Here is a 144,179-nt window from a genome sequence, read left to right on the forward strand (position 1 = left end):
TAAACAATCAAGACATCAAAATCATCAGCAACTTTGTCCCTAGGGATTTGTCTTTTTGTTTGTTTGGGGGCCACACTACACAGTACTTTGGAACAGCTCCCAGCTCTGCACTTGGAGGTTGCTGGATGATGCTTGGGACCCACAGGTGCTGAGGATGGAACTGGCCCTCCTATATGAGGGGCATGTGCTCAGTCCATTGAGCCATCTCTTTAGCCATGGGAATTTGATTATTTTCCTCTTAATACTTAGTAAGAAAAAAAAAAGTCTAGGCAGTTTATGGGGCCAGAGTTATAACAGTAATGAAGCATTTGCCTTGCACATGGCCAACCTGGGTTCAATATCCAGCATTACATTTGGTCTCCCAGAATAACCTTTGAGCACCACTGGGTGTGGCCCTAAAACCAAAACCAAAAATACTAGGCAGTTTATAGTATTTGTGCTTTCTAGATAAGAGAAAGGAGTCAGCCAAGTGATTTCCTATGGTTTTTTCCCCATGATTCTTTAAGAAAAACAAAAATGTGGCTGAGAGAGTAGCCAGGTTAAAGTATTTACCAACCCAGTTTGGCACACATACTTAACCCAGGTTCAATCCCCAACACCACATATGATCTCCGAATTTTGCCAGACATGACACCTGAGATTAGAACCAGGAGGAAGAAGTCATAAAGACTGCCAGGTGTGACCCAAAAAATTTTTTTTAAGAATATCAAGGGACCACAGCAATAGCAGAAGGAAGAGTAAGGTATTTTTGCCTGGCACAGAACAACCCAGTTTCAGTCCTCAGAATATCATAAGATCCTCTGAGCTTGTCAGGAGTAATTTCTGAGTGCATAGCCAGGAATAATCTCTGAGTTCTGCTGGGTATGGCCCTAACCTCCCTACACCCCCAAAGGAATGTAAAAAGTGAAAGTCCATGAAAAAGCATAATAGTATTTTTTACAGTAGAATCCATTTTTCCAAAACCAATATAAAAATTATATTGAATTATAAATGTTATATATAATATATTATAGATTATATATAATTAAATTTTGATTCAGACTTTTGCCCTTTTAAAATTCAAAAAGAATTCTTTATCATAAACTTGATCATGATTTGGTTACCTAAATCAAGTTCAAGAGTTCATTGCCTGAAGAAGGTCAGTTTTCAAAGACAAGAGTTAATGAAAAACAAAAACAAAAACAAAACAATTAACAGGCTTATTCAGGGATAGCAATCTAAGAACCTAAACCAAGTTCAAGAGTTCATTGCCTTAGGTCAGTTTTCAAAGACAAGAGTTGATGCAAAACCAAAACAAAACAGGGGTCCAGTGCTGTAGTTCAGTAGTAGGAGTTTGCCTTGCACTCAGCTGACCCCGGACAGTTTTGGGTTCAATCTCTGACGTCCCATATGGTCCTCCAAAGCCAGGAGTGATTTCTGAGTGCATAGCCAGGTGTAACCCCAGAGATTCACAGGGTGTGGCCCAAAACAAGAAACAAAACAAGAAAAAAATTAAGACTTATTCAGGGACTAGCAACCTTAGAAGGTGGAGGACTTATGACCCCCAAAAGCCTCTTGCCTGAAAGCAATTTCATTGGAAAAGAGAACAAAGAAATATGTTTTACAACAGCAAGCCACAGGCTAGTTTGAGCCAGGGGGCACCTTAAATTTACTCAGGGCTTGATCCCAGGCCAGGGCTCACTTTTGAATTATCTGTGAGCAAAGGTGTATCTGATGAGTATCTGCTCTCTTATCCTTCAGGAAAAATAAAGGGGACATTCTAAATATTGCCAAACATCCCTGTCTAGATAGGTTTCCTACTTCGTATATTACAGTAAACTCTATATCTTTATTTCTAAGATCCAGCTTTGATTTCTTAGTAGAACATCCCACATTTATATAAATACTAACAGTGACAAATTATATCCATGTCATCCTCTATGTTAGACTAAACAGTGATAATCATGAGTACTTTCGGGGGAGGTAGGCCACAGTTGGTGGTGCTCAGAAAGGATTCGTGGCTCGTGGCAGTGCTTAGTGGACTATATGTGGGATAGAGATTCAAATCAGTAATGGCCACATGCAAAATAAGCACATTACACCTAAACCCCTATTCTAGCTCTTCAGCCTGGTCATGGGTGTTTTAAGGAAAATAAAGCTCTAATAGTGATTAATAAGCAGTTGTAACCTAGTTAAAGAAACAAATTATAGACTAGGATATCAGAAAGGAAGATTAAGGAGAAGAGATAGAAATTGACTCCAGGGGATGGTAATTCTGGAAAATGTTAATTTCAAGCTTTCAAAATTCATTAATCACAAAGAGGCCTGTCTCTTTAGAAATGGGTAGTTAAAAATTAATGATATTGGGGCCGGAGAGATAGCACAGCAGCATTTGCCTTGCAAGCAGCCGACCCAGGACCTAAGATGGTTGGTTCGAATCCCAGCGTCCCATGTGGTCCCCCTCGCCTGCCAGGAGCTATTTCTGAGCAGATAGCCAGGAGTAACCCCTGGGCACCACCGGTGTGGCCCAAAAACTGGAAAAAACAAAAACAAAAAAGAAAGTTAGATTTTGAGGCCGGAGAGATAGCACAGCGGTGTTGGTTCGAATCCAATATGGTCCCCCGTGCCTGCCAGGAGCTATTTCTGAGCAGATAACCAGGAGTAACCCCTGAGCACCGCTGCTGGGTGTGGCCCAAAAACCAAAAAAAAAAAAAATTTAATGATATTTATACTTACAGTAGGTTTGAAGCTTACTCAAGGAAATAAAGAGTTGACTTCAGTATTAGAAGCCAAAAAACCTGTATGGCTAGGACTGGCTGAAAATGTCAAAAATCTCATATCTTTTTCTAAAGACAAGAGGATGGAAACCTTTATCAGAAATCTTTATTTTCATTCACAGAAGTATACCTCAGGGGATCAATCAGTCTGGGTGAATTTACGAACTACCCTGGACACTCTGGACTAACCCACCTTGTAAAAAATGCACTTCAATGGATTCTTTTGCTATAAAAAGCCTTCATAGGGCCAAAGAGATAGTACAGGGTTTACTTAAGGCACTTGCCTGCACACACCATGATTTGATTCTCAGCACTATAGATGGTCTCCTAAGCCCCACCAGGAGTGATCCCTGAGTCAGGGTAACCTCTGAGCACTTCAGGGTGTGTCCACAAATGAAAACAAACCCTAGTTTTGACGTGTAGACTGAGGACCAGAGGATCTGGTTCTGTCAATCTGCCAATGTGTTGTTGCTAAAGCTCTTTTCTCTCTGCTATCTCCATGCTTCTCTCTCCTTGTACTGGCCCTCAAGCAGAAAAACCCAAACCTTCCTGGTTAAAATCTTCAGAATGCATGATAATTATGTTCACAGTTTCATTATAGCAGCATAGGATGATATTTCAATTCAGCCACAAGCACAAGCAGTGGGTATTATAAGGTCTGGGACTTGGCTCTAGAGTGAGAAGTTCCTGTCTGCTTCCTGCAGTCAGAACACAGCTCTCTCCTAGTATGATGAGGAAAATCTGCACACAGATCGGTGTTCACCAGAATGTCATCAAGCTCCTTGTTCTGCTTTTACTGTGATGTCACTATTTAGGTATGACTGATTTGCCATATGATTAAATTCAATTTCCAGTTCCCCTCCTCTTTGGGGAAGTCAGGCTAACACCATGTGGTTCTAATTCTTCTAGACCCATGATTGATCTTTCTGGCCTGGCCAGCCTCACTCAAGAGGTAATGCTTGAGCATGAATTGTTTAGGGATTACCTCCTATGCAAACAAACAAATCAAAAATAAATAAACAATAGCAACAACAAAAAATGATCTAGAGCCACAATGAATACAAAAAACCCACTCCCTTGGGGGCCAGAGAGAGATCACAGCAGTAGGGCATTTGTTCTGCATGCAGCAAGTGGTTTGAATCTCAGCATCCCATATGGTCTCCTGAGCCTGCCAAGAGCGACTTCTGAGTGCAGAGCCAGAAGTAACCCCTGAGAACTGCCAGGAGTAACCCAAAAACAAAAACAAAAAAACCACTCCCATTACTGAGAAAATTCCAAGAATTTAGAATTTACCTGCCAGCATCCAAGCCAAGTATTTTGTTATATAATCCTAGGTAAGGAAATACCAGAGACAGCATAGGGGTGAAGATATTTGCATGGAATGGGGCCTATTCTGGTTGGTTTGATCCCTGGCATCACATATGGTCTCCTGAGCACTGCCAGGAGTGACTCCTGAGCACAGAGTCAGGAGTAAGCTCTCAGTACCAATGAGTATAACCCCCCCCAATCAAACAAATACCAGATCTGCCCTGGGCATTTTGATTATAAAATATTGTCAGGCTGGATAAAGCATTGGAACAACTGAATAGAACAGAGAGTTTGGTGCACTTGTGTTGCCTGGGTACAGTTGCTCGAGTATAAGTTGCCTGCATGTCCCCTCCTGAGATATGGAATTTCATGCTTTCATACTTTTGCACTTTTGGCTTTCTCCACCTTTTGGCAATCCTCACGTTCTCTCTCTTCTCTCTCATTTCTGTCTTTCTTATCTTCTTCTTCCCCTTTCTTAGAATTTCTAAATAAAACCTGTTTTTAAACAGGTTTTAAAAAAAAAGAACAGAGAGCTTTATTCATTTATTTATTGGCAATAAAACAACTTACATTGGGAAGGATGCCTGTGGGCCTGACCTGGGGAACAACTTCAAAGAGAAGTCTGCTCTTGGGCTCAGCAGAGGCTAAGCAATATACCAGCTCAACACATATTCTAGTGATTTTTTGAGAAAACTTATTGCATATTCATGAGCAACCAATGCAGAAATGAGGAACATGTGTTGGATATACAGAAAATGACATAGTTGGGGCTGGAGCAATAGGACAGTAGGAAAGGCATTTGCCTTGCATATGAATGACCTGAGTTCAGCCCCCAGAAGCCCATATGGTTCCCAGAGCCTGCCAGGAGTGATTCCTGAATGCAGAATCAGGAATAACGCCTGAGCAATGCCAGGTGTAGCTCCCTCAAAACAACAACAATAACAACAACAAAAAACAACAAAACAAACATATAAAAACAAAACATAAACAAACAAAAGGAGATTCAAGTTGAAATTAGGTCTATTGCACAATCTTCACTAGCTGCTCTTGTCTGGTGAGTGAGTGCCTGGGGTCCTTACCTGCTCAAAGGTTTCCTAAGGTCTTGCTTTGGGCACTTTAGAGCCAATCAGAGCCAATGCAGTGTGGGCAGCTTCTCCCAGTAGAGGTGGTCAGTCTTCCCAACTTTAGCCTTTAAGCTAGACGATATCAGCTTTGACTAGCCCCAAAGATTCTTCCAAAGTTTTCAGAGAGAGAGAAGGGGCAAAGTTACAGGGAAAACTTGCAATCTCAGAATACTTGTTTTTATGCAAGCCACTTTGAGAAGCATTTTCTATTACCATCAAGACATTCCATCACCATCAAGACTCCTTTGGGACATGCATATTAATTAGTTTTCCTGCCTCCTCTATCTGGCCTCTGGTTCCCAGGGTTGATCCATCTTCCTCAACAAATATTCTGATCTTATTATTCTGCTATTGTACAACTTGCAGCTTTTTATTGTTTGAAGCCTTTTATTTTCTTTATCTTTTATCTAAAACATTTTCTTTGACATTCAAGGTTTGACTCATCTGGCCTTGATGATTTGGTTGATCTTCCACAACAAATTATAAGATAGAAGTTTAATGAACGTGTACTGCTTGGAAGGTAGGGAGAGAGTTCACTGGAGAGAAGCAGGCGAGATTTCCATTCTCATGGTTCTCAGAGAATGGCCAGGAGTGGACCCCAAGTACTGAATGAGGCAGGAGTAAACTCTGAGTACCCCTGAATGTGGCTCAACACCCATCCTCTCAAAAATAAAAGCATTTTATCTTTTTATCTACTTGCATTTTCTTTCTTCTTTGTTTCTTTGTTTCTTTCTGTTTCTATCTTCGCTTTCTTTCTCTTTCACTTTCTCTTTCTCGCTTTCTTTCTCTCCTTTCTTTCTTTCTTTCTTTCTCACTTTCTCTTTCTCATTTTCTTTATCTTTCTTTCTTTCTTCTTTCTCTCTTTCTTCTCTCTCCCTTTCTCTCATTCTCTTTCTCTCATTCTTTCTCTTTCTTTCTTCTCTCTCCCTTTCTCCCTTTCTCTCTTTCTCCCTTTCTCCCTTTCTCTCTCTTTCTCTTTCTCCCTTTCTTCCTTCCTTTCTTCCTTCCTTTCTTTCTTTCTTTCTTTCTTTCTTTCTTTCTTTCTTTCTTTCTTTCTTTCTTTCTTTCTTTCTTTCTTTCTTTCTTTCTTTTCTTTCTTTCTTTGCTTTCTTTCCTTTCTTTCTTTCTTTCTTTCTTTCTTTCTTTTCTTTCTTTTTCTTTCGTCTTTTTTTTGGTTTTTGGGCCACACTGGATGAATCTCAGGGGTTACTCCTGGTCATGTGCTCAGAAATTGATCCTGGCTTGGGGGATCATATGGGACATCATATGATCAAACCGAGATTCGTCCTAGGCTAGTTTGTGTAAAGCAGATGCCTTACTGCTTGCGCCACCACTCTGGCCCCAACTTGCATTTTTTCATGCTTTTTGCATTTCTTGTCCTGCCTATGTCACTTATCCTATATAGTTTTGGGGCCATACACAGTGACGCTCAGGGGTTACTCCTGGCTATGCACTCAGAAATCGCCCCTGGCCAGAGATATAGCATGGAGGTAAGGCGTTTGCCTTTCATGCAGAAGGACGGTGGTTCGAATCCCGGTATCCCATATGATTCCCCAAGCCTGCCAAAAGCGATTTCTGAGTGTAGAGCCAGGAGTAACCCCTGAGCACTACCGGGTGTGACCCAAAAACAAAACAAAATAAAACAAAAAAAAGATTGCCCCTGGCTTGGGGAACATATGGGACACCGGGGGAATTCAACCTGGTTCATCCTAGGCTAGCGTGGCGCAAGGCAGACTTATGCCCTGCTCCACCGCTCAGCTCCACTTATTCTGTTTAGGATGCCCTGCCCCTTCCTATCAATTGTCCTCTTGCATTTCTTCCAGGATTTCTGCTCTAACAATGCCAGCTAGAGGGAGTTTTTCCCAAACATGCAAGAGAGTATTTTCTGTGTATCTCTTTGTGACACCTGTCACGCCTGGCTTGTTATTTGTATTTGACCTTGGTTTATACTCTACTCTTACGTTAAGTCAATATTTAATGAGTTCTTATATTATAAGAGGGAGGCATATAAATACAGCTAATTAGTATTTTGTCTCCAAAGCAGTGAATAATCTACTTAAACATATCTTTTTATCAATTGATTTTTATCAACTACCCATTTATGGGTTGGTTTTTTTTTTGCTTTACTGTTTTGGTTTGGTTTGGAGGCTCATACCTGGTAGTGTTTAGGGCTTATTTCTGACTCTGTGCTCAAAGTTTACAACTAAGTGTGCTTCTGGGGCCATGTGGTATGATGAATTAAGCCAGAGTTAGCCACATACAAAGGAAGTGCCTTAAGGTACTATCTCTCTGGCCCATCCATCATCTATTTAATGCCTCTCCAAATACTATATTTTTCACATCATGGTGTTTCTTGCTCTCTGGAATTTTATCACCTGTAAATTGTATCTTTAAATTGACCTTCATGCCTTTTTCTCATTTTTCTACTTCTTTAACTTGGTGTCTGTTGTACTTTCAGGAAAATGGTCACATCTTCAAGTTTACTGGTTAGATCTTCAGCTTCGTCTAACATGGCATTGACACTATTTGTCTTTGGTGAATTGAAATGGTTAAAGGTTATAACTGTTCTTCATAGTGAATTACTCTTTTATTTCTTAATGACCTTTAGGTTTTTTAATTTTTTAATATGTATACTATAGGCTCTTCTAGGTTACTATTCTAGAGTTCCAATTTTTTTTTTTAGGTTACACCTGGTGATGTTCAGTGGTTACTCCTGGCTTTGCGCTCAGAAATTGCCCCTGGCTTGAGGGACCATATGGGACGCTGGGGGATTGAACCACAGTCTGTCCTAGGTTAGCGCATGCAAGGCAGATGCCTTACCACTTGAGCCACCACTACAATTTTCAATTTTGAGATAAAACCACCTGCCTTTTTTTATTTCCCTAATTTTTATGTCTCCTTTGAGGATTTTTATTATGTCCCTGCTGAGAGGCCATTCTTTTGCTGTGATGAACTATATGGGGTAGAAGAATTTAATATCAACATCCTCTAGGTACCCCAAAAGGAATCCAAAATGACCTAGACCACACTGATTTTAAGTTTGCAGTTGCCTCCAGGATCAGTAAAGTTAAACTGGATACCAATGGAAATTAGACATAACATTTCATTTCTTGAAGACTTGTTTCTAAAATAATTAGATCGTGTTCATTGATTTCTTGCACATGTTGGCTAGGATTCTAAGTTTGGATAAGCCTGGGGTTACAGAGGTGATTTGGTTTTAGATCCTACAGAAGGAACTTAAGAGGACTTCTGTTTTTTTTTTTTTTTTTTTTTTTTGGTTTTTGGGCCACACCCAGCGTTGCTCAGGGGTTACTCCTGGCTGTCTGCTCAGAAATAGCTCCTGGCAGGCACGGGGGACCATATGGGACACCGGGATTCGAACCAACCACCTTTGGTCCTGGATCGGCTGCTTGCAAGGCAAACACCGCTGTGCTATCTCTCCGGGCCCAGGACTTCTGTTCTTACTTTGTATTATTTTGTTTTGTTGGGCCACATCTGGTGATGTTCAGGGGTTACCTTTGGCTCTACACTCAGGAATTACCATTGACAGTGTTCAAGGGAATAAATAGCATGCTGGGGATAGAACTTGGGTAGGCCATGTGCAAGGCAAATTTTTTTTTTTTTTTTGGGTTTTTGGGCCACACCCAGCGGTGTTCAGGAGTTACTCCTGGCTGTCTGCTCAGAAATAGCTCCTGGCAGGCACGGGGGACCTTATGGGACACCGGGATTTGAACCAACCACCTTTGGTCCTGGATCGGCTGCTTGCAAGGCAAACACAGCTGTGCTATCTCTCGGGGCCCAAGGCAAATTTCTTACGCATTGTGCTGTTGCTTTGGACCCAGAGCTTTCGTTCTTGATGGGAATTTTAACTCTGTTGTTATCAAATCCACCTTCTAATATTAACAAAGCCTCAATTCTTATATTAACAACCTGAATTTCAGTTCTCTCTGTGTGTTTAGCACTTGTGGATTCATATGCACTCTGGAGAAATCAGCCAAAGATCACCTTCAAAAAAATTAATAATAGTTAGAAATGATCACTCTGGACAAGAACTGGCAATTGAAAGGAAGTAAAGTGATTTACATGATACGCCTTTAGTAACAGTATTGCACACCAAACCAAGGTGAGAGAGAGAGAGAGAGAGAGAGAGAGAGAGAGAGAGAGAGAAGAGAGAAGAGAAGAGAGGAGAGGAGAGGAGAGGAGAGGAGAGGAGAGGAGAGGAGAGGAGAGGAGAGGAGAGGAGAGGAGAGGAGAGGAGAGGAGAGAGAGAGAGAGAGATAGAGGCAGGCTGAGGGTAAGGGTGGAGAGGGGAAAGAGGGTAACTGGGGAAATTGGATACATGAAATGAACACTGGTGAAGGGATGGGTATTGGGACAATTGTAAGACCAAAACTCAACTACCAGAAACTTTTAAACTCTGTATCTCACATTGATTTATTTTTTTTTAAGAATCAGTTGACTTACGAGCACCCTAAGCAGTGTGCAGGGGGGACAAAGGAACCACTCCCAGTCATCCTGGGCCACCTGGGTCGAAAGGTTCAGTGGTTATGCAGTGCTCCATCAGCTGTGTTAGCATGTTAGTATGCCCAGAGTGTAGGGGAGAGCAAATGCCTGCAGGGTACACCCAGATATGCTTGGTGCTAAGAGAAGGGGTTGCAGCACATGGTATTAGGATCCAGTTTGCTTTTAATCCAGTGATCATGGGGCTTAGACCTATAGGGCTTCCACAGAATTAGTCCATACTCTGGACAGCAAGAAGCATGAATATCTACCTAACTCCTGCATATCCTACTGACCAGTAGACCACCCAGTATTTAGAGCAGGAAAAGAAAGCCTAAGAAAGTCAAGAGAAAGCAGCAACTAACCATGACTTTGAGAGAGTTTGAGAGAGTGTTAAGGGGGGTCTGTTAGTTTATTCCTGTCTGCTGAAACAAATGATCACAATCTGGGAAACTTAGAAACAACACAGATTTATTGTTCATAGATAAGGATTCTAGAAGTATAAAATTAGGGTACTGCACTGTCAGATGAGGGACCTTCTCTTGAATCATAGACTTTTTTTGTTTTGTTTTATAGTGCCAAGGATCGAATCCAAGGCCTCAAACACACTTTGCAGGGTAGCTACTGCTGAGCTCTACCCTTAGCCCATAGACCACTGATTTCATCTTACATGATGGTGAAGGGAAGTGTGTGTGTGTGTGTGTGTGTGTGTGTGTGTGTGTGTGTGTGTGTGTGTGTGTGATTAAGATTCTGGACATTAGGAAATAAGTATAAAATGAGGGTAGGGTGAGACACCTGCATTTAGGCTGGAACCATAACATTTTTTGTTGTTTTTTGGGCCATCCAGTGGCTCTCAGGGTTGCTCCTGTCTCTGTGCTTGGGCATCATTCCTGGCAGTGCTTGGGGGATCATATGGGATGCTAGGGATTGAACCCAGGTCAACCATGTACAAGGCAAACACACTCCTTGCTGTGCTATTGCTGTTGAATTGGACTTTGAATTATGGATAATTTTTTTTTTTTGGTTTTTGGGCCACACCCGGCGGTGCTCAGGGGTCACTCCTGGCTGTCTGCTCAGAAATAGCTCCTGGCAGGCACGGGGAACCATATGGGACACCGGGATTCGAACCAACCACCTTTGGTCCTGGATTGGCTGTTTGCAAGGCAAACGCCGCTGTGCTGTCTCTCCGGGCCCATGGATAATATTTTAACATAGAGAGAGGAAGCGGTTCAGTCTGGTGGAGGAAATGCCAAGGCAGGAATAAACCATCACAGAATTGCACACATTGTACTTTGAATGTGCATTATAGACTCAAGTGACTGGATTTCTGTACATAGGTTTATAGGCACAGTCTTGGAGTTGATTGTTTTCCAGGATTCCTATATAAGACCACTCACAGCATGCATTATAGTTACTTATTCATGAAAGGAACAAAATACACACGAGACAATAATATTAAAGAAATAAATATTAAGTACACAGAATACTCTCAAGCTCAGAATATCTGTTTCTTCTTTTACAAACAAGAAGAAAAGATGATATGATTATTGAAATTTTTTCTGGTTTTGGAACCAAAAAGATAGTACACTGGGTAGGGTGCTTGTTTTGCATATTCCTTGGCATTTCATATAGTCATATACTTTCCCAAGCACTACCAGGAGTGATTCCTGAGCACAGAGCCAGGAACAACACCCGAACAATTTGTGTGGTTATGACCACACAAAAAACTTAAATTTCTTTTAAGAGTAATATTCTCTGGTCATTTAGAGCCAATTCTAATTCATTGCAATTTAAGAAAGGAAAATCTGTGTATAACCTTTTGTTTGGGTAAATAAACTTGGTTGTGTATATGAGAGAGGGAAGGAGATTAAAATGTGTCTCTAGGGCCCGGAGAGATAGCACAGTGGTGTTTGCCTTGCAAGCAGCAGATCCAGGACCAAAGGTGGTTGGTTCAAATCCCGGTGTCCCATATGGTCCCCCGTGCCTGCCAGGAGCTATTTCTGAGCAGACAGCCAGGAGTAACCCCTGAGCAACGCTGGGTGTGGCCCAAAAACCAAAAAAAAAAAAGAAAAATAATAATAATAATAATAATAAAATAAAATAAAATAAAATGTGTCTCTAAAACAAGGCTATTGCATGTGCTAGTAATCAGAACAAAGGGTCAAGAGACTGATCTGTTAGAGGTTTACCTATTTAGCTTCTGTTGCTGCCATACTTGGCAAAATAAAGAGACATGCCTTATGAGTTCCCTTTTGTCGTTCCAGACCTCAAAGCTTTCTCTTTAAAAAACCCTCAGTTTCCTCATAGAAAACAGGAAGATTTCTCCTTAGAGAAAACCTTTACCAACAGCCACGAAAGTATGAGAAGACACTTTCTCCGATATAAAAGGAAAGTGAAAAATTGATTTTCTCATCTTTGCACGTTTTTAATTTACTTGTTGAATTTTTCCAAAGTTCCTTAGAAAAAAGACAAAATATAAATAAGAGAGTCAAGATTAGGTCAGTCTATATTTGAAATAACCATGATTGTCATTTAGGAATCATTTTTCAAAGTAATTTTAAAAGCCACTCTGAGGGGCTGAAGTCATAGTACAGCAGGTAAGGCACTTGCCTGCAGGTGCTCCATCCTGGCTCCATTCCCAGCATCCCACATGAACCTGAACACTGCCAGGAATGACCCCTGAGTATTACCAGACACAGTCAAAATACAATAAAAATTAATAAATAAAAACATTATTTTAATATGCTTATTTATTATTGTGGAATCTTCAAGTCTTCGAGCAGTATTCAAGAAATGTGGGCTACTCCAAGCTATGTTTGGCCCCACTGTAGAGCTCAAGTTTAATGCCCAGTCATACATATTGCTGGGATCCATTTTACAAAGGACTTAGGGAGGGACAAGGTGCAGTCTGGTGGTTGGAACTGGGCCAAACCATTGGTCCAGTCCTTTGATATACCTCCCTGGTTTCTAGTATGGCTCATTTTTATTATATACACTAAATAGCGATCATTAATTCATTCTTTACTAGGTATCTGGCTTTTGTTTGTTTTGTCTTAATAATAGGTATTTGTTGAGCATCTAAGTTATGCCAGGGACTATATGGGCACACACTAGAGATAGGACTTTGCTGATTCCATAGTGATCATCTTTCAGCATGGTAAGTAATCTTTTTTTCTGTGTGTTAGGCATGGGATACTAGCTAATTCGATTTCTTACCCAGTAATTCTTCTCAGATATTTTCCTCTACTGCAGAATTAGGAAATTTGCATTTCTCATAGGAGACTCTCCAGGTATTTAGCACATTTGTATGAGGTTTGTGAGGTGGAAATGAAGAAGGTAATTTTCCTACTTTTGTCAAGCTTTTTGGCAATGTCATCAACTGAAGTTTCCTGGTAGGCTTGTTATCTATCATGTCTGTTTCTCAACTTTCTCTGTGTGAGGGAGGAAGTTGAAAGTCATGTTCAGTTTTTGGATTTTCACTTCCTGCACTCACATCCAGATAGGGCCACACACTGTTCAGCTTCAGCCTTGGAGAGGTTATTGCCAGGAAGAATATACTGAAGAGCCTTTTTAGTTTTGTTTTTATTTGCTTGTTTGTTTTTACTTGGAGGCCACACCTGACTATACACAATCACTCCTGGTGGTTCTCAAGGGACTGTATATGATGCCAGGGATTAAATCTGGGTGGGTTTCATGCAAGGTAAATGCTCTACCCACTGTACTATCATTAAATTAATTTCTAGAGACCATATTTTGCTAAACATTTTATTAGCATTTGGTCCCACCTTTTGTTTAAAATATGGGAGGTAGTTTCTATCTCCTGCCCTGAAAGACTCTCAAGCCTCCCTCCCTACTGTGTTTTTTAATGATATTATCAAAGGTATTGGGCATGTAGCATTTGGATGTGTGTTGGGGGGTACATACCTGGTGGTATTTGGAAGCTATTTCTGCTTCTATGCTCAGGGATCCCATTGGGGATCCAATTGAGATTGGCCATAGACAAGAGCAGTACCTTACCTCCTGTCCTATTTGTCTAGCCCAAGTTTACTTTAGTGGGGGGAGTTATGGGAAGAGTTTGTGGAATAGGTGGGGTTCACTAGGGCCTAAAACTGCCAGAAAATGAGCATTTCACTCAAACCGAAGATGCTCAGAGGGGCCTAATCCAGTGACTGAGTCCACCTCTCAAAACTGAACAAAGAGCAAAGACATGAGTGTGTTGGGTTGACTAAAGGCATGAAAACATTTCAATCTGTTAATAGAGGACCAGGTGGTAGTATGGCAAATAGAATGTTTGTCTTGCAAGTGGATGACCTAGTTCAGATCTCTGTATCCCATATGATTCCCTGAACCCCCAGGAATGATTCCTGAGGACAGAGTCAGGAATAAGCTCTGAGAAAGACCAGGTATGTCCTTCCCACAAAATGATCAAACAAAAGAAAATAGAGGATTAATGTCCCACAAAAATGGATGAGAAACATGTGTTTGGTAAAGATAATTAGGTCATCCAAAAAACTCTAATATCTCAGCATTCACCTGCATCTTAATTGTTTTACATAACAATTTTTAATATGACATGATGTATTGCACTCATGTTATATCAAAACAAGTCTATAAATCATCTAATTCAATATAACACTTAATTTCATAGATAGAAGCAATCCTAGTAGAGAATATATAAATGTATCAAGAATAATACTCAAAATGACATAGTGAGTAATTTTATTTCATCTTTATAAACTGAGTTGATTATCTAATATAAATTTTATTTTTTTAAAATTTGTATTTAAGCACCATGGTTACAAGATTGTTCATACTGCAGGTTTTTTTTTCCACAGATAAAAATTTGCTCCTGATTGAGTTACAGTCATACAATGTACAACCTTCACCAGTGTGCATGGGAGGGAGTAACCATGGTGCTTAAATACAAAATTTTTGGGGGGCCACACCCAGTGATGCTCAGGGGTTATGTGCTCAGAAATCACTCCTAGCTTGGGGGATCATATGGGACGCTGGGGGACCGAACCTTGGTCTGTCCTAGATCAGCCACGTGCAAGGCAAATGCCCTACTGCTGTGCCACTGCTCTGGCCTCTTAAATACAAACTTTTTGAAAAATTTGTGAGGGAAACTCACAGGGCTGGAGTGGTGGCTCAAGCTGTAGGGCATTTTCCTTGCATGCGACTAACCTAGGATGAACCATGGTTCAATCCCCCAGCATCCCATAAGGTCCCCCAAGCCAGGAGCGATTTCTGAGTGCATAAACAGGAGTAACCCCTGAGCATAGCTGGGTGTGGCCCAAGAATAAAAAAAGAATAAATAAAGAAAGAAAGAAAGAAAGAAAGAAAGAAAGAAAGAAAGAAAGAAAGAAAGAAAGAAAGAAAGACAGAAAGAAAGAAAGAAGGAAAGAAAGAAAGAAAGAAAGAAAAAGGAAGGAAGGAAGGAAGGAAGAAAGAAAGAAAGAAAGAAAGAAAGAAAGAAAGAAAGAAAGAAAGAAAGAAAGAAAGAAAGAAAGAAAGAAAGAAAGAAAGAAAGAAAGAAAGGAAGGAAGAAAGAAAGGAAGGAAGGAAGGAAGGAAGGTAGGTAAAGAGATAAAGAAGGAAGAAAGAGAAAGAGAGAGAAAGGAAGGAAGGAAGAAAGAAGGAGAGAAAGGAAGGAAGAAAGAAGGAGAGAAAGGAAGGAAGGAAGGAAGGAAGGAAGAAAGAAAGAAAGAAAGAAAGAGGAGAAAGAAAGAAAGAAAGAAAGAAAGAAAGAAAGAAAGAAAGAAAGAAAGAAAGAAAGAAAGAAAGAAAGAAAGAAAGAGGAGAAAAAGAATATAATAATATCATGAAATCTGAGAGATAGTACAACACTGAAGGGCTAGTGCCTGGTTCAATCCCCAGCACCACATATGGTCCCTTGAGCATATGAGGAGTAACTCCTGAGCACCGAAGAATGAATAATCATTAAGCAACACTGGGTGACTTCCAAATCTTCCCTCCTTCAATTTAATACCATGATGAGAAAGTGGTGATGGGTGTGGACTGAGGATATGACTGACTCAATAGGCTGAATCTGTTGCAGACTGGAGACCAGGGCTCTACTTCTGACAACACATGGTCCACTTCTGTATTGCTGGTGGTGATGACTCCTTAGCACAGAGCTGGGAATAGCTCCTGAGCAATACTGGGTATTATCCTCTGTCCCCCCCCCCCACCCCAAATATAAACAAAAAAAGAAAATGTGATGGAACTTACCTAAAACTGAACAAACTAGGCCTTTAGTAATAGGGACTTTTATAAAGTAGATTCTTACAGAACTACTTTGAAAAATTTGGTAGGAGATATCTTGAGAAGTCAGACAGTAAGGAAGGCATTGACCCTGCATGTATCTGAATTAGATTCAACCCCCAACACCTATGGTCTGGCAAACACCTCCAAGAGTGATCCCAGAGTACAGAACCAGAAGTAAGCCCTGAGCACTTCAGGGTGTGGTTCAAAACAACAACACACATATTTTTTTAGTGTTGTAACAAAATTTCTTATTGCTTGAATCATATTTTTGTTTTATTTTATTTTGGGAGCATACCTGACAGTGCCCAGGGCTTATTCCTGGCAGTACTCAGAGGACGAGAGTTGGTGCTAGGGATTGAACCAGGCTTGCAAACAGCACCTTAATCCTGTACTATCTCTCTGGCTCTGTTTTAACTGTTTTTAAGTGTATAGCTGGGTGACAAGAAATACATTCACAAAGCTCTATAAAATTACTGTCATCTTCACAAACACTAGACCTCTTCAGTAATCCATAATCTGTCCACACCCTGACAACCATCATGTATTTTCAGTATCCAGAAGTCTGGCCACCCTCAGAACCTCCCAAAATTAACTCAAATAATATTTGTCTTTTTACCTGGGCATAATATCCTCACAGCTCATCCATGTGGGGGCTTTGACGGGATGTCCTTCCTCCTGTTGTGTGTAAGGCCACATATTTATTCAACTAACCAATTAGAGGACATTTTGGGTTGTTTTCACTCTTTTGCAGGAACAACTGAAAAGCCATATTAGGGCAACAAAAGCTGGGCTAACTTCAGATATTTAGTCCTTAGCCAGCCTTAGTGAAGGGAGAGAAGTAAGCTTCCTGCTAGTGGTTTGAGAAACTGGGGCAGAACCCACCAGTTGAGCTTGTTCAGGTTGGCATGAAGTGGGCATAAACTGAGTCTCTGATCCCCAATCTATGTCCCAGGGTCCTTGGAGGGGTCTGAGAGACAGAATGTCCTCGAAGACAATGGTCTACCATCTCATCTCTTCCCAACCATGATGAGCTCAGCATTCTGATTGTTGTTTGTTTTCTCCTCTCGTTTCTTTAGGCTGAGGCTTTATTCCCCAAGTGTGCACTTAAAATCCCCTTTATAAATAAGGCCTCAAGGACTATGGCTCTCTTCTGAAGTACTAATAAGTGGCAGCTCATTAACTCCTCCTGCTTACCTCACAGACTTGCATCTTTCTCCTCTTGGCATCAGGCAATCCCAGAGAAAGAGAAAGTCAGCAGAACTGTCCCCTGGGGACTCACATAGTGAGAGATCGGCTTTTTTGCACCACCCCTAATGCTCTGAATCTCAGACATGCTGGGTAAAATCTTCATGCTCTTTCCCCTGGAGAGAAAAAGAGTAAGATTTCTTCATTTTGCAAAACTGGTATCCTAATGATAATTTCAAGCCTCCAGTGATAATAGATTTTGAGGGTGGAACACCCAGGCTTTCTTTAGTACATCTGTAATTACTGTATACATTCTAATTATAATGCTGCTTCTTTCTTTTTTTTTGGTTTTGGTTTTGTCTCTGGGATACACTCAGTGATGTTCAGGGGTTACTTCTGGCTCTGTACTCAGGAATCATTCCTGGAAGGTTCAGGAGAACTATATGAGATGCTGTGGATCAAGCCTAGGTCAACTGTGTGCAGGTCAAGAGCCCTACCTGCTGTGTTAATGCTCTAACCCTCAGGCTTTAATGAATGTTCCTTATTTGGTGTTCTTGTCAGGGCAATGGAGGGAGCTGCTTGCTTCTATTCTGAAGTTGTTTACTTACTCTCTGGTCAAAGCCTATAGATTAATAATACTCTTCAGTTCTGCTAGACATAGGAAACCCATGTCTAATCACATGAAAGTAAGTCAATATAATTGCCACCTAAAACTATGTGAGATTCTTTACCCAAAATCTTTAGCTTTGGGGTCTTGACCCTGAAGAGTCTCAAGCAAAGACACCCCATCCACTTGGGAAATGAGTCCTTTTCCCCACTAACTGCTGAGGCTGTATCCCTCAAAGGTTGGGTGGAGAGTGGAAAAAGAAACCACAGGTGTCAAAATAAAGTCACAGTCAACAGTTTCCTGTTCACTCATCCAATTCATTAGCTAATCTTATTGGCTAATTAAACAAATGGTTTGGTAAAAATTCATATTATTTTAGAGCCCATTTCTATGTTGCCATCCTTCCTTCATAAAACCTGTAGAACTTACACAGCATCAACATTGTAATCTTTGCTTCCTACCATATGTAGAATGAACCCAACAAATTCCCTCAAAACTGGCAATATCCACACTCCTGAATGCTTCTGACACCTCAGAGCTGAAGCTGACTCACTGTAAGTAGAGATAAAATATTTAGAACTATTACTTTGCTTCATGTCTGGGAAATAGAAATGGTGGGAAAAGACTCTGAGAAAGGAGCCAGCTGTCTAACCTTGGCTTTTCACTAGCCTCTGGAGCCAATTAGGTAAGTAACTACACTATAGTTTATTTATTGAAAAAATACCAGTTATTGTCTTCTTGGTATTGTGGCTCAGCAATTATGAAATGTGGTGTGTATAAATATGTACATATGTGTATAAACATGGTGGTGTGGATGGGTGGGTTGATGGAAGTTGGCAATATTCATCACTAGTTAGGGGCTATTCTGGGATTTTTCCTCTGGGATAAAAGGGTCCCTGGTTGTGTTAAAAATATTGTGTGATACTGGTGATTCAAACCAGTGTCAGATATTATCGCTCTAGACTCCTGAATCTGTATTTTGCATGCTCTAGGTGTGAGCAAAAGAACAAAGCAGATTCCCATATTGAGGACAATGGAGTCAAGATTTTTATTGAAAGAAAAAAGTTACAAGAAGGGCCAGAGTGATAGTACAGTGGTGAGGGCATTTATTTTGCACACAGCTGACCCAGGTTTGATCACTAGCATCCCATATGGTCCCCTGAACACTGCCAATAGTGATTCCTGAATGCAGGGCAAAGAGTATCCTCTAAATTGCCTAGTATTGCCCAACCCAACCCCCCAAATTTTACCAATAAGGAAAAGGAGAGAAGAGAAATAATAGCCCTGCAGTACTGGGTCAGCTTTGGATCACAATCACCTCATGCCTTTAGGAGAGAGGAGGGGAGGGAGAAGAGGAGGAAATGGAAGAGAAGATGAGATGGAGAAAGGGAGGAGAAAAAGGAAGAAACTAGATGAGGCATGAGGCTGATTCAAGAGTTATGGTATAGAAGTTATATGTTCCCGGGGTAACTGTATGTGTCAGCTGACCTGAAAAACTAAAGTCCCTAAAAATCTATAGAAATCATGTCAAGAGATCAAACTTTATGGGTCTGGGTAGTTTGAGATCATTGCATCTGGATCTCCAAGAACCAGGTTTAGAGCTGTAGAGCTAACTCAGTGGGCTGAGCACATGCTTGCCTGAGAGAGGCCTGGATTCAGTCACCTGCACTGCTAATGATCCCACCACACAAAACCAAGAGTGTTCACTGAGCACTGAACCAAGAGTAATAGTACCTGAATTTCACTGTGTGTTATATATAAAAGCAAAAGCAACAATAACAACAACAACAACAACAACAATAAAAAACCCAGGTTTGTATCTGGATAAACCACAGAATTCTGGTAACATTATTTTCCTTAGATTTTAGATCTGATGAGAACAAGACCTTCGAATCTTCTTCTTGTTGCTACTTATATAGTCTTGGAGTCTCCACTGAAGCAAAAGACTTGGATTGTGGGCCTGGAGAGATAGCACAGTGGCGTTTGCCTTGCAAGCAGCAGATCCAGGACCAAAGGTGGTTGGCTTGAATCCCGGTGTCCCATATGGTCCCCCGTGCCTGCCAGGAGCTATTTCTGAGTAGACAGCCAGGAGTAACCCCTGAGCACCGCTGGGTGTGACCCAAAAACAAAAACAAAAAAACAACAAGACTTGGATTGCATCATTTCTGTGCCGCAATAAACTTTAACTGGGAAGAGTCTAAGGCGACTGTTACTACCTATTACTTCTATTCCCAGGGCAGTTTTCAGATCTTGTGAAGCATTCCCACTACTCTTAGAACCAGAGTCATGCTCTAATACATACTGCTTGGTCGGGACCATTTGCATCCTTCTTTGGCACTCTAGGCCAGCGCTGCTGATCTCCTAGGCCACTTTCTAAGTCATCGAGTGGTGATCATGTTGTTTCTTTGAGAACTGAGTGTTGCCTGCATCTCCCTGTTCCTCCTATTCCTCCCCCAATCTCAGACACTGCCCCTGTTTGCTCCTCCTGCACACATGCACATGTTCAACTCACTTGCTCACCCCAGATTCTGCCTGTTTATGGTGTGGTCTGTGGTCTATCATTTCACGAGCTGTGGCAATTTGGAAGTTGGGGGAGTTCGTCGCTGTGACAGGAACATCAACACGCAACACGCAACCTAAGTAACTGAGGAGCCAGGCAGGAGGGTGAGAGGAGTGGCCTATAAACTCTTCCCAGGGGCTAGGCCTGGTGGGATCACTCTTATCCGACTTTCTGGTTTCCTGCAGAAGCAGAGATGTCCTTCATTTAGACTTTACTGCTTGGAATTCAGGGTTCATTTCCTTTCTCTTCTGGGGCTAGGCACAGTGGTGCAGCCTATTCAGAGATATTTTGAGTTTTGTACTTCTTTGAGGGGGTCATATCTGGAAGGCTTTAGCATTTACTCCTGGCTCTGTGCTCAGAGATCACTTCTAGCATGACTCAGGGAGCTATATATGGTGCCAGAAATAAAACCAGGGTGTCTGCATGCAAGGCAAGAGTCTTACCCACTGTGCTCACTCTCACACAGTGCCTCATTTCTGGACAAAGGACTTCTGAAAAGACTTTTACAAGGGAGCATTTCAGCAGGGGAAGCATGACTTTTTTTGCCTTTTCTTTTCCCTTCTATGGCCTGGAATGTGGGTTGTGATGATTCAAGAATAGCTATTCTGAGCCATGAGGAAATTCAGTGATTGAAAATTATTATGGAGAAAACAAAGGATTGAGTTCTCTGACAACTCAACACACCACCCACCTGTTTTGTTTACTGTGAAGAAAGAAGCACAGAGTAGTTTGCATCATTCTTTTCCTCCTCCCAGGCTAACCAAATCTATGGCAGATGGTTGCAAAATCAGACAGCACAGTGGGTGGTAGTGAGTTAGAGTTTAGTTTGGTGTCAATATACATTTTATTTAAGCAGAGATACCAAATACCTGGTGACAGGTCCTGTAGTTAGTGAGTGCCAGAATTTTAATTCAGATTTATAGAAGACAAATTTGGATGCAATTTAGCCAACTGGGACCAGAAAGAGTTCTAAGGGCCACATGAGCCACATGCTTAGAATGTAGTAGACCCCAGGTTCCATCCCTGGCACTGTTTTGTTTCCTGAGCACAGAGCCTGAGCAACTCCTTGACATGATCCCTCAAATTAAAATAAATAAAAATGTCCCCCCATGTCCACAATTCCCCAAACACTTAATACATAAGACCTGTAAATGTTATCCAGGTTAATTCACTTCAAGGTCGATCACAGTTTGTACATTAAATGGAGAGACTTGAGACCTAACTGGGTTTCTTTGTGGCTTAGGTAAATGTCCACATGATTTCATGTCAGATGAAATCTGATGAACAGCCAGAAACATGATGTGACAGTTTGTTCTTCCCCATCAAATTAGTTTCACTTTCATGTGAGTAGATGCGACCATTGCTATATAATACTCAGGCAGAAGACCTACTTAGCAGAAGTGGTCTTGGCCCAGATTATTTAGATTGCATGTTTATGCTTATCAAACATGCCTATCAATAGAGCAAATAATTAGTAGAATAAATAATCGCGTTCTAGTTTAGTTAGTAAACTGAACAGACTGAGGCCAAAAGTGATTAGAAATTAATCATTTTGTTAACATCTTATTTGAATATTGCTGTAATTATAAATATTATATAATCTTTATGACCAGAATTTTGCTGTCTTATAACCTGACAAAAGGAGGGCCAGAGTGATAGTACAACAGGTAAGGGCACTTGCATTGTATACAGCTGAATCAGATGAATGATCTTCAGTATCCCATATGATCCCCTCCGATCTCCCAGGAGTGATTCCTGAGCATAGAACCAGGAGTAAAGGCTTAGCATCGATCACTCAGGGGGTGTGGCCCAAAACAACAACAAAAAAGAACCTGACAAACAGAATTCATCACATTAGGCAATGTTATCTTCGTGAGTTCAATTTTGTTTTTTTTTTTTGTTTTTTTTTTTTTTTTTTACAAAAGGAATAATGTACATTAATCTCTGTTTCATCATGACACAAGGGAAAAGGTTTCCTGTTTAATAAATTGAAAATAAAATGGTCTTGGGAGCAATCAAAATGCAGTTTGTAACACTTTCAGAGGACATCATTCCTTCCCATCCCATCTCTGACTTTCTGTCTTACTCAGCCATGACAGTAAATTTTATTGGAAGTGACTTTTCCTGCCATCTCTTGTCTGAGGGGTGAGAGTCGTTCACCAGGAAGCCTTTGGGGATGCTTGTAAGGTGTGGAGTTGGAAAAGTTCTTGTGACAGGAGCTTTCTTGTTGCATTTAAACGCAAGAGTGTTTTGTGTGTGTGTGTGTGTGTGTGTGTGTGTGTGTGTGTGTGTGTGTGTGTGTGTTGGGAAAGGGTGAGTACCCTCACTCAGTATTCCTGGCTCTACTCAGCAGTGATTCCTGGCTGTGTTCTGGGGAGCATGAGTAGTGCTGAAGATTCAGTCCAGCATCCCAGGCACCACAGCCTCATGCAGCACATGTAAGTATTCTTGAATACTTTTTGCCCTTCTCCCACCGGCCCCTGAAGTGTATTTTTTTGGGAAGGCCACCTCCCTCAATTTTCATCATAGGCTCAGCTGTTGTCTTCAAAATATGACAAACAGAAAGGCTCAAGTGAAGAGAATTGTCTGAGTCGGGCCAGAGTTGCTATCAGCAAACCTTTACCTGTTATCATAAATGACTAACATGTCACTTCCCAGAACTTTAACATAAATAATGCATGTAAAGAAAACTGCATCAGGGACCAGAGTGATAGTATAGTGGGTAGGATGTTAACCCTGCTCGATTCTTGGCAACCCATGCAATTCCCTAAGTACTGCCAGGAGTAATTCCTGAGTGCAGAGCCATGTGCCACCTCTGAGCATTTCTAGGTATGACCCCCAAAGCAAAAAAGAAAAAAAAGTAAACTTCATATTTTACATGGTTTTTTCATCCAAATGTACTTGCTTAAACAATAATCCTGTTGTGAGTTTGCATTATGAGTTTTATCTTCATTTTACTGCTAAGCATGTGAATAAAAGAATGAAAGCTTATCCTAGATAATCAAAAGATTCACAGGAATGAGCTATCTTCCTATAATTGATTGGAAGAGTCTTGGATATTTGATGAAATAGCATTCATCAGAGATTCCTCCTGGAGAATTTGGAAATAAACAACCAAAAATAAAGCTGTGTCTTCCTCTGGAATATTAGTTTCCTGCCTATCACACAGAGCAAAAAGGGTGGGAAGGGGAAGCATGGAGAGAACCCATGATTTTTTTTTAATATCTTTACTTAAACACCTTGATTTCAAATATGACTTTAGTTGGGTTTTAAGCAAATAAAGAACACCCACCTTCACCAGTGCAACATTCCTATCACTAATGTCCCAAATCTCTCTCCTCCTTATCCCCCTACCAGCCTGTATTTGAGACAGGTTTTCTACTCCCCTCATTCATTCACATTGTTATGATAGTAGTCAGTGTAGTTATTTCTCTAACTGCACTCACCAATCTTTGTGGTGAGCTTCATATCATAAGCTAGACCTTCCAGCCCTCCTCTATTTTGTGTCTGAGAATTATTGCAAAAATGTCTTTTATTTTTCTTAAAACCCATATATGAGGGGCCGGGCGGTGGCGCTGGAGCTAAGGTGCCTGCCTTGCCTGCGCACGGACCGCGGTTCGATCCCCCGGCGTCCCATATGGTCCCCCAAGAAGCCAGGAGCAACTTCTGAGCGCATAGCCAGGAGTAACCCCTGAGCGTCACAGGGTGTGGCCCAAAAACCAAAAAAAAAAAAACAAAAAAAAAAAAACAAAAAAAAAACCCATATATGAGTGAGACTATTCTGTGTCTAGCTCTCTCCCTCTGACTTATTTCACTCGGCATAGTAGATTCCATATACATCGATGTATAGGAAAATATTATGACTTCATTTCTCCTGACAGCATAAAATTCCATTGTGTATATGTACTACAGTTTTTCTTTTTTAGCCATTCATCTGTTGAAGGGCATCTTGGTTGTTTCCAGAGTCTGGCTATTGTAAATAGCTTGGCAATGAATATAGGTGTGAGGGAGGGATTTTTGAATTGTATTTTTGTATTCCTAGGTATATCCCTAGGAGTGGTATAGCTGGATCATATGGGAGTTCAATTTCCAGTTTTTTGATGAATCTCCATATCGTTTTTCATAAAGGTTGGACAAATGACATTCCCACCAGCAGTGAATAAAAGTTTCTTTCTCTCCACATCCCTGCCAGCACTGCTTGTTCTCATTCTTTGTGATGTGCGCCAATCTCTGTGAAATGAGATGGCACCTCATAGTTGTTTTGATTTGTATCTCCCTGATGATTAGTGATGTGGAACATTTTTTATGTGCTTTTTGGCCATTTATATTTCTTCTTTGTCAAAGTATCTGTTCATTTCTTTTTATTATTTTTTGATGAGATTAGATGATTTTTTTCATGTAAAGTTCTGTCAGTGCCTTGTATATTTTGGATATTAGTCCCTTATCTGATGGGTATTGAGTGAATAATTTCTCCAATTCAGTGGGTGGCTCTTGTATCCTGGGCACTATTTCCTTTGAGGTGCAGAAGCTTCTTAGCTTAATATATTCCCATCTGTTTATCTCTGCTTCCACTTGTTTGGAGAGTGTGTTTTTCTCCTTGAAGATACCTTTACTCACAATGTCATAAAGTGTTTTACCTACATGTTGTTCTATATACCTTATGGTTTCAGGTTTGTTATCATGATCTTTAATCCATTTGGATTTTACCTTCGTACATGGTATTAGCTGGGGGTCTGGATTCACTTTTTTGCAAGTGGCTAACCAGTTGTGCCAACACCAATTTTTTAAGAGACTTTCCTTGCTCCACTTTGCATTTTTTGCTTTTTTTATCAAAAACTAAATGATTGAATGTCTGGGGAACATTCTCTAAGTACTCAAGCCTATTCCACTGATCTGAGGATCTCTCTTTATTCCAATACCAGGCTGTTTTGATAACTATTGCTTTGTAATTTAGTTTAAAATTGGGGAAAGTAAAACCTCCCATATTCCTTTTCCCAAGGAGCGCTTTAGCTATTTGTGGGTGTTTATTGTTCCAAATGAATTTCAGAAGTGTTTGTATCACTTCTTTGAAGAATGTCATGGGATCTTTAAAGGGATCATGTTAAATCTGTACAATGTTTTGGGGAGTATTGCCATTTTAATGATGTTAATCTTGCCAATCCATGAGCAGGGTATGTATTTCCATTTCCACATGTCCTCTCTCTTATTTCTTAAAGTAGGGTTTTATAGTTTTCTTTGTATGGTCCTTCACGTCTTTAGTCAAGTTGACTCCAAGATATTTGAGTTTGTGTGACACTACGTGAATGAAGTTGTTTTTTTAATGTCCATTTCTTTCTGATCATTATTGGTGTATAAAAAGGCCATTGATTTTTGTGTGTTAATTTTGTAGCCTGCCACATTGCTATATGAATCTATTGTTTCTAGAAGCTTTTTGGTAGAGTCTTTAGGGTTTTCTAAATATAGTATTATGTCATCTGCAAACAGTGAGAGCTTGAATTCTTCCTTTCCTAGCTGGATTCCCTTGATATATTTTTATTACCTAATCACTATAGCAAGTATTTCCAGTACTATCTTGAATAGGAGTGATGAGAGAGGACAGCCTTGTCTTGTACCAGAATTTAGAGGAAAGGCTTTTATTTTTTTTCTCCATTGAGGATGATATTTGCCATTGGCTTGTGGTAGATGGCCTTAACTATATTGAGAAAGGTTCCTTTCATTCCCATCTTGCTGAAAGTTTTTTTTTTTTTTATCAAGAATGGGTGTTGGACCTTATCAAATGCTTTCTCTGCATCTATTGATATGATCATGTAGTTTTTATTTTTCTTGTTGTTGATGTTGTCTATTATGTTAATAGATTTACGGATGTTAAACCATCCTTGCATTCCTGGCATGAAACCTACTTGATCATAATGAATGATCTTCTTGATGAGGCATTGGATCTTATTTGCTAGGATTTTGTTGAGGATCTTTGTATCTGTGTTCATCAGGTGTAGGGAGCCAGATTCTCCCTCACAGTCTTAGCTTAAGCACAGCCATCTTGTAGCAAACTGCCATTTTCTAACAGGCCTGTCCTTTAATTGAGCTATACATTGTGTATGTGCCAACTGGCCATGAGTTGACGCAGATCAAAAGAACCATAAGGTCACACTCTTCTGGCTCAGGAAACTCAGACCTATAGATAGAGCATTTGGTGTGATAATAGGATGTTCCTCAAGAAACATGTATTAAATTAGCAGGCACATACCAAACCTTTTGAACTGCATGATGACAAATGCTTGCTTGACAAATGTTTGCATTGTCCCCTCCTCTCTTTGTGTAAAAACTATATAAGTCATGGCATTTCAAAAATAAATTGACGCCATAATCAGAATCCTTGGGGTCCCCTTTTTCCCACCCATTTCCTTTTCAGGTGCAGACCCTTTCCACGACCACGAATAAACTGAAGCTGCTGGCTGGCACAATCTGGGATATTGGTCTGTAATTTTCTTTTTTAGCAGCATCTCTGTCTGGTTTTGGTATCAAGGTGATGCTGGCTTCATAAAAGCTATATGGAAGTGTTCTCATTTTTTCAATTTCATGAAAGAGTCTGGCCAGGATTGGTAGTAGTTCCTCTAGAAAGGTTTGAAAGAATTCATTAGTGAATCCATTTGGGCCTGGGCTTTTATTTTGGGGCAAACATTTGATTTCTGTTTTAATTTCCTCAGTAGTGTTGGGGTGTTTTGATATGATACATCCTTTTTCTTCAACCGTGGAAGTTTATAAAAGTCCAAGAATTTATCCATTTAGTCCAGAGAGCCCAAGTTCTGATTGAATTTCTGCTCCTAAGCCAGGCAGCTCAGAGCAGAAGTTTGATAAAATTGAGTAGATATGTATTATTTTCACTGGAATATATACTTATCAATGAGGAAAAGAATGGGTTAAACACAGCTCTATGGAGAAGATCATAAAATTGCAGGCAAAAAGATATAAAGGAAGTTGGCAAGATTAGACAGGTTAAGGTACTTGCCTTGTTACTGTTGATCCCTGGATACTTCAGAGCTCACTCAACACAGAGCCAGAAATAGCTCCTGAGCACTGTTGTGTGTTACCCAATCTCCACTTCTCCCCCCCCCCTTTTTTTTTTTGGTTTCGGGTCACACCCAGCAGTGCTCAGGGTTTACTCCTAGCTCTATGCTCAGAAATTGCTCCTGGCAGACTTGGAGGACCATATGGGACGCCAGGATTCTAACTACCATCCTTCTGCATGCAAGGCAAATGCCCTACTTCCATGCTATCTCTCCGGCTCCTCCCCATTTTTTAAATAATATCTTTATTTAAAGACCACGATTACAAACATGACTGTAGTTGGATTTCAGTCACAAAAAAGAACACCCCCCTTCACCAGTGCAACATTCCGACCACCAATGTCCCCCATCTCCCTACTTTCACACTCTTTGCTTGTATACAAAAGTTCTACTTCTCTCACTCATTAATATTGTTTCGTAGTTACTAGTGTATTGTTTCTTTAACTGCACTCACCCCTCTTTGAGGTGAGCTTCATATCATGAGCTGGTCCTTCTGACCCTCATCTCTGGGCACTATTACAATAATTCTTTTATTTTTCTTAAAATTCATAGGTGCGATGTGTGTCTCTCTCTCTCCCTCTGATTTATTTCACTCAGCCTAATAGTTTCCATGTTCATCCATGTATAGGAAAATTTCATGACTTCATCTCTCCTGAAGGCTGCATAATATTTCATAGTTTATACGTACCACATTTTCTTTAGCCATTCATCTGTTGAATAACATGTTGGTTGTTTTTAGAGCCTCCCCATTTTTTTTTAAAAAAAAAGAAATCAAATTGTATCTTGATCTTTTGGGAATTAATCCATAGTGTTTCCCTTAAGTCGTGAATTCACTTTCACCTTACACTCAAAGCCTATTCCTATCCCCTCTGTGGTTCTGCATCCTCTTCATGCCTGACACCAGCACTGAGGAGCTGGTCTGGGCCAAAGACACCTCAACCTATCCTTTTCTTCCTTGCTTTGTAGGGCCCACAGGGAACTGGCAGATTAGGTTGGTCCCTACAGGATCTGGGCTAGGGTTGATGCTAGGGTAACATCCTGTTCCTTCCATTCTCAAGTGCTGCAAAGATAGTTCAGAGAATTAGGGAGAAGGCTGGTGGCTCCCCAGTGGAGAAAGCACAGTTTTTACCCAATTTCAGGACCATTGGACCCCAAGTTCTTTCACTATAAACTAATAGCTCTGTTGTCCCACTGTGTGTGTGTGGGAGTCACATGTGAAGTGAATGTACCAAAGTGGAGATCCAGGTTTCAACCCTGTCACCACATGGTCTCTGAACATTGTCAGGGAGACAGGCAGCTTGAAAGGAACACTGGGCTTGGCCCCCAAACAAACAAACTCAAAAATCACTTGCTAGGGTCAGGATATAACTCCTGGTAAAGTTGTTGATCTTCAGCACCACAAATAATAAAAATAAAAGCCACTTCTATATGATTTTTATTTCCCATGCCTATTTTAGAGCAATTCGCACAACAAGAAGGCACTTAAGCTTCAAAACACATAGAATTGGGGTCTCATTGTTCTTGTTTCTCCCTCTTTCCTCTTTATTTCTTGTCACAGAAGACTTGAAAACTTGAGTGTAAGTAGGAAGAAAAAGAAGAGAAGTTTTAAGAAATGCGCTACATTTACACGTTAATAAATAGGGTGCCTGTGATATATGTTGATAATAAATTGCCTTTTTTGCCTGGTTTCTAGAATTTCTCATAATATCCAAGTCTTTTCAGGGAACAAGTAATATAAAGTGAAAACTTTGCAATCAGAGATACAGTCTAAGGTAAGGTGCTTGCATGCATGTGGTTGACCCTGGTGTTATTTCTGGCATCACTTATAATCCCCTGAGTGATCCCTAGACTCAGTCAGGTGTGACCCAAAAACAACCAAACAAACAGAAAGGAGTATCTTTCTGTCTTTTGATTTAAAATCTATTGTTCCATAATTCTGCTTGTCTACTCTGGTTATGCTGTATAGAACTGTTAGTGTCAGAGATGCAAAGAATGTGTTTTTGAAATATATTTTTTGTATCTCTTATCAATTTGTGAGTTCACAAATGACATTAATTGTATTTATTATAGATTTTTCACTTCTGTATTTTCCATGCCTGGCATATTGTTGATGTGTGAGAAAAAGTAAAAGAAAAACAAAACACTGATGCTAAAATCAGGATGAACGACTGAATAAATAAAGTCTCTGTCTTCTCACATTTAACTAAATACTGTAATCTTATTTACACTTACTTGTTGAGTATCTTGACAGAAAAGTATAAACTGTCTAATTAGCATTGCTATTAATTTTAATGCTGCCTCTCAGGATAAAATATTACATTTCTGATAACTTTTCACTATTGCTTATGTGCTGTTTCTTTTTCTCCCTGTGGTTTACATCTCAAGGGAAACTTTTCCAGTTAACTGCAATTTTTGTTGAAAGCTCCTTATTCTAAGAGGGTCATCAGTCTTATCTTCAAGTTATGACTTTTGTATTAACACAAAAGAGAGGGGAGCTCATTTTGCTTAATCAGAAACAGCTCTCATTACAAAACTCAGGCCTGAAAAATTAAGATGGCTCATAGACAAGAGAAAAGATGGAGGAAACAAGATTACAAACTATATTTTCTACATCTGTTGCAATCAGTCTATATTTGTGTTATGGTGAAAACAGATTATAAATGACTTTTTGAAAATCTAATAAGTGTCTTGTATCATAGTGATGATCGCTTTGGGCTGTGGAAAAAAATCTTTCTTCAGTTTGGAAAAAACATGACTGCCTATTTCTACTACACAACATTGGTAGAAAAGTCTCTTAGCCTTATTATTCTATGAAGCTCCTCCTGGAGCTGGAGAGAACACATAGGGGTTAAGGCACTTGCCTTACAGGCAGCCAACCCTGGTTCCTGGTTCAAATTCTGGCATCACATGAAGTTCTCTGAACATTCCCCTAGTGATCTCTGAGCTCCCTTGCATGTGATCCTGTTGCAGACAGGAAGGTAGGAGCACCCAGGTTATGTGCTATTTGGGGAAACCAGAGTCTGAAACTTGAACCAGCTAGAGGCAAAGATGCATCTTTGGGTCAGTGCAAGGGCAGAGCAAGCCACTGAGATGCAGAATTTCAGATCAAGTCCAGGAGACTTCCATAGAGGAGAGAGAGGAGCTGGACTCCAGGAGAAGGGGCTCCAGTCCCAAAACAAGGGCTAGGTGGAGAATAGCTAAAGTAGACCAATTGCCCAAACGCCTTTGGCAACCAGCCAAGCAAGTGAATGGGTTCAGGGGTATTTGGGAGAGCTGGAGAAAAAAGTGAACTTGAACAGAGAAAGAGTGTTTATGTGCAGCCCCACATCCTTGTTGGCTAAGACTCTCAGGAGACTGGATTTGGGAAGCAGGAATCGCAAATCCCCAAAAGATAGAAATCAGGCATTTAACTTACATGCCATGGCTTTTTGAAGAATTCTCCATAGTTTAATGTTTGTACTCAAACTAGTTACTCAAATTATTGCTAATTTGTTTAGTTTACAGCATATTTTCTTACTTAAAGTACTTATCAGAAATTTGTCTCTCAAAATTATTTTCATAGTTATCATTCAGTATAACTGATTTCTTTTTGTCTCTATCTTTTTGCATTTAAAATCATCTGAGGAGAGATAGTCAGTGGGTGAGCACTTGTCTTGCTGTGAAGCTGACCCAGGCTTGATCCTTGTACTCCAAATGGTCCTCCAAGTCTCTCTGGGTGTGAGTCTTGAGCACAGAGCCAGGAGTAAGCCCTGAGGATTGCTGGATGTGGTCCTGAAACAAATAAGAAATAGAAAAAATAATTAGAGCTTTGGCTACTGATCTTGGCAACAAGTGACAATATTCCTCCATAGAGCTCACAAGTGACAATATTCCTCCATAGAGCTCTTTAAAAGATCCTTACCCTTGAGTCTTGCTCCAGAACTCTGGTTTAATTCTCCATCTGACAGAGCTTCTGAATTGCTATTTCTCTCCTGTCCACCTGGATAGTTTAGAAATCTCTCCCTACTTGCCTTGCGCCCTATGAATGGTCACCCACACCCCTCAATGGTTCCATAATATCCTGCCTGCCACGGACTTAGAACCCTTGTCTATTCACTTTTTAGACTTTGATCATCTTCTCTAGAAGAAAGCGTTCAGTCTTCTTAGGTCGAATAGGTCACTCTCTTTTGTCAGCTTGTCCTTGTCTCTTAGCAACAGTGCATTATGGGCTCCGCCCTGCCCCTCACTCACTATTCATAGCACTAAAAAGAAAGCACACACACACACTTTCTTTTTCTCTCTCTTTCTCTCTTTCCTCTCTCATTCTCTTTTTCTTTATCCCTCTCTCTTCCTCTCATCATTTCGCCAGTATATTTTCAAACCTTGTTTCAAATCTCACTACTACTATGTTGAAATATTACACATAAACTGGAATAAAACTATTAATGTTCCTAGATATTTCTGGTATCTTCACTACCCCAGTTTTTATTAGTAATAAGACTTCATTTTTCTTCTTTTCTTTACAATTATATTTAATTTTATTAAACATTGTGATTTATAAAGCTCTTTATAGCTGGCTTTCAGCCATACAATGAATCAGGGCCAATCCCACCACCTCTGTCCACCTCTCTTCACCATGTTCTCAGAGTGCATCCCATACCACCCTTCTACCACCAGCCTGCCAGTCTAACAGGCCCATTTTAAGTTTAGATTACTAAAGTTTGGGTCTCTTGATCCCACTGTTGTTGCCTTTGGCTTGGATGTTTAGTTCTGTCCTTTTTTTAACACTACCAATGACCTTGAGACTGCTTGAGACTCCTTTCAGATATGAGTTTCTCCTACTCCACTAAATTTTTTTCCTTCTCCTTGCTATACTCTGGCACCAAGAGTGTTTGAGACAACTCCTATTTAATCCTTTGCATTTTTATATAGTTACTCTAAATACCACATTCTAAATATCATTCTGTATTTATTCTTCTGGCTTACTTCATTTAACATAATTATCTTCCAGTTCCATTCATATTGCAGCAATTGCATGATTGCATCATTCCTTACAGATAGATCTGTAATATTCCATTGTAAGACTATTTTTCCGTGTATGATGGACATATATGTAATCAATTCTGAATGAGAATTCAGGTCTGAACTTGGAACTTTCCTGAAGTATATCCATTTAGTTTTTTTAAACTCTTACAATAATCATTACAATGATTACAAAATCATTACAAGAATAGCATGACTAAGCAGAATGAACCCCAGATTGTAATTTATTCCTTTGCTTAGAATTTCACATCCAAATGAAGTAGAGAAGTGGAAGCAGCTGCTTGTCCAAGTGGTGAAAGTTCCCACCCCCACTTCCCAGGTGGAACCAGCTCAGACTGGGATCCTTCAAAGGTTGTGGAACTAGGCCCTTTGGAGCTCACATTTGCAATTCTGGGCAAAATTTGCAAAATGACTTCTTAAGAAAGAGCCTGTATTTGCATACTTAAATTAGTTCTGTTTAAATATGAATGCCTCCAACCTGGTTTTCTGTCAAATCACCACCCTTTGGCAACATTAATATATCTTGATTATTTTTATAACCTCTGGCTTTCAAATTTTAACCTAAAATTCTATATTATGTTATTCCCCCTTTTTTGACATACTTTTTAAGTCATTCTTCATCATCTAGAGAAAATCAACTTCTCTCTCTCTTTTTTTATACATCCTGATGGATAGAGACTGCCCTCAAATAAATAAATTTAGGGAAAATATTTAAAATGAAGTTATGTCCTATATATAGTTTTGCTAGTCTTACCAAGACAAGCTTGTGTTGCAAAGTTACAATCAAAGGGTCACAATTATGTAAAAATTCAGAGGCCGGCAAGATGGTGCTAAAGGTAAGGTATCTGTCTTGCAAGCACTAGTCAAGGAAGGACCGCGGTTCAATCCCCCTGCGTCCCATATGGTCCCCCCAAGCCAGGGCCAATTTCTGAGCGCTTAGCCAGGAGTAACCCCTAAGCATCAAATGGGTGTGGCCCAAAAAAAAACAAAAAAAAATTATGTAAAAATTCTTAGTTTGTATTTGTCACTTTTAAAAAGTGGCCAGTGGATCCAGAGAGATAATACAGTGGGTAATGTTTTTGCTTGGCACACTGCTGACTAGAATTTGATCCTTTGTTGGTTTCCCATACATTGCCAGGAGTGAGATCTGATTGCAAAACCAAGAGTGAGCTCTGAGTACAACTGGATGTGGCCCAGCCCCCCAAAATGTAGTCAGAAAAGTAGCAGCCTCTGAATCTAACTCAGATTCCTGTTCCACCTTTAATAGGGAATTGGCACTCAGATCATTGAAATGAACCATTAAGGGCTGAAAACTATTGCTCTAAGTTATTTAGAAAATTACACATTGCTGACAAAACGCCTCTTTGAACTTCCCTTTTCATGCTATTGAATGCCAGTTCCAGCTTTTGCTGATATTTTTGCTTTTTATGCTGGGCCATAAAAAGCCATGTTTGTCTTTCGAGATCTTGATATTATCCATGACCTCAGAAGGTAAAGGACAGAAAAGGAAAGAAATCAAGAAAGGAAGAAGATGAGGACGTAATGGGTTAGGGTTTCTGCTGTACTGGTGATGTAGAAAAGTGTTATTTAAATAAGCTTAATTACAGACCCAACAGCACTGAAAACATGAGGTATAAGCTGCAACCACCAAATTTTGTAATGTGCCCATCAAGGTGAACAGGCAGGGTTGAGGGATGATGGAGTATAGGAAGAACTGATGATGAAGTTGACACTGGTATTGGGATTGGTATTGAAATATTATATGCCTAAATCAGCAGTATCAATAACTTTGTAAATCATGGCTCTTTGAATAAAAAAGTTTAAGAAAAAAAAGAGATCTTGATATTGATGATCAGGGATTTAGTTCCATATGGCCCCATACAAAAACAATGCTTACCATCTTTGTTGACTGTTTATTTTTTACTATTTCTTTTCTATTTGCCATCTTCAATCTCAAGTCTTAGGCTCTTCAATCTATTGCCATGCTTAATCAGATTTCAAAATTCTTTTAGAAACAGCAAGAATTTTTTGTATAATCCATATTTTTTAAAAAATTAAATTTATTTTAGACACAGTGGTTTACCGAGTTGTTCAAAATATAGTTGTTTCTGACATTCAAGATTTTAACATCAATCCCAACACCAATATAATATTACCTCTACCCTGGTTATCAGTTTCCCAACCTCCCTACAGTCTGCTCATTGGCAGGTGTGAATAATTTACTTAATATTTCTTGGTACAACTAAATAGTAATAGAATTATGGAAAAATGGCATTAAAATAAAATGTGTGGAAATTGCCATGTCTTGCAATGGAATCTTATGTCATTGTCCAAAGGCTTACTAAGCTATATATTGTCAATTGAGTGTTCTGTTTTTGATTTTTTTTTTTTGTTGAGGTTATGAGACTTCTCTGATAATTTTTACATCTAATTTGGTGTCTTTCTACTGAGAAATTAGTACTAAAATTATGGGGCTGTCACGTGGCCACATAATTGACCACACAGTCCCCAAATTTGAGTATCTGCCAAGCTTGGATAACTGATGGTTCATTTGACAACAGTGGTGGTTCATAGAGATGAGTGGAGAAGCAGTGAGACTGGGCCTTTGAAGCGATGGCAGTTGTAGGATGGAAATGTGTATACAGCCTCTAGGACCTCAGCATGGTAGGGGACTAACCCTGACCCCCTCCCAAAGGGTCCTAGTGTGATCAGCTATGAGGCCAATATGTCCATGAGTTTTTCCTATTCCTACTAGTTAGGCCTCTCTCTCAAGAGAGAATATCTATGGTGTTGGCCTCTTGCACGGCATGGTGGAAGGCTCTGGATAATGGGTGTGACTGTCAGGGACTTCTGGAAGTACAAGGGGTTCCACAGCTTCCTAGAGAGGTCAGTCACAAAACCAGCATCCCTGGGGTGTTTTTTGGCTAGAAGTCTCTGCAAAGATAAGTGGAGAGATGGTGAAACTGGGTCATTGGTGTGATGGCAGTTGTGTGTGCAGCTTAAATGCCATGTTTAATGATTCCTTACCATTAGAAAACCTTTGAATAATAAATCATGAAAAATGCTTGTAAGCATTTTAATAGGGATGGTGATTTGATATAGAAATTCGTTATTAGTCTCACTTTTCATAATTTTAATAAACTTCTCTCTTTAATTCCAAATGTAAACTTGCAACATTATTTATTTTCACTATGGCTGCTGAGTCATTTATAAGAATTGTCCAAAGGAACGCCAATGAAGTTTTTAGATGACTATAATTTTATAAATGTGATGTTTCCTTCTTAGGTAGCATGCTGGAATTACAAAGCTCCATTTAACAAAAGAAAAAAAAAGGACTTCATAGTGTTATAATTACATACCAGTTTGGAAGAAAAAATATAGTTACCTTGTAAGAGTACACTCAATAACAACGTGTCCTGCCAAGTACCTTAGGTTGTGGTAATTTTCAGGCCTTGTATATAATGACACACGTTCCATATATGAGGTGTGATTAAAACATAAGACAAGTCACATGTGAAAATGTCTCTCATTACTTGAGAGTCACACCTCATACATAATCTCAGGCCACCAGTCATGGAATATAATTTTTAAAACCCTCACTTGGCTGCCCACCTAATTCTAATCCAACTTCCTCCAGGCCACCCCAAGGTGAGAAAAATCAGACTGTCATCCAAAGACATCTGGCTTGCAATGGAGGGATACAGTCAGACCCCCCAGGTGGGATGTCAGTGGGCACCAACCACCTTGAAAAACCCAACACCTATGTGATCTCAAAATTCCTCTGGCTTTTTCATAGAAGGACTGAATTGGGTTCAGTCTCAGGCAGGCCATGAGCCTAAAGTCTGTTAGGTGGAATTATAACTTTTCTTTCTGTTCAGCATATTGGGAGATAGTCCCAGAGATTCCTAGGGACCCAGGCAATGAAGCAGGGGCCTGGGAGAGGAAGAAGAAATGCCCAGAGATAGTTGTGCTGCTCACTCTTAAGATCTCCTGGGGTATCCATCTATGAGGCAACTCCCCCTTATAGGAGGAAATGAGTTGGCACTGCATGCAGGACTTTTCAGTCTAGAGGGACAGCTAGAATGTGCTGGGTCAGCTCTCAGACAGTCTCTTCCATTCACTAGCTGCCTGCTGTCTGTCCTCCAGCCCTGGAGCACTGCTCTCTCACCCACACAAGAAATGCAAGTGAACTGTGATATATCTGTTTCAGTCATACCTGTGAGGCTGAAGTTACACTTTCTGGGCATCTCTCCTGTGCAGTTTGTGTGCGAAGGTGGTAGAGGACAGTTTGCACAGAAGCTGGAAAAGCTGCAGGCGCTATTCCTTCAACATGTAGAAGGTCGAGCTGGAGGCACAAGAGATTCTGTGCTCAGGTCCTTCCCATCTCTCCCTTAGCTACTCTGACTGGAGGTGTAGCAAAGACTGCAGCACCTGTAGGTTCTCTGACTTCTGGGCTTTCAGGAGCTCAGTTTCCTGACAAGGTACACCTGCTTCTCCTGCAGGTCACTACATGGCCCAAATGTGTGCTTTGGAGCAAGGGGAACCACACACAGATTTTGTCCTTCCCCCTATCCCCGACCCCCTTAGATCTGAATAATTTCTGCCCTGCTTTTCTCCAGCCACATGCAGATGGGACAGATGGCTGATGCCATAACTCCCATAAGTAGACACTTTAGCAAGCCTTTAGTATTCTATGAGTGCCAATGAGTTATTCCTTTGAGCAAACCCTAGCAGATAAACCATCTCTTCGCACCGTATATTTCAGAGGAGTTAAAGTTACACTGTTTAGCCAAATTTTAATTCTAGTTATCTGCACACAACTGCCTGTCACCACTCCACATCCAAGACTTGCTTTATTCCATTGGTTTAGGAAGTTCGGCATTAGCTATACTTATTGGTGAGAGTGTAAATCATTGAGGAGAGCAAGCTTGACTCATTGCCTTCTGCTTAAAGTCCTGCTCCCCAGACCCCTCCATTCTTGTCTGATCTCTCATCTTCCCTTTGAGAGGAAAGTGGCTTATCATCGCCCAGGTGGGACTTAGACTGTGAGATAATCAATGTGATGCAAAACCTCCATAGTCAAATAGCAAGGTCTTCACCAGGAGTTGCAAATTCTTCTAACCACAGACAAGCACAGGTTTTCATGCAGGCCATACATGATTGGGCTGTGCCTCTTCCTACCTCCACACAGATGACAGTCTCACTCTTTGGTGATCTCTCTATCCTTAATATTTTCCTGCACCTAGTTTTGCCCCATAGAATTGTAGGAGGTAGAGGTTCTGAGAACTTCCTAGATGCTTTGGGAAGGGAGAGGTTAGGGGTGGAATAAAACAATCTGGTTCTCTGCTGGAGACATTCAAGGAAGAATTTGTCTTTTGGCTTCTAGGCCTCTGATAGACCATCACTTGCTTCAGGCTTTGTCTTCCTTTATAGCTCATTATTATGGTGGCACTTGCTCAGCATGGAAATTTACTAACACATCTCCTCCACACCCAATTCAGGAGATAGAATCACAGAGTCGAAATTGGCTGTTTTGGGGCCGGAGAGGTGGTGCTAGAAGTAAGGTGTCTGCCTTGCCTAGCCTAGGATGGATCTTGGTTCGATACCCCGGCATCCCAAATGGTCCCCCCAAGCCACGGGCGATTTCTGAGTGCATAGCCAGGAGTAGCCCCTGAGTGTCAAACGGGTGTGGCCCAAAAAAACCCCCAAAATTGCCTGTTTTATAGATGAGAAAATAAAATGACTCAAGGAATTGAAGTGACTGTCATGAATACAGTTGTGAAACAGCAGTGAGAAGGGAGGTTAACAGCAACTAACCACAGGCAGCAACTAACCACAGGCACTCTAGAGGCTTTCCCAATGAGCAAACTTGTTCTGATGCAGCCCTGATGGGATCCTTGTGGACCAGCAGGGCACCTGGCATACCTGAACTCAAACACAACATGGAACAAGTGAATGAATGTGTGGAATGTGCTAAGAGATAGTTTACTGGAAGCTGCTGGTGTCATGGATAAAATTGTGAGGCAAAACATTCTAATCATTGACATTGGCCAGGAAATTGTTGGTGTGCTTGACTTTAGAGAGCATTGGGCTCCCTGGTTAGAGATGGAATAACACAGGGGCTGCCAGCAGGAAGTCATGGTGTGGGGAGAATTTTACTTGACTGTAGTGGTTTTATTCCTTTTCCCTATGTGGAAATATGTTTTCCTATGGGGGAAATACTGACTATGTGGCAATACGTTTCCTGATTATTTGTGGCCGTATAATAGTAGGATCTCACCACAAAAATCTGTTAATATAATTCCATGGATCTAAGTGGTTTTGATAGAAAGACCTCAACTATTTTATTTTACTGGTTAGGGGGAGGAAGTGTTGGGACCACACTTGACTGTGTGCTCAAGGACTCATCCTGATTGTGTACTTTAGTGTGACTCCTGGTGTTGTGCCAGGGCTTTGAACTGGGGTCAGCTGCAGCCAAGGCAAGTACCATATCACCTGTACTTAATATTTCTGAGAAAGTCCTCAACTCTAGACATATTTGGTCCTCTCACACATGTTTCATATACAGCTGCATTTTTCAAGCCACTACTTCTCATTGTCATAGATTCTAACAATAAGTATTTAATGCATTTTAATTTATTTGTTCAGATTTTGATGTGTAGACCATTAATTTTTGTTTCCTATGCACTTTCAAAATAAACTTGAAAGCACTGAATCATTTCCAAATGATAGAGTGTTTCCAAATCAGTTGAGTACAAAGGAAATTATATCCTGATCACCTTCTGGTTTAAGATTATTTTTTTTTTCTTTTCCAAAAATATCTTTAGTTTAGAGCCAAGAACTTTCACATTTCTTCTTTGAGTTTCTTCTTGGGTTCTGTCCCTTGTCTCCAATGTAATCTCTATATTTTTGGTGGTAATTTGTAAAGATACACACAAATAAAGCAATGTTTGAACAATTTTTCTGTAACTGTGACTTTAAATAAAAGACAGATTAAAAGCTTGATTAACATTTACATTAGGTTCTATCGTGGATTATAATTATGTTGTTCTTAATCTTTTAATGGATATTTTGGGTCAAGTCGCAGACTTATTGGACATACCCTTGTTGGGTGATCTTGAAAACTCTTTAGAGGAAAATAAAAAATAAAAGTTTAATTATGATCTTTGAGAAAAAATCATAAAGATCAGAATCAAGTTAGTTTAGTTAAAAATGACATAAAAGCCATGATAGCTAATTGTTATTATTAACCTCTTTCAAATGTGTTAGATTTTTAGGGCCGGGCGGTGACGCTGGAGGTAAGGTGCCTGCCTTGCCTGCGCTAGCCTAGGACGGACCGCGGTTCGATCCCCCGGCGTCCCATATGGTCCCCCAAGAAGCCAGGAGCAACTTCTGAGCGCATAGCCAGGAGTAACCCCTGAGCGTCACAGGGTGTGGCCCAAAAACAAAAAACAAAAAACAAAAAACAAAAAAAAACAACAACAAAAGAAAACCCAAATGTGTTAGATTTTGTGCTCAGAAGATTCTATTAAGATGATACTATTTATAGGTAAGGACATTGAGATCTAATACTGAATGAAAGGTTAAGTAACTTCCTTTGCACTAGGTGCAGAAAGTTGATCAGTAACATCAATAACTTATAAAAGAGAGTAATCCCTGGAGCTATAAAGCAACAAAAATGGGGTAATAGAGAAGGACCCCAGGAATAAAAGCAGAATTGGGGTACCCTAGTGTCTCTCTCTCAGCTTTTGCTAGGATATGATGCTGCTGAAATGAATGGACTCAGTGCACCAGAGACATCTGGGACAGCCTTGACAGTGACTTAACTTGGGAATGTTCTTTTCTACTTTAGAATTACTTGCAGATTTAGGTTTCTGCCCACAGAAAGAGCAGAACAGATCATTCTAATTGTGATAAAAATAAATGTTAAGTTGATTTGCTGCTAAAATTAGGCCATCCTGAACATGGGTAGAGCAAAGCAAGTGACAAAATAAACATGCAAATGAGTTGAGGAAATATTGTTGGGCTCGATGACAGTTGAGTGAACCAAGTCAGCTCCGCTGACCTGCAGGCAGGAGGCCCAGGTATAATTCCTAGCACCACATGGTTGCCTAAGCACTGCCAAGAGCAACCCTCCAGCACTGAGTGTGAGTAGGAGTCCTTGAGCACCGCCCTCTAAACACCCCAACAGATAAGAAGTTGCCTACTTCTCACTCTGCCATACTGTATGTAATACAGAGGTGATGTTAGGAAATTTGCTGGTCTTGAACATGTAGCGAATTATCAGGAAAAGCTGATAATAGCTGATGCTAACGTATAACCTTCTAAAAATGCAACTGCTGTGTTAAAAGGTTTCCATGGTTTAGCTCAGGTTCTCTTCACAATAAGATCTTATGAATATGGAATTAACATTTAGTGTGCACTGGTAATAGTTGTTGTACATGTATTAACTATAGTTCAATAATGAACAACTTTATCTGTGGGGAAAAAACAATCTTGTAACCATGGTGTTTAAATTAAATAAATAAATGTTTAAACTAAAAAAAAAAAGATAAAAGAATTAACATTTAGAGATGTTCAAAAAAAGTGTCCACAAATAATAAAACCAGTACACAGGGGTCTCTAACCAGACTTGGGCAGCCTGAGGAGAAAATAATTCACAGCATATAACTCAGCATTCCTTTGATTAACAATGTCTATTGCCCTGAAGCAGTGCACTGGATTTTTCATTTCCTTTTTAGTTTAGTCACTATCTAGGGACATTCAATGATAGAGTTTTATCTTATCGAGTTTGGGTCATTTAAGCTAATCTTTCCATTAAACTCTTCACCTCCTGCCACTCCTCCCCCTGCCTTCTCCCACCAAAAGACAATTGAAATCTTTCACAGTGATCATCTGAAGATACAATTCAGCATTGTCTATGAACTATTCAACCTTATAAAATAAGAGAAATATTAAATATAGACCAAGCTCTAGGTGCTTTGCTATTGAACTCCCTAAGCACTCTGAAGCAAACAGAAATAGACTCACAGATACAAAACATGTAATAAACTTCTTCTAAAGGTATCACTGGTTCAGTTTTTGTGTATAAAAGAGCCTTAAGTGGGATTATCCTACTACGGGTGAACCCTTAGGGGTTCATTCCACTGAATTTTTCTCTGAGCTTCAGTTATATGTACATATTTTTTTATGTAAAGATTAAGCTAACATTTTTGTAATTGAATTGGAATCAGACATAACCTTTTCAGGGTAATTCAGATATGTTTTCTTTTTTTTTTTTATAGGAGAAGTCTCATAATTATGATTTCCCACAGTAATTTCTACCCCTGCCTCTCTAAATATTTAACTTATTTTCATTCCTTTCCATTCCATTCTTTCATGGAAACAATTTCGAACATGGTCCCAATTGATTTTGGCTTTTAGTCCTGAGGAGATAACAACTTTCTATTTCAGTGTTTAGGGGAGCAGTTGGTAGGCCTGAGACTTGGTGGAGAACTGGAAGTGCTTTTTAGGAGCTGCAGGGAAGACTTAAAACAATCCTGCTGTTAGGTTGAAGATCCCTCATGAAAAGGTTACATTGTCAAAGGCTTGGGTGGGTCATAAAAAGATTTGAGGAAATAGTGTATTCTATCCTCAACAAAATATCAAATGCCCCAAACCTGCTCTTTGATGTATTTTCTGTGGTTTCCTAGAGCCACTCATGTTAAGTGAGAGAAAAACCTGCTTTTTCCTTAAGCTCTTCTCAGTAGCCAGCTTTGCCTCTGTGTGTGCCCAGTTTACTCCTCTCCCCTTTCTTCATGCCCCTATTAGAGCAGCTCAGAGCTAAGTCAAAAGTCTCCTAAAATAAGCCAATTTATTCTAGTCCATTTAATTTTATTATTTATTTATTTTAAATCAGGAGGGATTTGGGATGCAATCAAAGGCGGCAGAGGCTACTCTTGGTTCTGTGTTCAAGGGTCATTTCTGGGGGTACTTGAGGGGGCATATGCAGTCACTGGGTTGACTGCATGCAAGGCAAGTGCCTGACCGCTGTACTATCTCTCCTTTCCCTATCCTATTTCACTTGAAATTATGTGGGTTAAGGACCATCTGATTGGGCAGGAGAAACAGTACAGGAGGTCAGGCATACTTGCCAGTGAATTATTGTTGAAGCAAGAGGATAAAAAGTGCTTTCTTATGTAGTTACCAAAATCCAAATACAACTTCCTACACCACTCTAATTCATCCGATTGGCTACATTAATTTTATTCCAACTATGGGCCTCAAGTCTACTTTGAAAAAAAATGGATCAGAATCTAACACTGAATTTCAGAATATCAATTAAGGACACCTGTAAAGAACTGAAAATTTTGTTCCTTTTTAAATTAAAAATGTAAACTTTAGGGGATGGCATGTAGCACAGAGAGTAGGACATTTGACTTGCATGTGGCCTACCCAGGTTCAATCCCTGATATCCCCTAGATGCTGCTGAGTGTTGTCCCTATTTATCATCATCATCATCATCATTATCATCATCATCATCATCATCATCATCTAAATGATGTGCCAGGTTTAGTTCTGTTCCAGAATAATCTAATGAAGACATCCAGTATGGCTTTTTTGCTGTAACTCCCAGTTATGTCAAAGACTCACATCTGAGGATCAAAGGCATATAGTTCATAATCTAAATTCACAAATAGAGAAAGCCCTTCACCCCACATTTTCTTTTTTTTTTTCTTTTTTTTTTTGGGCCACACCCTGTGACGCTCAGGGGTTACTCCTGGCTATGCGCTCAGAAGTTGCTCCTGGCTTCTTGGGGGACCATATGGGATGCCGGGGGATCGAACCGCGGTCCATCCTAGGCTAGTGCAGGCAAGGCAGGCACCTTACCTCCAGCGCCACCGCCCGGCCCCTTCACCCCACATTTTCAAGGTACTCCAGGAGTAACATTTCTACTTGTCTATTCCCAACATCTTGAATCAATAGAAAAGAGAGAAAGAAAAGAAAAAAAAAAAGAAAAGAGAGAAAGATTTTACGAGGAAGTAGAGGGGCAATATTCATAAAATTCCACCCCCACCACTGTGTAGAGTAAATTGCTCCCATTATCTGAAAGCTCCACAGTCTCTTACTGAGACTAGGGAATCTCTGTAGAAAGGGAAATCTGCTCCTCCTTTGGTCAAATCCTGGGAGATGGACAGATGGATTTACTCTCCATTCTACTGAACAAGGCAAAGAGGGTACTGGGGCTGGCACTGCAGGAACAGTTCTCTCTTCTCAGCACACTGAGAGGCCTGAAAAGGCGTCCCACAGATCTGAAAACTGGGATAGACTTAGAGAAGAGGAGATGCCCAGGATGTTTGTTTTCAAGGATTACAGCCACAGAGCCATGGGCACTAGGGTGGAGTAGCAGCGGAACTTGACTTTAAATCCTCAATGTGCAGATGTTAGCTGGAAGATCCAGACAGTTTTGCAAGAGGCAAACAATGCTTAGGGCAGGGGTCTCAAACTCGTGGCCCATGGGCAATTTGCGGCCCTCCATACAACATTTTGTGGCCCGCGGCTGGCCTTCAAATATCGCAGTATTCGCGATTATTTGCTTAATGAATAATCACAATAAAAATCGCTTTAGTAAGGAAAAAGTCGCATTAAACATTCGCATACCCTGAGCAGTTTCATTTGGGGTATGCAAATGTTTAATGCGATTTTTTGCGATTTTATTTCTTACTAATGCGATTTTTTATTGCCAATATTCGGTAAGCAAATAATCGCGATACTTTGCGCCTAGCACAGACATCATTTCTGCTGCTCCTGCCCGCTGTCCCTAGCATTATCGAAGGCCTAAGGGAGAGAAGGGAGAGAAGGGAAAGAAGTTTATTACAAAATTACATTTTTGTCATACCTTCATCATGACTTCATCAAAGCCTGCAGTGAAGAGAAAGATTGATGACGAGCACAGACAATTTCAGGAAAAATGGGAGACACCGTATTTCTTTGTTGAGCACAGGGGCATCCCCACATGTCTTATTTGCTCAGAGAAAGTTGCAGTGCATACGGAATACAACTTGAAACACCATTATTCAACTAAACATGCTGAGGAAAGTGCAAAATATCAAGGAAATGAGAGAGCCAAGCGGGTTGCCAGTCTTAAAGCATGTCTAATGAGGCAACAAGATTTCTTCAAGAAAGCAACCAAAGAGAATGTTGCATCAGTCGAAGCTAGTTACATGGTTAGTGAGATGATTGCTAAGGCAGGGAAACCATTTACAGAAGGAGAGTTTGTTAAAAAATGCATGTTACAGGGTGCAAGTATTATCTGTCTGGAAAAGAAAGGTCAGTTTAGCAAAATCAGCCTTTCTGCCAACATTGTGTCAGAGCGCATTTCTGACATGCCAAATGACATCATCAACTGTGTGAGAAAGCCAAATGTTTTGATGTATACTCAGTTGCTCTTGACAAGGGCACAGATATAACAGACACTGTGCAGCTCACAATTTTTTTCTTTTTTTTTTGGTTTTTGGGCCACATCCGGCAGTGCTCAGGGGTTACTCCTGGCTGTCTGCTCAGAAATAGCTCCTGGCAGGCACGGGGGACCATATGGGACACTGGGATTCGAACCAACCACCTTTGGTCCTGGATCGGCTGCTTGCAAGGCAAACGCTGCTGTGCTATCTTTCCGGGCCCGCAGCTCACAATTTATGTCCATGGTGTTGACTGCAATTTTGAATTGATAGAGGAGCTGCTCACAATAATTCCAATGCATGGCCATACCATCTATTTCACCAAGGTACATTGGCTCAGCAGGGGAAATGTCCTGAAAAGATTTTTTGAGTTGAGAGAAGAAGTGAAAGCCTTCATGGAAAAGGATAGGAATGCTGTTTCTGAGTTGAGTGATCACAAATGGCTCATGGATTTAGCTTTTCTTGTTGACATCACACATAAACTGAATGTACTAAACAAGATGTTACAAGGCCCGGGGCAGCATATCAGTGCTGCCTGTGACAATGTGAGAGCATTCTCCACAAAAACTTGTGTTATGGAAATTCTAGCTCTCTCAGACAAACCTTTGCCATTTCCCAACATGCAAGGAACTTGTGGATGCAGGCATACCATTCAGTGGTGAGAAATATGTTGATGCTATTTTTAAGCTAGACAAGGAATTTGATCACAGATTTGATGACTTCAAAAAGCACAGAGCCACTTTCCAAATTTTTGTGGACCCCTTTTCCTTTGATGTGCAAGATGCCTCCTGTGCTTCAAATGGAGCTCATTGACATGCAATGCAACTCTGATCTCAAAGCCAAGTTCAGGAAGATTAGCAGAAAAGCAGACATGCATGGGCAATTTTTGAGAGAATTGCCCCCCAGCTTCCCTGAGCTTTCCCGAATGTTCAAGCACACCATGTGCCTTTTTGGGAGCACATATTTGTGTGAAAAGTTATTCTTCACATTGAACTTCAATAAGTCAAAGTACAGGTCTAGACTTAATGATGATCATCTTCAAGCCATACTGAGGGTCTCAACTGCTTCCTCTCTAAAGCCAAATGTGGTTCAGATTTGTGAGAAGCGCTGTCAAGTCTCTGGCAGCAAGGAATAGGCAAAAGATGCCATGTTCAGAAGAACTGTTCATGATCTTCACTTAATGTTCTATTCATGTTCAGAAGAAATAATTAAAACTGTTAATAATGATGTTTGAGGACTTATTTTTTTTTGTGAAATCCCTTATGCAGCCCTGCCTCAACCCGACTTTGCCTCCTGTGGCCTCCAGGTAAATTGAGTTTGAGACCCCTGGCTTAGGGGGAACTATGTGTGTTTCTCTTGATCCTAGTTACCATCCCTTTTAGATCTTCTCTTATGGTTTTCCCCTTCTGCATCCACCAAGCAGTTCCCTGGCTCAGTATGGTCAGATTAAAGTCAGGAGGAAAAAGAAAGGAGGGAAAGGTAACCAAGTCATAGTTATTTCTTGTGTTCTTTTACTTTTCTCTTGGGTCTTCCTGCTACTGTTTAATTTCCAGCCTTTAGGTAGCTTCTTTTTAGAGCTTTTATTTTTAAATGATAGAGAAATAATACAGGAGCACCACTGGGTGTGGTCCCAAAACAAAACCAACAAATGAAACAAAAGATAGGTGACTGGGAGACTTATTTCAGAGACTCCCTTCTTATGCAAAAGAACATAGAATTCTGCAAGGTGTCTTTATGCATACAGGAGCTATTGCACTTGCCTTGCATGCAGCATCTCATGTTTAATTCCTGGCACCACTTATGGTCCCCAAGCATTACCAGAATGATTCCTGAGCACAGAGCCAGGGGTAAGCCCTGAGCACCTGTGGGTATGGCCCCCAATCAAAAGCAGAAACAAACAAAACCAACTTTTTTTCAGGGCCAGAGAGATACTATAGGAGTTAAGGTGCTTATGTTGCTGGTGGCTGACCCTCTTCACATCCCTGACACTATTGATGATACCCTAAGCCCTGCTGAGGGTGCCTCATGAGTGCTGATCCAGTAAGAGCCCCTGAACACTCCTGGATGTGACACATAGCAAAAACAAAAATAACTTCTGATTAGTGTTTTCCAAACTGTGCCAGATTCTCAGGATCATGTGATCTATCACTGTGGATGGGACCTGAATCTTTTTCCATTGGGTTCTGAGCTCTGTCATTGTGGCAAGAAAGGCCTTACCTGAACTCTCTGCCAGAGTGCTTGGGGACACCTAAACCCATGGTGCAGTTGGTCACTCTCTCGTTGAGAGCGGATCATCCTGCACAGTTATACAGACAGGACTTGGACATGTGGCCTGGGAGTTGGGGCTGGGTAGAAGGACAGAGATGTAGGAGGTTTGAGGTGGGATTTGGGCTCTGACTGGGTTCATTTCCTCATCTTTAAAATGGAAACAATTTCTTTCAGGACAATAGTTGAGAGTAAATACTTCTGTGGAGAGGTTGTTGAAATGATCCACATAGCATTGCATGCATGTCTATTATGGTTGTTTATGTTTAGTGCTTTCTGCAGTTGTAAATTGCTTTGGGGTTGCTCATGAGCACCTCTGGGGATATATCCAGAACCATTAGGGTGCTGAGTGGGGCCAGGCTTGGTGTTTACTTACCCATTACAGAGTACACAGTTGTTTTAACTTCAGTCTCTGAACATGGCCTTTGGCAAGTTTCCAGACTAAATAAAGAGACAAATAATTTCTTTTGTACAAATGTAGGTAAATTTGGAAGGCAGCTACTCTCACCATTATACCACCAATGCAAATGTAGGTGAATTTGGGTGATTTCTTGGAGGTAACAAGGGGAATGGAACTAAGGATAGAACATCAACTATTTCCAAAAGGGTAAAAACATAAAAGAAGCCAGAGAGATAGAATAGCAGGTAAGGCTCTTGCCTTGCATGCAGCTGACCCTAGTTATGTCCTTCCCACTGCATCATTCCCTTGAGCAACACCAGGAGAGATCCCCGAACCCAGAGCCAGGGTTAAGCCCTGAACACCACTGGTTGTGTCTCCAGACCAAACTCAACCCCCAAACATTTATTTATACATAATATATATAGATAATATACAAATTATAAAAATGATATATTTATATTTTTAACTCTAAATTATACATAGAATTTAACAAATGCTACTCATGTGGCTTTTGCTGTTGACATTAGTGGTTAATTGGCGCCAAGGATATTAGAAATGGGTTTTTGGTGTGTACATTGGTAGTTTTCATGATTAGGATGAGAGAATGCAGAGATAGGTAGGGCATTTGACTTTCACAGAGCCAGCCAATGGGGTCAGATTCCAGCACTGTATAGGGTTCCCTGAGCCCCACCAGGAGTGATCCCTGAGCACAGAGCCAGGAGTAAACCCTGAGCACTGCTGGGTGTGGTCCCCAAACAAAACCAACAAATACAAATACAAAAACGAAAGATAGATGACTGGGAGACTTATTTCAGAGACAGCCTTCCCACGCAGAAGAGAAACACAGAATTTCTGCAAGGTGTCTTTAGGCATAATACACAGAATTCTGGGTCCCGTTTCTTGGTGGCAGGAATCCCAGTGCATACTTTTCCTAACTGCTGCTGTTTGGTTTGCTGTAGGGAAACCTTCAAGTGAGATCAAGTTTGCAAGAGCCCAGACTTCACTGAGGCTCAAATTAAACACAAGGTCTTGTTCTTTTTTTTTTTTTTTTGAGCTTGCTATTAAAGTGCTGAAGACTTTGGTCCACCACTGGTTTTTCACTGTAACTAAGCAACCAGGTTGTGGGGGGAATCGCTGATTCTCTTCTAGTTTGTACCCATATCAACTGGGAGCTGAGCAGCATCACGTTGTTTGGAGACAACTGGAAGCTCATGTACTGACTTGCACGGAAACTTGCAGAGCACCAAGGTGCTCCGGGAAGAACCAGAGGTTTAGTAGATTTGGATGGACGAGAGCACAGTGAGGGCAGATGGTGACAAACCCAGCTATTTAGAGAATAAGTTTGGGGCCACCTAGTGGAAGCGTCTGGCATCTCAGTCTCGAAAGTGCTTGCAAAGGAGCCCGGAGGTTTCTGAGAAGGGGAAATTCCATCTTCAGACTTCTATTTGGAGAGTGACCTTTGGCTGCTAGGGACAGGGAGAAACAACAGACTAGGAGTTCCCAAATTGCACCCCACAGTTTCAATCCCGACAGGACCTGACACAGGTTTACGTCGAGGATGGGGTAGAGAGGAGAAAATTAAATTTCATGGTATGTGAAACGATGTGAAGTCCAACTTCTAGTAATGTCCCTAAATGAAGTTTATTAGATCACAATGATGTTTTTTTCAGTCCATATAGTCTGTCGCTGCTTTGGTAACAAACAGAATTAGATGGTGTCTCAGGAACTTGACCGCATAAAGCCTGAAGTGTTTACTTTCTACCTTCCCTTTCCAGGAATGTTGCTGTCTTTAAATTAAGCAAGGAAGGTGGGGTCTATGTGAGAAGAGTTGGGGAGAGGTGTTTTCTGCCAAGTGAGAAGAAGTAGAAAAGGATAAATTTTGAGGCGGGGCACATGGTGAGGCTCAGAGGCTGTTCCCGCTCTGCTCTGTGACCTCTAACTGTGCTCAATGTACTCTATGTGGCATTAGGGATTCAGAAGGGGTCAGCAGGATGCAAAGCAAGTGCCATAACCCTTCCTTTAGCTCCCTGTGTTTGGATAGAATTTGAATGATAAGGTAAGGACTGAGGATTCCTTATCCTTTTCATTCCTCTTGTGACGCTATGACGTAGGAAGGGTATTTAGGAAGTGAGTGATTTGGTGAGATAGAACCAGGAGATAATAATTTAAATAAGGCTTCTTGAAGCTGAGCTGATGTGACAAATCAAGGTTGAGAAGCTATATTCAAAGAAAGGTTGATATCTTGAGGGTCTTTGGGGCTGGAGTACAGTTCTGGGATTATGAAGTTCCTAATTGAAGTGGTGAAGGGACTGTATGGAGGGCAGACAGCCAGAAGATGAAGGAACCAGAGGGCAGCTTCTCAGTTGAAGTCAAAGATATCAACGAAGATTGCTTCCAGGAGGAAGCAACAAACAGCATCAAATACTGGAGTCCATCAGTCCTGCAGTTCAGGGCTGAGATGCTCTTTACCTCTATGTCTCTGCTGCCACATTCATAGTCCTCTTCTTCGTTTTTTCTTTTCTGCTTACTTCTATCTTGACTTTTCTTTTAGGAAATGACACTTTACAGAAACTAATTTTGGTAGTTGCATAAAACTTCCCAGCACCACACCCTCCACCATAGTGTCCATTTCCTCCACCTCTGGCTTCTGTCTTCACCCATCTCTCCATCCCTCACCCTCATGGTCATTTCCTACTGAAGACCAGTTCTCACATTCTGTTACCCTGGGCCAGTTATCATTCTGTTATTATGTTTCCTTATACCCAGAATATAAGAAAAACATTCTATACCTGTTTTTCTCCTTCTGACTAACTTCACTTAGATTGATACTCTTCAAATCCATTCAAACATTAGCAAATAGCATGCTTTTGTCTTTTCCTATAGTGAGTAGTATTCCATCGTGCATAAAGAGTGTTGTTTTATTATGCCATCTGTGCTTGGATATAGTTTTAGGTATTGACTATTCTTGAATAGTGATGTAATAAATATAGGAATGTAAATGTCTTTTCTGAGTAGAGGTTTTTTCTTTTTTTGAAATTTGGGGTAGATGCCAAGAAGTGGATTGTTGGGTCATATGGAAGCTCAATTGCTAGTTGTTTGAGAAGTTCCATATTGATTTTCAAAATGGCTGGACCAGCCAACATTTCCAATTGCAGTGAATGAGGGTCCCTTTCTCTCACATTCATGCTAACAGTGTTTGTTTTGTTCTTTATGATGTGTGCTAGTCTCACTGATGTGAGGTGAAGCTTCATTGCTATTTTGCTTTGCATTTCAGTGATGATAAGTGATGCAGAACACTTTTAATGTACCTTTTGGCCATCTATATGTCTTCTCTGAAGATGTGTTTGTTCATATTTCCCTCCTTTTCTTTCTTTTTGTTTGTTTCTTTTTTGGGTCACATCTGGCAATGCTCAGGGGTTTCTCCTGGCTCTACGCTCAGAAATCGCTCCTGGCAGGCTCGGGGGACCATATAGGATGCTGGGATTCGAACCACCATTCTTCTGAATGCAAGACAAATGCCTTACCTTCATGCCATCGCTCCTGCCTCGTCCTACCATTTTTTGATGATTTTTTTTAATAACATTTCATCAGTGCTGCGCAGGAGAGAATAGCAAGTAGGACACTTACCTTGCATATAATCTCCATGAGTTTAATTCTTGGCATTTCATATAGTCCTTACATGCTGCCAGTAATAATTCCTGAGCTCTGAGAAAGAGTAACCCCTGAGCATCACCAGGTGTGGCCCAAAATTAATTTTTTTAAGTTCTAAAGTGTTTTTTATATATTGGATGTCATCCCTTTATCAGGTGACTAGTTGGCTAATACTCTCTCCAGTCTGTGGGGTATCTTTATCTTGGTCATCTTTTTGCAGAGCAGAAGCTTCTTAGTTTGATATATTCCCATTTGTTTATCTTTGCTTCTATTTACTTGGATAATGGCATTGAATCATTGAGGCTATGTCTGGAATTAATGAAATGAACCTGTTTTTCTCAGTAAGAACTTTGATTTCAGGTCTGGTATTGAGGTCTTTAATCCATTTTGATTTTTCCTTTTCTACACGGTATTGGAAATGGATATGAATTCAAAGTTTTTGCATGTGACTAACTAATTCTTCCAAAATTTTTTGTTGGATAGACCTTTCCTTGCTCTACTTTGTACTTTTCTTTTCTTCAATAAAGGTCATCTATCTATATACCTGGGGATTAGATGTCTCTGTAATTTCAATCCTATTCCACTGGTCTGAGAGTCTACCCTTATTTCTGTACTATACTATGTTGATTACTACAGCTCATAGTAGTTTCAAGTTGGTCACAAAACACTAGTCCTATTAGATTAGGACCCACCTTTTTGAGAGTGTCACATTTGTTGTGCTCAAGGATCTGCATTCAGAAATTATTCCTGAAGACTCAGAGGACTATATGGGATGCTGAGGATCAAACCCAGGTTAGTCCCAGGTTAGTGCCATGCAAGGCAAACGACCTACTCACTGTACTATCACTTCGGCCATTAATGGACTGCATCTTAGCCTAATCATACCAAGAACACCCTATCTCTAAACTAGGTTATAACAAATATTTGGTAAATAACACAATACAATGTATAGCAACTTTCTAATTTTCAGGAGAAACTAGTATATTGCTTTTTCTAAGATACCCACCACTCTCCATAGTGACTTCAATCATCTGACAACTTCTATATTACAAGTCTCTTCTCTCTTTCTTCTCATAGATGGACCTTTCAACTGACTTCCAGGTTCAATCTTTTTACCAGTTCATCAAATTGTCTTCTTTCAAATTCCAGCAGATTAGGTACTTGCCTTGTATACAACACATCTAGGATCAAGTCTTGGCACCACATATGGCCTCTTTAGCATCACCAAGAGTGAGCCTTGAGCAAAAAAACAGGAGTAAGTTTTGAGAAATACTTGGTGGGGTCCTAAAACCAGAAAACCCCAGAACATTGCTTCTCCAATTGCTTTATTCTATAAATATAACCAAAACCATTTCCATCCATTAAAAGAACCAAATACTTTATTTTAGATCTCCTGATTTTGAATGTGCTCTTACCAAATCTTACAAAATATTTTTATTTTCTTTGGGATCCAAGTTTATGGAAAACTTATCAAACGTAAAAGGTATGAGCCCCTCTGTCTCTGCATTCCTAGCACATGAATTCATTACATAAGGATTCATTGAGTAAAAAGGCACTGTAGTACCCTGGTAAGTGAGGTTACAGTAGCAAACTAGACAGACAGCTTCTGTTTTCAGGAAAAAAAAATCAGGAAATATTGCCACTTCTCCAGAGAGAAGTCCCAGAGGATGGGAGTGTCTATTAAAGAGAGTAGGTGAGACTATAAAATTAGAGCTTTCCCTCAAAACTGATATAAAGGAATCAAGAAGTATTCAAAGAAATTGTCTACATGAGAAGGGTAGAGGGGCAGAGACCAGGAAGGGGGAAGACTCCAAAGTAGCAAGGCTTCAGGAAGCAGGAAGAAGGTTGAGGTGACTTTATTGCAGAAACATGTGAGAAAAGGTACAAAATAATATTGGTGGAACACACATTAAGTAGATAAGAGTTACATGATCTTTAACTTTAATTTCTGGGCATTGGGATAAATATTCAAAACAGGTCTGCTCTGATTGTGACCTGTGCCAAGGTAATAACTGTCCAACCGTGACCAGATCAGAATTGAAAAGGGTCGTTTTGACAGGAGGTACAAAATATATTAGGGAAAGGGAGGACAGACAGGAAAAAACCCAGCATGTACTTATGGAAGTCCAGCAGCAAGACATGATCACTATATTAGAGTGATGACAGTGGAAATAGATTCCAGGACACATTGAAGAAATATGGAGGAGATCAAATTAACATGACTTAGTGATTGATTGATTGTCTGGGGCTAAAGAATACAGACATACCCAGCCAGATCTCTAGGTTTCTGACTTGACAGCTAGATGGATGATGGTCTTGCCAAAAGGATAAGATGATTTCAGCTATGGGATGTGAGAACTAAAGAAATAATGAGTTTCAGTGAGAACATTGTCCACCCTTATGTGGAGAGAGAGCTATGTGGGCTAGAGCATAAGCTTTGTGCATAGGATCCCATGGATACAGCCAAGAGTAGTATAATTATTCTCAAAAACATTATTATTATTATTATTATTATTATTATTATTATTATTATTATTATTATTATTATTATTTTGGTCTATGGGCTATACCCAACAATGCTTAGGGTTTTTGCACTCAAGAATTACTCTTAGTTCTCTTGGGTGCTGGGGATCAATCCCAACTTGGCCACATGCAAGTTCTCAGGGGACCAAATGGGATGCCAGAGTACAAACTCAGGTTGGTTATGTGTAAGGCAAATGCATTACCCACTGTCTTATCTCTTGGGCCCCAAGACAGTACCTTCTATTAGCTTTCTTTATTATTCTAGCTCTCTGCAAAGATTTTGGTGGGATTTCTTTAAGATACTCTCTTAATAATTGCCAAATACATAACTATAAAATAAACTAAGAATACTGTTTTCCAAAGGTTCAAGATTATGCACTACATGTTAACAATTATCTGGAATATGATAAAAAATGAAGTATCTATAACATTTATTTTGTTTTGGGGCCACACCTAGCATTGCTCAGGGGTTACTCTTGGCTCTGCACTCAGAAATCCCTCCTGCCAGGCTTGGGGAACCATTTGGGATGGCAGGGATCAAACTCAGCTTAGCAGCATGCTAGACAATCTACCTACCTGCGGTACTATTGCTCTGGCCCTGATAAAGTATCTAAAGAGACTGAACGGAGACTTTGCTTTGCCCATGTACCACTTCTCTTTGCTGTTCTTTTTCTGGGAGGGAGGCAGACGCCCAAATTCTCAGGAACTACTCATGGCTTGGTGCTCAGATTCACTTACTAGGGTGCTCAAAAGACTATGTAGGCATAGGATTGAACTGGGGAATCCTAAGTGCAGAGCAGGCATTTGGTCCATTGAGTTAATTCCTCTTTATGTCTTTTGATGGAAACTGCAGAGTAGATGGAGTTAAATATCAGGCATTATGTTTCTCAGGACAATTCATGTGGTTTGGACATTAGAACCCATGAGATAAGCTTCAGATTCCACTGGAAGTCAGAAAGGCAGGCTGTTCTAGCCTGGCTGAAAGGCCCACTCACCTCTCTGCCCTAATTAAAAATGCATCAAGTGAAGATGCTCACTTAAAAATTCTATATTAGCAATATTAACTCAGGAATCACATAATGGATGCTTGACTCGGGCTATTTAGAGAAGCATAAATCTTCCCAGCCTGGCTACTATTGAACATTCTCATTTCATTGCTTGATCTGAAGGTCAAGGCCATGAACTTGATGGAAAAAAAACCAACAATAACGTCCTTTGGGGAATCATTAGAGGAAGTGTGCCCCAGTTCAGCATCAGCGATCACAGAGGAGGGGGTACAAAGCATACTTGCCCTCCAGTGACCCGCAGAGCCCCCCACAGCTCCCCGAGTCTTTGACCAAGTTTATAGTCCTCGGCTGCCCTTTGCGGTTACTGTGAAGCACTCCGGGGAGAAAGATGATCTCAGGTAGCCGGGGCCCAGACTGGGCCAGATCGGAGAGATCACAGTCGGCGGTGCTGATTATTTACATGCAGAACCAACCACATGATCTTTATCTGTGGGATCAGGAACCACACTGACATGCAGCAGCCAGCACTGCATTCTCCACCATGTCTCTTGGCATTCAGATGGGAAGAGATAGGAAGCCCAGGGGGGACGCAGGCTGTCTTACAGCCGAGTTTCTTTCCTGAACATCTGAAGAGCAGTGTTAGTTCAGGAGCAATGTCAGATCAGCTCAGCATTTGATTAAATCAGAATCGCTAATGAATTATTAAAATTAAAATCACCACATGCAGACTTTTAGAAGGCTGTGAAACCTCAGCTAGAATATAAATATCTTCTCTATACTCCCAATGCTTGAGTAAGCCCAAAATCATGCCATTGGCCACCGTTTCACTGTAACTCTTGAAGAACAGCAATAAATTGTTACTTGAATTTGCAAAGGGAGACCTTTGACATTTATTTTACAAGTTCATATAGCTCCCTTCCTCCTGCTGGTTTCCCTCAGTGCTGGCGGTGGGACAGGGCATAGATTAATTTACTGGAGGTAGAAGGTGCAGGGGTATTCCATTAAAATTATTTTAACCTAAAATACCCGATATATTTATTTACTCTTGCTTGATACTTTTGGGGTTGCCCTTGGCAGTACTGTGCTCAGGGATCAGACCTGTAGGACTCGGGAACCAAATGTGATGCTGAGAATTGAACCCCGGTTGGGCATGTGCAAGGCATGCACCCTGTCTGCTGTACTATGGCTCTGGCCTGAGGTTTATTTACTCTTTCATTAAATTATTGAGATGGAGTGAGAAAAATGAAAGTGAGGGAGAATGTGACAAGCTTCCAAGTCAAATGAAAATATATGCTCATTTGGAGATGGGTTTATGCAAATCAATGAAATGAAAGTATCAACCCAGTTAATTGACATATAGTATTGCAAATAGCCATTAAGAGATGAAATTATTCAAGCTTGCTTGTTGTTACTGGAATTACTAGAAGCTTCCATAAGGAAAATTGAAGAATAATTTGGTGAAAACTAATTAGCTTTTCTGTTAACAGCATGTAAAATCAGTGAAAGAGATGCAGCTCTGTGGGAATTTAAGGTTTACATTTTTCACAATGAGCAATCGAAAAGTCCTTACAGAAAAATATCAAAGGTGGACAAATTTTTCAGCATAATTTATTGTGAAAAAATTTAATTCCGAGTACATAGCCTTTTGACCTTAATTCCCCTGGTGGGTTAAAAAATATGAGCAGGCTAGACTGTCCAGCTGATGACTTGGGGAAGGAATGTTGTTATTTTTAACTAGGCAAATACTTACAGACTCATCTGTTTTGAACAAAGAAGACTGATAGTCCTGCTCTGCGTTTTCCCTGTGTCTGGAGTCTGAACTTGGCTGACTCCAAATTAGGAAGAAACGCCCTTGACTTCAACACAACTTTAGAATCAGTTAAGAGCCCCTTGAACACGTTATGTTTAGGTATGACATGCAAGTTTTCACTTACAATATTAAAGTGCTGACACATTTGTTAAGGAAAACTGAAGGAATAGGACCCCAAAGAGTTGTCTGATGAAAGGGACCTGTACTCAGAACATTTTCAATCAATCATTAAGGGATGTCACAAATGCATGTCCCAGGAGCCTCCAACTGAGCAAATACCTCACTCTGCAGAAAGAACTTTGCATTTTGAGTTGGCATTTAAAAGAATGATATCAAGTACAACCAGCTGCCATGAGAACTTATAGCTCATTCTGGATTGCTGATGTTTTCTTTACAGAAATCTATAGCTCGAGGCTGTAAGTTCTGCCAAAAGAAAATGACTTACTCAATTGTCTTTTTCTGTAGACAATTCAGAGTCCAAATTTATATGAATTTGGCTGTTATTTTTGACTTAACAGGGCTAAGAATTCCTGCTTATTAGGCTTTACACCTGAGAAAGTAAGGTTAACTAAGGCTATGTTTTGGTATTAGCATTTTGATAAGAGTTATGAGAATTTATAGGTTGAGGTCCTAGCCCTTGGTATGAATATATTGGTGATGGGCACAATGGGAAGCAATCAAGGTAAAATAAAATGTAACGAGTGGAGCCCTGGCATCATGGCACTGTGGTCTATCTTCCTTTCTTTCTTTCTTTCTTTCTTTCTTTCTTTCTTTCTTTCTTTCTTTCTCTCTTTTGATTTCTCAGCTGCTTTGTTCCTTAAGCCACCTGTTTATGATCTTTTGTGATTACAGCTCAAATGGCTTAGGACAGTGAGATAGAGTGACTGCGCATTTTTGCATGTGTGATCTTTCAGCTCATTGGTTTCTTCAGAAGAAAGAGAAAGAGAGATATGACTTTGCTTATAAAGAATTAAATGTAGATTTTTAATTTTTTGCTTGTTTATTTTGGGGGACATTCTTGGCAATTGTCAGGCCTTACTCCCAGCTCTGTGTTCAGGGATCCCTCCTAGTGGTGCTCAGGGGAGTCTTCTGGAGTTCTGAAAATTAAACTTAAGCTGGGCACCTACCTTACCAGTCATGTGCCCAACCCTGCACTTTCTTCCAGTCTCTTGGCTATTTTTAGACAGCATTGGTTTGCCTCAAAGAATTTCATTCTACTCTGTCCAACTAATCCCGTTATAAGGTCATTTCAAGAAGTACTGGAAGTTGAAGTTCAGCTCTTGAACACTCACAGAACAAATGGACCAGTCCCCAGGGTCATCATTGACCTAGTAGTCACCTAGAACTAGTGGATGGATGTTGTGTCTGCTGCAGAATTCAGGGTCTGGAATCCTCTCCAGCTCTCCCACCTTCTGCCTGGATGACAGACAGGTGCCACATAGAGATGGGGAGCACCATCTGGGATCAGATGGCCTGGGATCTAGACTAGCTAATGAAATCCCAACCTGTACAAACCTTCCTTCCCTCTGTCTCCATGTTAGAGTCAGCACAATGCAGGGACCAGCCAAGGCCATTGAGGATTTTTATAAAGGTCAATCTGAGGCACAATCACTTGTGTCAATCAAAATGAACTCTTGTTAGGATGACTCAGTTGGAAAACTTATGTCTTCTAAGTTGACTTCCTCATAAACAATGGCACTAAAAGTGGACATGCTGCCTGGCTTGTAGGTGGAGAAGTCTAAGGGGAAAGGAAAATAACCATTAGTATGTGTGACGTTGGTTCTCTAGAGACCTCTGGTCACTGTGGCTCCACAGTAATTAGTTTACTTCCTATCTTCTAGACTCCCTTTGTGATAAAATAAGGTTGTTTACATTTCAGATTCTGCTGGTTTATTTCAGAGGGATTCGGATTCTTGAAGCACAGATTCTATCTGATTCATCTGGCCCAGCACCTGGCTGAGCCCCTGTAGACCCACACACATTTGCTGAAAGAATGAACCACTGAATACTAATTTATAATTCTATACTTTGCCATTCACACCAGTTTCCACCACTTCCACATGCTCTACGTAAGAGTTAAGTAAATATTTGCAGAATGAGTGAATTATTCATAGTCATAAAAAAGCTTAATAGTTTATTCAGGAATCATACCAATCTTTGATTTTTTTTCCCTAGCTAACTTAGTAGACAATGATTTTTATTTGAATAATCACTTATTTGGTTCTGATAAATATAGTCTGGGGGTTACAGAGGAAATGGAGCTGAGAATATTTTCTCCTCAAATAAAAGATTTTGACTTTTGTTTACCCATGTGATCACATTCATTTTCATATTCCCCCTGATGTAGCAAGAATATAAATTCAGAGAATGGTGGCAGAGAGTGGCTGGATTCAGACAGCAAGAGCCAGATGGCTTTAATCCTAAAGGATTAAATTTTAACACCATATTAGTAATATGATGTTAAATAACCTCTTCAAAAGAGCACATATTATCATCCTCTTAATCATAACATAAAAATGAACAGAGACTGGATACAAATATGCTTCACCTATCTAGAAAAATAATCTCCAAAGTCTTATCCATTGCCACTTTGTGAATAATAAGGTTTTGCATTGGACATTTCCCCATTTAATCCTTCCACTACAATAGGACTATCCTTTCTGTGGCTGTCTCTGCATACATGGAAGTGATATGCTCTTCAGACTTCGACTGTGTGTGTGTGTGTGTGTGTGTGTGTGTGTGTGTGTGTGTGTGTGAGGGATACTTCTCTCATCACAACCAATGCCTTGTTAAAAAAGAAGTCTACAACTCTCCCCTTCTGTGATGACTAGGTGTTGCACATTCTTGATTGCATACTCGGTTGTGTGTGCAGAGATCGTGTACTTGGTAGTGGCCTGAAGATTTTATATAGCAAAGCTCTGGGATTGCACTTGAAGCAAGTCTTGCAAGGCCAGTCTTGCAAGGTCAGACCTTGGCTTTTACTGCTTCTAAAAGATCTAAAATGAAGGTCAAAAATAAGATAGCCACTCTAAAAATTATTCCTTGACTTTAATCAAGGAGAAATTCCAGGAAAGTCGTCTTTAATGAGCTGGCATTTCTTTGGCTATTCTATAAAAGCTTTCCCATGAGCATAAGTGAACATAAGATGTTCACTTATGTTTGGAAAACTTTTATGCATGTGTCACTTACAAAGGCAGAAAGGCACTAGGATATCATGTTGGTGAATATATGTCATTAGTAATGGGATTTTTCCAAATGGCTAAGAATTATTGGTAACATTTCAAGCTAAACAAAACAGTTTCCTTTTTATTTACACTCATGCTACATTCCTAGGGAATTCAATTTATAGAAACTATGCAACAGTCTTTGTGTTTACATGTTAAATATAAGATAATTATAAACAGGCTATTCACATACATGAATGACAAATGGTGCACTGGAAAAGTCACAAGGGCTGGGGAGTAGGTGTTTTTGTGTGGGGTGGTTTCTTACTTGGCCAGATGCCTGAATTTTTTGGTCCTCACCCTCATTCATGCCATGAACACCCTTCAAATCATTGTTAAAATCTGTACCAACACTGCCATCAGCTTCTATATTGCCCATGAGGGTGGTCCGGCCCCAGGTGGGAACTAGCACTGCAACACCAGGGAAATGACATGGTGTTAGATGAGCTAATGGAATGTGGGTAGACCTTCAACGGTAATTAATTATTGAGTGGTATTTAAGAGAAGAAACAGAAATAGGCTAGAGACAGAATAACGTTTGAGGAATGAAGAATAAGCACTTTCAGAAGGAAGGACTTCAGGAAGGCACATCTTATCCTGCCTCCACAATTGGGCCAAGTTCCCCTTTTAACATCCTGTTTTAGCATCCTGCATGGTAATGTTCATGCAACAGTCATTAGAAGGTCATCGTCGAGAGATTACTTATTATCTGTCTCTCCCAGTAGAAGATGTTTCTATTGTTGACTGATTCTTTCCTAGCATACATACATATATATATATATATATATATATATATACACACATGTATAGGGAACTTGCATATAATAATGACTCAATACATTTTTGTAAAATGTCTTGTAATGTTTGTTTGAAGATTATGGAAAAGTCTGAGACAGTTGATAGATATAACCTTGATTTGGGTACACATTTCGAGCCTAGAAACTGATTTGTGTTTATCATGTTTCTTTCCCTGGCATACTGATTTCAGGCTAATGAAACTCTGGACATTTTGCAGTTATTTCACAAGCATAACTCTAGTGCCACCTTCTGTCAGGTAGAGAAATATGCTCAGATCATGCAACTGTGGAGACTCAGAATTAGATGTTGAAAAAGTTTTTGCCTGGTGGAATGAAATAATAATATTTAGTTTTTACCCCTTAAACATAATGTTTACCATAGGCTTGTGGTTAAAAGAATAATATTTAAATATAAAAAAAAACCCCAAGAATCTACAGAGTCCCATTTAAACATTTTAATACTGAATATTCTTTAAATAATGTTGATTAGATTGAACAAAATATCTATATTTGATAGTTGTAGCTGTGGAGAATTTTCTTAGAGAAAGGAGGGCTTTCATATTACTGATTCAATTCTGTTGTACATTGCCTAAAATTATTAGAAAATACCCAATATTATGAAGTAAGCAGGAAAGAAGTTTCATAAATAAGATTCTCATTGAAGTGATCATGAATAGAAATGGAAAGAACAGCTTAAACCCTGTATCTTTGAAAATATTTGATCATAGATTCTGCAAATCAATGACAGTTTTCAGCATTCCCTAAAGATAAAATATGTTTTTTATACATATTTGTGTGTAGTAGACAATCTGAAATGTGCATTTTTTATGGTAATATTATCCCTGTGTTATGGCAAAGGAAGGGCTGAAGTTAGGTAATAGTATGCGCATATGTCCTTGATAGACAGCAGGTACCCTTGTACTGCACAAATAAGGAATATTTGGCTGAACATTTTCCAATTTTTTCTCCAAATAGGAGGGAAGAATCTGTTCCAGTGGAAGGAAGCCAAAACCGTCATCTCCTAGAGAAGCATCAAGCAAAGGTTGACAAACATTTTCTTAAAATTAATAGCTAAGATTGTAGACCTTGTAGCCTTGCAGCCTGTTAAAAACACCAGTGCAAGTACTAAACTCTCAGCTGTAACTTGAAAGCAGCAAAGACAGTGTAGAAACAAAAGCTCTGAGCTGTGTTCTAATAAAATTTTACTTCTAAAAAGAGACAGTAGCTGGGTTTGGTTCCCCACTCCTAGCATAAAGATTGGAAATGAATGGGCTGTTACTCAATCTCAAAAATCATTGCAAATATCTATTAGATGGAATGCTTTAATGCTTCAGGAAAGAGCATCTTTTTACTACTTAAGACCACAAAAATGACTGCAGCCAAATTTTCTTAAAAAATAAGAGGAGCTTAGTTTGTTTCATGTAAAATGTATTTTTCTTTCAATTCATAAATTCTTAAAACTCACAAGACAATGCATATCTCTTGAGTAACTATCTTAATTAATTTTTTTTAAATTTTATTTAAATGTCATGATTACAAACAGGAAAATGGGTTTTATGTGGGGCAGCAGTAGGGCGTTTGCCTTGCACTTGGCTGACCTAGGACAGACTGCAGTTCGATCCCCCAGCATCCCATATGGTCCCCTTAGCCAGGAGCATTTTCTGAGCACATAGCCAGGAGTAATCCCTGAGCATCACCAGGTGTGGCCCCAAACCAAAAATAAATAAATAAATAAATAAAGTAAAAAATGTCTTTTAGCTAAAAATAATGATACACTTGATACAAGCAAGTTCCAATACAAAATAAAGCTGTGTTAGAGATTTTTTTATTCATATATTGCTTTGTCTCTTGGTATTAGTAGGCTCAATTCAATTAACTCCTGTAGAAAATTAAAAAAATATTTATAAAAATTATATATAGGACTAGAGCAGTGGTGCAAGTGTTAAGGCATCTGCCTTGCCCGTACTAGCCTAGGACTGACCTCGGTTTGATCCCCGGCATCCCATATAGTTCCCCAAACCAGGAGTGATTTCTGACCGCATAACTAGGAATAACCCTCGAGTGTCACTGGGTGTGGCCCAAAACCAAAAAAAAATTAAAAAATTATATATAATATTTATTTAAATTAAATCTATAGGTAATGGAGATCAGTTACAGTGATTGCCGCACAGCTTCAATCCCTAGCATCCCATCTGGTCTCTCACACATTGACAGGAGTAATTCCTAAGTGCAGAGCCAGTGGTAACCCCTGAGAATTGCAGGGTGTGGCCCTTCAAAAACAAAACAAAAAATTAAATCTACAAAAACCTACCTTTCGGGGCCCGAGAGATAGCATGGAGGTAGAGCGTTTGTCTAGAGCATGCAGGAGGATGGTGGTTCGAATCTCAGCATCTTATATTGTCCCTGGAGCCTGCCAGGAGCGATTTCTGAAGGTAGAGCCAGGAGTAACCCCTGAGTGATGCTGGGTGTGATCCAAAATACAAACGAACAAAAAACCCCAAAAAACCTACCTTTGAGAGGCCGGAGAGATAGCATGGAGGTAAAGGGTTTGCCTTGCATGCAGAAAGTCCTTGAGCCTGCCAGGAACAATTTCTGAGCGTTGAGCCAGGAGGAACCCTGAGCGCTGCCAGGTGTGACCCCAAAACAAAACAAAACAAAACAAAACAAAAAAAATAAACCTACTTTTGAGAAATTAAAACTCCTTTTTAAAATTTTTTTTCTTTTGGGCCACACCCAGTGACTCTCAGGGGTTACTCCTGGATATGTGCTCAGATATCGCTCCTGGCTACGGAGACCATATGGGACGCCAGGGGATTAACTGCAATCTGTCTTAGGTTAGACGAGTATACAGCAAATGCCCTACCGCTGTGCCACTGCTCCAGTCCCACTTTTAGATTTATAAACAATTTTATATACCTATTTTTCTTGGTTAAGTTTTTCTTTTTGATGGTTTGCACCTGGTAGTGCTCAGGGAAAGCTTCTGGAAGTGCTCATCAGCTTCTATATACATAAACAATTGTTTTTTTTTTAAAGCAGAAGTAAAGAATGATAAGAACCCTTTTAATAACATGCTAGTGCTTTTTCATAGCATAAAGAATCAGTTCTGGATCAAATGAGATAAACATACTTATTTAATTTTAATGGAAATGGTATGATTCCTGGCTTCGCTCTGGCTCGGCATCTTTCTTTTGCAATCAAATAATCAAAATGATGCCACTCATGATCCTTTTGTTTTCTGGTCAAAACTGAGACCAAGGAACCAGAGAGTTAGTACTACAAGTAGGGCACTTGCTTTGCATGTGACAGACCTAGGTTCAATCCCAGCACCCTATATGGAGTAACACCTGAGCATCACTGGGTATGACTCTCAAACAAAAACAAATCAAAACTCTGTAGGTTGAAGGCAGCAAACAAAATTAAGCAACAGCACACACTGGTCAGAGGTGGAGAGTTTGGATGCTATGACCACCCTCCCCGGAGGGTGCTCTTTGAGACAAGGGATCCTCTGTGCTGATAAGGACCCTGACCTCTGCCCTTTTTTACCATATTTTGTACATGCAATGTAGGGTTATATATGTTCATTGTATGTCCCTCATGTGTGCATGCTCTCTTTTAAACGTGTATGACTTTTCCTGGGTAAGTAGGTATAGATGATAACAACATTTCAGTTCTACTCTACATAAAGTCAAACCTTTACATCCTGTTTTTCTTTTAATTTATTATTTTTATTTTAATTTGGAGGGCCATAACCAGCAATGCCGAGGGGCTACTTCCCAGTGCTGTTTGCTGGGGGTGCTCAGGAGATCATCAGTGCTGGAGATCACAGAACATCCTAGACATGCTCTAGCCCATTGAGCTTTCTTTCTAACTCCACTTCCTTTCTTTATTTTATTTTATTTGGATTTTGGGCTGCACCGAGTGGTGCTCAGATGAAGTTCAGGCAAGCATATGGAGTCTAAGGATTGAACCGTGTTGACCATGTGCAAATCAAATGACCTACCTGCTCTATTAACACTCTGGCCATTTTTATGAGTTCTCATGAATACTTTGAGGGGTAGTATATACTCCAGAAAATTTAGTGCAGGTGTAGAATTGAATCCCTCTCACTAGTTTAGTCTCTGAGTTTTGGATGAATGAAACTTTTTATTTCCTTTTTTCTATATCTTATTAAATTTATTTATTTGTTTTGTTTGGGGGCCACACCTGGCAGTGATCAGTGTTTATTCCTAGTCCTGCACTCAAGGATCACACCTGATGGGTCTCAGGAACCACCTGGGGTTCTGGAATCAAACCCAGACTGGCTGTATGAAATGCAAGAACCATACATGCTGTGCTTTGGCTTTGCCCGCCTCTATCTCTGTCTCTCTCTCTCTCACTCACACACACACCACGCTCTCTATCATATTCACCAGGCATAGTGAGATGTATCTCACCTTCATCTTTATTGATTGATTTTATGGGGTGTTACTCCTGGTTTTGTACTCCTGATAGTGCTTGTGGGACCATATGGGGATTGAACCTGGGTTGGCTACATGCTAGGCAAGCATCCTATCTGCTGTACTATCACTCCAGCCCTTTTTCTCCATATTACTCTTGTTCACCTTCCACTTTGTACAAACCATTGCTGAACCTTTCTGTTTGCGATATAGGATGATGCTCTGTTTACTATTTGTGAAATAAAGCCAACTAGATGATTCTTTGGAGTGTGTGTGTGTGTGTTTGTATGTGTGTTTATTCAAGGATAGGGGAATAGAGAGTGCTGGAAAAACCTAGAAATCTTCTTTGGCATCTAGATTAAAAATAAACTATGGGTTGAAACGAAGGTACAGTGAGTAAAGCACATACCTTGCATATGACTAATCCTGGATTGATCTCAGGCACCCTAAATGGTCGCCCGAGTCCCACCAAGATGATCCCTAAGTACACAGCAGTAAGCCCTGAATACTGCTAGCTTGACCAGAGTTCTATTCCTGGTACCATATGGTCCCTCAGGTATTGCCAGGTGTAGCACCCCCAAACAAACAAATTTATGGAAAGACCAGACTAGTTTTTGAAGTAGACCAAATCACTCTAAAATTAGTGTTTTTAAGCAACCAATGTCCTTTGAACTTACAGGTATTTAGTATTCAGTGGGTTGGCTCTGGGTCAGTATTCTCAGGTTTTTCTTCAAGTTGGCTACAAAACTTTCATTGTGATCGGCTTCCTCGCCATGCTTTTATTGGCTCTCATTGAGCTTTTACTGTGATTGGATCTTTCTTGGAGTTTTACTATGATTGGCTCTCTTTTGTCTGGAGGGTTTGGCAGCTGTTAGGCTGATTATGTTCTGGTCTGTGTGGTTTCTAATCCTCCGCTAGGCTGCGGCAGTCTTCCAAGCAAAAAAATAGAAACACAAACAACTTTGTGATGCCTAACTGTGACACCATCATTTCTTCCAGTCTAGTGGCCAGAGCATGCCACAAAAACCAGCTCAGATTCAAGGCTTGGAGAAATACTACTCTATCTTCATGAAGGGGCTTAGGAAATCGAATTACAGAGGGTCTGGCTATATGGAATAGAGCAGTATCACAGCCATTTTTATATATTTTTTATAAATAATTCCTTGGGTTAGTTTCCTATCTTCTCTCTATCCATAAATAGCCTGCCCACTGATTTAAAAAAAAAAAGCAAAGAACAAAAATAACTATTATAAATAGTTGGTGGATGGGTCAGGGATCCCATCAAAATCTCATGTATGCAAGGCATGTACTTTATCGTTGAGTTATATACCCAATATACCCAATCCCCAAATTTTGGAACTTTTAATTAAAAACTTAGAAAAGAGAATTGAATAGACCATCCAGTGTTATTTGTCATTGGCTGCATAACAGATGATTGCAAATCTAGTGACCACACAGACTTTTATGCTTACCTCATTTGTGTCTTAGGAATTAGACATAGTTTCACGAGTTAAGGTTCTCTTCCTTAGGGTCGCCTAAGGCTGCAGTCCAGATAGACTCTGGTCTCCTTAGAGGTCCAAATGGAGAATAAGTCAACTTCAAGCATGTTTTATTGTTGGCAGGATCCACTTTCTCATTGTTTTATGACAGATGGCCTTGTCCTTGTAGGTTGGCTATTGGCCAGTAGCCATCTTCAGCTCACAGAAGATGCCTCAGACCCCACTCATTCTGACTCCATGTGTTTCTTCAGCATGTCTGCTCACACCATCAAGTCAAGCCCGAGAAGGTCTCACTCTCATTTTCTAAGAGAATATTGAAGTAACACAATGTGGTTGTAGAGTGAAGATCAGCCTTGCCCTGTAATTAAAGGGGTCATAAATGGAGAACAAAAGAACCAGTGTGGAATATTTGCTATACACTGGGCTCAGAAAAGTATAAAACCCTGAGCAGGCTTGGAATAAACAGACTTTTCTTAATCTAGTAGTGAGGCCCTAAACATTTCTTTTGCTTTCTGTTTGAGTTATTACTAAAGATCTTCATTCTAAGGGCTATGAAATGACATCTCTGCAGTTTGGCTTTGTATTTTCCCAATGGGTAGTGATGCTGACAACTTTGATATGTACTTGTTGGCAATTTGTATATCTTCTTTAATAAAATGTCTATTTGTAACCTTTGCCATTTTAAAATGGGTTATTTTGCTATTTTTGAAATATAATTCTACATATACATTACTATGGATAAGAATTAGATTAATGTATCATATAATTATGTGATGCATACTATGACTCCTTATCAAATATATAACTTTCAGTTACCCCTTATCAAATATATCACAATTCAGTTGGTTGCCTTTTCACTTTGTCGAATGCATCTTTTTGATGCACAAAAACTTTTTCTTTGATGTAGTTTCTTTTTGTTTGTTTTCTTTTTTGTTACATTTAGTTCCCTATTAAAGAAATTAGTGGTCATAGAAAAAAGAAATTAATAGGTTAGAGAGCTAGTATGGGGGTAAAGGCACTTTTTGTATTTTTCATGCAACTGATCTTAGTTTTATCTGAAGCACTGTATGGTCCTAAAGTAATGCCAGATATGGCCAATCCCTATCTTTTTTTTGGCTTGCTTATTATGAAGGATGCGACCAGTGGTTCTTGGTAAGCCACAACAGGCCACTTCCTATGGTGGAGGTAGTTGGCCATAAAGTTGAGAGATTAAATCAGGATCCTTGCCTTACCACTTGAGCAAAGTCCCTGTGACCTCTTTGAAGAGTTTATAGTTTTAGTACACATTTAATTCTTAGATATATTTGGAATCAATTTTTTGTATTGTTTTGGGACCATACCTGGTAGTGCTCTGGAATTTACTCAGAAATTACTCCTGAAGGAACCAGAGTGGTGGTGTGAAGCAGTAAGGCATCTGCTTTGCCAGTGCTAGTCTAGGACAGACTGTGGTTTGATCCCCTGGCATCCCGTATGGTTCCCCAAGCCAGGAGAAATTTCTGAGTGCATAGCCAGGAGTAACCCCTGAGTGTCACAGGTGTGGCCCAGTCCCCTCCCAAAAAAAAGAAATCACTCCTGGAACTGCTCAGAGAATCTTATAGGATGCTGAGGATTGAACCTGGCTGGGTCACATGCAGGGCAAGCACCCTACTACCTGTTGTACTCCAGCTTCAAGAATCAGGTTTTGTATTTAGTTTAAGGTAGGATCCAACTTTAATATTATGCATATGCATTTTATTTTTCAATGCATATATGTTAAGTAATAGAAAAATTAAATTGATGTATTTTATTTGGAGGGGTATGGGACCACACCTGTAAATGCCTGGGGGCTCTTCCTGGCTTTGTGTTCAGGGGTCACTCCTAATGGTGCTTGGGGGACCATATGTGGTGCTGTATATTGAACCTGGGTTGACCACATGCAAGGCAAGTTGCACTAAACCAAGTATTGTCTCTCTGACTCTGAAAACAATGCATTTTTTTCAAAGCAATGCATTGTTTTCAGTTGATACAGGAAGAGTGTCATGGCTTTAGGTAATTTAATATAACATTTTTTGTGGCATAAACCTTAAATTATAGGGAAGTTGGAGCAGTAATGTTTTAGGTAATATGTTCAATATTTTATGAAATTATATTAAATTTTTATTTATTATAAATGCACTATGATTCATGAAGTTATTCATAGTTGAGTTTTAGGTAGACAATGAATGTTCCAACACCGATCCCACCACCATTGTCAATTTCTTCTACCAATATATCCAGGTTCCCTTCCATCCCTAATCTTTCTCCTTCAGTGGCACATTTTTAGGTTGGTTGTTGTAGTCTGAATTTCATACTTGCAATGTTGTTAGTTTTGTAGTTTATATCTCTCTATATATATAGATATACCACACTGCTGATACATCTGAGACCTCTAACCTCTGCAGTTACCTCCCATTGTAAAATAAAATCTTAAATATTTTATATATCACTAAAAAATGAAAATACAAAACTTTTTTGGCTGGAAGTAAGGGTGCCTAGGGAGTGAAAAGAACATTTACTTACATCTCACTTTCAAAAATATTTCTCTTTTTTAAAAGTCCTTTACATTATATTTCATAAATGTGAAAATTAATTATGAATGAAAACTGGTTCAATGGGAAAATAAAATATTTTTCTAAATAATAAATTTAAGGGAATTTTACAGATTGCTAAGATAGTTTTCTCTCTTAAAAATTACAACTCTCAAATGTGAGGATGGGAATGAGTTGAGGAGGAAAGATGAGGGAATTAAATTCTTTGGGGGAAGAGAAGTCACTGTTCTCTATACTTCCATAGGAAATGGAATTCTTTTTCTTAAATGATTTTTCAGAAAGGCTCTCCTAGATATTATTTAAAATTGGTTTGCAAGAATGAGCTCTAATATTTCTGAAAGTAATTGTCGCTCAGAAAGCTAAAGAAACATATATTTTTAGGTCAAAGGCAAAGAAAATTGGTATTGTTTCCACTATGTTGGTGGCAGAACTCTGGAGATTTCAAATAAATCTCTCTTTTTTTTAAAGCAAAATTTTATGGCAAGGCTTTATGCCTAAAATATACACAATTACACTCCAGGATTTCAACAAATGAATACCACATGTTTGACTCAATAACTTCAGCTGCAGGCTAGGGTAGGCTGTGTTAAGGCCATTGAGATAATAAATAGCTATCTAGGTCTGTTTCAGCTGGAGCAAGTCAACTGTATTGAATGTGAGTGAAACATTAATTCTTTATAAGAACATACCCCATTGCTAGACACTTTGACATACAATACACATTAGTTCACCATTCTGCCCCCATGGAATCATTTTACCCTTTGCCTGTGCCTGCACTTTCCTGCGTGGCTATCTCCAATCTCCTGAATCTGTCTTTGGGGTATCACTTACATGTACTTACAAAACATACATTTTTAAACAGACACATGAATGAGAATGTTTCCAGGTTTTCCAAAGTGTTAGTTTGTCATGATTTCAGTTTGTTCTGCAAATATCACGTGACTTCCGACTCCCTCTGGGATGACCTCTGGGTTTCTCCTTTCCTAACCCTGGAGACTTGGACAAGTTTCCCTGCTTTCTTTTTTTCTAAGTTCTTCTAAAAAGAGGAAAGAGAATATTACATATTAGCGTTGAACACAAAGGACACCTGGGGCTAGTTTTGGCTCCAGAATTTCAAAAAAAAAAAAAAAAAAAAAAAGGAAAGAAGGAAGAAATGAAAAGGGAGAGAGGAGGCAGGTCTTTTTCTGAGAGAGGAGGCAGCCGAGCAGGCCTTTCTCCTGGGAACCAGGCTGGGTTTTAAAAGGCAGCCTTGGGAAGCAGCGACAGGAAATACAGAGAGGAATAAATCTGTCATACTCACTTTCCATTCTGTTTTACAGGGCACTTGTTTTTGTTTTCTCCCCTCTCCAGTGGATGGAGGCCAGTTTCCCCCCTGGTATGAATTCTGAACAAAAACAGCAAGGAGGCTGATGGGGGTGGCAGACAAATGGAACATGCACCCCAAGTTCTGGAGGAGACACTTCATTGTGTCTACCCCTAGGGACCAGGGAGGATTTTTGATGTGGGGCATCTTGGTCACACTTTTTAACCAAATTCCTCTGAGCTCGGCTCATGATGCTTAGTGCTTGAAAGCCACAAAGATGGAACATTCCTTGTGGTCTTGTTTACATGAACACTAATCTTAAAAACGATCCTGGAGGATCTCTAGGCCACCTTTGAAGAACTGAGAACACTGGGGGTTTGGGGAGGGGCAGCGCTGAGACTCAAGTTAATAAAACTAGTAAATGGTGGGTCTGGCATTTTTCGCAGCCCCACAGGATCCATTTCTTCGCTCTGCATCATTGGGTTAGGAGCGGGTCCCCCAGAAGCCTGGGGGTCTCCCCTGCCTGGGAAAGGTTACAGTGAGGGTTCAGCTTCTTCCCCTCCTCTCCAGAATCCCACCAGGATTACTTATTTTATTTGTTTATGCTTCTGTGTGACCTTTGGAAGAATCACAGTGCCCTAGACTTTGCTCTTTTCCCAGTTTTAAGACCTCAGGATTACACCACGCTCAGCAATCATTTAGATCTTTGCTGTTCCCAAATGGCTTTTGGATGGTTCCCTCACATCTTGGTGGCCCTGTGATGAAGGAGCATCAATTAATGAACAGAGCACCAGCTTTCAGACAGACTCTGCAACTCACACTGACTTAGTGATTTATGATAAACTGTTCCGAAGATAGCATTTTGGTTTTAGTACAGGGGTTAGTGATTTTTGTTTCTATGAAGGACCGCAGAGTAAACAGTTTAGGTTTTGCGGACCACAGAGGATCTCTGTTGGGTCTCCTTTTCTTTCTTTTTTTTTTTTTTTTTAATTCTAATAATCTTTAAGAAATATAAAATTTATTGTTATCTACAGAGAGACTCTTGAAAAATAGCCCACAGGGGCTGAAATTCATCCTAAGTCCTGCTTTAGGTCAGGGATAAATAATAAATACTTTTAAATAAAGTAAGCATTAAAAAAAATAAAGAGAAACCATCAGAGCTCAGAGATGGCAAGTTACACAGCACATGAGAAAAACCTAGGCATATTTGCTTTCTGCCTCACAGATTTTGTCTTACAATTTTTCTGTCTTATGTGATTCGTGATTGTCTCAAAGAATTTCCTTTCATAGACCTCAGAAAATCAAATGTCTGGCTTCTATTTTCTTTTTTTAGGAGGGGAATGTTGGGGGGTTTGGATCTGTTGTTAGGATAATCTATTTTCCCTGAACCCCAGGTTAGAGGAAACACATCCAAGAAAATGGCTCAATTTTTCAGGATTGTGATGAAACAAGACCCAGAGTCCTGGGTGAAAATGGTGCTGCAGCAGGTGTTCAGTGCTGAAGCTGGTCCCAGTGCATATTTCCTGTCCAGGACAGTATCACTTTACAGCATGTTCCCTTAGCCCATTTTTAAATAATCAACCTTAATGGCAGCAGTGTGCAACCCCAATTCCCAGGAAGCAGGCCCAGAGAGGAGGTGAGGGGACATCTCGGGAGCCCCTCAGACATACAAGACACTCCTCTAAGTTTCTGAAGGTATGCGGGGACATTGGTCCTCTGGAAGCAGGATAGAGAGGCTGAGGGTGCTGGGGTCCCTCCTGGGTCTACTGGCTTATTCTGCATAAAGGGGAGCGATAGGCTGAATGCCCTGGTCAGTTAACGGGCCTCCTCTTCCTCACTGCTTATCTCTCCATGGGAAGACACCTCTATGGAGTGCCAGGCTGAGCTACAGGTGTGTGCACATGTCAGTTATCCTATGGGGGTCTCCTACCCCATCCTGGCACTTGGGCCTTCTTCTGCTGTCGATGCACAGGCCATGTCACCAGTGGCTTTGTGGATGCTGTCCTAATGCACAGACTGGAAAGGGGGCCCCAGAAAGGGCCCATAGCCATCCTCACGCCAGCCTTTTTGAGCCCATAGATTGGTGGTCCACTTGGAGCCATTTGTCGCAGACTGGATGGGCCAGTTATGGCAGACAACTCGCTGAACTCAGCTGCTGAAGAGAGTGAGAACTCAGCCTCACTCAGAGGCAGGCCCTGCCCAACCTTTCAGCCCCAGAGAGCCTTGTGGAGAGTTTGCCTCGCCTCTGGGGTCCTGGTATTAGGAGAAAATCCTGGTCTTCCCTTCTGAGGCCAGTTCTGCTCTGTGGGTCCAAAGTCTTGAGAGTCAGACCCAGCCAAGGCCTATCTGGAGGGAGTTCATGAGGTGGTATTGGAGACATGATTAATTAACCCTATGTCTGAGTGGTTAAAGGGAAGAAAAGAAAACGGACTTTTAAGTCAAAAGATTAGAATGAATCCAACTGGACCAGAGGCTCATTGATATGAAGGAGGGTTTCTAGAGTATTTTTGTTTGTTTTAGGGTCACTCAGGGCTATTTCTGCCTCTGTGCTCAGGGATGGCTCCTGACAGGACTGGTGGTGGTGGGACATATATGGTGACTGGGAGTTAACAGCTATGTGCCAGCCTACAGTTTTATCTACCTACAGTTTTATCTCTCCAGTCTCAAACTCAGAGATTCCCAAGTGGCAATATATCATTCACCCACTAAATTAAGGTCTTCATGGGGCAGTCTTGGAGCTCTAGTTTTATTGTTGTTGCTGTTTTTTTCTTTTTAAATTACTTTATTTAAACATCATGATTACAAGGTTGTTCATCATACAGTTGGGTTTTCTCTCACAGATACAAAGTTGTTTATGATTTTTTTGTGGGTCACAACCAGTAGTGCTCAGGCATTACTCCTGGTTTTGTGCTCAGAAATCGCTCCTGTCAGGCTTGGGGGGACCATATGGGATGCCAGGATAAGAACCACCGTCCGTCCTGAATCTGCTGCTTGCAAGGCAAATGCCCTACCGCTGTGCTATCTCTCCAGCCAAAAGTTGTTCATGTTTGAGTTTCAGTCAGACAATGTACAACACCCACCATTATTGTCCCCAGTTTCCTTCCACCCTACTCCTCTGCCTATCTCTGGGCAGGAATTATTCCCCCTCCTTTTTGTTGATACTGTTTTTGTCTTATTTTGGGACCATATTTTGGGGGAGCCTCAGGGGTTACTCCTTGTTCTGTGGTAAAGAAAAATATCCCTGCTAGTGCTGGGGGATCACATATGGTTCTAGCAACTAAACTAGGGTTAGCAAGTGCCTCACCTCTTGTCCTCTCTGGCTGGCCTTGGGAGCTCTAGTTTTAATCTAGTCTGCTATAGATCTTCTAAGTTTTAGATTCCCCATGTCCATGAACAGACAGGGTGGGTGGATGAAGATTCACTTTGGTTGTTTTCTGCTAACCCTGTACGAGGAATATTCGCTCAGTGGGGGCTCACAGATTTCTGTGGATATTGCAATATTATGGTTCCCAATTCCACTCCCTAGTATTGCTAGGAAAGCTTAAAGAATTCTGATTTGAGTCCAGTCCAGTTCAACCCAATCCACTGTGTCACTAGATATTTTGCCTTTTTAAAGTTTCCCATGTATTCACATATGCTACTAGGACTGCACCATTTTCTCCTGGATACCTCTTCTATTGTAGTTAGTTAAGCCACCAAGTAAGTTACTTCTTAAGCCATCTTTTTGATTTTATATCCCATTTACTTCCTGGGAGCTGAGAGCTCATGGTTCTGGCTCACTCTGGCCTGCAGGATGGACATCTCTGTGATGTTCCTTCCCCTCCTGGACTGTGATTATTTGTGAGTCTTGAGATAGAGCCTCAGAACTGTTCCTTTTTAATCCTGGTGGGAATTTGGGCGAGGGGCACATGTCAGGCGATGCTCTGGGATTACCCCTGGCTCTATGCCCTGGGATCACTCCTAATAGTGCTTGGGGGTCCATATGTGGTGCCAAGGCTAAAACTGCTCTTAAACACACTCAGGGAAGGAGCCTTAAAGCTTGTCCTCTATCTCTCTGCACTCTGAGCACCGTGTTTATGTTTTTTAAAGCAGAAATGCCTTTTCTTCAAAAGAATGAGGAGGCCCATATATAACTTTACCCTTCTGGGCCCTCAGGATGGCCACAAAAGCTCTGCCTAGGTCCTCAGGAATGGGAGGACTAGGGGAAACCACAGATTCTCCCACCCCTTATCTGCTTTGTCTTCCAAGGGGAGTCTGGAGCTGCCTGTGATGACAAAGGACCAGCTGATGTGGCTTTTTTTGATTCTGTCTTCCACCCTGTGGTGAGCAGAAGTTCACCAAAAGATTCACGTTTGTTAAGTGCTGAGAAAGATGTCACAATTATCAAACCCTAAAAGGTTTTCTGAAACCCAAATCTTCAGAAAGAAGCCCCGAGTCTATTTCCAATGGTTATAACATTTAAAAACAAATCCATTATAACCCTGGACCTATCTAAATGCCTGGAAACTAGCCTTTCCCCTCCTCGTTTATTGATTTTCTCTCCTTCATTTGGACTGCCTTATTGATTTTCTAGGAGGCTGGGGATTTTGAAGCAAAGAGGGTAATTGTTCTCCTAAGTTGGGTGGCACCTCTGAGCATGTCCATTGGAAGGCTGCAAATATTAACAGCAGATCCTCATGGATTGAAGGAACAAGAGCACTGGGCTAGGAGGCCAGTGTCATAGAGGTTAATGCCTCTGGGCCCAGCAGATTCACACATAGGCCTGTCTGCTTAATGGAACAAGGCTGGCAATTGTCACACTGCGAGAACACAGACCAGACCAATGGCTTCTCCTCATTGTTTGAACCATAAAACTCAGAACCAGTGGACTTTCTAGGAACTGTCATTAACCATTTCACTTCTCTTTTTCCTACCCACAACACAAGAGTTCTAACTCTAGGAGCTAGAGATTTTGTTAACACTATTTCATCATCCTTTTTGACCCAGATTGTCTCATACTTTTTGAGGTGATGAGGTGGGGGCTTGATTTGGAAAATATCAGCATTTGTTTGGAGGAATGCTGATATTTAGCAATTATTAACCATCCAGAACATGGCAAACAGGAGGTGAGTCCTCCTCAGGCTGATGTGGGCCACCAGACTTTCACAGACCCAGAGTCGATCATGTTCTGACTCCATGGAAAATGGAATTCACTCTTTTCACTTTCATTAAGAAAAAAGTTAATATGCATTATATAAAACAAAATTATGTCATCATAATACAATTTTACAATTATCACCACAAAACTTACTCTTTGCTCTCCATCTTGCATGCTAGTCCTGCTTTCATTATTTGTTGCTGTTGTTTTGTTTTGTTTGGGGGAACCACATGTGGCAATGCTTAGGACTTACTCCTGCTTTTCTCTCTGGGATCAATCCTGGTGGGGCTCAGGAGACATCTGGGATGCTGGGGATGGAATTAGGGTAGGTCATGTGCAAGGCAGGTGCCCTCCCCATTATACTATCTGCTTTCACTTTACATCCAGTTATGACACTAACAAACAGCAGTGGTCATATGCCAATGGTTCTTTCCTTTTAAAATTTTTTTTTGTTTGTCTTTTGGGCCATATCTAAAGATGCTCAGAGGTTACTTCTGGCTCTGTGTTCAGGAATTACTCCTGGAAGGCATGGGGGACCATCTGGGATGTTGGGGATCAAACCTGAGTTGGCTGCATGCAGGGTAAAATGCTCTACCTGCTGTGATGGCTTTGGCCCCACTTTTAATTTTATTTTTAAGTCATGCACTGCTGTGCTTATTTCAGGAGTGATCCCTGACTGTATTCAGGACATACTAAGTGATGCTTGAGACTTGAACAGAGGTTGGTTGCATGCAAAGCAAGTATAAATGACCTCCTGTCCTGAAGTGGAAGCCTCATGGCCCAGTCCCAGGGATTGGACAGTCACAGGTCTAGAAACAAATGCCAACAGAGGTAATAATCCACACACAGTTAAGAAGATAAAACAGGTTCAGGGACTTCTACTGTAAACCATCCACTCATTAGCCCAAAGACAAGCAAGCAGAAAGTTCAGTAGTGGAAAACCAAAACTGCAAGCAATTTCTTTCTTTTCTTTTTTTCTTTTGGGTCACACCCGGTGGTGCTCAGGGGTTACTCCTGGCTGTCTGCTCAGAAATAGCTCCCAGGGGCCGGACGGTGGCGCTGGAGGTAAGGTGCCTGCCTTGCCTGCGCTAGCCTAGGACAGACCCCGGTTCGATCCCCCGGCGTCCCATATGGTCCCCCAAGAAGCCAGGAGCAACTTCTGAGCGCATAGCCAGGAGTAACCCCTGAGCGTCACAGGGTGTGGCCCCCCCCCAAAAAAAAAACCAAAAAAACAAAAAAACACACACACAAAAAAAAGAAATAGCTCCTGGCAGGCACGGGGGACCATATGGGACACCGGGATTTGAACCAACCACCTTAGGTTCTGGATCAGCTGCTTGCAAGGCAAGCACCGCTGTGCTATCTCTCCGGGCCCGCAAGCAATTTCTTACTTAGACCCATGGGCTTTATAGGGCAGCGTTTTCCAACCACTGTGCTGTGGCACACTAGTGTGCCCTGAGATATTGTCTGGTGTGCCATGGGGAAAATTTCAATTTTATCTGTAACATGCAGCTTCGGCATGATTGACCTATTTGTGAGCCGGTGCACATGTGATGGACTATAAAAACTAAAGACAGGTGCACATGTTATGGACTATTAAAACTAAAGACAGAGAGAGACTGAGAGCTATTGACGAAGAGCTATGTGTGTGTCTTTCTTCGATTCCTGCCAGAATAACAGCTTTGTGTTCAGCCAAACAGGCGCAGGTTTCACACAGGAAGTAAATAGAACTATGAACAATTATAAAATACTTTATTATTTCATAATAAAGTAATTATAAAATAATTTATTTGTGTTTATTTGATTCTTATTCAAGAAAATTACTTTATATATAGTCAAGATAGACACAGAGTTAAATTTTTTTTTTTTACATTTTCTAATGGTGGTGTGCCTCGTGATTTTTTTCATGAAAGAAGTGTGCCTTTGCACAAAAAGGTTGAAAAACACTGTTATAGGAAACCCAAAGACCTCACCCAGGGTGGTCTATGGCACCAATCTAAAAGGTGTGTCAATCCAAAAGTGCTTCCATCCAATGAGTGACAAGCACCAACAACAAAAAAAATTATCCTGAATAGAGTCAAAACTGGTTATTTCAGCACTCTCATCTGCCCAAAGTCCTGTTTCTTTTATTTTAATTTTGTACTTTTTTTTTTAATTGAGGCACTGTGGTTCACCGTAACTATCACTGTTGATGATTCTTTCATGCCTACATCGCCTGCAGACCATCCAGTCCACCAGGAACTTACTTCTCTCCACCAGACTCTCCTGAATCCTCATCAGCACCTCCCTCCCCACCCACCACTAGTTCTCCAATTCTCTTGCCTTTGCTCACTTGCTGCTCCTTATGCTTCTTCAAATGTGGTTTAAACACTTGAAACATGGGGTGCTTAGTTTCTGTAATAATAAGATTTTTAGATTTAACTTGATTTATGTTAATTTATCCTTGAAATCTTGTTTTATTTATTTTTATTGTTGTGAAGGCCAAATCCTGTGATGGTCAGGAAGCTTGTGGTGATGGGACAAACCTGGATCAACTAACTATCACAAACATAAAGTCAATTGCGTAAGGGACAGTGCCAGGAATTTGCATTTTATCAGAAGTTTTCTGGGGGTGCTGGATGGAAAGTACAATGTGAGGGCATTTGCCTTGGACATGGCAGACTTGGATTTGATCTGCATTCCCTAGCCCCATTCCTGCACACCGACTTTAGCCCCCCTCCCCCAAAACAAAAGATAAAACAAAACAGAACATTTTCGGGATCAGGGAGATAGAACAGCGAGTAGGGTGCTTGCTTGCCTTGCACATGGCAATCCTCAGCACCCCAGATATACCTCTGAACCCCGGCAGGAGTGATTCCTGAGTATCAATGGATGTGGCTCTGGAACCAAATCAACAAAAAAGCTTTCCTTTACCCCAGAGGAGGGGGGAAAGCTGTTAAATTGCACTTGCTGGATAATAGAAAAATAAGGAAGCTGTGGTCTAGTAATACTCTGCAACTCTAAAACATACGTAAACTATGATACCTCAGTGAAAACCATAAGTATAAATATATTTAACTTGAGGGAGAAAAATAAAAAGAAAATGAAGCATCGCTATTGTGTTTGCATAGACACATAAAACACAATGTACTGTGGTGCGCAAATGGCCTCCCTTCTCCAAGGAGAGCCCACGGAGAGCAGAGACCTCAGAAATGTGCTCGGAGAACAGGAAAAGATCGATGTTACTCCAAATTGATGACTTAGGAAGTGGGAAGAGATGGGAACTTTTAAAGACACCGTCTTTGGGCAGCTTTCAATTTCAATATTCAAGGCGGAGAGTGCAGCAGAGGTTAAGACGGGGATCGCATTAGCCGGCACCTTCCTTCTGCCCCTTGGCATCTCTCCCCAAGCCTTCTTCCCCTGGTCCTTGTCCCCAGAGGCAAGCCGTTAAGCATGGGAAACAGGCTTTCCACCGCACTGACCACATTGTGGGGCCTCAAAGGAAAACGCTCCTTTTGAACACACTTAATAAATGACTCTCGGAGGCAGGACATCAGGAAAGATCCCACATATGTAACAGCAGATGATAAATTCTGGTAATTTACATTCATAGGTCACTCTAAGGACATTTCTGATTTATGACTTGGAACTGAGAAAAATCCAACTCAATTCAGAAGCTCAGAGGCAGCAGGGAAGACTCGGTGCTCACGTCTGCCATCCGGTGGAAAGAAGAGGACATGCGTGTAAGGACAGGCCAACCTGCAGCTGGAGCTCAATGACCTTGTCTCCTGGTCAATTAATTCTGCCACTTCACGTGGGTCTTTTGGAAGGCTGAACTTTACAGGAAAACAGATCTGTGAGTTCTAACTTTTATCATCTTAAGACCGGCCATTATTTATTTTCATATTTTTCGGTTGGGACTTAAAAAATTACGTTTGGTGCTTATAGTCTTTTGTTTGTTTGTTTGTTTTTTGGGGGGGGCCACACCCGGTGACGCTCAGGGGTTCCTCCTGGCAATGTGCTCAATGGCTTGGGGGCTCATATGGGACGCTGGGGGAACAAACCGCAGTCAGTCCTAGGTTAGCGCTTGCAAGGCAGATGCCTTACCGCACTACGGCACCGCTCCGGTCCCTTTCTTTCTCTTTGTTTTTGCTTATAGTCTTTTTTATGGGTAAGACTCACTAATTTATTTTTGTGTTTTGCAATTGAGATTAGAAATGTACATTTTAAGCTGAGAAGCTTCTGCACCTCAAAGGAATAGTGCCCAGGATACAAGAGCCACCCACTGAGTGGGAGAAACTATTTACCCAATACTTATCAGATAAGGGGCTAATATCCAAAATATACAAGGCACCGATGGAAAGGAAAAAAAAACATCTAATCCCATCAAAAAATGGGAAGAAAAAAATGAATGACACTTTGTAAAAGAAGAAATACAAACGGCCAAAAGGCACATGAAAAGATGCTCAGCATCCTAATTGTCAGGAAGATGCAAATCAAAACAGCTATGAGGTATCATCTCACACTACAGAGATTGGCGCACATCACAAAGAATGAGAACAAGCAATGCTGGTGGAGGTGTGGAGAGAAAGGAACTCTTTTTCACTGCTGGTGGGAATGCGTTCTAGTCCAACCTTTATGGAAAGTGATACGGAGATTCCTCCAAAAGCCGAAAATTGAGCTCCCATATGATCCAGCTATACCACTCCTAGGAATATACCCTAGGAACACAAAAATACAATACAAAAATCCCTTCCTCACACCTATATTCATTGCAGCACTATTTAAAATAGCCAGACTCTGGAAACAACCAAGATGCTCTTCAATACATGAATGGCTAAAGAAACTGTAGTGGTACATATACACAATGGAATATTATGCAGCTGTCAGAAGAGATGAAGTCATGAAATTTTCCTATACATGGATGTACATGGAATCTATTATACTGAGTGAAATAAGTCAGAGGGAGAGAGATAGATGCAGAATAGTCTCACTCATCTATGGGTTTTAAGAAAAATGAAAGATATTTTTGCAACAATTCTCAGAGACAAAATAGAGGAGGGCTGGAAGGTCCAGCTCACGACATGACACTCACCACAAAGAGTGATGAGTGCTGTTAGAGAAATAACTACATTGAGAACTATCCTAACAATGTGAATGAATGAGGGAAGTAGAAAGCCTGTCTCAAGTACAGACGGGGGTGGGGTGGGGAGGAGGGAGATTTGGAACATTGGTGATGGAAATGCTACACTGGTGAAGAGGGGTGTTCTTTACATGACTGAAACCCAACTACAATCATATTTGAAATCAAGGTGTTTAAATAAAGATATTAAAAAATTTACATTTAGGGGCCAGAGAGATAGCATGGAGGTAGGGTGTTTGCCTTACATGCAGAAGGACAGTGGTTCGAATTCCGGCATCCCATACGGTCCCCTTGAGCCTGCCAGGAGCTATTTCTGAGCATAGAGCCAGGAGTAACCTGAGTGCTGCCAAGTTTGATTCCTTCCCCCCCCCCCAAAAAAAAAGATTTACATTTAGTACTTGAAAATAGCCTCTTTTTTTTTGTAATATAAACCATCCTTACTTTTTATTTTTTATTTTCAGTTGAGATTTTAAAAAAAATCATGTTTACTACTTGAAAATAATCTTTTTTGGGGATTGTTTGATTAAAAAAATAATTTTGTTGAAGTTCACATTCTGCTGGTTTTACTTGTGTTTATTTTCAGCAGTCTACATCTTTCAAGGGAGATGCTTTGGAGCCCTTTGTTGGGCATTTCCTGCCTCTGTTTCTTCAGACAGTACCTAGAGATTTTCCCTCTTGGTCAGGTGGACTCGTTCTCCTTGGGTTCTTCCTGGTCCCTTTTGCCTTGTGACACTTCTGTGTATTTCTTCCTGCCCTCATGGCCTGGCTCTGTCAGCTGCAAGTGCAGGTATGCTGGGGTGTGTGTGCTAGGGCCCTGGAGTTAGGGGTGAAGAGTATGTGGCAATCCAGTGTCCCTTGTCTAAGTTCAGGTAAAATTCTGGTGGGGCTGAGTTGTCTCTTTTGCTCAGCTGTCATATTCTAACACCAGCTCAAAGCCTGGAGTGGTGGCTGATGCGGTTCCAGGGGTTTCAGCCATGCTGGGAGGTAGGAGTGCCAGAAAGGGTTCAGGTGGGTAATATCTGCTATCCGCTATGTGAGCTTGGGTGGTCCAAGCCAAGGAACCTGCTCAGGTGTGCAGAACTGCAAAGGCTACAAAAGCAGAAATTATTGGGGTGATGGGCAGAATAGAGGGTACCAAAGCTGTGGCTTTGCAGGGAGCATGCCCTGGGATGCCCCACCCTTCTCTGTTTCCTACCTGGCTAGGCAGGACCTGCTGGCCCCTTTCTGCTGGGACTCTGTGCTGCACAGACCGGAGGAGGCCAGAGGAGGCCCGGAGGTCCTTAGATGCAGCTGCCTGCCCCAGGAGCGGCTTCCACCTTCCTCAGGTGCAGATTGTGAATTCACTGACTTTTGGTTCCTCTGCTGCCCAAACCACTGGGCTGGATTCCAAAGCATCCAAACTGGAGTTTGTTCATACACAACTGCCTATTTTCATCTGGTTGGACTGGGGTTTCCCAGACTTTCCTTGGGTCCCATTCCCCAGTTTGTTCAGGGCCAAATTTCCCCTGTGTGAAAATTAGACAGACACACATACACACTCACGCATGCACACGAACACAAGCACAATGGACTCGAGCCACACACATGTATTTATCACAGTTACCTTGGGGTTTCCCCCTGATATTTTGAAATAATAATTTTTTATTTCTCCCCTCCTTTCCCCTCCCTTCCTTTCTCCTCATCTTCTCTCACTGCCCTTCTTTTCTCTCCCCCTTCCCTCCACTCTCCTTCTACAGTACTCAGGTGCTTCTCCTGGAGCAGTGCTCAGGAGCTGCCTTGGTGGTGCTGAGGGGATCCCGTAGTGCAGGAGCCAGAATCTGAGTGTGGGGCTTCAGATACCGTGCTCTAGCCTCCAGAGTGAAAAGCACATTTTTGCATGCTTCAAGTCTCTTTCTGGTATTTTCCCTCTCCGCCCTCTGGTGCTGTATTGTGTATTTTTTATTTATAGTTCACTTTTGTGCTTATAGATAGTTGGTGATGCTTCAGCATCTCAATTATTATTCATTTTCTGTTTGTTTTCATGCCACAACCTGCGATGCTTAGGTCTTTGGTTTTGTGCTCAGGGCTCCCTCCTGGCGGTGCTGGTGGCCCATGTATGTTGCCAAAGATGCTACCTGAATTGGAGGCATTGCCGAGCAAGCACCTTAACCCAGAACTCTCTCTCCAGTCCTACAACATCTGTTTATGGGTACATTTTTAATATGTTTAGGGCTAAGCTTCCACTTTCTTTTCCCCTCTCAGATTAATATGATATAGTATATATACTTTGCATCTGAACTTCAGTTTCAATTTGTCTAGTTAAAGAAAATGTTCTGACCATTGTAATGGGATTATGTTATATTAGCATATAATCTTCATATTAACCCTCCATCAGGTAATATGGTCTCTTGTTTCTGGGTTGTTCCATCTCCATATAGACCTTCATAGTGTTTAAAACATTTTTACTTTATCAGTCCTATACATTAATCTATCTTAATTGTCAAATGACTGGGTTTTCTAATGGGCTTTGGTTTCATCAATGAAAATTGTTGATTTTTGTAGCTAAATAGTGTTTAGTCACTTTATTCCACTTTCTTGTTCATAATAGCCTTTTTGTGAATTCCCTTAGGTTTTCTTGTTCCATAGCCCTATTACATACAAATAATTAAATCTTTCTTTCCAGTCTATCTGTACTTTCTCTACCTTTCTCTTTTCTAATTGCTCTGACTAATAAGAGTACTAAATGCTGAATAGCAGAGGTGAAGACAGGCAGTCTGTCTTAGTTTTGACTTTAACGAGACCCTTTTGTATTTTATTATTAAACATGGCACTGACTGTGGAATTATATGCATGTATTTTATTATGTTGCGGCAGTATCTGTATATTCCTATTTTATTAAAAGCTTAATTTTATTTTCAAGATGTTTATTTTTTAAAATATTTTAAGATGTTAAATAATAAGACATTTTCAAAATTTTTGAAGAATAGGGCTCAGATTAAATTATAAGAATGAAAATGGACAACATTAATACATTTGATTAGATTACAATGAAAAACCTCTGTTCTTCCAAAATATCCATTTCACCCAAACAGGGAGAAAAAGCAAAGCCTCAAAGAAATTGCTTCTAGAATATAGAATATATATTCTATAAGATATAGAATATATAAAGAGCTAGAATATATAAATTCATATATCCATTATATCCATCCCTTTCTTCCTTCACCCTTCCTTCTTTCCTTTTTTCTTCCTTTCTTCCTTCCTTCTATCCTCCCACCTCTTCTTTCGGCCTTCCAACTAGTGCTGAAGAGAATATATAAAGAATATATATATTCTAATCTAGAATATATAAAGAGCTAGAATATATAAAGAGAATATACAATATATTCTCTATATTAAGAGCTCCTAAAAACAACTACTTTTTTCACCTGGGCTTCATAAATAAATAGGAAACTTACAGTTCAATAGAAAAATAGGCCAAAGGCAAACAGATGGATGTTGGATTTTGTCAAATGTTTTTGCAACATATTTGGAGATGATCATTGACAATTTCCTAACACCATCTATGTCACTATAAACATTTAATATAACTATATAAATATATGATGACAGTGATATATATGTATATATAGATGTAATTTATGTAAAATAGCTCTATTTGAAAAATATAAACATTTTTATACCAGAAATAAATCTCATTTGTTTATTTACTCTAGTTCTGGATTCTCTTTGCTGGTATTTGATTATTTCTTTTCTTTCTTCAGGGCCTTGAATCCTCCATATGTGGGTCATATGCTCCCTGTTGAACTATATTCAGAGACCTGGTGCTTATAAAAATATTTTTTGTTTTTTGGGCCACATGCTGTAGCACTCAGGGTTTTTTCCAGGCTCTACATTCAGAAATTACCGTGTTAAGTGTGGAGGACCATATTGGATGCTGTGGATTCAAACTGGGTTGGCTGCATGCAAGGCAAATGCCCTACTTACTGTGCTATTGTTCCTCCCCTGTTTGGATTTGTAACTAGGGAATCTTCATGGGGAATTTCTGAAATGTCTTGTTATACTATTTTGTGTGCTGTCCATTAGGATAATGGGCTAGCTAGGGCTAATTGCACTGTGTAATTTACATTTGCCTTTTTTTCCTATAACCTGGTATAATGTATTAAGTCTGGAATTATTTGTCCTTAAAATTGGATAAATTTGGGCCAGAGAGATAGCATGGAGGTAGGGCATTTGCCTTGCATGCCGGACAGTGGTTTGAATCCCAGCATTCCATATGGTCTCCTGAGCCTGCCAGGAGCAATTTCTGAGTGTAGAGCCAGGAGTAACTCCTGAGGGCTGCAGGGTATGACCCCTAAACAAAACAAAACAAAAAATTTCCCCTATAAAGCTATCTTGGTATTGTCCTTTTTTGGGGGGAATGGGGGAGGTTTGAGACATATCCCATTTCTATCCCCAACATCATTCCCAGCAGGACCAGGATCTGCTGCATACAAGGCATATGCCTTAGTCTTTGTGTTATAGCTTGGGCTCTGGGTGATGAATGAACTGAGTGTGTGTGTGTGTGTGTGTGTGTGTGTGTGTGTGTGTGTGTGTGTGTGTGTGTGTGTATTTTGCTAACTTTTTGTATTCTCTTTTTTTTGGGGGAGGGGAGAGGGTCACACTCAGCAGCGCTCAGGGGTTACTTCTGGCTCTACGCTCAGAAATCGCTCCTGGCAGGCTTGGGGGACCATATGGGATGCCTGAATTTAACCACCATCCTTCTGCATGCAAGGTAAATGCCTTACCTCCATGCTATTTCTCTGGCCTCTGTATTCTCTTTTATTTTTAATTTTCTTCATATATTCTGAGTACTGCCTACATTACTCCTGAGCACAGAGCCAGAAGTGACCCTTAAGAATCTGCCAGGTGTGGCCCATAAGACCCCAAATTTCTACTTCTGCTTCTTTTTTACATTTCTTTACTATTAAAATGGTCTGAATGGAGAAACCCTGAATTTCTTAGGCCACGGGAATTCCCTTTCTTCCCCAATGCTGACTGTGCCTATGCAAAAAAAAAAAAAAAAAAAAAAAAAGTGGTGGGAAAGCCAAACCCTGCTACTCCAGCATCCCTACTTTTTCTTGTTTTGTTTTGATTTGTTAGTTTTTGACTTTATTTTTCTTCTCTTTTTTCTTCCACTTTTCTTTTTCTTTTTCACTCTTGTGGTTATTATTTGGTGATTTATTTTTATTTTTATTTGCCGGGTGTATTTTTTCTTTTTTCTTCCATTTTATTCCTCTCTTTCTTTTTTTGGTAGTCGTTACCAAATTTTTTTCTCCCTTTTTCCTTATCCTTTTTATCTCCAATGACGGTGGAATGGATGCTCAATCTAAAACAAGCTGTAAAGTGGAGACCAGTGTGGGGAGCCTAGCTGATGGAACCTAGAACAAAGACACCTCAGTAATTCTTGACTTTGTCACCCACGTGACCAAAAGCGCCCATGCCTTGAGAACAAAGGAAATAGACAAATACTAAAGTAATTCAAAGCAGCCCAATACATCCAGCCAGAAAGAGAAATATAGAGCAACTTGCCTTTGTGTTAGCAAAAGGTTATTAGGATTACAGCTGATGTTTTATTTATGCTTGCTAAGTAAAATTTATAGAACTCTGTTTGAATCTTATGCTTTCAGGTAAAACGTGCTCTCTACCTCTTTGCCCCTCCCTATTACCTGCCCCAGCTTATGCTAATGAATGCTTGTAATTGTAATTGGTGGAAAAACCTGTAACACCCTCTGACGTATTTCAGCCCTTAAAAGCTGATTCCCCCGACAATAAACTTCCCTTTTGAACAGCATGTGTTGTCTTGAGGACTTCTCTTACTAACTTCTCAAGTTTTTCTTCACAGGTCGGTTCTGCTCGGGCAAACCCACGAATAACTAGCAACCTTCATTTCCACACCCCCGCGGGTCGGGGGTCCCCCACGGGAGGTTGCAGACCAGTTGCACTAGCATTCTGGGGGGTAACGGAGGGAGATATGGGATACATGCTGGGAACAGGGGTGGAGGGAGGACAGCACTGGTGATGGGAAAGCCCCTCATTCATTGTCACTATGTACCAGAAATGATGTAGTGAAAGATTTGTAATGAACTTTGGTCACAATAAAAATTAAAAAAAAAATGGTCTGAAAAAATTTGGAGTAGTGGGTGGAGACTCATGGGCTAGGGTTCAGGCTTCACATGCTGGGGCATCAGATTTGACTCTGGTACCACATGGTCCCCTGAACACTGGATAGAGCAACCCCATAAGAACAAAGCTGAGAGAAGCCCCATTAAAACGTTATGTGAGTCAGTGATTCTAATCCTTGGCATCTGTCCTGAGAACACAAAAATTTATTTTATCAATTTGAAAAGTTCTACACACATAAGTTAATTGGAGCTCTATTTATAGTAGCCAAGACCTGAAAGCAAGTTAGATGTCCTGTGCATCACCCAGTGGCAGATGACGGGGGAGAAACTGTGGGTTAGGGGCCAGGAGATAGTGAAGTGGTTAGGACATATGCTCACTATGTTTCCTACCTGGATCAATCCCTGGCTCCATGTGGTCCCCCAGGCATTGCCAGATGCAATCCTGGAGACTCTTTATCACTGTTGAGGCAGTCAATCCCTGACATCATTGGCCTTGAGCATTGTGGTATCCTTGGACCTTTGAACTTGCAAACATGATGGCTGAGAATCATTGATAGGTTCCCAAGATCTCTTCAGCACCAATTGGAAGGCTGAAAGAAGAGATGGGAGGGAGGGATAGGGGAAAAGAAAGAAAGAAACAAATAAAGAAAGAAAGAAAAAGAAAGAAAGAAAGAAAGAAAGAAAAAGAAAGAAAGAAGAAAGAAATAAGAAAGAAAGAAGAAAGAAAGAAAGAAAGGAAAAAGGAAAGAGAGAGAAAGAAAGAGAGAGAGAGAAAGAAAGAAAGAAAAGAAGGAAGGGTGAAGGAAGAAAGGGATGGAAAAAGAGAGTAAAGGAAGGAAGGAGAGGGAAAGAAGAAAAAAGGAAAGAAGGAAATAAATCGTGATAAATATACACAATGGAGTACTATGTAGCTAGAAATTAAGGAGAAATAATTGCCTTTTTGCTACATCTTAGATGTCCCTTAAAACTTATTCCTCTTTATAATTTCCATTGTGATCTGGATAATGAATTTAAGTTGTGATTTTAAAAATCATTTAAAATATTAAATTTGGGGGGGGGGCATACCTATTGGTTGTCTAGGCTTACTCCTGTCTCTGCACTTAGGGATAACTCCTGGCAGTACTTGGGTGATTATATGGGCTTCTGGGTATCAAACCTAGGTCAGTTGCTTGCAAGACAGTTACCTCTCTCCTGTACTATCACTCTGAATCTAAACCAATTAAAATCTAAAGTCACCATTAACATGTATACTAGATCTTGATAAAACACAGTGTTCTGAATCTTACATGTTATTTATTTGTCTAGAACAGAAAATATACAAGAATAACTTATTTACAGTTGAAACAGTATTTTGACTCTTGGAGTCTGATCTGTGAACTTTAGGAAACTGTTTCCTAAGTAGACTATCCACAGAAATAGAATATCCACACTGACCCGTGGCTTCTGTTGGTATTTTATCCTCTTTTATTTCCTTCACAGCCATTTCTATTCCTATACTGCTGCTGCATAAATATGTTTTACAAATCTCTCATTCCCCTAAAGTCATATTAGAGTTCAAAGAAAATTATTCGAATACAATAACAATAACACACTGTACTTGTTTCTGTGCACACTGATCTTGCTTTTGTGCAAGTACATGCTGAGCACAGGCTGCGCATAGAGAAGATCAGGTTTGATCTCTGGTGTAGTTGCTGAACACTGAGCCAGGAGTAGTCTGGAGGTGGCCCCAGAAGGAAAAACAACAGCAGCAGCAACAACAAACCCTACCTCAGCAGAATCAGACTCTGGGGCCAGCTCTTGCTTTAACGATTCATTCACTAACTTGACTCCTTAGAAAGTTAGGAAGGTACTTTGCCTTTCTGAGACTTGTTTTCCATGTCTTTTCTGTTTTTTGTTTGTTTGTTTTTGGGTCACACCCAGCAGCACTCAGGGGTTACTCCTGACTCTACGCTCAGAAATCACTCGTGGCAGGCTCAGGGGTCATATGGGATGCTGGGATTCAAATCACCATTGGTTCTAAATTGGCTGTGTGCAAGGCAAACCCTCTACCACTATGCTATCTCTCTGGCCCCAAGTTTTGAAGAGATCAGCAAGGATAACATATGCACAACTTTGTCTAGTCCTTGGCACCATGGCTCAAGAAAATACCTTAGATTTGTTAGTTTTCTCTCCTGTCTCAGGTTATGGGATTTGGTTTTCCTCTCCTGGTCCTCAATGTTAAGGTCTCCAGTGCAGAATCTGGCTATTTTTTTATTTGCCTCTTCAATGTGGCCTGATTATGACTTTCATTCTATGAGAAGTTCCATGAAATGTTTCAATGAAATGTCCCAGTTAGAATGAGGACTTATTTACCTGCACAGTGAGCTCTCGCTCTCTGTCTTGCTTTCTGCTCTATTTCTATTGCCCTGGTACAGTCTGGGTATTTGAGGAAACCAGTATAATTGAAAACGCATATAAGTAAATTCACCAGAATCAGGAATAATGCAGTAAGCTAGAAGTCAGTTTCACTGGCAATTACAATGGACTTTAATTATAAAACTTGGCTTTAGTTAAAACTCTCAAGCTTTCTGGGTTCTTGCCTATGTGCAGTACTGCTCTGCAGTAAACCCATTCATATGGGGGTAGTTTGGCATCACCAATGACTCATTTTAATAATATATGAGACAGAAATGAGGGTGAGCACTTCTCTGCTGGTCCTGCCTTCCTAACTCAGAGTAATTTTTTTTTTCTTTTTGGTTTTTGGGTCACACAGGAGTAACAGGGGTTACTCCTGGCTTTATGCTCAGAAATCCCTCCTGGCAGGTTCGGGGGACCATATGGGGTGCCTTCTGCATGAAAGGCAAATGCCTTACCTCTGGCCCCCAAAAGGCTAACCACAACATTTTTTTTTTTTTTGGATTTTGGGCCACACCCGGTAATGCTCAGGGGTTACTCCTGGCTATGAGCTCAGAAGTCACTCCTGTCTTGGGGGATCATATGGGACGCCAGGGGATCAAACTGCAGTCTGTCCTAGGCTAGCGCTGGCAAGGCAGACAGACACCTTAACTCTAGCGCCACCATGCCGGCCCCAAGGGTAAATTATATTTTATACTCACTGACAACAATGTAGGTTCATAAAAGATTTCTAATTTTGCAGTTATGAAAGAGCAGAGTTTGGTCGAACTGAACTAAATTTATTGAAACCTTATTTGAAAATTTACTTGAATTTAATTAACTTTAGTAAAATTTCATTGAAACTTTATTTGATTACTGGTTCTTCAACCCAAGGGCACTTCAGGATCACTTGGAGGATGTATTTAAAACCCAGATTGTTTATAATGATCATTACCACTGTCTGAACTGAAAATCCATTAGACAAGCTTCTATAAAGGATAAAAAACTGGAGAAATTATCAAATATTAGGATTGAATTGACATTTATAAAAACATTTCTTCCAACAAAAGAAAAATGCACATTTTTCCCCCCAAGGATAAATTAGTTCCCCAGGAGCTAGAGAGAAAATACAGCAGATTGGATTCCTGCTCTGAGGGGCCGACCTGGGCTTAATTCCTGTCACCTCATATGGTCCCCTGAGCAATGCCAAGAGAATTTCTCAGAGCAGAAATAACCCTCGAGCATTGATGGTGTGTCCCCACCCAAAACAACATAAATAACAAAACCCATCTTTCAAAACAGTCCCACAAATGGACAATATATGCTGTGCCATCAAGTAAACATTAAACAATTTAATGAATTGAAATCTCCCAGAATGTGTCTCTGATGTTACAGAAATATTATAAACCACTAACAGAAACACAAAAGGAAAATGTCCGAGTTCAGAAATGAAACAAAGCACCTCTAAATAACCCATAGATCAAAGAGGAAATAGCAAAGAAATCTAAAACTGAGTATACAGCTGAAGGAAATTGCCTGATCTTCAAGCACTGCAAATAATGATCCCTGAGTTCACAAACAGGATTAAGTTCTGAGCACTGTTAGGTGTGGCCCTAAAACAAAAAAAAATGTACTTTTTAATGATAGCAATGAAATATTTTGGATTGTAAGTTACATAAGCTATTAGTAACTAGCTGTCTACTTGTATAGAGAGTTACAGACACACACATACACAAAAGTGTACAATATAGTGAACTTCACATAAACTAAGTCCATGGATTATGCCAGTGTCTGTTTTCTTGCTTTGATATTGTTCTACAGTTGTGGAAGTTGTTAATATTAAAATCTGGATAAAGTGGGCTGGAGTGGTGGCACTAGAGGTAGGGTGTCTGCCTTGCAAGTGCTAGTCTAGGTCAGACTGCAGTTCGATCCCCAGTGTCCCATATGGTCCCCTCAAGCCAGGAGCAATTTCTGAGCACAAAGCCAGGAGTAACCCCTAAGTGTAAACAGGTGTGGCCCCAAAACAAAATAAAACAAAACAATAAAACAAAAAACAAACAAAATAAAATCTGGATAAAGGATGCCCAGGACCTCCTTGTACATTTCTTTGCACTGCCCATAAATATATTCAAAATAAAAGATTAAAAAAATCCCAGTTGCTAAGTCCTGTACCATGATTTTGGATTCCAGAGTCTGAGCTGGTTCATTTCTCTTAATACTGAATGTACTGTTGTTATTTTAGAAATTGACTTGGTACTCTTAGCACTCTGTGGAAAACAAAGACAACACATTCAGAGTTTTTGTGGTTAACATATTGATAAGTAAGGCATAAACATTGCATCAAGTTTATAAATTAGACATAAAACACATGTCAGGACATTTCTGTCTGAGTCATAACATTAAAACAAATGGATTGGGGACCAGAGAGATGTACAGTGGGTAAAGCTCTTGTCTTGTATGTTGTCAACCTTAGTTCAATCTATGGTTCTGAATATAGGCCCCAATGGACCCCTAGGAGTGAGCACTGAGTACAGAGCCAGGAATAAACACTGAGCACAACCTGATATGTGCCAAAAAATAAAAACAAAAAGCAGCAACAACAAAATCTAAACTAAGGTATAAGGAGGCAGGGAGTCTGACATACAGTTTCTCCAGCAATTTGACATTGACCAACCAGCAGGAGCTATCCCACAGAAGGCCCTGGACTTTATATACCCTGGGGCCAATTGCCCTTCAAAGGCAATTACAAGGGGCGGGCATCTGGTAACTGATATCTTTACCCTTAAAGGCTACTTAAAGGCTGACCAGGGGCCATAAGAGTCTCTGTTTCCTTATGCTAAGGGATGAAGGGAGCCTTTTTGGAAGGGAAGTTTGGAGATTATGAAAGGTCTATGAAAGGATGAGGAGGCTTGTCAAGTGCACCAGGCTAAAAGGGAATTCAGGCACTACAATGGCATAAGCAGAGGCAGAGGGGAGAAGAAAAGTGTGTCATTCAGGAAACTCCATTGGGTAAAAATTTCATGGACTGCAAGAATGTGTAGCAAGACAATGAGTACCCAGGTCAAAGTGAGGTGGTATAATCAAATACTAGGCAACTTGGCATGCTAGCCTAACAGCCTTGGACCTGATGCTCAGAGCAATGTTGACCAGTGTTTGCTTTCTGCCTCTGCAGCTTGGCCACAGACTTGAAGAAGCTTTATTAATAAACACAGTTACACCATTTGGAGCCTAGCTTGTTCTGTTAGAATTCACTTCACTTTTTATCACTCACCAGCTTAGATTGTGGAGTACTATAAACACGGGCTCATCTTCACTGCCCACTGAATGTAGTATCTTGGGCATATTCCTTAATTTATCTATTTAGCTTCATCTTATCTCCTCATAAAATAAGGACGGTCCTCAGATAAATAGTCACCAATAGTTTTATGTGAAGTTTACATGGAACAATGGCTATAGGGGCCAAGAGGGTTGTACAGGCTTGAGAACTGCCTTGTACAAGGCTATTTGGTTTGAAACCCAGATCCCATATGGTCCCCTGAAAGCTACTAGGAGTGATCTTTGAGTGCAGAACTAGGAGTAAGCCTTGAACACTGCTGTGTGTGGCCTCAAAACCAGACTACACAAAAGGCAAAAAAACTCTAAATAAACCCCCAAAGTCCATTAACGGCTGCATATTTGTTATCACACATCCATAAATGGCAGCTGCTATTATAAGTTTCATTATTATTAGAGACCTAACATAATTACTTAGCTGACAGCATAATATAAAACTATTTTGCCTACGTTGCTATGGCAATATACCTATTTATTGAAACTGTTGGGATATATAGCCATGCTTTGAAAATTTTATATATACCTTTTTAATTATGTGAACACTAACTCTATACAATACAACTTATTGTATCTTTATTTTTATATAAAAATGGATACCACACATGTATCTTACTTAACCTAAAGTTAAAAGAAATTTAATGTCAGGCAATAATAATGATAAAAACATAAATAATATCTTTCTCTTATTTCTTCTAATACATTTCTAGTCATATGGTTACTTAAAAGTGTTACTAGCTGAAAATGACTAATAATGTGATAAATATCTTGAAAACTTATTAGAAGGCTGGAGAGAACTCAGAGGGATGAATACATGCTTTGTATCTTGGAGCACTGGGCTCAATTCCTGGCATTAAATAGCACTTCAAAAGCTCTCCCTGAGCAATGATACAGAAGTAGCTCCTGAGAACCACAGGGAGTGACTCTAAAACCAAACAAAACCAAAAAACATGTGAAATGACTCAAGTTTCTCTATCTTTTAATGTTTCTGCTCTTCACTTTCCTAGATCTGATGCTAATAAGCAGGTTTTCTATCCAGATATGTGTCAGAATCACTTTGGAGCATCCAGGAACACATGCCAGGACATGATGGGATCCACTGTTCAAGCTTCTAGAGTGGGCATCAGGCTGTAGAATCTCAGTGCAAACAAGGTGAAAAATTAAACCCAGTAATTTGAAGTTTACTTTATGAGTTTCAGATCAGTAATTAGTAAATGAATGAAACTGGGCCACCCATGTGCAATCCCTGTACCATATTTCTGGCCCTGTGCTTATTCTATTATTCTAATTATTATTATTTCCCTCCCCCTCTGGAAGTTTTTCCTCCTCTCCTCAGCATCAAGACCTTAATAGGCAATCCAAGCCTTATCAGCCTTATACATTTATTAGTGTACACTTGTTTGTTCCTGTGGTTTGCCATACATTTCACGCCCATTTTTGATCCTATATAGACTCCAAGCTTCAGAATTGTCTAGAGCCTTCCTACTACTGGGCTTTAAGTACCAAAGCATTAACTTCTTGTTTGAAGAGCACCATGGGATCCAGTTTTTGGTTTTGCTTTGTTTTGGGCCACCTCCAGCTTTGCTCAGGGCTTACTCCTGGCTCTGTGCTCAGAAATCATATCTGGTGGTACTTGGGAGACCATATGGGTCTAAGGATAGAACCCAGATCAACAGCACACAAAGCAAGCACCCTGTCTGCTGTACTCTTTCTCTCTCTCTCCAGTCCCAACCAAGGGATCTTCTGTTGAAGAATGTTTAACCAGGAGACTATCCTTGCCTTCAGCTAGTAAGAATATGTTAAAACATAAACAAGACTCTGTGTTAATGTATTAATTACTTGAGATGATTTCCTCCCTTGTTGGGTTGTTTGGATCTTTCAGAGTTGGTTTGTAGCAGAGATAAATGGATTCTCTGTCACTGAGGACATGAAGGGCGAAGGTGCACAATAAGGTCAGGATAGATGCTCTTTGAATGAATTCTCCAGTCTTAGTCCTGTCACTGAAAGAGAACATTGGTCATTTTCACAAGACAGGCTGTAAAGCTTCCAAGTTCTAGTGACATGACTGAGCAGGTGACTGTAGATATCCATTTTTTTCACATAATTCTTGATTAGAACTATTTTATTTTATCTCATTCTCCCCACCCTCCTGCAGTTAGTCAGAGCAAGTTCTAGGAAGGAAGCTGAGTTCAAATGATTGTGTCATTTTATCTCTTGGAAGTGGATGCTTATTTCAAGGATGTAGAGGCCACTGGAAATTATTGTATTGACCAAAAGATAAATAGTATACAAATCACTTATTTAATAAGTCAAAATACAGTCTACCTTGTTTTTGGGAAATGGTTAATAATCCCCCTTTTTCTACTTGGTAACTTAATTACATTAAGTCTTTGTCTTCTTGAGTGTTCATCTTTGCCTAAACTCAAAGGGGTAATATTTATAATGAGACTTTTTTTTTGGTTTTTGAGCCACACCAGTGATGCTCAGGGGTTACTCCTGACTATGCTCTCAGAAGTCACTCCTGGCTTGGGGGACCATATGGGACACCAGGAGATCGAACTGCGGTCCGTCCTGGGTCAGCCAAGTTCAAGACAAATGTCCTTACTGCTTCACCACTGCTTTGACCCCTATAATGAGACTTTTAAGTAAGAAATAAAGATAGTAGCATGGCAGGAGGAATGGAATAAAGGAGCAAATAAAGTATAAAAAGAGGGTGGAAGGGAGGAAGGAAGAAAGAATAGAAAAGAACAATGGAGGGGGGGAAGGGAGGCAAGAAAGTAGGGAGGCAGGAATTAAAGGAAAGGAAGGAAGGAATCAAAGGAGGAGGAAGGAATAAATAATAAAGAAGGGTAGGAAGCAAAGAAGAAAGGGAGACAGGAAGGAAAAAAGGGAGGAAGGAGTATCTAGACAGAAGGGCAAGTGAAGGTAAGGAGCAGTGTTTGTTGAGTGCTTTCTGACTCTATACTCCGTAACTCTAGACTCATAACTTTCCTAAACAACCCCCTATAAAAACGATTCTCTTGATATCCTGATTTTTTAAATCAGGAAACAGGGTTAAGGGAGGTTGAGTAATGTGATCTCAAGATGGAGAAACAGACCAGCAAGGAAACCAGACCCAGGTTTTCTTCCTATTCTACTGGGAGCTTGAGCTGGACAGCCGCAGTTTCATTGTGCTGGATGCCAGTGCTGCTGCAGCACAGTTGAACCAGTCCTTGTTCTGCTGCATGTTCCTGCTCCTGAAACATACTTTCTTCCTGCTCTTGATCTTTATGGGACATGGCCAGTGGTGGGGCCCTGTGTCTGCTGTGTGAGCAGATGGCAAGTGTGAGAGACTTAGAGATGGGAAGGGTTGTAAAGGGCCCTCTGAACTCTACATGGACATAGGGCCACTTAGAGAAAGATGAGGGCTGGCTGGGCCAAGGACTCCCTACCTGAACAGTAGAATGCACTCTGTCTTAAGGGAGGGGACCTGATGATGGAGGGTGCAGGTCGAGACCCATGGACTCTTCCCTGTGGAGGAGAAAGACCAAATCCACTGTCCTAGTTTAGTAAAGTGCTGCCTAGGCTTGGTGAAGTGGTCTCCTCCCTCCCTCCTTCTAATGCTACTTGCACCATAAGCGGGTCTCTCGGGGGAGTGGGGGAAGATCTTGCAGCGGGATAGGCAGAACAGTCTTTAAGGCCCCATTCGAGAGAGAAGAGTTTCTGTCGATCTATTCCAAGCAGGAAGACAGCTTTTTTCTAAGTAACAAAAATCGCTTTAGGAACCTGAAGTATTTTTTTGTTTTGTTTTGTTTTGTTAGGATTTGATGAGTGTTCAGAGAAGGTGGGAAGGTTTTTAGGGTCCTCACAGATGTGATAGGAAATGTTTGCAGAGATTGGGGGGGGCAGCTGGAACTTTGAGGGGGAGGTCTTGGGACTTAATTCAAAACTTGGTCCTTCAGGGATTGATGCATTTCTAGCCAGAAGTACTGAGGACTCAGGGAGTAGAATCCTTTGGCTGGAATTTCCCAGCCCCTGGTGGGACAGAGATGAAACTTTTTTTCCTTTCGGCTCTCAGAAAGGAAATTAAAACATATGAAACTTCTCATAATTGTGGTTTATAGATCAAGATTCAAACATTCCTCTTATATAAAGCATCTTATTATCTAAGTAGTGCATTGGCTGGTACTTACCAGTAGATGCAAGGGCTTCTTTCACTTTGACTCCAGGTGTAATTTAATCTTGCAGTCCTTGTTCTACCTGCAGACTCATCCTTCCCACATGGCTCTCCCAAGTGTTCTCACTGCTCTGGGCCTTAAGGGAGAAGCCCAGCTCCAAGGGACTGAGTAAGCATCCAGTAGAATAGGGGGAGGACCTGGGTCTGGCTTTCCCAGCTGGTCTGTTCTCCATCTTACTCAACCTCCCTTCTACCAGGGGATAAAGGTGGCTACCATGGTACTATCACATGTGTACCAGTGATCCTGGGAGGACTTTACTGAGGTCCATGTAACTATATCTACATTGATAAGAAAATGTTCTTTGAAGCACTTTTCCTCCTGCTGATCACCAGTTGGGAATTATGAATTATGGGAATTATGAGTTTCTCAAGACATTTGCAAAAGAGGGAACCCTGCAGTTATTCTGGACAGCTCCGAGATCAAAACAGTGGTGAGCTATGGCCTGGCAATGGCACAACAGAACATGGTGGAGATGACTACATGATGAGCCCCAGTTTACAGCACATTTATGTTCTTGCAGGTCTGTTTTCTTCAATGCAGTTTATGATCTCTGCCCTAATATCAAGGTGTTTAATCTATTTGAAAGTAATTTACATGGGCAGTATGTGTTCCTCCTTTTTTCTTTTTTTCTTTTTTTTTTTTTTTTGAGGGGGGCATCCCAAATAGTGCTTCAGAAGCCTGGCCTCCACTAGTAATTCACGGTCACCCAGACCATTGGTTATACACTGGGGCCTGTGTTGTGGTACCTGCTGCTCCTATATTCAAGATTAGGGTCTTTCCTGGAAGTGCTCAGGGCATCATGTGGTGCCAGAGTTGGAAGTTGAGCCTCTTGAGTGCAAACCATGAGCAGTTTAGACCCTGAGCAAGCTCTTTAGTCTCTTCTTTGCTCTTAGACCAGGTCACCTATTTTACGTAAGCACACTTTATCCCCTGCTCCCCATTTCCCTAGGAGAAATCCAAGTTATTAGAGACCAGGCTTGTTTCATTCCTCCAGAGTTGTGCAGAGACTGTCACCCACATTTGATGGAGGATTATGGTCAAACTGCCAGAAGTCAAGGCTGGAGCCATAGTAAGTAGGTAAGGTACTTGTCTTGCTCATATATACTTGGGTTTGCTCCCCAGCACCACATATGATTTCTCAAACACCTCCTGGAGTGAGCCCAGTGAGTGTGTCCCAAATGCAAGAACAAAAAACACCACCACTACCACCAAAAAACAACAACAACAACAACAACAACAAAAAACCCAACAAAACTACTAAATGAAAAAAAAAATATGCCAGGAGCAGGCTTGCCCTTTTCCCACAGCTCTCAGTCTTGAGTGAGTGGAGGCCATAGGACTCTGTTTCTCTCTCTTTTTATTTTTTAAGATTACTTTATTTAAACACCATAGCTTACAAGGATGTTCATAATAGAGTTGCATTTTATTTTTCAGTTACAAAGTTGTTCATGATTGAGTTTCAGTCATATTGTGCCCTCAGTTTTCCTTCTGCCCTGCCCTCCTCCCTCTCTTCTGCCTTACCTCTGGGGCACACATTTTTCTTCTTTCTCTTTTCCTTTTAGACAGCTTGGTTTGCAATATTGTTGCTGAAGGGGTATCTATGATGCATATCACTTTATTTCCTTTCAGCACCCAATTATTGTCTAGAGTGAACATTCCCAACTCTCATTGTCATAGTGGTTCATTCTCTGCCCTAACTGTACCATCATTATTTTTGGCAAGATTTCTACCATGCACTGGCCCTCCTAGCCCTCATCTCTATTTGTCTCTAGATATTATTATTATTATTATACTATCTTTTTTTATATTCCACAAATGAGAGAGATTATTTTATGTCTATCTCTCTTCCTCTGACTCATTTTGTTCAGCATAATATTCGCCATATCCACCCACATATAAGCAAATTTTACGACTTCATTTCACCTAACAGCTTTGTAGTATTCTATTTGTGGATGTATTCATTTCTTGATCCAGTTCTTGATCCATTCATTTGTTCTTGGGCACTTGGGTTGTTTCCAGATTTTGGCTATTATGAATAGTGCTGTAATAAACATAGGAGTGCAGAGGGCTTTCTACATTGTGTTTTTGGGTTCCTAAGTTATATTCCTAAAAGTTTTATTACTGGATCCTATGGAAGCTGAAATTCTAGTTTTTTGAGGAATATCCATATTGTTTTCCTAAAAGGCTGGACCAATCTACAGTTCCACAGTCTACAGCAGGGGTCTCAAACTCGCGGTCTGCAGGCCGTTTGCGGCCCTCTGTACAACATTTTGTGGCCCTGCCCTAGAGGAATCTTTTTTTTTTTTGTTTTGTTCTGTTTTAGTTGTTTGGGTCACCCCCTCTCCCCCCCCCCATGTTCAAGGCTTACTACTGACTTTGCACTCAAGGATCACCCCAACTTTGCCTCCTGCGGCCCCCAGGTAAATTGAGTTTGAGACCCCTGGTCTAGAGTGATTGAGAGTCCCTTTCTCCCCACATCTCCCCACATCTGTGCCAGCACTGGCTGTTCTTCTTCTTTTTTTTTAAATGTGTGCCAGCACAAGACTATTTTGATTGGCCCTGAGTTTCAATTCTGTGCAAGCAAATTGTTGGTTTTGGGCTCACTCCACTGCCCACAAGTTTTTGTACTTAGTTCTTGCCACTTGGTTCTCCTAACTCCTGCTGCTCTGTCTTTTAGCAGTGGCTCTTGAGATTACCTTGTCCCTGACTGGATCTCTCTTCTTCTCTCCTGCTTTAAATTCCTGAAGCAGATGTATTTTAGGTAAAATGATTAAATTGAGTAAAAATGAGTTACCCTCCCACAAAAGAAAAATAAGCTGATCTTAGCCTAATTTTATATCAGTAACTCATCTTAATTAAGTAAAATTTAAAAATACATGATTCCCCCCCCCCAACCCCATCTTGAGGTTTAACAAATTTACTTTGTAATATGGGAAACCTGTGAAAGTTTCTCTTAGAAAAATACCTACCTTCACTTGATATTCCAAGGACCTCAGTGGTTAGATTCTATAATTCCATTTGTGCGATGAGGAGTAGGTATGAGGTGTCCTTATTAAAACTTCTCAATAGATGGAAATCAAGATATTGTCATTTTTGGTTGTTGGTGGTTTCTGGACCACACCTGGTGGTCCTTGGGTTTGTGCATGGGATTGATTCCTGGAAGTACTCAGGGGAATTTATGTGGTACTAAGGATTCAAACGGGATTGGCTGCATTCAAGGACAATTGCCTTATTCCTTGTACTATCTCTTTGGCCCCAAGACACTGAGATTAAAAGGAGAATTCTTATTAGGAATCCCATGGTTTTTTTTTTTCAGAAGATACTAAAATCTTTATTATTAATGCATTATTTTATTCATTTATTATTATTACTTTATTTGGACCATAGATTCTGTGCTCAGGGCTTACTTTGGCTCTGAGCTCAGGTATCACTGTTGATGGTACTCAGAGGGTTGAGGTTGGTCTCATGCTAAGGCAAGTTACTTTACTTCTCCAGCCAATGACTTCATTTTAAGAAAGGGATTTAGATTTAAGATTTCAAACTTTAGTCAAAAGGGAAAAAAGAAGCATCCCTAAAGCAGCTTCTCCCTTTTGATGGAGGTGAAAGCACATCTATTTTGGTGTCTGAACTGGAGTCATTCTCTGCCTGGCTTCTGAGCTCTGAGCTCTTTCATGGCCCTCTGGCTCACTCGAGAATAGAACCATCTTCCGAAATGAGCCCTTATCTCAGCTACTGTCCCTTCTGCTCCCCAGATGGAGGATTTACAGTATGTTTTGGGAGAGCAGGTGGGAGGAGCAGCTGGTATGAGAAGTGAGCAGCCTGACAGTAAAATTGAGAAGTGTGTGTGTGTGTGTGTGTGTGTGTGTGTGTGTGTGTGTGTGTGTGTGTGTGTGTAAGGAGTGTAAGTGCCACCGCATAAAAATTTGCCCAAGAAACTGCAAATCTTGCAGTCTGCTCTCAGAGATATGAGTGCAGCAAGTATAGCAGGTTAAAAAGTCAGTGAGACCCAAGACATCATGATGATCAGGACAGCAGAAACTTTGACTAATAATGTTCAGTAAAGGAGTGACATTCTCAACCACTTCTAGGATGCATTATAACATCCGGGTGCCAGTGGTTTCTTTTGTTCTAATTCCATTGCTATCTTTAGTTAATCTTATGAAGTCTATGTTGCGCTCCTATGTTATGTTTTGTCCTCTATCCCAGAAAAGTTTTTTCATGGAATTTACTAATTGTTTGGGATGCCCTCTATCTCTGGTGGTGCTTAGGAGGTTACTGTTGGTTCTATGCTTAGGGAACACTGCTAGTGGTCCTTGTGGGGACCATATGGGATGAATATGTGTCTATGGGAGAATCAAATCTGTGTCAGCAGCATGCAAGGCGAGTGTCCTACATGCTCTACAATCTCTCTGGCCTCTGCTTTTCTTTAAAAAACATTAAATCTGCTTTGGAAATGTTACCATTAATGCGTTTATACACTGAAATAAACATCACCCCTTTAAGTTGAATTTCAAGGGTTAAATAAGTCATTTAATTCTTAGTTTGTTGCAACAGTGCATGTCAAATCATGAACTGTTTTAACTCTTTTAACATGTATTTGTGATGTTACCTGAAACTGAATGTCTAAATATCCTTTATGATTGTTATGTCAGCCCTGAGTGAACTGTGCACATAGGATTACAAACAATACTTATAATTGTTTTTAATGGGAAACTTGCCTTTTCTTTTCTTTCTGTGTGTGAGGGGTTGGGGAGTCTACATCCAGTAGTGTTCAGGGGACCTTGTGGTGCCAGGGATAAAATCTAGGGCTCTCACATGCAAAGTGTACACTCTAGCCTTTTAAGGTATCTTCCTGGCCCAATTCTTCCTTTTTTTCTTTTTCATTTAAACTTAACTTGGAAAGTGATTGGAGTGATTACTGTATGGTTACCTCAGAATAGGAGACCTAAATCATGAGAGCAAGTCTCCCTCACTTTTGAGCCAGTTTCTTCTCTTGGAGTTGGCTTCTCTCGCAGATACCTGCGTCCATCCCTGTTCATCATGTAAATAATACAAGGACCCCCTTCTTTTATAAAGATCACGTTAATGGGACTGGAAAGATAGTCTAGTGGGAAGGGCACTTTCCTTGCATGCAGATAACCTAAGATCAATCCCCAGCATCCTGTATGGTCCTCTGAGCACCGTCCAGAATCATTCCTCAGCATTGCTGGGTATGACCCTAAAAACCAAAAAAAAAAAAAAAAAAAAGTCACTTTCTGCCACTTTGCTCTTATGAAATATTTGTATTCATATCTTCCCCTGCCCACCCTTTCACTCACTCAGCCTGCCCCCAGCTCCCATGTATTAGGCTTTTCCTGAGAAAATTTTCATAAGCTAAAATAATGTAAAGCAAAGAAACAATGACCATTCACTTATATTAATTTCTTAAATGTTCCCAGACCACCAAAAATAACCTACCAAATCATACTAAGACTTCAGGTAGCTTCAGGATGCCTAGCAAGTGAGGACTGACCTCACATAGACAGGGGCATGAAGAGCAGCTAAGAGTAAACTTAGGATCATCACTGCTCCGGTGGTTGGGGCTCCTGGTGCCTCTGGAGTAAATGCTATAATGTTAACTAGTCACTGTGATTGGCTTCTGGGGTCTTATATAAGAAAAAAAAATTCTCTTTGGACTTCTCCCTCCCTTCGTCTCTCCGTCACTCCCTCCCTCCCTCTTTTCTCTCTTTTCTCTCTCTCTCTTTCTTTCTTCTTTCTTTTTCTTTCTTTCTTTCTTTCTTTCTTTCTTTTTCTTTCTTTCTTTCTTTCTTTCTTTTTTCTTCTTTCTTTCTTTCTTTCTTTCTTTCGTTTTCTTCCTTTCTTTCTTTCTTCTTTTCTTTCTTTCTTTCTTTCTTTCTTTCTTCTTTCTTTCTTTCTTTCTTTCTTTCCTTTCTTTCTTTCTTCCTTTCTTTCGTTCTTTCTTTCTTCTTTCTTTCTTTCTTCTTTCTTCCTTTCTTCCTTCTTCTCCTTCCTTCCTTCCTTCCTCCCTCCGCCCTTCCTTCATTCCTTCCTTCCTTCCTCTCCTTCCTTCCTTTCCTTCCTTCCTCTTCCTTCCTTCCTTCCTTCCTTCCTTCCTTCCTTCCTTCCTTCCTTCCTTCCTTCCTTCCTCCACCTTCCCTTTTTCCCTCTCTCCCCTTCTTCCTCCCCCTTTCTCCTTCCATCTTCTCCCACCCCTCTGTCAGGTGCTCAGGCCACAGTTTGTACACCTCAATTCTTTTCCCTAGGTAAACTGAGACACCAGGATAGGAAGGCCTCAGTGAGTTCTACCAACTCTTTGTCAAAATAACTAAAACTTTTCCTTTTTAAAAACACTTTTCTCCTTCCTTTGTGCCTGAGCACCATTGCCCAATGGCCATTTCTGTGCTTTCTCCCTTGCCCACTGGTCCTGACATCATGGTCCTGGTACAGCATCATCACACCAAGAACCGCTACCCCTCCATGTCTGCCACATTGTCCGAGGTTTTATGCGGTTTATTCTTCCCTTTGTGCCTTTCTGCTCTCTCTGGGATCTGTGCTAAAAATGGACACTCTGCAATTACTTCAATAAGTGTCTTTTTTTTAAGAGACAGAGAGAGAGATAGAGAGAAGGAGAGAGTCAACTTTCTCTAAAAAGTCCTGATGATCTTCTTTGACACATTAAGCAGCTGAAATACTCACATTAACATTTGAACACAGAAAAGCTTAGTCCACCCCACTCCACCACCTGCTTCCTGAGCTATCGCTGTTATACCCCGCAGCTTTTGGGGAGGTGGTACCTCTTTCAAGAGTACAGGACGAGGACTGGGGGTGTTACCCTGGGCCTGGCACCATGTGATTCTGGCAAGGTCACTGCTCCATCTGAAGGATCTTCACAGTCCAGAATGCCGAGAGCTGCAGGATTTACTCCAAATGCCACAAGAATCTGCACACTGTGACCCGAGAGCTGCATTTCCTCAGAAGGCCCGCTCGAGAGTTCTTGAAACCAGTTGGCATTAATTAGTATTACTCTTTTCTTGTCAGCCTCATTTGACACTTTATAACATTATTCATTAGCCAGCGGGCTCTTTCCCAAACTCTCTCCTGTGTCTATTTTCATTTAATTGTAAATTCTTGCAATGGTTGCCACCTTTTTCAGCATGGCTAAGTCTTAATCAGTACACCCAGTGACCTATGGGGTTTATGCTGGCAGAATGCTAGAATTGCGCTCAAATGTTGTATATGAATCTTACAGAGCAGGCAAAGCAGAATGGAGCTTGTGTATAGAACAGACTATCTGGTTCTTTCCAAACCCTACTGACATTTTTCACTTTGCTCCTCTGAAACCTGTAGATGAGCACACACCTGCCTCAAGAGTTGTAATGTGTTGTCTTCAAATGCATTATGATGGGTTGAGATTTATTTTGAGTACAGGTTGAGGTTAAAGTCATTTTCCTTAGAAACAGCCATTTCCTCGCTTCTCATGGCTATTAAATATTTATTGCAAAAGAATTTTAGCCTTTAGTCAGCAGGTTACCTGGGCTCCCCAAGAGGCTAAAAGAATTGAAAAGTATGTAGCTAGTGGAAAGTGAGATTTTTCAGCTTGTTTGTTTTTGGATCTCCCAAAAGATGCTCAGATCCATGGGCCCAAAGGTGAGTTTCAGCAGCTGAGCCAAATACAAGGGGTAGTGGGGGCTCTAGCACTGTACCTGCTAATGCCTGAGGGACTTTGTGGTGCTGGAAATTGAAATTGGGTCCCGGGCATACAAGGCATGGATGCTATTTGCTGCACTTTCTCTTCTCTTACTACTCTCTCCTTTGTTACTACTAGGCATGTAGTTACATACTAGATATACAATTTAGATGCTGCATGATCTCTTACTTTTTGTTTTTTTGTTTTTTTTTGTTTTTTTTTTTTTTTAGCACTGAGATATCTTTTCTGGCAGTGCGTTGGGACCCTAGGTAGTGCTGTGAATCAAACTGATGTTGACTGTCTGTATGCAAGATAAATGCCTTAACCCCTGTACTAAATCTATTGCATCAGCAATGGCCTGTACTAACGGAGATAGTCTACTCTTTCTACAGTAAGTAGTCAGCAGTATTATGGGGCTTCTCTATTTTTCCAGTAGGATGTTTGGCACATAATGGGTAAGCCTGCCCTACTTCAGGTAATGAATGAAAAATTGGGAGTGTTGAGAAAAAGATGTGAAATCACAAAATTGTCTTTGAAGCTTGAGGTATGCGGTCAGCTTCTAGCACTTTCTGTAGAGCTTATATTCCTTAATGTCCATTTTAATCCTGAAGATCCAGTAAAACCTTTGTCAGAAATCTTAATGCCTCCAAACAATGCTCTCTTCCAAACCTGCCACATAAAAGTTAATTCAGTCAAAATTGGGATGCAGTGTTATATGTGGAAACTAGAGTTAATGATGTCTCAATTCATAATCATGGGTGCTTTGATTTCATTTTTCTTTTGTTTTGTTTTTGGACCACACCCTGTGACACTCAGGGATTACTCTTGGCTATGCACTCAGAAATTGCTCCTGGCTTGGGGGACCATATGGGACACCGGGGGATCAAACCGCAGTCTGTCCTAGGCTAGTGCAGGCAGGGCAGACACCTTACCGCTTGTGCCACTGCTCTGGCCCCTTTGATTTTATTTTAATAAAATCTTATTCTGATTGAATAGTATCATATAGTAAAATATTATATCATATTAAAATATTATATCAATAGTAAAAATAAAAATATAAATAGGGCAGAAGCGATAGCTCAGTGGTAAGGTGTTTGCCTTGCATGTGGCCAACACAGGACAGACCTGGTTCAAATTCCAGTATCCTATAAGGTCCCCTAAGCCTGCCAGGAGTGACTTCTGAGCACAGAGCCAGGAGTAACCCCTGAGCGCTGGTGGGTGTGACCCAACCCTCCCCCACAATATATATAAATATAAAAAAATAGATGAAATTGTATTGTATCATATAGTAAAAATTGTATCATATAATATTAAAATATTGTATTATATGGTAAAATATTGTATCATATAGTAAAAAGTTGCTAAGTAAATTAAAAGTTCTCAAAATAAAGGCATATAAATCACATGTGGTGATGAGTGTGGACTAGACCGTTTTGACTTACTAGCTAGATTTTACATATGTTGAACATGTCACAGTAGATATCACAAATCAGTATGTTGCTCTCCAGAAACGAATAGAATGCCATGTATCAATCATATGTCACTTAAAAGTTTGGAGACATAGAATGAGAGGAGATGGGGCTTGAACTCTTCTGAAATGGTCCTTTGAGCACTGGTAGGCTTTATGCATTTGAAAAATTTCTTATTAGGTAGTTCCAAAGATACAGAGTGATCTTTAATAGCATTCTTAAAGTTAAAAAAGTTGAGGTTAGAATGATAGTGAAGTGGGTAGGATTTAGCTTGCAGGTTGGATTTCTGGTGCCCTGAGCCTGCCTGGAGTGATCCCTGAGTGCAGAGTCAGGAGTAAGTCCTGAGCATTGCCAATTATGGCCCCATACCCCCAAGTAATTGACACTGATTTACAGTGTGTTAATTGACAGACTTTAATGCATATAGTGCTCCAACACCCCTTCCCCCCAGGCCTTCCTTCTCAACTACCCCCAGCGACCTGTCCCTGTCTCCCAACTTGGTAAGCTCAGTTTTGTAGAGCAAATCAAAGATTTTGTTGCCTTTGACCAGTTGTTATTTTCTTACTGTGTTTCCTTATTTCTCACATATGAAGAAAATATTTTTTCTGATTTTTAATAATTACTTTATTTAAGCACCGCTGTTACAAGGTTGCTTATAATACTTTTTTTTTTTTCACAGTTACAATGCTGTTTGTGATTGAGTTTCAGTCATGCAATGTACACCACTCTTCACCAGATGTCCCAGTTTCCTTCCTGCCTATAGGGCAGACATTTTTCTTCTCTCTTTCTCTCTCTCTTTCACTCTTTCTCTCTCACTCTTTTTTCTCTCTTTTCCCTCCCCGCCCTATTTTTAGAAACTAGTTTGTGATATTGTTACTGAGGGGTGTCGTGCCTTTCACTTTATCTGAAGGAGATCATTCTTGTTTGTCCCTCTCCTTCTGACTAACTTCACTCAGCATGGCACCCACTCTCCAGATCCATCCATGCAATGGCAAGTCGCACAATTTTAAATAGTAGTCCAACTGTGTACATATGCCATTTTCTTTATCCCAATTACATTTCATTTTGCTTTCCTTCCTTCCTTCCTTCCTTCCTTCCTTCCTTCCTTCCTTCCTTCCTTCCTTCCTTCCTTCCTTCCTTCCTTCCTTCCTTCCTTCTTCCTTCCTTCCTTCCTTCCTTCCTTCTTCCTTCCTTCCTTCCTTCCTTCCTTCCTTCCTTCCTTCCTTCCTTCCTTCCTTCCTTCCTTCCTTCCTTCCTTCCTTCCTGCCTCCCTCCCTCCCTCCCTCTCTCTCTTCTTTCTTTCTTTCTTTCTTTCTTTCTTTCTTTCTTTCTTTTTCTCTCTCTTTCTTTCTTTTTCTCTCTTTCTCTCTTTCTTTCTTTTTCGCTCTCTTTCTTTCTTCTATCTTTTTTTCTTTCATTCTTCTTTCTTTCTTTCTTTCTTTCTTTCTTTCTTTCTTTCTTTCTATCTTTCTTTCTCTCTCTCTTCTCTCTCTCTCTCTCTCTTTCTTTCTTTCTTTCTTTCTTTCTTTCTTTCTTTCTTTCTTTCTTTCTTCTTTCTTCTTTCTTTCTTTCTTTTCTTCTTTCTTTCTTTCTTTCTTTCTTCTTTCTTTCTTTCTTTCTTTCTTTCTTTCTTTCTTTCTTTCTTTCTTTCTTTCTCTCTTTGTTTCTCTTTCTTTCCTTCCTTCCTTCCTTCCTCCCTCCCTCCCTTCCTCCCTCCCTCCCTTCCTTCCTTCCTTCCTTCCTTCCTTCCTTTCCTTCCTTCCTTCCTTCCTTCCTTCCTTCCGTCTTTCTTTCTTTCTTTCTTTCTTTCTTTCTTTCTTTCTTTCTTTCTTTCTTTCTTTCTTTCTTTCTTTCTTTCTTTCTTTCTTTCTTTCTTTCTTTCTTTCTTTCTTTCTTTCTTTCTTTCTTTCTTTCTTTCTTTCTTTCTTTCTTTCTTTCTCTTTCTCTCTTTGTTTCTCTTTGTTTCTTTTTCTTTGTTTCTTTGTTTCTTTGTTTGTTTCTTCCTTCCTTCCTTCCTTCCTTCCTTCCTTCCTTCCTTCCTTCCTTCCTCCTTCCTTCTTTCTTCCTTCCTTCCTTTCTTCCCTCCTCCCTCCCTTCCTCTTCTTGATCTCTTTGTTTCTTTGTTTCTTTCTTTTTTTTGTTTTTGTTTTTGTTTTTGTTTTTTGGGCCACACTCGGCGGTGCTCAGGGGTTACTCCTGGCTGTCTGCTCAGAAATAGCTCCTGGCAGGCACGGGGGACCATGTGGGACACCGGGATTCGAACCAACCACCTTTGGTCCTGGATCGGCTGCTTGCAAGGCAAACGCCACTGTGCTATCTCTCCAGGCCCTCTTTCTTTCTTTTCTTTCTTCCTTTATTCTTTTCTTTCCCTCCTGAGAAGCTTCTCTGTATTCATGAGTTTTATTTTATGATTATCATTATTTACCCCCCATTCCACTTCGTTTTGCTGAACAGGAGTTATGCTTCTTTTGGGTGTTCACTGAGGGTAGCAGTTAGCAGAAGTGCAGGATGAATGGCCTGTCACAGACTGATGCCCCCACTCCCTCCAGCCTGTCCCTTCCCCTGACCTTACTGGTACAACCTGTCCTCACCCTCACTTGTCTTCCTGCTCTTCTCCATCACCTCTGACAAGCCTGGCCCTCCACCCATCCACCCACTCCCAGCGATCACTCTGACCCCTGCATCCCCCCCCCCCCCGCACCCCCCCCTTGTCTCCTCTCTACTCTCTCTACCACCTGCTCTGCATACTGCCCTGGAGGAAGCCCTTTGCCTGGAGCTCTGACTGTGGGAGATCCTAGAGCCCCCCTCTAGGCTCACCTGCATCAGCCTGACTCCCAGGGCCTTGGTTCCCTCTTTAGTGGTCAGCCGTAAAAAAACCTGTCAAGAACCCTCCTTGTGCCTGTGCTCACCTTGTCTAGAGCTCAGGTGTTGCTCCAGCTAGAACTAGCAGAACTAGTGGCAGCTCAAAGTTCTTCCATCTTATTTGGGTTTGGCAGTACTTAATGCTGCTGCACTGTTTGGGTAATTTTTTCTTTCTCAGGGCAGATTCAATATCTGATGGAATTTCAAAGAAGCCCCTTTATAGAAGTGAGAGGAGCTGGGCCAGTAAGTCAGGTGGCAGAATATCTGGAAGCTTCGTGCAGACACAGATGATCTCTGTAAACTGCTGTGGCAGGGGCTTCTGCCAGACAACCCAGGAACCGCTTACTCAGTGTGAGCTCAGGAAACTTTGCAAAACACACTGTGCTTGTAAGAAGCCTTTAAAATGTGGCAAGGGCAAAGTCCTTTTGTTCCTGCCGGAGTCCAGTTCTTTCCTTTTACTTTATAAATAATTTGCATTGAAAAATCACAGCTTTGACAGTAAGCAATTCAGTATCTTTTCTTTTGGTGGAGTTGAGGGGGGGGAGGTCACACCAAGCAGCACTCAGGGGTTATTCCTAGCTCTGCACTCAGAAGTCACTCCTTGCTCGCACTCAGGGGTTACTACTGGCTCTGTGCTCAGAAGTCACTCTTGGCAGGCTAGGGTGACCATATGGATGCCAGGATTCAAACCAGAGTCTGTCCTGTATTGGCCATTTGCAAGGCAAACTCCTTACTGCTGTGCTATCGCTCTGGCCCCTCCAATTCAGTATTTCTTCAGAAATTTTGTTATAAGTTTTATCTGTTATACTGACTCAGTAGGAAAAACTAGTAATGGGCTCTAGGTTCTAGAATATGTTCTATTTGCTACACACACACACACACACACACACACACACACACACACACAGAGCAAGCAAAATACTGTCAAGGACAATTAAGAAATATAAAATTAATGTGAGACAGTAGAAGACACCAAAAGGATATTATGCTGCTGTGTGTGGTCTGAACAAAAATCAGTGAAGTTGAACCAGCTGCAAAAATTTCAGTACTTAAGTCAGCTAATCTTACAATACAAGAAACCGCAGAATTAGAGAATCATTTTATCATGAACATGTAGCTCAGTCTGGTAAAACCAGTCACTCTTGCCGGGAGAAATGGGTTTTATGGAACATAAAAAAGCGTTGCAAGGTAAGAAATCCCAGTTGCACAAGTTTGAAATCAGCTTGCTGGTGCTTTTTTCCTCCTTTTACATAGTAGCCAATATTTACAGTTTGTTGATCTTTTCGCACTTATTATCCAATTTGATCTCTACATGACCCCCAGAAGGTAATCGGAAGGTATTCATAGCAGTAGCTGCCTCATGTGGGAGTGGAGAAGTTGGCTTCAGTCAGGCTTATGACTTGCCAAGGTGCCTCTCACCAGACTTAGCTGCTGCCAGCCCAGATTCTGCTGGTACAGGCTCTGCAGCCACTGCATGGAGAATTCTCTGGGGAGGAGAGGTAGCTTCGGGCACCACCTTCATCTTCAAGCAGAAATGCTTAGCTCTTGATTCCCTATGTTTGTTCTGTACCTATGCAAGTGGTTCTTTACATTGTTTTATCCACTCAAGGTTTTCAAAACAAAACCAGATTTACCAAGCATTCTGTGCAAGCTGAAGTCAGTTTTTTAAATTCTAAATGTTCCTGTCTGGGCATGGTGCGAGCTCCTGTGTTGAAGCAGGTCTGAGGAAGGACTCCCTACTTCTCTCTGTGGGAATCTGTATGGGAAGGCAAATCTTCCATTCTATCCTATGACAGAAGAGGATCAGAACACGGCACCCACACTGGCCTATGGTCCTGGGACCCACGGCACAGCCTTGCTTCTCAGATTCACTATTTCAGTCACCTTTGGAGGCCACACTGACTTGTGTGGGCTTTGTTGTAAAGGGGAACCAATTCTGCCTTCTGGTAACTTCCTTCTGTTGCTTCTGTTTCCCTGGAGGCTTTCAAAGATAGAGCCAGTGCTTTTATGGGTTGTTGTTTGTTCTTATGTTTTGGGGCCACACCTGGTGATGCTCAGGGCTTACTCATGACTCTGTGCTCAGGGATAATTTCTGACCAGGCTTGGGGACCATATGCAGTGCTGGGATCTGTATTCAACTTAACTGCATGTGGGGAAGTCCTGCTTCTTCTGATGCTTTCCCAGCCCTTTAGGTCTTTGTTTTATTTGTAGTGTTGTCTGCATCCCTCTACCTTCTGGTCCCTTTGAGATAGCTTGTCAGAGGCTGCAGTTAGGGCTGTGTCCTCTGGAGGGAAGAAGGCACTCCCTTGTTCCTCTTATGTTCAGTGCTCACCAGACTGTGCCAGCAGGCTGAGGAGGCCAACATTGGTCAACATCCAAACCATGTACACATGCACATATGAATAATTTACATATTTAAAAATTTGAATAATTTTTGGCAGTTTCAAGATCCAGGTTCGATCCCCCGCATCCCATACAGTCCCCCATGCACCACCAGGAGTAGTTCCTGCGTACAGAGCCAGAAATTACTGAGGACTGTTGGTTGTGGTCCAAAAAGTAAAATATGATCCAGTTATACCACTTCTAGGAATATGTGGGTATCTCTTCCCCCAACTTCCTGTTTATCCCACCTGAATGACCAGAATAGCCCACGCCTGGAAAAGGCAGGTAGAAGAGTCTCCCTGGGGGAAGAGAGAGGATAAAAAGAATTAGAGAGAGAAGAGAGAGGCAGACGCAGCTAAGATATGGAGAGCAGCAGGAAAGAGGCTGCTTAGCTTAGAAACCATGTGGAACATTGCGGTTAGGCCTTGGAATAAAGCTGGATTTCTCCTAAAACTTCATCTGACTGCCTTGTGAATTTCTCCACCATTACCCTGCAATTTGTGGGGATTAAGATTTTATGAAACTGGCCATGATTCTGAATTACTTTTGTTTGTTTGTTTTGGTTTTTGGGTCATACCCAGTATCGTTCAGGGGTTACTCTTGGCTCTGTGGTCAGAAATAGCTCCTGGCAGGCTCAGGGGACCATATGGGATGATGGGATTCAAATCGGGGTTCATTAGATGTGTTAGATGTGTGCAAGACAAACAACTTACCGCTGTGCTATTGCTCCAGCCCCAATTCTGGAATATTTTTTAAAATCCAATTAGGTATCACTTATCCTACCTTTAAAATAGGGTCTGAGCTATGGTCATTTGTCTGCACACTACCTCCTGCTCTCCCTGAAACATCTCTCAGCTTTTCATCACCCTGTCCAATTGCTCTGACCTCCAGGTCACCAATATTTAGATCCAATTTACCAGGACCCTTAGTGGGCCACTGTCCATTCACCAAGTTCTTTTAGGTTTAACACCTACTGCGCATGCCTTTTGGCAGCATATGAACTCCAACTATGCTATGCTTAACTATACCAGGCCTAATTTAACTAAGGCTTGCTGGCTTTGTTTTGATGTAGCCCCTCCTTTTTATGAAGCTATTGCCCTTAATCAATCTTTTTTTAAATATATAAATGCAGTCGAAACTCAATGGTCTTCCACCTCTGACACCCTGGGTCTGACATTGAACAGGTCCAGGGTCAAGGCTCCTACCTATATAGTGGACAAGGGAGACAGTACAATCGTCCCCCTTATTGCCTCAATTTTACTAATTGGACATCTCCTTTTTCTGATTGGGCAGTTCCAACCACTGGACAATGGCTGTGTAAAAATATAGGCCTTACCAAGTGTCTATATCTATCAGCATTTTTAAGCAATGACCCGGATGTATGTGTCATTGTCCAGTAAATTCCCAGAGTTATCTGGTGTTCTTTTCCAGATATGTATGCCTCTGTCACCATGACTCTCTATTAAGCAGGACACAGGCACTGTGGCTGCTATTACTGTGTCTTCCCTTTTAAGACTTGCAGGAGTAGCCACTGGAGCAGCAGCCCTTGGAATTCAGCATGAGCCATTGCATGGATTGACCAGGATTTGGCTAAAACTGGCAACTCTGTCACATACCTACAGCTTTCCTTACGTTCTCTGGCTGAGTTGGTGTTGCAAAATCAATGAGGCCTGGAAAGACTGTTCCTGAAAGAGGGTGGCCTTTGTGCTGCCCTATGCAAGGAATGCTGCATCTATACTGACCATACTGGACTGGCTGAGGACTCTATTAATAAATTGCAGGCAGGAATTGAACAAAATAAAAGAGTGGGAGACAGGTTTGTCTTGGTATCAAAATAGGTTTAATTGGTTCCCTTGGCTTACTACCCTTTTATCTGTATTGGCTGGAACCGTTAATTATATTTTTGATTATTTTTATTACTTTTGGACCTTGTATTTTAAATAGTCTGGTGGCCACGACTAAGAGTCGTTTTCACAAGGTTGCAATGCTTGCTAATGTAGTAAATGAGTTAACAGTACAAACTGGAAACAGAGAGTGTGCTTGACCTGGCCCAACAGGATATGTTGATCAGAGTAGAGCTTAGAAAATATTGATTTTGAAGAAACAATCACTGAGCTATCTCTTAACATTTTTCCTTTACATGAGCAATGAAATAAAAAGCAGTTCTGCATTAACATCCCAGTTTGTTAGTGTCAAAGATCTATGTGTAGTTACAGTACATTTCATTCCACCTCACCACCTGCACGGGGTTTATTAGGATGCTGCCTCCCAGGGAAAAGCAGATCTTTGAAAGGCAAGTAGAGTGGGAAACCTAATGTCATCTTTTGAGGTGGGTATGTGGTTCACTGAAGCCCCAATTTAGCTACCAAAGTCTAGTTATCTGACATCTATGTGGTGATATAATATTTTCTGTAACAACATGGAAACGATATGACTAAGCATATTAATAATATTATATATGCATTTGAGGAAGCACAGTTACCATTTTTGCCAAGGAAACTGAAGTTGGGGTCATGGAGCAACTAGGATAAATGTTCTATATAATACTAAAACATGGACTGGAGTGATAGTACAGTGGGTAGGGCATTTGCCTTGCATGTGGCCAACTTGGGTTCAATCTCCGGCATCCCATATGGTTCCCTGAGCCTATCAGGAGTGATGTCTGAATGCAGAGCTAGGAGTAACACCTGAGGACTGCTGGGTACGGCCCAAAAACAAAAACAAAATTGTAAAACAATTTGTCTGATTGACAATAACTTTGTACTTCATTGAATAGATAAGCATATAGAATTTCTGGGAATTAAAATGTGATGAGGCAACAGATGTGAGAAGAAGTGATTTTAACAGTTTAGATGGGGGTGATAAGGAGGTAAATTTAACACACACATCACGTAAAGATTTGAATTTCTCCATATGGATCTTTTTTTCCTGTTAATTTAGTATGTAGAACTTGGAAGGATGTCAGTGTTGTTACTCTAATCAAAATTATTAGGATCAAATTAAATTAGAAATATAATTTGCAGCAATCATATATTCATTATTTACTTTTAAATATTTCATTTGATTTTGTGCCACCTGTGGTACTCAGGTCCAGATGCAGTGTTAGAAATTGAACAGGGTAACCTTTGTGCAAAACGAACACCTTGACCACTGTCCTCTCTAACAATTTTTTTTAAAGGATTAGAAGTATTCAGTTGTTAAACAAAGTAGAATCTTTATCCTTTTAAAAATTTATAGGAATCAGGCATTTACTAGAATAAAAAGAGAAAAAAATAGTGTTATAGTAATAAATAAAGTCATAAAGAAAACTCAGTAAGAATCCTTGGATCTAGAATACTCACTTCCAGAAAGAACCCCAGAAAAATAAGAAACATTATCTCTCCTCATTTTGCAGACCATAAACTGTCCTTGGTATAATTTTTACCATGTGGCTTGGTCTCTCCACTTCCTTCTTTGTTTAATGTACATATACAGTGACAATTTTCTTTCTACTGACTTTATTTTTTTTATTTTAATTCATCATATGCAGACATTTATTATAGTTCTCATTGGAGAGTGATGATAAACAGATTAGAAAATAAAAGCTATGTTACCCATTAGTATAATATATATATATATATATATTATATATATATATAGTATAGTATATATATTATATAATATATATATATATATATAATGTTGTTAAATTGTGAGCCGGTCCTTCTGGCCCTTCCAGCCCTTAACTCTATTGTCTCTGGGCCTTATTATAGAATGTCTTTAATTTTTCTTAAAAGCCATAGATGAGTGAGAATATTCTGTGTCTCTCTCTCTCCCTCTGACTTATTTCACTCAGCCAAAGAGTGGTGAATGCTTTTAGGGAAATAACTACGCTAACAACTAGCATGACAATGTTAAAGAATGAGAGAAGTAAAATGCCTGTTGTGAATACAGGCAGGGCTAGGAGGGGGGGGGCACTGGTGGTGGGAATGTTGCACTAGTGAAGGGGAGTATTCTGTTTATGACTGAAACCCAATTACAAACATGCTTTAATCATGGTGCTTATAAAGATTTATATAAAAATATATTGTTAAAAAACCTTCTGCCTGACCCCGGCGGGCCGGCTGGAGGAGTGAGTGAGGGAATTTCTGTCTCTTTGCGCTGGTGTCTGGGTCGGACCCTTTCCCCAGGGACCCCAGCGGGCCGGCTGGAGGAGTGAGTGAGGGAATTTCTGTCTCTTTGTGCTGGTGTCTGGGTCGGACCCTTTCCCCAGGGACCCCGGCGGGCCGGCTGGAGGAGTGAGTGAGGGAATTTCTGTCTCTTTGCGCCGGTGTTTGGGTCGGACCCTTTCCCCAGGGACCCCGGCTGGCCGGCTGGAGGAGTGAGTGAGGGAATTTCTGTCTCTTAACGCCGGTGTCTGGGTCGGACCCTTTCCCCAGGGACCCCGGCGGGCTGGCTGGAGGAGTGAGTGAGGGAATTTCTGTCTCTTTGCGCCGGTGTCTGGGTCGGACCCTTTCCCCAGGGACCCCGGCTGGCCGGCTGGAGGAGTGAGTGAGGGAATTTCTGTCTCTTTGCGCCGGTGTCTGGGTCGGACCCTTTCCCCAGGGACCCCGGCGGGCCGGCTGGAGGAGTGAGTGAGGGAATTTCTGTCTCTTTGTGCCGGTGTTTGGGTTGGACCCTTTGGCGGGCCGGCTGGAGGAGTGAGTGAGGGAATTTCTGTCTCTTTGCGCGCGGCATTTGGGACGGACCCTTCCCCAAGGAACCCCTGCATGCCAGCCGGAGAGGGTTGAGTGACTCCCTTCCCCCAGGTGGGTGACTAGAAAGTCAAGTTGAGCGACCCGAACAGACGGGAGAGATAGGGCCAGCCATCTGGACTCGCAGGGGAACTAGAGCAGTCCACCTCCCTGGACCCTGGAGTGGACCAGGGACTCCCCAAGGGTGAGGACAGAGCCTGAAGGGTTGGACTGAGGGAACCCTTCAAGGGAGGCGTGGAGGGGGCGGAGCTCCATTGACTCCCAGAGAAAGGAGGGGGGACTGAGAGCTAGGCTCAACAGCGCCAGTAACCATTGTGGCCAGGAGTGGAACTGCACCGCTGACAGAAATAAGGAGCAGAAAGGGACAAGACCCACAGCAGGAAGGCTGCACTCTTGGTAGCAAAGGGGAGGAGAAAGGGCTAGGCCCAACAAACTCACCCAACAGGCCCCTCTAGAAACACCTTCAGGAAGGGGACCAAAGCAGGCCAAAATTAGAAGCCAAAGCACTCCAAAATACACCATTAAATACAAAGAACAATGCGTAAAGCAAGGAAATCGCTAATAACTGGAGACACCATGACAAACCCTATCAAATTTCCAAGTCCACCAAAGCGCACAGATCCATGGGAAGAAGACCTAAAAGCAGTCATGAGGAAGGAAATGCAAGAATTACTAAAAGAATTAAAAGAAACCCTAACAACCGAATATAAAAAATCCATGGACGAACGAATCAGCCAAATTAAAGAAGAAATGTCAAAGAACATGAGAGAGTCCATACAAAAAGAAGTGAAGGAATTAAAAGACAAGGTAACAAGCCTTACGAGCAGAAACACAGAGTTGGAGAAGCACATAGAAGAACTCGAAGGAAAACTGCAATCAAAAAATGATCAAGAAACCAACAAAGAAATAAAAGGCAAAGCACTGGAAGGAAAAATCCAATATCTAATCAACAAGGACAAAAGAAACAATCTAAGAATTGTGGGTATACCAGAAGGGGAGGAAATAGGGAAGGGGGTAGAACAGGTAGTCGGGGAGATAATAACAGAGAACTTTCCCACCCTCTGGAAAGACAATTCAGGACAAATCCAAGAAGTCAAGAGAGTCCCTAATAAAGTAGACCCCAATAAACCCACACCAAGACACATAATAATCCAAATGGCAAAAAACAAAGAGAAAGAGGAACTCCTGAAAGCAATAAGGGAGAAAAAAAACCTCAAGTACAAAGGAAAGGACATAAGAATCAAACCAGATCTCCCATTTGAAATAATTCAAGCAAGAAGACAGTGGAATGACATATTTAAACGACTGAATGAAAGAAATTTCCAACCCAGGGTCCAATACCCAGCAAAACTATCATTCATATGGGAGGGCAGACTAAAAACATTCTCAAACATGAATGAACTTGAACTATTTGTGCAAACTAAGCCGATCCTAAGCGACTTACTCAGAGAAGAATTACACAATCCAAACCCCCGATTGTAACAACAACCACTCCACACAATACAACTGTACAACAGTCCTCTCTATCAATAATTTCCCTAAATGTAAACGGACTAAACTCTCCAATTAAAAGACACATAGTAGAGAACTGGGTTAGGAAAAATAAACCGGACTTCTGCTGTCTGCAAGAAACACACCTACAGCTACAGGATAAGCACAGGATTAGAATAAAAGGATGGAAAGTAATTATTCAGGCCAATGGAAAACAAAAAAGAGCAGGGACAGCCATTCTTATATCAGACCAAATTGTATTCAACCTCAAGAAAGTGATCAGAGACAAAGAGGGTCACTACTTACTGGTCAGGGGAACATTAGATCAAGAAACACTAACCCTGGTCAACATCTATGCACCTAATGTAGAGTCACCAAAATATGTGAGGCAACTACTGGCAAACCTGGAGAAACACATGAAGGGAATTGTGATAATAGTAGGGGACCTCAATACTCCACTATCACCACTGGACAGATCCTCCAAGCAGAAAAATAGCAAAGAAATAAGAGCTCTAAATGAAAAATTAGAAGATTTAGGGCTAACAGACTTATATAGAGCCCTCCATCCCCAGAAAGCAGAATACACATTCTTCTCAAACCCACATGGAACCTTCTCCAGAATAGACCATGTCTTAGGATACAAAGCCAACCTATGTAAGATCACAAAGGTAAGGATCATTAGAAGTACCATTTCAGATCACTATGCAACAGAGCTTAAAATTGATGTCAAGAAGAAGCAATGGAGGAAAACTAATACCTGGAGACTAAACAACATGCTGCTTAACAACAGCTGGATCAAAGAACAACTCAAGGAAGAAATAAAAAGATTCCTTGAGACAAATGACAATGAAGAGACAACATGTCAAAATCTATGGGACACAGCAAAAGCAGTAATTAGGGGGAAACTCATAGCAATACAGGCCTATGTCAAGAAACAGGAAAACAACAAAACCAACAGTTTAAAAGATCACCTCAAAGAATTGGAACAACAGCAACAGAGAAATCCAACCACAACCAGAAGGCAAGAAATAATAAAAACCAGAGCAGAAATAAACAACATCGAAACTAAGAAAACAATACAAAAAATCAATGAGACCAGGAGTTGGTTTTTCGAAAAAATAAACAAGATAGACAAACCATTGGCAAGACTCACCAAAAAAAAGAGGGAAAACACCCAAATCACTAGGATCACAAATGAAAGGGGAGAGATTACAACAGAACCCCAAGAAATACAACATATCATGAGATCATATTATGAACAACTATACTCAACTAGGCTAGAGAACCCAGTAGAAATCGACAGATTCTTGGACAAACACCCTCCTCCAAGACTGGAAAAGGAAGATCTAGAAAGTCTAAACAGACCAATCACTTCAGAGGAAATTGAAGAGGTAATTAAAAAACTCCCTAAGAACAAATGCCCAGGCCCAGATGGATTTACAGGTGAATTCTATCAAACATTTAAAGAAGACCTATTACCACTGTTCCAAAGGCTTTTCCAAACCATAGAAAAAACAGGAATCCTCCCCAACTCCTTTTATGAGGCTAATATCACACTCATTCCCAAAGAAGGCAAAGACACCACCAAAAAAGAAAACTACAGACCAATCTCACTAATGAACATAGATGCAAAGATACTCAACAAAATCTTAGCAAACCGAATCCAACACTTCATCAAAAAGATCATACATCACGACCAAGTGGGTTTCATACCAGGAATGCAAGGTTGGTTCAACATACGCAAATCAATAAACATGATACATCACATCAACAACATGAAAGACAAAAACCACATGATCATATCAATCGATGCCGAGAAGGCATTTGACAAAATCCAACATCCTTTCATGTTAAAGACACTCAGCAAAATAGGGTTAGAAGGAACCTTCCTCAAGATAGTTACAGCTATTTATGAAAAGCCTACAGCCAACATTATACTTAATGGCAAGAAACTAGAAGCATTCCCACTAAGGTCAGGAACTAGGCAAGGCTGTCCACTCTCTCCACTCTTATTCAATATAACCTTAGAAGTCCTAGCAATAGCAATCCGACAAGAGAAGGGAATCAAAGGAATTCAAGTAGGGAAAGATGAACACAAGCTAGCTCTATTTGCCGACGATATGATGATATACATCAAAAACCCTAAAGAATCCACAGTAAAACTCCTAGAAACAATCAACCAATACAGCAAAGTGGCTGGATACAAAGTCAATACACAAAAGACAGTAGCGTTTCTATATACAAACAATGAAGTTGAGGAGAGAGAGATTAAAAATACAATCCCATTTAAGATAGTATCAAAAAATATCAAGTATCTAGGAATAAACCTTACAAGAGAAGTGAAAGACCTTTACCAGGGAAACTTCAAAACACTTCAGAAAGAAATTGAAGAAGATCTAAAGAAATGGAAGAACATCCCATGCTCATGGATAGGTAGAATTAACATAGTCAAAATGACTATCTTACCCAAACTTCTATATAGATTTAATGCAATCCCTATCCAAATTCAGACACAATTCTTTAAAGAAATAGAACAATCAATCACAAAATTCATCTGGAACCACAAAAGATCCAGGATAGCCAAACACATACTGAAAAACAAGAAGCTGGGAGGCATCTCCTTACCTAACTTGAAACTATACTATAAAGCCATAGTAATTAAAACAGCATGGTACTGGAACAGAGACAGGAGCTCAGACCAGTGGATCAGAACAGAATTCCCAGACATAAACCCCCAGATATACAGCCAACTAATATTTGATAAAAGAGGCAAGAATCTGAAATGGAACAAAGAAAGCCTATTCAACAAATGGTGTTGGTACAACTGGAAAACCACATGTACGAAAGTGAAAATTGACCCATACCTCACTCCTTATACAAAAGTCAACTCAAAATGGATCAAAGACCTTGAAATCAGACCTGAATCTATAAAGTTTATCGAGAATAAAATAGGCAGAACACTCGAAGACCTATATATCAAAAAGGTCTTTGAGAACGGAGCACCAATGGCAAGAACGTTAGCATCAAATATAAACAAATGGGACTACATCAAACTAAAAAGCTTCTGCATGGCAAAAGAAACCCTACTTAATACAAGAAGACAGCTAACAGAATGGGAAAAAATCTTTTCACTTGACATATCAGATAAAGGGCTGATATCTAGAACATACAAAGCACTCAGAAAGCTGAGCTCCCCAAAACCAAATAAAGCCATAGAAAAATGGGGAAATGAAATGAATAGACACTTCTCTGAGGAAGACAGAAGGATGGCCAACAAACACATGAAAACATGCTCACCTTCACTCATCATCAGGGAGATCCAAATCAAGACAACAATGAGATACCACCTTACACCAGTGAGGTTGGCTCACATCAAAAATAATGGAAACAACCTTTGTTGGCGAGGATGCGGTATGAAAGGAACTCTCATCCACTGCTGGTGGGAATGCCCCCTAGTCCAACATCTATGGAGAAAAGTCTGGAGAGTGCTCAAAGAACTCAGAATTGATCTGCCATTTGACCCAGCAATTGCTCTGCTAGGCATATACCCACAAGATGGAAGGACATTCATTCCAAAATATATATGCACCCCACTATTTATTGCAGCACTCAGTATAATAGCCAAATCTTGGAACCAACCTCGATGTCCAACAACAGATGAATGGATCATTAAGATGTGGTACATATACACAATGGAATATTACATGGCAGTCAGAAACGATACAATCACAGACTTTGCAGCAACATGGATGGACCTAGATCATGTTATGTTAAACGAAGTAAGTCAGAAGACAAAAGATAAACACAGAATGGTAGCACTATTCTGAAACACCTAGAACACATAGTTTATACACAACTAAATCCTATCAAATAACAGGGTAGAAACTCCGAACACTGTAATAGTCAGCATAGACGTGGGAGCAGTGTCCAAAGTACATGAAAAAGGAACAACGCAAACTCTTGACTACACATTATACCACAAAGAAAACAGCAACAACAGAAACGGCAGCATAGAGAGAACAGGTATGTAATCAGACTTCTACAACAAAGGTCCACAATAATCCCTTAGAGTTCATATACAGGAACACAAGTATAGAACACCAAGGGAAATCACGGACTACAATGGCAACATACCATAACACTACCTTTTAATACCTTTATCTTACTATACTTTAAATAACCTCTCAGCTTTTCTGCCCACAGGTGCCCTTGGATACAAAGGGCGGACAAACTAAGGTGGCAACTCGGGATACCACACGGGATACCATACCTTGCTTGCACTACGAGATGGCCACAAGAAAACTCTTTAACATACACTTTATCTTTAGGTAATACCTTCATTTAGGAATTGAAGCACGTGACCAGTCAGACCACTGAAGCAGTACCTGAGACGTACAGACTTAAACTACAGGCTCTATTCTTCGAACACATTCAATCAAACCAGCATTCCCTTGCTATTCTCTCCCCTCTTCTCACTACTTTTTTTTTTTTCTTCTTCTATTCTGCTCATTACTTTTCTCCCTTTCTCCCCCCCTTTTCTCTCTAAGGTATTTTCTCTTTTTTCTCCCTTCAAACCCTTCCCATACACCTTCCCCTTTCCCCCCTCCGGAAATCCAACTATCCCCTCACCCCTCAATCCCATCCAGATCTCCCACCATATTAAAACTCTTCACCCCCAGTCCTTATTCTATTAGGCATCAAGATCGACCTCCTACCCAACGAACCAGTACCCAGCACCCAGGCGAGAGGACACCCAGATAAAACCACACCTCGTCTCCTGAAAGAAAAGACAGCCAACTCCCCTATGGACTCATGCTACGAGGCCCTCCCGACCAACTCCCCCTAACGCGAACTGCTCCTTGAAACCGGGCCTAGATCCAAAAGTATCCCCAATGCAAGAACTCTTCCAAGACCCCCCTGCCGCAAATATTTACCAATCTGAAGAAGGTCAGGGGGTGGGTTAGGAAGACGCCTGGGAACCCACACACCACAAGAAAAACCCAAAAGACAATGGGAAAAACTGTACTTCCAACATAGGCATAAGACCTGTAATACACCACCTCTTTACCTGCCCTCCCCCAAATGTAAGGTAGTCTTTTGCACCACTTTGGTCCCATAAAAATTTCGCTAACTCATTTTATTTCTTTTTTTTTTAATTTATTTATTTATCTTTTTTTTTAAATGTTTGTCCTTCATATATATTTGTGAGCACATACAGTTTCAATCCCCCCCCTTTTTTTTTTCTTTCTTCGTTTTTTGGTAGGTGACCTGTGACTGTTATCCCATCAGTCCACCCACGAATACACAGACATTATAATGTAGCACCACTTCCCCCTACAAAGGCACACTAAGTAAAGGGGAAATTTTACATTTAAAAAAAAAATAAAAGAGAGCTCTTATCTACTAGAGATAGGAACTCATAGTTATTTAAAATATAGGGATATCTCCTGCCTTGAAAATATGTCATGTGGAATCAAATTAGACCTCAGGTGATTAGATACCATTCATCCAGCCTTGAACCCTGGATCTCCAACATAGAAACGGCACAGCTCTCCACAACAGCTGCAGGAAACAAACTCCATCCAGGACGGCCTTAATACGACGAGACCAACAACAAGGCCCAGCTCTAACATGATATCCTGACAACGGGGAAAATGCGATCATCTTGACCTTAGAGCAGATTAGCCTACCTTACCAACTAACGACAAGACAAAACCAGAAGTCTTGGCTCCCTTTGGTAGGACAAAAACCCAAGATCGGGATTTACAGATGACTGGCTGCTTGATCCACGACCAGACTGTATACATCTTGGGACCAATAAATAAGCCCTAGTTTAGGGTTTGAACTATGACCTGCACAAGAATCATGATCCCCAGCCCCAAAGATCCGGCAGAGACAATTGTAACGGAATGGGGCTTTTGGGAGCACAAAGAAAGACGCTATCCTAGGTGCCACCCTAGGCTCAGTGCAAAGACCAAGATCATCAACCACAGAAGATGGGTTAAAATGACACTGAGGTAACAGAACCTCTAGAACCACAAAGACTGACTTCATCATAAGTCCCACCTCAGGATCTGTACAGATACTGAGACCTCTAAACACAGAGCAGAAGTCTTCCACACACCAAAGGAAAAAAAAAAAGAAAGAAAAAAAAAAAAAAAAAAAAAAAAAAAACACCACCGGGAAAGTAAAGGATCCTGAGCAATGTCTAGAGTTGATCCCATGACAGTATGCTCCAAGGACGGAGAAATCCCATATCTCTTAGGCCAAGTGAATTCTTTTTCGAATGACCCCAATATTTACTGTGCCAGTGCAGGAGGGAAAAAAACAAAAATACAAAAAGCACAAAACCTTGGTTATTTTTTTGATATAAATATATATATTACCTTCATTTATTATTGTTATTATTATTTTTGATTTACCAATCTATTTTGGTCGATTTCTCTGTTTGGGTGTGATTATTGAAAGTGTAGTCCCCAATTATACTTATTTTTATTTATTTATTTATTTATTTTTCTCTTCCTTTCTTCTCTTTCGTTATGTGCTATGCCATGTTTCTTAATTCAAGACCATGGCGTGATTTTTGTTTGTCTGTTTTTGTTTTATTTTTTTTTCTACTTGTTTGTTTGTTTGTTTTGTCTGCTCTGTGTGGTGCTTATCGATATAGCTGGAGCCCTCACTGGATATTTGACACTTCTTTTGGTACTAGTGGAGTGTTTCACCTACTTTTTCTCCATCTCCCAGATTGATGATGAGAGCCTTTAGAAGGACTCCGCCCATTTTCGGGGTATTAGACTCTTACCCCAGTTTATTGCTTTTTTCTCCTTCAAACAAAACCACGCAACTTGAACTAGCTAGTCCTGACTCCAGATAGAGGGGGAAATAAGGGAGGCATCAGGACCAAACAGGTGCAAGACTACTAAGTAGTGGGTTAGATACAGAGGGGACCACATATTCTAGCCGCCCTGGGGTGAGGGAAAAGGAAAAGGGAGGTAGGATAGAAACGGAGGCGTAGGGATGACAATTTGGCGATGGGAATCCCCCCTGATTTTATGTAAATATGTACCTAAAATATTATTGTCAACAATATGTAAGCCACTATGATCAAAATAAAAATTTATATTAAAAAAAAAAAAAAAAAAACCTTCTGCCTTAGAGGGTCAAACCTCCAAGATATATAATTCATGAAATATCTTAATTGTTAGCTCTCTAACATCAAATTTTATAAACCATTTTAATGCTTTCTCCTTTTAGGAAGGCCACTGTTGCATACCTGCTTAATTTGCTCAATCTCTCAGATTGGATTTACCCATTTTTTTTTCTCATTTACTTGTAAAGAGGGTGGTTTGGGCCATAGCTTGTAGTGCTTGGTGGCTAATTTTGGCTCTGTGCTCAAGAGTTGCCCAGGATTTGATCCGAGACCAGACACATAGCAGGCCTGTACCATCTCTTAGGCCCCCACCCTGCAATCTCATGTCTTTCAGTTATTGGGTGATTATTTGAAGTTTTATTTCCTATACCAAGACTTTCAGTTTTTAGCATAGTACCAGAGACTCCAAATACCCTTGGATAGATATTTGAGGTCTTTAGAATAGTGATTGTGAAAGAAAATCAGGCACTTCCATGTCTTAATCATGAATCCTGCATTGTGTGTGTGTTTTCTGCTACAAGTGTCCAAACACAGAGTGAAGGTCTTGTAGGTAAGGAGAACTGGGTTTTACCCTTGGATGTGCCTCTTGTGTAACTCATTGAGCACACTGTTTCTAATCTCATAATTATATCTCTTTATTAATGAAATTAACAATTGGTTTGGTAGGTTTCTGTAGTCTTATTGAAATTGTAGCACTATTTAAGATGACTTTCTGTCTCAGTACTCTTAGGCTCTTTATTTTGATAGAATGGGGAGAGGTGGTGGATTTAGGTCAAACCCAGTGGAGGTCAGTGTTTACATCCTGTTCAGAATTCAGAGATAAGTCCTGGTGGTTCTCAGGGGAGCATATATGTTGCTGAGGAATGAACTGGGGTTAGCTATCTGCAAGACAAGTGCCTCTGAGTCCTGATCTTAGCCTCTTTAGATACCAATATTTGTTTCATTTTGCAGTAACATCTTTTCTCTTTTGGTTTCAGAAGTGCAGAGTTTTGGTTGAGGCAGTAGGTTTAGCTCTGGTACCCACATTAGTGATCTCCAGAAGTGAGAGAGCATATCAGAAACGTTAGGTATAAAGGAAGAAGAAAGAGATGGAAATCTCAAAGATAAGCTTTAACATGGTTCAAATTTTCCATGAGTTCTGCATGGCTGATTATGAGCTTTGAAATGTGACAGTAATTCTTTTTTTGTTATAATAAAAGTCTTTCTAGCCCCTTGTGTTATGCTAACCCACATGGGAGCCAGGGGCAAAAGGAAAGATTAATTTAAATCTTTGCTATTTTTTTTAAATTTTGAATAAATCATCTATTACGAACATTTTACATCAAATTTTCTTTTTTGGAAAATATGACATTCAACTGTTGTTTATCTTGCGGAGTGAGATTTGGGCCACCTGCTGAATTTTGCACGTTACTTTCAGTCCCTTGATAATAATGCTTTGTGATTTTTCTCTCTGCCTCTTAAGTAAGCTCGCAATGTGAGAAGAGCACTTTGTGGGGGCTCCCTGGAGTGAAGATCTTGCTCTCTGAGGACTTAACACGACAAATCCATTGAAACCTGGGGTACATAATGGACCAGAAAGATGTATAGAGAGCAGTATTTTTTAAAGCCAATTGACTGCAATTAGGCACCATTGACATTCCTAGGAGCCATTCCGTCTTATCCATGAAGTTATTCTTGAAAACTGAAGACAGAAGATTAATGCTGGAGAAATTCTTGCTATAGGCAAAGGGAAACCACAACATTGAAGGAGACAATCAATCTGCCAGAAGCAGGAAGAGCAGCCTGCAATTGCTCTGGGAAATGACATGGGAAAACTTGTTAGAGGAGGAAAAAGACTGGAAAGTGTAACCGCAGTCCGGTGAGGTGGAAGGATCTGGCGTTTACGGGAGCAGAGAACAACTCCCAGCATAGAGGTCGGGTGACTAATGATAGGTTTTGGACATGTTTCCTGCCATCCAACCAAAATAATGCTTTCCCATAGCCTGATTCTGGAAAATAGAAATAATGTGGTCTGTTGAATCAAAAGAAGAAATATGTATTAAATAACACATGGTGGAATAGAAAAAAATAGGAATAAAACCAATTAAAGAAGGCCCCTTTCAGCCCATTTATAAAAATCAGCTGGACAGCATGTTAAGCTCAGAGGTTGCACAGGCTGGCTCTCTGGTATCATAGAGAAGCTTCATACTAGACTCCTTCTTTCTCTTTTTTGGCTATTCTTTGGTTTAACTTTTTCTTTTTTTACATGAAATGGGAAAAATGCTGATGGGTTTGTAAGAGGTGCAGCTTCTGTGGAAAACTGTTTGGTGGTCTCTCAGAAAAGTTGAACAGAATTACTAAAGGGTCTCAGTAGTTCTCAATACAATACTTCAATACACCTTGGATATCTGTTGGAGAGTCTATTTTCAATTTAAATCTAGAGGAATTGAAAATAGACTCTCCAACAGATATCCAAGGTGTATTGAAGTATTGTTTAATATAGTCAATAACTGGAAACCATTCATATACCCATCAGTAGATAAAAATGTAAACAAAATGTAGTATATTCATAGAATAGGAAATTATTTAGCCATAAAAAGAAATGGAATTTTGTTGTTCTTTGGTTCACTGGTGATTCTCAGGGTGATTCTCATGGCAGGGATAGAGAACTACATGGGATGCTAAGGATCAAACCTAGGTGAACTTTTTGTAAGGCAAGTGCCTTGCCCACAATACTATCACTTGGTCCATTAAGAACAAACTTTAAGAACAAAATGATACATGGAATTAATCTGAAACAAAATGAGAAATGCTGTATGACTCCACTGATTCAAATGTCTAGAGTAATGCAAGTTCAGAAACAGAAAGTAGACTCAGGGTCACTGGTCCTAGAGGGAAGTGGGCATGGGAAGTGTTTGTTTCATGGGGACAGAGATGATCTTGGGGTGAAATGGGTATTTTAGAGATAGACATTGTGATGGTGTTACAACAGTGTAATACATTCATGTCAATGAAAAATTTAATTTTATTATGAAATCTTTCTTTGGATTTTTGGGTCACACCTTCAGTACTCAGGGCTTACTCTTGGTGCTGTGCTCAGCATTATTCCTGGTTTGGAGACCATATTTTGATCCAGGGATCAAATCAGGATGGGCTGAAAGTAAGATACTCTTTGACTATCTCTTTCATTCCCCTGTATGAATATTTTCAAATGATTAAGATGAATTTTCTGTATACAGATGCATCTTAGCACAATAAAAATTAAACATAAATATAGACAACAACAACAACAACAACAAGGAAATTAAGAAGCCATGGTTTGGGGCCGAAGAGATAGCATGGAGGTAAGGCATTGCTTTGCATGCAGAAGGATGGTGGTTCGAATCCAGGCATCCCATATGGTCCACAGAGCCTGTCAGGAGCAATTTTTGAGTGTAAAGCCAGAAGTAAACCCTGAGCACTGCCAGGTGCCAGGTGTGACCCAAAAACCAAAAACCAAAAAAAAAAAAAAAAAAAAAAAAAGAAGCCATGTATTTCTGTAAAATAGAAATTTAACATTTCTGCCTATTGTTCAACTAAAGCCCATTTCTGAATTTAGATCCATAGTTTTTAATGCCTTTGACCAGCTCACACCAATGTTTGAAAGTAGAACCTCAAGCTCCAGGAAAAAAATTTAGAATCTAGAAAAATAAAGGTTTTTTTTGGGGTCATTACACAGGAACGTAAAACAAATGAAAGTACACAAGCAGCCCATTTGGCTTCCCCTTTTAGTTAGAGCTGGTGTATACCTTGGCAGACCTAGAACTATGTTCCTAATTCTTCCCATATCATCCTCCTGCATCATCTGTTAGGAAGGAAGGGGTACCCTCGACCATGCTCCCACAATTGCTCTGACTTTGAGGGGTGATGATAAAGGGCAGGAAATAGGCTGACAGGGATATGACGCTGTCCAGCACCTACATGTTGAAAAGAGATGGACTCTTTGGAGTACAGTTTCTAAACATTTGTCCCTGTCACTGTTTTTATTGGGGGGGGGGGGCGGTGGCGGCACACCCAGTGGCACTCAGAGTTACTCCTGGCAGGCTCGGGGAACTACTGATTGTCGCTCTGGCCCAACATTTATCACTCTTAATGTCTGAGTACATTAGAGTGTGGAATCTAAAGCATTTAATCTCTTTCTTTGTGATAAGGTTTAAAACATGTGCAGGTTACACTTAAAAATTTGAATTTGAATTTGTTATGCATTTACATGCATTTAGAAGATTTGAAGACTAGATGAGAAATTTTGCTTATCTTCTGTTGAAAGCCAGTTTCTTCACAGGAATCACTTGCTGACTTGAAAGTGCTAAAATTTCATTAAAATATTTTTCATTCCTGCTGGTATCTGCCCAGCCATCACTATATTCTAGTTGCTGTACACTGTGAGGTTCAGTTTTTTAGGTATGCTTGGTGGCTTAACTGATTTAGAAATCTCAGTTAGAAAGGTCCTTTGCTATTGAAAAAGTTTATTTTCTTAGATGTGAATTATTTTTTTATAATTTCCTCTTAAAAATATTTTCCTATTATATTTGGTCTCTGTTTTTATTATTTTGCCAATCTGTAAGTGTTTTTCTTTATTTTTGCCCACTGTATTAACATTACTAATGTTAAGAGAAGGGCAAAATGGATGTTATCATTTGGTGAGTAATTTATAAATATGCGAATTGGATAGAGTCACCCTACCCAGAATAAGCTAGAGTATATATAGTTGAATGTGTAAGTACCTATATATTCCTGTATAGAAAGGCATTTATTTTCTAAGTACCTGAATATTCCCATGTAGAAAAGCATTTATTTCCTACAAAGAAGCAAAAGCCTGGGAAAAATAAAAAGTATGTGGTCTGTTTCAGGTAGGAGGCCTGTTTGGAGCTGAATACTTACCATGCCACATCTGTGTTTCCATATAAACAGTGACCAAATAATAAAAACCTTTGATAAAGACATGTAATTTGGGGTCCAATAGAAAGTGTCATAAGCACATGTATTGATCTATCGAGTTGTCATTGAGAAAGGATCCAAGTATTTTATTGCTTTGAAAATTGTTGAGCTCTCCCTCTTAGTATGATGCTCAGTTGAGCCTGGAATTGATGAAGTGCTTCCAAAACAAACCTTTCCCTTATGAGCATATTTAATTTTGGGGAGGCTTTAGAAGCAGTTCTCTGTTTTTGAAGCTGATTGGCTATTAGTTATGTCCTCAAGGACAGGCTAAATGCTCAAGTAATGACACTTTCCAAGTGTCACTCTCTGGATCAAGAGAGTTATTATTGATTGGACTAATGAGTCCAATAAGGAGAGTTATTTAAAATGGGCCACATGTTTCTTTTTATTGGAGGAGAGGTAGGGTTGAAATCAACCTTAGCCTATCACTGAAATGAGATTTGTGGGGGGCATGAGGATGAGAGAGAGCACAGATAGAAATAGCAGAGGGTATACAATAATAAAATTCTTGCATCTGAAGAATGTTGTAGATTATCTCTCAACAGAGCCAGTGAACAAGTTGTCTGGCACTTGTGGTCTTTTGGCATTCCTTATGGGGGCCTCTGACCCTCAGACCTGAATCTCTGGTTAGCTGTCGGCCTGCCATGACTAGTGAGAGCCTATGCAGATCGGATAGTGCCAGCTTTTCATCTAGTCCTGCTTCTAGTAGCAGCTTAGTTTTTCCTTTCAGGAGTGATCCCTGGCTCCCTGAAATCAGCTTCAGTGAATGTCAGTGAATGTCCAGCTCCTGACTGAGGAATGGGTTCCAGGAGGGCTTCTTTCTTCTATTTGAATTTGTTCAGAGAGTCACAGGGTCACCACACAGAACCAGGACATAGACTGCCCCAATGATGCTTCATAGGGGAGCTGTGAAGGCCTTCTTGCCCCACAGGCACAACACTGTTCATATGTAAAGCTTCCTTAGAAAAAGTAATTTTCTTCAGTTTTGCCTTTACTTCTGTGACTTTGACATTTATTTGGTGAAACATTCCATTTTTTTCTTTCAACTCTCCTCAGTCCTAGTCCCCATGGTAGCTCCTCCCCAGCTCAGGCTCAGTGTTGGGCCAAGAGGAAAAGGGTGAGACCAGGACTGGCTTTCCTAGGTGTCCTGACTCATCTTCCTTTGTGTGGAAAAATGGCATTTTTAGTCATTTTGGTTGAGGCCTCTTCAGGCTACAGAAAACACATAAAAAGAGTGTAATTCTTTGTTTATTTTTTAGTCTATGGTATCAAGATACTTTGTACTATACTCCAGTTTCAGGTGGGAAAAATTCCTCTTCAGAGCAATTCGAGTGCTCAGACCTGGCTCCTATGGAAGACTGAAGGTAGGAGGTAAGATGGCAAGGAGAAGGGCCACCACTCACCCTCATAATGTACACCCCACAACTCTGTTCTCTGCCATTCCACCCTAGAAAGGTGTGTGTGTGTGTGTGTGTGTGTGTGTGTGTGTGTTCAGCCTATTCCAAAGACAGAGGAAGATGCCAGAAATTATAGAATCACCAGCAACTTCTGTTCCCACCCCCCTCGACACACACACACACACACACACACACACACACACACACACACACACACTTATACTGAGAATGCTCACACTTTCCATCATGCCACCTCATCAAAACAACATATGTGATTTCTTCAGGGAAATCCAGCAGTGGTGTAATATTGTAAACATCAGTTAAAATAACCACATTTTCACCAGGTAATGTCCTTTTCTTAGGCAAATGTTAGTGAAGACATCATTAAGAACACATGGAAGTAATCAAGAAAATAGACTTTGTGAGAATATGCTTCCTGGAATGATGGAATAATGTATTTCCTATGCAGTTGTTTTGTTGTTTTTTATTTTTGTGTGTGAAAAAACACACATGCTGGTATTTTCTATAGAAAGTCGATGTATAATTTGAGTTACGATTCCTTCACTGTACAACGCGAAGCTTGCTATGCCAAGTGTTGTATTTATGATGACTTTTTTTTTCAAAAATATTTCTTCAAATACTTAGTAATTTTTTATGGGGATGCTTCTAGGAAGATTAATATTTGAGAACTAAGAGGAATCTTGAGAACACTGTCCAAAAGAGAAGAGAATATATTCTATGAAAGAAGCGGCTATTTGAAGAAAATTTATTACTCATCATTCTGACCCTTTCTGATGTTTACCAGCAGCTCTCTGGTTGAATATAACATTATTTTAACCTAAATATTATAAAATCTTCGATTTCATGTCAAAAATCCTTATTTTCATTTTGCTAAAATGAAGAACAGTAAGGAACTTTCTGGGTCCAGCTTATCACATACAACAGGGAGTGACTGGTTAAAATAATATGAATTTTAAAAAGATTGATTTTTTTGCTCTGTAAAAAATAAGAGTTTCAGAAAGATTTTTTGGGGGGGCTCATTTTGATAACTGATTATTGCAAGGAGCCTCTGGCCACCTCCCTCATCCTGCCTGCTGCTAGCCCCATTCACCAATGGTTCCCTTGTTCAAATTTAAATGGTGGCACTGGAAGAAATCCCAACCAAGTCAACAGCCAGCTTCCAGCCCACCTCCAGGATGGAGAGGGACTTGAGCCCTATCATTGCTACTGAATTTTTGTTCACAATGACAGGCCAATGTTTCCTAGTCAATCTGATGGCCGTCCTGTCATTCCACTGATTTCTCCTCTCAACCGACTGGTCCCAGCCCAGGAGCCCATCTGGCTGGAGGCCGCACCATTGGTCATTGGGATGCATTTGCTTTCATTAGCCAGAATGCAGATGCAGCTGTGGAAAATTGGGTTCCGCCTTCTTGATCTCCAGCCTGGGCGTCTCATCCAGTTAATTGCTTGATGGAAAATCACTGTGTTCCCAGCCAACGTTGAGAAAAACCATCTTAGCACTTAATGCGAAGCATGTGGCTCTTCCTCAGGCATATGACTTTTTTTGGTAGCCTCTTGAAATGGTTTCAAACACTTTCTGAGCTTAAGACTACAAATCTATATGACAAGACTCTTCTCAGACCTTTTAAATGATACCTGTACATTTAAAGCCTGCAGTCTTCATTTTTTAGTGTAGTTGAAGTAATAGTTTTGATGTTCAGGCTTGTGTCCAAAGTTATTGCCCTTCTCTTACCACCAGTGTCCCCAAGTTCCTCCATTCTCCAAGTTCCTGGTGTCACTTCTAGTTCAACTGTTACATTCACCCCACTTTGTTTTTTAATGATTATATATATTATTAGGGCATTATTTACAATACTGCTCCTGGTAGGGATTTATGAATGCATAGTTCCAATATCTCACCCTCCACCAAAGTGTCCACTACCTTCCCCATCCTCCCCTCACTCTAGTCTTTGTTCTGTAGACTAGTTCTAAGTTTCTGTGACCTTTGGGTATTTATTATTTTCTTACTATCTCTGTTTTACCTACATATGAGAAAGCTCAATCTGTATTGTCCCTCTCCTTCTGCCTAACTGCACTCTCTGCATGTTATTATCTATTTCCCAAGGGTTCAAACCTCTCGGATTCTATTTTATCACTCAGGTAAGGAGATCTGTGAATATAGGATCATTCTTGTTTCATACTCAAATGAAGACTGTGCTCTTGAAAGAAGAAGAGTTAGGAAATTTTTTGTGCACTGCATACTTTTATTCTACTGGCTTTAGTATAGTCTCTGCTATCCCCTATTTCTTTGTAAATTTTTTTTCTCTCTTTGATGAAGATACCATATAGGCATAAGATAAGAATTATTGCTGAAGTTAGGACATTGCATTTATGCCTTTTTTTTGATTTATCAGATCACTTATTCTGTTGAGTTATAAAAGTAGATCACTATGGGGGGCATTGGTGGTAGGAAAGTTGCACTGGTGAAGGGGGGTGTACTTTTTATGACTGAAACCCAACTACAAACATGTTTGAAATCATGCTGCCTAAATAAAGATATAAAAATAATCGCTAAAAAATTAGATCACTTTATTGAGAGGCTTCTTATAGATCATGCACTTGCTGCCTTTAAAGTATCTGTGAATTTATTATGTAATGATCTTAGCATTTTCCTAGCATGGTCCAAATTCCCTGAAATATACAGAAAGTTATTTTTGCATTAATGTAACTTTCTTACTGCATCTCTAATTTAAAAAATGGAAATACTTTTTGTTGCTGGTGATATGCAGCAACTTTGTACATCAGTAGCATAGTGATTAACACTATTATCTGTTAATTATAAGAAAATTATAATAAAGGTATAATTCTTATTTAAGGGTGTTGGGAGTCTGATTCAGTGGTATTTTCTTTGCATTTGCGAAGACATATTTGATGTTAGCTTCAACATAAAGTAAAATTTAACTAAAACCCCTATTTAAGAAATATATATGTTTTTGCACATATTTTATATATACTTACACATGTAAATATATGCAACATATAAATATATGTAAATACACATTATATTTTTATATATATTTATATACTTACATATATTCAACAATATAAATATATTTTACATATCTTATAAAATATATTTTATATATATTCACATATATACAAAGTGTTTCAAATATATAAATAGTCACATGGGAAAATATATAAATATAAATACATATATAAAACAAACAAATATATAAAGTTTTAATATATATAACATTTTAAATTAATATTAAATATATAAACAATAAAATTAAATATAAATGTGTAAATATAAATACATACAGATTAGTATGACCAAAATTATTCCAATTTAAGAACATAATAATTTTCCCATATAATTGCTTTATATATTTATATGCTTTATAGTTAGGTTTCAGTCATAGAATCTTCATCACCCTTCACCAGTGCAACTTTCCCACCACCAATGTCTCCTATTTCCCTCCCACCCCCATACCCCTATTTATCTCTGGCTCATACATTTTGCTTTTCTCTCTCTCACATTCTCTCTGTTTCCTTTTTGATACTGTGGTTTTCACTATTGTAAATGAGGGAATGTCATACATATCATTGTATCTCCTCACAGCACCCAGTTCAGAGTGATCAGTTCCAACTATCATTGAGTAGACCCTTCTGCAACTGCTCTCACTGCTCTTTGTGGCAAGCTTTATATTGTCAACTGGTCCTTCTGATTCTCATCTCTATTGTCTTCGGATGTTATAACCACACTGTCTTGTATCTTCTTATATAACAGATGAGTGAGATTATTCTATGTCTATCCCTTTCCCTCTGACTCATTTCACTCAGTATAATCTCCATGCTCATCTATGTATAACCAAACTAAATGATTTCATTTTTTTCTAATGGCTACATAGTATTCCATTATGTAGATGTACCATAGTTTTTTTTTTTTTTTTTTGCCACTCATCTGTTGTTGGGAACCTGGGCTTCTGGATTCTGGCTACTGTAAATAGCGTTGCAGAGGGCATTTTTGTATTGTTTTTGCGTTCCTAGGGTATATCAGTAGGAGTGGTAATGCTGGATAATATTTTCAGGTTTTTTTTGAGGAATCTCTATATTGTTTTCCAATAGGTGGCATTCCCACCTGCAGGGAATGAGGGTCCCTCCTCTTACCACCTTCACTCCAGCACTGGTTGTTCTTGTTCTTTGTGATATATGCCAGACTCTGTATTGAGATAATATCTCATTGTCATATAGTTTGATCTCCCTGATGATTAGGGATGTGGAGAATTTTTTTCATATGGTTTTTGGTTATCTATATTTCTTCTTTGAGAAAATGTTTGTTTATTTCTTCTTCCCATTTTTGGATGGAGTTAGATTTTTTTGTTTAATTCTGCCAGTATCTTGTATATCTTAGATATTAACCCATTATCTGATGGATATTGGGTGAATAGTTTATCTCATTACTTGGGGTGCTGTCAAGGCATGCAGCATGCATGTCTCCATTATCAAGAAAAGCATACTCCAGATGTGTCTTTTGGCTTTCCTGGTGAAGTACCTAATTTTTCCCAAGAAATAATTCAGCCAGAAAGCCCGTTGCCCTGCGTGGATTACTGGCTATATTTCTGACTTGACTGTGACATTATATATCTCTTTACTTTTATTTATTTGCTTTGTCTCCCTTGCTAAACTACAGATATTCAGCCTCAGTTATCCTGCAATCTTATAAAAATTTTCAGCACCAAGACTGCTAAATTCCCTGCTGGGCTGGTTAAGTATATTTGCAACTCAAAGTCCAAACCAGCTACCTCTCTTTCTGTCAGCCTATTTGCTTCCTAAGGCCAAGTCAAAACATAGCATTTTCAAGACAACCATCTTCTCTCCTTGCCTTTGAGCACCACAGCAGAATGACTGCCTCAGGGATTTTCCCTGTCACTTTGTATACCTGCTAACAAACAGGTTTGGCCAGTGTAGAATTAGGCTATTTTACTAGGTATTATTCTGTACTGCTTTCATAAATTTTATCTCTTTCTGTTACAAGATCATAGGAAGTGGGTCTTAGACCCAAGCTAGAATACTATTTCCCTCAGGTTAAGGATATTTGTTATTAGGAAGAAAACCAGGATTCCTGCTATCCCTTAATTTACATCAGTAATGACACCTAGGACCAGGAACTACTTTGATATGTAAGAATTTAGCCTTCCTTTTATCCTCTGACTCCTAACTGAAACCTATTCAATTCTAAGGTTACAAACCACCTAAAGCTATGGGTATTTGTTCTAAAATAAAAAAATATACATTGATAGTTGCTGTACTTTGAAAGAAACAATGTACATTGCATTCCTTTCATGTTATGACTGCCTCTTTTTTCCTTTATATTCTCCCTTGCCTGAAGATTAAATTTATCGCACTCCTGCCAGAAATGTGTTGACCCCACATATACTGCGTGTGGTATCATTATTTCATATTTCATATTCGTTTGCTCGTGTACCCGTTTTCCTCTCATGAAAAGACTATGACCCACGAGAATTGCTGAGACGCATCACATCCACAGCAGGGTGCTTTTGTATCCTAGTCACTGTTTCCTTTGAAGTGCAGAATCTTATCAATTTAATATAGTCTAACTTGTTTATCTCTGCTTTTACTTGCTTGGATAGCAGTGTTTCCTCCTTGAAGATGCCTTTACTCACAAAGTCATGAAGTGTTTTGCCTACATTTTCTTGTATGTATGTTATAGTTTCAGATCTGATATCAAGGCCTTTAATCCATTTTGTTTTGACCTTTGCACATGGTGTTAAAGAGAGGTCTGTGTTCACTTTTTGCTCAGAGTTGACCAGTTATCCCAACACCTCTTGTTGAGGAGCCTTTTCTTGCTTCACTTTGTATTTCTTTCTCCTTTATCAAAGATTAACTGAGTGTATGCCTGAGGATCATTCTCTAAATACTCAAATCTATTCCATTGATCTGAAGTTCTGCCTTTATTCCAATACCATGCTGTTTTGATGATCATTGCTTTATAATACAGTTTAAAGTTGGGTAAAGTGATCCCTCCCATCTTCTTTTCCCTCAGTATTGCTCTAGGTGTTAGTGGGAATTTATAGTTCCAAATGAATTTCAGGAGTGTTTGACCCATTTCTTTGAAAAAATGTCATAAATTTTATTAGAAGGATTGCATTAAATCTGTACACTGCTTTGAGAAGTATTCCGTTTAAATCATGTTATTTCTCCCAATCCATGAACATAGTAGATTTCTCCATTTCCTTGTGTTCTCTTTTATTTTTTGCAGCAGTGTTTTGTAGTTTTCTTTGTATAGGTCTTTTGCCTTTTAGTGAAGTTGACTTCAAGATATTTGATTTTATGTTCCATAATGATGAATGGGACTTGTTAATGTCTTTTTTTTCTCATTCATTATTTGCATATAAAAACACCATGGATTTTGGCCATTAAACCTTTTAGCCCACCACTTTACCATATAATTCTATTGTTTCAGAAGCTTTTGGTAGAGTATTTAGGATTTTCTAAATATAGTATCATGTCATTAGCATACAGTGAGAGCTTGACTTCTTCCTTTTTTTAATCTGCATGCCCTTGATATCTTTTTCTCAATTAAACTGAAAGGTTCGGGCGTCCTAATCTAGCTGCCCGACACAGAGAAATGAAGAGGCTGAGGTCCCAGAAAAGCTTTAAAAAGTGCTTTAATACTGACCATTTGGGATGGCCAGGGTCAATGGATTCCCAGAATAGGACTGGGACCAAAAGACCTCGTGGTTTCCCAGTTCCCCCCTTATATAGGATGGGAAGTGGGAGGGGAAGGAGAGTCCTTGAGGGCTGGACTTCCGCTACGGTAACACGAATCATTGGTGAGGTAGGGGTAAAGGTGGGGCCGAGGTAGTGACGACTTCCTTAAGGGTGGGGCCAAGGTAATGACGACTTCCCTTTTCAATCCCCACTTCTTGTAGTGAGGCTTCTAATCCTAGAAGCCAATGTGACCAGGGGCCTCCACTTCCTGATATTTCTGGTCAGAATTATCTGTATGAGCTAACCCTTGGTATTGTTGGCGTAATACCATAAATTTAACTTTTCCAAACTGGGCTCATATGAATGTAGTGAGGCGATTATGCATGGGCCAATGGCTACCAGAAGTAAAAGGCCCAGGAGGGGCCCCAGTAGGGGTATTAGATAGGGGAGAATCCCACCCCATAAAGACCATAAGGGACCATCTAATAGCTCCTGCCTTATTTTGGCCAGCTCCTCTTGATTGTGTTTGATTCTGTTCCACACATTTGAAATTAACTTTTGTGAGAGTCTGTTATTCTTGTTTAGCCCCGCTAGCCCTGCTCCCCCGGTTACCAATTTACCTGCTACTTCTGAGCCCTACCAGTAGAGTGCTCAGACCTAGGAGTGCCTTCTAAGAGATCTATGCTAGGCAGAGGGATGGGCTCTGTTCCCGGGATGATGTCAATGTTGGGGAGCACTAATGGTGGGACGCATATAAGCCAAATTTTCACCACATCTCCATACCCGTTCCAGAGGTAAATACCCTGGGCTAGAGGGAGCAGGCAGGACTTCTGAGCACTGAGTACCTCCTACCTGACCCAGGTCTACAGATGTGCTGTTATGCGAATATCAAACAGACGATTCAAAGCTAGAAGGGACTGCCTTACAACTAAAAGAAGCAAAGGTTAGATTACCTAGTTAGACAGGGACAGCCAGAGGCCAATTCCCCCCCCCCCCAAGAGGGAGGCAAAGGCTGAGGTTTTGCTTTACACACCCATTTCGGCTTCCCCCCCACACATGGGAAGAAGTAGGGGACCGGAGGTAAGCAGTTCTAGTTTCACAGAAGCCTACTGTTGAGTTGATGCCCCCACCCTTCAGTCACAGGGGTTTCCATATAGTATTTTTATCAGTTCATCTGGGTGCATGACCTGATCGAGCCCTTCCTTAGCAAGTGCCAGGGAGAGCATTGCCAGAGTCAGTGAGTGCATTAGGGCTGAAGTGTGCCCGCCGGACCCGTATCTTGAGGGGATCCCCAGTGTGCTCCACTTTCCACTCATTATGGTTGAGATCAGCAGGGACAGGTTTTAGATGGAAGGCATGAACCCAGGAAACATGCTGTCCACCTTAGCAGCAGTTGGGGTGATCAGAAGGACGACATAAGGTCTTTTCCACATAGGCTCTAGTGTATGCGAGCGGTACCGTTTTACCAGGACCTGGTCTCTCGGCTTCTGGGGCTCATATGCCTGTCTGAGTCCCTTTCAGACTTGGCTTTGTAGGGGGCATCGGTGGCGGCCGGCCGAACTGCTAGGAGAGTGGAAGGGGGAGAGAAAAACATCATAAGGCTCAGAAAATATTTGCACTGGGCGGGGCGCCATATGGTTGCTGCTATAGGAAGACTAGGACTTTTATTCTGGTCCTATGAGCTGACTCAGCTGGATCTTCAGGGTTTTCTTCTCATAGGCTGTGAATTCCACAACGAAGATAAGGAGGTTTCTGCTTCCTTTTCTTCAATCCTGCAACTTAAACAGCTGTTGGGGTAGAGAGAACAGTAGAGCCCTAAACTCCAGTTGCCTTTCCTGCACTGGGTCAGACAGAGATGAAGAAATTTAATTTCTAGTAATAGTTGTTTTACTTTTGACATTACCAAGAGAAGCATAATTTTTGCTACCTGCTTTAACCTCTGGGATAGATAGGCATAATGTTATCTTTAGTTGTTAACTTGGCTTATTAATTCCTGTGGCCTTTCTTTTCCCCTTATTTCCCTCATAGCTTTTCCTGTTAACCATTTTGCTTTAGAGATTTCATCACCCTAGAAGTCATGAAAGGGAACGTGGTCGAAGATCAATTTTCTGTAGCTACTTCAGGCTGACAGGGGACTGCAGTTTCAATCTCTAGATATGGTGAAATCTCATATTTTCCTAAAGGAGCAGTTAACTGGTTCACTTTTGCAGTCTTAACACCTGAAAAGGATCAGATCAATTAGACAGGGGAATATTACTTAACCCACTCAGGCCTTGGAGCAGTAAATAGCACAACTTGAATGGCACAACTGTTCTTATTGTCTGTAATGATAGCACAAATTAAACAACAGAAAACAAAGCATTATAGCATTATGAATAAACACAGCTCTGAGTTACTTCAGTTAGACTAACATTTGCATTTACAGTTTATGATCTGGTTTAAAACAACTAGTAAGAGCATTTTCACATACGTTACTTCAAGGAAGTGGGTTTTAAGTTAGGCCCACTAGAATTTTAATTAGCTACCAAAAAATGGTTTTTCTCTCCACCTTTACCTTATACCTTACCAGGTATTTGAATAACTTGGCTTTTTCCTTTGCACATATACAGCACTGTTGGAGAAATCTCCATCTGGGGCACCCCCATTACTTACAGAGCTTTTCTGAGGATAGGTTGTAGACACAGCAGGTTTGTCACGTCACAGTCACTCAGGTTTGGCTGATGAGTTGATCAGTTCAGCATGAGGATCTTGTGGCTGCTGGCTGTGGGCATCTCACCCTCTGTAGGAATTTTTACAGGTGATTTGTCTGTTCCACTCCTCTCCAGGTTTGGAAGAGACTGACCTCGAATTCCCTTCTCCTGAGATTTAGGGTGGAGGGTGAGAGCAGGGCCCACAGGCTGTGATGATCTAGGAAATCTTTAATTTCCTTAGTCAGGCCATTTATCTCAGTCTCTTTCCGGTCTTTACAGCCAAATGCTTAAGGGTGCCTGCTTGTCACACCACCTCAACTCCAATTATTTCTCTGAAAGAGGGCTTTGGGGTCCCCTCACTAATTTTAGGATTTTCTGTCTGCATGGGGATCACTCCTCATGCAGAGAGGAAAGCCATCTGCTTGTATTTTGTGCAAAGCAACATGATGCCGTGACATAAAATGGTACTAAAAGGTTCTGGGAGAAGAGAAAAAGCAAATATTACTTAAATTACTCAGATAATTTTAGAATCTTTTTTTTTACAATAAAATCTTTCATATTTTTTTCTTAAAACCATGACCAATTTTATAAAACCTCCTGTGATACAAATATTAATGTTCTTGGTAACAAATAATGAAAAATTGCAAAATAATATTTTAATTATGCCTAATTGTACATATAGAAATTCACTTAGTTTTTTGACCTTGGTTTGCAGGCAGAAAACACCAGCAATTTACGTTACACAAATTAATTTTGAAAACCAGAAAGAATGAATGCTCACTACTTCTGGCAGACATGCTTAAAAACATTTACACTTTATTTTTTTAACCTAGAGACATATTAATAATTATTTAGTTTGATTATACAAATTTTTTCTAGTACACATTTTTAATTTTTTTGCACCACTTTCCTTTCTGCATGGAAGGCAAACGCCCTACCATCCAGCTCCTTCTCTTTTCCTTTTTTTTTTTTAAACTTCTCCACTTATCCTTTTGCAGTGGTTCTGCTGCTAAAAAAAACCTCCACGTGCACTGGTTCTGCTGCTAAAAACCTCCACGTGCACTGGTTCTGCTGCTAAAAACCTCCACGTGCACCGAAAAACAAACAAACAAACAAAAATAACAACAGTAATTTGCAACATCCTCTTTTTTTTTAAGAAACATTTAAGTTAGAAATTTAAATGCTCAATTTTTTCCCTGACTTTCAAACCATTAGCTAGATTTTTTTTGATATGTAAACGACCCACATTCCCCAGCCAGGTGAGTTTGGGAGGACAATAGTCTGCCCTGGGGCATAGTGAATTCCTTCAGGCTGGAGAGTTTAAAAAAAGCACTTTTTTTTTCTTTCTTCTTCAGCTAGAAAAAAAGGCCAGTTGCTCTTTTGCTATTTCCGACACCCTCCGCCACATCCCTAGAGTTTCTTTTCATGGTCAGACCAAAGAAAAACATAGAACACACAGACAAAAAACAAAACAAAACAAAAAAACAAAAAACAAATAGAGAGACAGTGGCGCCACACTGGAACAACCCAAACGAATGCATTCAAGTAATCTCTGCCCAAAGTTCTAGTGTCAGAGTAAGTGGGGTGGATTGAATTTGCCTCATTTTAGCACAACCTTAGAAAAAGAAAATGGGAAGGAATCAAACTTGTAGAATCGCCAGGAAGGTGGACAGGCAAAGGAGGCAATCAGAGGGGAGTCAAACGAACATCCAGAGACACAACTGTAAAATTCACAGATTAATTCTCGACTGTAAATACCAACAATAAATTCAAGACAATGCCAGTAACAACCAAGTTCTTGAGCTCCACAAATTACAGGCAGACCTCTCCCAGCAGCCTGGGAACGTCTTCCCGCTGCTCTTACTGAACCCCTGGGGTACCACCAGGGTTGTGACCTATAACAGTATTTAGAGCTCGTCAACTCCCTCTGTCACCTGGAATACGCGTCAGGTGGGGACCCCACCCGGAAACACATCAGGTGGAAGATCCCTAAGTCACGCGAGGGACTTTAACCCTTCTATGATACAAAGTCTGCTTCTACTCAGTTTCCACGTCGAGCAAGGAAGGAGCTCATAACCTCAGCCACTAAGCCACCACAAACTCAGCTTCCCACTGGACACAGAATACAACATAATCTTAGACTAAGACAGACACGAAGCAAAATGCGCTCACACACACATCAGAACTCACCAGGCCACCTGTTCATAGCTCTGTTCTGGGCAGGATGAGGACTCCTGGCTGGCTCGCCAATGTAAGGTTCAGGTGTCCTAATCTAGCTGCCTGACACAGAGAAATGAAGAGGCTGAGGTCCCAGAAAATCTTTAAAAAGTGCTTTAATACTGACCATTTGGGATGGCCAGGGTCAATGGATTCCCAGAATAGGACCGGGACCAAAAGACCTCGTGGTTTCCCAGTTCCCCCCTTATATAGGATGGGAAGTGGGAGGGGAAGGAGAGTCCTTGAGGGCTGGACTTCCGCTACGGTAACACGAATCATTGGTGAGGTAGGGGTAAAGGTGGGGCCGAGTTAGCGACGACTTCCTTAAGGGCGGGGCCAAGGTAGTGACGACTTCCCTTTTCAAAACTCTATTGCAAGAACTTTTAGCATAATGTTGCATAGGAGTAGTGATAGAGGGAAGCCTTGTCTTGTACCAGATTTTAGAGAAAAGACTTTTAGTTTATCTCCATTGAAAATAATATATGCTGTTGGCTTGTGGTATATGGCCTTGACTATATTGAGAAAAGTTTCTTCCATTCCCATCTTGCTGAGAAATTTTATCATGAATGTGTTGGACCTTGTCAAATGTTTTCTCTGCATTTATTGGTATGATAATCTGATTTTAATTTTCCTTTTTTTGATATGATATATTATATTAATTGACCTGTGTAAAACATAAACATTTTAAAGTACCTTCTCATATTGGTAGTCTAGAATTATTTCTATACTATTTTTTATAAGTGGCAGTACAGAAAACATTGATTGCAATTACATATTTGTCTACCTTGTTGTAATAGTTTCTCTAAGGTATATTTCTTCAAGGAAATTTCTGAGATAAAAATTATTCTTATTTTTAATTTTCTTATGTGTTACCATTCTTTTAAGGACATACCAGTTCACAAACCCTCAGCAGATTAGGAGAGTTTCATGTTCTAGGTCCTTGCTAACACCTGACACTGGCAGACTTCAACCTTATTCCTAACTTGATGGGTGCAAAATGGCTTCATGTTGTGGGATTAATTTACTGTTTATAGATGACTAATCAGGATAAATACTTTTTCATTTGTAAATCATGCATGTTTGTTCCTCATAGCCTACCTCTTTAAATCCTTTGGTTATTTTTAACTATTGGACCAAACTTGGTTCTGTGTTCCTTGAGGTATTTGCAGTGTAAGGGATAGAACCAGGACCAGTTTTATGCAAGGCAAATGCCTCAACCCCTGTATATCTCTTCAACCTCCCTCAGTAGTTTCGACTGAGCATTTTTCTTCATATATTTTCAAAGTTCTTGGTGAATTCCTGACACCATTCATTGGTGAATATATTTCTTGTATCATTTTTTGACCTGAAGATTGTCTTTTTCTGTTTGTCTTTTGTTTGTACCAAATTTTTATTTAAAAAAATGTGGGCAGCAGGCTCCATCCTAGGAGCAACATAATGACCAAGACCACCAATTACAGAAGATGGATTAAAACGACATTGAAGAAGCAGAACTGCTAGAACCACAAAGAAAAACTCCATCATAAGCTCCATTCCTTGAGCTGCACAGTCACCAAGATCTCTAGATACAGAGGTCTGATTTTACCATCCAAGATGAAGAAGAAGTCTTCCATACACCACAAATGCATCGAGGGGAGAGTAAATGATCATACAAGGAGTCTACAGTTAATCCCATGACAGTATACTTCAGGGGTGGAAAACCCTGTAACTTGTAGACCAAGGGAATTCCCTCTATTCTATCCCCAATACTTAATGTGCCTATGCAGGGGGAAAAAG

The sequence above is a fragment of the Suncus etruscus genome, chromosome 3 (assembly GCF_024139225.1).
Source record: "Suncus etruscus isolate mSunEtr1 chromosome 3, mSunEtr1.pri.cur, whole genome shotgun sequence".
In the NCBI taxonomy this organism is placed as follows: Eukaryota; Metazoa; Chordata; class Mammalia; order Eulipotyphla; family Soricidae; genus Suncus; species Suncus etruscus.